The sequence below is a fragment of the Opisthocomus hoazin genome, chromosome 5 (genome assembly GCF_030867145.1).
Source record: "Opisthocomus hoazin isolate bOpiHoa1 chromosome 5, bOpiHoa1.hap1, whole genome shotgun sequence".
Lineage (NCBI taxonomy): Eukaryota > Metazoa > Chordata > Aves > Opisthocomiformes > Opisthocomidae > Opisthocomus > Opisthocomus hoazin.
The window spans coordinates 57,232,836-57,358,133 of NC_134418.1; the positions used below are offsets into that span (position 1 = coordinate 57,232,836).

Sequence of the window (125,298 nt, forward strand, 5' to 3'; positions counted from 1 at the left end):
TTTCAGGACCATACGTTCCCCACGCTCAGCCTTCTGTCCACAGCCTCAACCCAGCACTTTTCAGACACAGAGAAAAAGCAACTGTAAAAGCTACAAGGTGAGGATTCTGCAAGGTGCTCATTGCCTATGCTTAGACAACAAGCAAACCCCATTAGAGGACTGACAGATATAAAAATTGCACTAAGGAACAAACCTGGTTCCCTTCGTTCACATGAGAAGCTGATAGCCAAACAGTGAAGACAACGACAGAGTGGCAATTGGGAAAGACAGGAGAATATCTGTCCCAGATTAGGTTCTTGCTGAAATACAGAGCTGATTTCCAGCTCTTGACCGATTGATCACTTTTATTTTCACTTGGATGTGTGATGTGGGATAACAGTGCAGAATGAATTCTCTGTCAAGATTTACAGGCAACAGGGGAGAAATCCTATTTGTGATAACCACAGGGATTTCTTCCCGCTAACAGCATCTGCTTGCATCTCTCCAACTTGTAGAAAAAAAGTGTCCACAAATGACACTGCAGCCAAGTTCAGGACAGGTGTCAAAAGCAACATTTGAACTTCCCTGCGAATTAAGGTCTAGGGCAACCTGACACTTTCCCTCTGATGTCCAACGGGACATGTCATAAAATCAATTCCTTTCATGCAATGCTGCATAGTGGCACTTATTAACACAGCAACTTTAAAGCACACAATACTCCTTTAAAGCATGTACACTCGCAAACAATAGTAAGAACATTTAATCTCCCCAGACTGCACTCAGTATTTAAGATTTCCTCAGCAGCCTGTTTGGCATCCTTGTATTTTAATACTAGTGTGCTGGTCAGATGTGGTGCCTACTCCAGTTAAGATTGTCTGCTCTTGGTTAACTTCTGCTGCCTTTACAATTTGCTTTGGAACATCAGCCTGAAAAAGCAGTTAACCAGCCACTGAAACATCACGTATTGCACTTCCACACCCACCAATCGGACTGAACATCCAGTCACTTATTAATTCATTTATTTTGGCAATGTTTTATCAATGCCAGTGGAGTTTACTTAACGAGGTAGTTTCTCATATCCAGGACACTAGAAGGGTTACTGCATGAGCTGGCAAAGAACCAAATCTTTCAACAAGTTAAAGGTGTATAAAGCTGTCTTCCGTACCCCACTGCTGTGTGGGTGTGCATTAAGGTCACATACAGAGGATGCAAGCATAGTGACTCTTCCCACCATGCTTTTTTTACTATTCTCCATTCCCCATAAAGATCTTTATGCACCTTGTTGCAAATAAGCCACACTATAGCCATGATCCTCATCTCAGACTTTCAGTCTCATTGATATATTGAGCACAGGTTGAGACCCTTCTGCAAAAATCAAGAGCCTAAACATGTTAAGATACTCCGTGATGAGAGCAGAGGAAGAGCCTAAAACACTTGCAGTTGCCTGTGCCACTAGAAAGTCCATTAGGTTCTGGATTATCTAGAATTTCCAGAGGATGAAGCCCTAAGTATATATTCTATTGCTGTACTCTACCCTGTAAGTGATAAAGGCACATCTGACCACACACAACACTGAATTTTGTGATAAAGTGGCGGAGAGTGAAGAAACACTTTGAAGAGTGGGGCTTGCTAGTTTTGCGGCAGGGAGGGTGAGGGTGGTGATGACAACTCCTGCTTCAGGGACGGCGAGCGTGACAGAGCGACGTCCGGCACAACACAGTTCCAAGAACGCAAGCAAGCAATGTGTTCAATACGCTGCTCAGTAAAGGACTTGTGTTTTTCAAAAAAATCATACAGTGCAGTGTCAAACTCCATGAAAAAAACAGTGTAATGAGCAATATATGTAACTGGTAATACAGATAACATCAACCAAAAAAGCACGTAAACAACAGGAAATGCAGTCCTAATGAAATGAAGCTTACTTACAGTTTTCTCTACTGAAATGAACCTTTCTTGTATGTGTGGGACCTGTTCTTCTTGAACAATAATACTTTTACTTCACCTGGGGTAGGACTGTGCCCAGCAGTCTCTCTGTTTAAACCTTCAGCTGCAGGGCTAAATACAGGTTTCCAATACACTCTTTGCAACTAGAACAATTACTGAGGGGAAAATACAACAGAAAAAAACCAGTTGCTGGAATACTCCCTGGCAATGGACGGGCAATCTGAAGAAAAAAAGAGCTGAAAAGATACAAGTGGTAGATATGTTAGGCTGATAGATATGTTAGGCAGATAGAATATGGTAGATATGACAGAAATCACACAGAAACAACTTTAAAATTTATCTTCATTGTTACAGGTAGCTATGAGTTGAACACAATCACACCAGTAAAAGATATTGCTTTCAGGGCAATCTACTTTCCTTTGAGGGAGGCATTAAATGAGTAACTTCTTTCAAGTCCATTCTTTTAATATTAACTTCCTCCTTCTTGTCTTAAAATACATTACAAATACCAATGAATTAAGTCCTCTATTCAGCAGAAATAGGCAATACTTTTTGTAACTCTCCTGTTTACATAAGCAGAAATTAAGGAACAGAAAATGATTTTCCCACAAATCAAATCATACATCATCAAACCAGAAAGAGATCTCCTGTTTTCCAGTTCCATACTTAAACCACAAATCCATCCTTCCTCCCTTCTGAGTATTTCACCCTCACTGAGGCTGAGAAAGTTAACCACAAATACCACAGTACCCCAAGTCACCAAATCACACTACAACGTGTGTAAAAAACACTTGATTAGTAGTTAATGGCATGCATGATCATATTCTGCATTTGTGATGCTTATGTAACATGTATACTTCTTGCAAAATGGAATGGAAGACTCCAAGCCCAAATTATCTATGAATTTTCAATGTTGTTATTTTTCCTCTGGGGCTATGATATTTTGCTTTTCAACCAACTTTATATATGGTATTTTTAAAAGTAGTGCTTACTGAGTAAATACTATCTCCATCATACGCTAGGCAACAACCTCTGTCAGTCCCATGCTAATAAGAAAACTGTGAGGTATCAAGAAAATCCAGCAATTCAGTCAGCTAAATCAATCCTGGTATTCCACCTCCCTCCTAGGTAAACCTACTTGAAAGGGTAGGAAAGTCATCAAAACTATCAGACATTGTAGTATCAAATTCCCTTCTGTACAGATAAACACTGTGCTTTGGAAATACTAATTCAAAAGCTTTCAAATGCTTTTTCTGCATCAGGTCTCCCAAATTTATTTGCTTTTTCCAGTAAGCTTTTTCCACACATACTTGATCCTCCTTTAAAAACTGAGTGGTATTTGTGTTGAAGTTTCCTGCATTTCATTACAGTGTAAAGAGTTTATTTTTCCCCATAAATAAACAATAATTTACCTTTCAAAGCCCACTGAAATTTCATATTCCCTTCTGCATATGCCTTTTAAACAGATTTCTAACTGTCCTTGTCATCAATTTTTGTACCAAAGGGATTTTGCATAGGAGATCAGAATGTTAATCCCCCAAACTTAACATTAGGGAATCGGTCTAGTTGGCTTCACTTGCAACACAATCATCGAATGCAGAAAAATCTGCAACTGATGTAAAAGACATCTTCAGCAGGATGGGGAGGGACAGCACAGCCAACTTTCAAAAAATGGTGCTCAACTGCCTGCACTAATCCCAGCCTTGTGCACCCTGCATCTCTCAGTGATGTCGGCAATGAGAGAGATGCAACTGTTCGACAACATGGGCTTAAGAAACTCTGTTGCAGACAGGCCCAGAAACTACATTGCACGGATCCCCACTTGCAGGCAGGTAAGATGGTGGAACTGGGATGAGTTCCACATGCAAGTGAAACAATTGTGAATGCCTTCACGGCCTGAGCAGGAAAATGTGCATATGGCCTCTGATGCCGAACATGTTGAATAAATGATTGAGAAACTATTTTACGCAACCAGATTGCCAACGAGACGTTAGCAGCATTGTTACCTACTCCAGGTTGTTTCAGCCAGTTAGCTCTCCTTGTTCGCCGCTCTCGTTCAGTCAGCCTGTGGGAAAGCCTCACAACAAACCGGCTCGGTGAAAAGGGGGCAGGGCTAGGCTTCCTATGGAGCCGGGCTTAGCTGGGGTTCTGTGACAGCGTTTTCCACATAATCTTTGTAAGGTCCTACTGTTCCAGTAATGCACTGAGTCCAATGCAACTCCTAAAGCTTTACAGCATGTGCTTTGCAGATCATACTACAGCTTTTCGTGCCCAGTTTTACACCATGCAGCCAAAGGCCCACGTCTCCTTCCTCAGCAAACTAAACGCTTGAACACAACAAAACTGTTCTATACATCACTAATACATTGTCACCTAAATCATCATCTCCGTGCGCTACATGCGCAAGCACTTGGCGGAGTGAAGAGACCAGAACTGAGGCACAATCAAGACATTTAGCCTGAGTGGAAATTACCAAAGAAATATTACATATATGGCAAGAAAATACACATACTCGGCAACACTCAGAATCAACAGTGTGCTGTCTTTTACATGGGCAAGAAGTGCATAAAAGCCCTGTTGAACAATATTAAAGGCTAATCACAGATTCTTTAAAAAAAAAAAAAGCAAAAATCATATCACCAGATTACTATCTGTAACTACACGAAAATATAAAGAAAACAAAATGGAAAGAGTAACATATGTCATGCAGAGGATACCATTAAAAAAGCTGTTAAGAATTAAAAAAACACAAGTACGTGAGCTGATACCAAACTTAACTTCACATTTTCTTCTATAACTTTAACAAAAGAAAAAGGCAACGTTAACAGAAGAGATCTCCACAAAGACATGTTCTTGACCAAGTTCTAATGTAAACTGATTTGAATCAAGCAGGCCAACTGTTTTGTATATTGCCTGAAATAATTATGAACTTCATGTGAATTTTCTCTTTCATGAGCCCAGACTGCAGGCAACGTAAGAATTTTAACATAGAAGAAACAGCCATAAATCATCCTGAAAAGTTACCAGAATTGTCTTTAAGACAAAGCAAGCAAATAATCTGGTGCAGCATGGATTCAATTGTTTTTGCTCATGAAATACACTCCTCACAGCAAGAAATACACTGGGAGATACAGAACCAGAAGGAAATGATTTACAGTAGCCTAAGATATCAGCCTTTACTATCAGTTTTTGTAACCTTGTTTTTCCCCATGCCTTGGGCTCATTGCCAATATCAGACAAAAATTTGGAGGTCCATATATTAATACAGGTATGCTGCTCAGACTACCTATATAAATCATAAATTATGACATGACTTTCCAGAAAGAAATGATCAAGCACTACTTTAACCTGATCCTTCCTTTAGATTTTCTTTTTTTCATACTGAACCTGAATTGCTACACAAATTCTGGCAAAGATGGAAGAAATTAGCTCAAAATATATAAATCACTCTGGGTCCTGATTTTCCCTCTGTTTCATTTGGTTTCAAGTGCTGTAGCTTTGCTTGCCTGAGCTGAGCTATAGCCGTGTAATGAGATGAATCCTCCGGTATTGGCTGCTGCTAAAACGACCTAGAACTACTTGTATTAATTAAACTGTTATTCTTAAGAGGAAAACAGGCTTGTTCAGTTGATTGAATTCCCTATTTAATTTCCGTCTTGTTTTGACATACAGAAAATTCCTAGTACATTCTGAGATACCAAGGGGGACTAGTATGCAAGAAAACCTACTACAGATACTACAAGGGACAGTTTTCATATAGTTATGATATTGTTGACCCAGCTCCTCTGTTTAACTCTATTTAACTGCAATCTCTGAAAGAACTTTCAGAAGTTAAAACAGTGTGGACAGCTGATTATTTCTATCACTGTTTCACAGAATCACAGAACAGTTGAGATTGGAAGGGATCACTGTAGGTCATCTGGTCCAACCGACCTCCTCAAGCGGGATCACCTACAGCTGGTTGCCCAAGACCATATCCAGGCAGCTTTTGAACAGCTTCAAGGATGGAGACTCCACAACCGCTCTGGGCAATCTATGACAGTGCTCGGTCACTCTCACAGTGAAAAAGTGTTTCCTGATCTTCAGATTGAATCTCCCGTTTGTGTCCGTTGCCTCTTGTCTTGTCACTGGACACCACTGAAAAGCACCTGGCTCCATCTTCTTTACGCCTTCCTTACAGGTATTTATTTGCATTGATGAAACTCCCCCATTGAGCCTTCTCTTCTCCAGGCTAAACTGTCGCAGTTTTCTCAGCCTTTCCTCACAGAAGAGATGCTTCAGTCCCTTAATCACCTTAGCAGCCCTTTGCTGGACTGTCTCCAGCAGCTTGGTATATCTCTTGTACTGGGAGACCCAGAATTGAATGCAGCACCCCAGGTATGGCCTTACTAGTGTTCAGTAGAGGGGAAGGATCACCTCCCTTGACCTGCTGGCAACAACCCTCCTCAAGCAGCCCAAGATGCTGTTAGCTGCCTTTGCAGCAAGGGCACATTGCTGGCTCCTGTTCAGCTCTGTCTCCACCAGGACCCCTGGGCTCTTTCCTGCAAAGCTGCTTTCCAGCCTGGCAGCTCTCAGCAGATAGTGCATGGGGTTGCTCCTCCCCAGGCGCAGGACTTTGCACTTTCCTTTGCTGAACTGCGTGAGGTTCTGGTCAGCCCATTGCTCCAACCTGCCAAGGTCCTTCTGGATGGCAGCTTGACCCTGTGGTGTATCAGCCTCTCCTCCCAGTTCTGTGTCATCGCCAAACTGGCTGAGAGTACACTGTGCCCCATCATCCAGATCATTAATGAAGATGTTAAACTGAACTGGACTCAGTTCACACCTCTGTGAAACTAACAATTTATACCAATAAAGTTTTTGTATGTTTTAAGTCAAAACCCAAAAAGATCTCATAGAAGTATAGTGTAGTAACAGTTAAATAAAGCACATGACTGGTATGATGATTATTGCACAGACAGCTGCTTCTGAGCCTTTTCATGCCTTTGAGCATTACAGATTTTGTTTGTGGTTTTCATTAGGTAGGATTTGAGAGACTGAAACGTGCATGAAATTCACATCTTCAAAATACATTGTGAGAGACAAGAGGATGGAAAAGATTTAAGATGGGTTTAAGTGCTCAGGATGAAAGGAAATGAAGCAGTTTCAGGGTTATCTACAGGTTTTGGTAGACGCTTACTGATTCTTCTACATTCTGATAAAATAATGCAGTAACATTCAATTTTACTTTGTACTATGTTTTTCTTGAAGCTGTATATTCAAAAACAGTTAAGTCAATCTAAATAACACTTCTAAAGACTTCCATGGGTTTTCATGGATATCTTTTGAGAGGAGTCAATAAATTAGGGATTCCGTTTTAAAATACAATTTGACACATGCCTGAACTATTGAAATAAACCAGAATTCTCCTGAACTGTGATTATCGTAAGGTAGAGAAATACAATAGTTCTGGCTGAGATGGACTGGGAGCACCAGACTAGAAGCTTTTTCCATCAGTAATGAAGATATTCTGCAGAAGGAAAAGTGAGAGAATTTCTGGACTAGAAAACAAATTGTAACAGTTTGCATCAACGGAGACGGGAACCTAGGAAAGAGACTGAAGCAAATCTGTCGACAATTTTAAAAACTGGTTTGCAGACCAGACCATATCAAAATGCTCTAGGACAAATGAAATACAATTCAAATTTGAAAGGGCCCTGTAGAGCTTTAAATAGCAGAAGCCACAGGTAACAGAATTAATGATAGACTTAATGAACAGTTCTATGGACAGATGGAACTAGGACAAAATGATAAAGTTGGTTTCCGTCACATTTCAGAGAGTACATTTTATTCTCGTCTTTTTAGTTCTAATACATAAATAACCATGACTGACAAATATGCTTGGTCAAGTTGGGGAAGTATTAGAGTTGAAAAGACAGACAGGAAAGTGTCTATAAAAAACCCTCTACCTTCCTTCAAGAACTATAGCCTGAACTATTCAAATATTTTTGCAATCATCTGAATAATGTAAAAGCTGCACCTTTAAACTGACAAACTGTCAGCTCTCAAAGACAGAGGAAAACTATCCAGATAAATGAGGTGTCATTTTTCCTTTGAGTGCAGTTAAAAAATGTCAGCTGCCCATCAGAGAATTAGACTGTCAAGCCTGCATAATACTCAGTTTCCACTTCTACTGAAACTAAAGGCAATGATTGTATAAGGAAAAAAGAATAGATTTTAAACATGTTAATCAAAGGAAGGCCACTTCAAGGATCAGATTTGTTTTTACTGTAAATGACATTAAAGATGCTGGTTCTTGGCTCCCAGAGGCTTATGATTTTGGGATTCATACCAACAAACATTTGAACCCAAACCTAGCTGTACTGAACTTTTAGTTAATTTAGTTTATGAATCATTTCCCCAACATCAGTAGCACTACTGACATGAACAGTAAGTTAGGTGTGCACGCTTATAGGGCAACTCGCTACATTATATGCAACCCAAAAAACCACTGCATCAGTGTGCACCAGGGACATGTTTCATTAAGCAGACAGGTCACAGAAATTTCTATAGAATCCTCCTACATGTAAAAGACTGACTGATTTTCTCACTCTTCACACAGTGACAGCACAACAGGATTTGGAGTATAGCTTAGAATTAAACTAGCACCTCCTGGCATTTACTGCTTTTAGTCATTTATTCCCATTTGGCTCATGGGTGTCAACTTCAGGTTTGATTTTCTTGGTTCAAACCAGAAAATTACTGAGTAAAGAAACATATTTTCTACTTTCTGAATGTGTGGAAGGTGCATACAACTATAAGAGCCAGGCAGCACTTAGAGAAAACTGCTGTGCTTCATGTAAGGTATGAGTCTAGTGGACTTGATTGCCTAGGAATAAAGCGTTACTGTTCAGAAGCAGCTTGAGAGCAACAGCTGAACACTTTGTCTTACCGCTTTCTGCACTGCGTTGACTCTTCTCTGTAGACAAGGGTAGGTATTAAGTCATAGCAATTTTGTGCATGTGTATGCCTACATTTTCATGGTTAACAGATAACCTTCAGAAAGACACTAACATTCTCGAAGATCAGATGCACAACGCTGACTATCCTGAAAAAATTTAAAACTGTGCTTTCTGGGGATCTCTACATACAGCAGCAAACTCTGAACAAGGATGGTAGACACAGAATGGTGCTGTGTTATCCTCAGAATGTGAATGCTCCCACTTCTTTCAAGCAAGGTAAGCGCTAACATCAAATTAATTAGATGATTTATGTCTGTCAGGTTGACAGTATACGTCAATGACATTTATCCTTGTAACAGTAGCTATTGCATATACTAATAGTATATAGATATCCTGCTAATGTAAGATTATCAAGAGCTAAAAAACCTGCAGTTGCAAATTCTCTCAGCAAGGATTATTTAGCTGGAACATGTTTTACTTCAGAGGGCTTTTTGGTATTTACTATAGAGCATATAAAAGTAATCCAGTTGTAATAAAGATTCATAAACTAACCGAGGGTTTCAAATTGCATAATTGCTTTAAATTACTTTAAAAAGGATTTTCTTTTCCAGAATCCTACTTTGACCATGAAATGTTACTCCAGCATGGATGAGGTATCTATTTATAACCAAATGTTTGTGTGTAATGGTCAAATGCAAAAGATGAATTCAATGTTTATTTTAGTCTTGATTTTCATCCAATACTTTGCATAATTTATCCTGAAATTCTAATCATATCCCCCTACATAAGCACTGCAAATACAAAAACTGAGAGAAAATCTATTTGCTAGAGCTTTTTTCCTCTTCTTTTTCCAAAGTAAAGAGATCATTGTGGTCAAATTACTTAACAAAAAGAATTCAGTGTGTCAGCGATCATCTCAACAAAGAAAACACGTCCATTTACAGTATTGTTTAACTATTTCTATAGTTGGTGACCGCATTAAAAGGGTATTTCAATGGGAACATGCCAGATGAATAAAAGCAACCTTCATGGGTGCCAAACATTAGCTATTTCTACAAAATTAGGTAAAAGCATGCAAAAGCAATGTGCAAAATTACACACACCTACTATAACTGATGGCTTTTTAGGCAACGTGCGTATTCTATAGCTGATGTGATTTTGTTTAAGAAAGCAATGTCAATAAAATACACCAGGAGTTAACACCAGCCCATGTCATCACCCAAGCTTATACTGAACCACAGCCATATATATGCACTATAGCTCAGGAACTGTAACACAGCAGGGTATGAAAATGGGTATGTATTCATGAAAGAAATCTACAGTTTATGCTGAAGTACAGAAAAATTAATGTTAGCTGGACAAAAACCCTAACAACCAGAAGCTATGAAATTCAACAGCCTTTTAGTAGTTGAAGAATAATATTGAATAAAAGTTAATTTTAATAAGTCAGCCACCACAGGCCTCAGTTAAAGGAAGGCGCCTGGGATTTGCAACAGTGCATCAGAACTTTTATTCTTCTGGTTGCCAACAGCGGTCCAGACCGGAGGCCTCTGAGAAAGCAGTGCCAGTGTTTTTCAGGAACAGCAATTGGCTCAAAGTTCTTGGCCTAAGTTCTAAAAACACGAGGCTTCCATCCCCCATGATCCTTCCCTACCATCTATTTTAACTACGGATAACTTCATTATCCTTATTTAAAAAAACTCTATTTAAAACCCTGATCTAATATCTGGCTCAGTGATAGTTTGTCATGGGGAATTCCACTGGCTAAATACAGATGCCACAAAGAAACATGCACATTATAAAAACGATTGCTTACCTTTAAGCTTGCAAACTTATTAACACCCCCAGAGTTCTACACTAAGCTGGTTGTGATATCCCAGACCACAACTTTTGTATTTTCTTTGCAACATAATAGGGTTCTTTGTACACAAGCTATTAAAATCACCTACATTATTTTCTTCACCTTATGCTTGTGTTTTAATATCTGTTTTTACATAGACTGAATGCAACCAAAGAGTAGGTCAGCTTGTCACAAATACCACAGAAGCAGCTCTTACATCTATCAATTCAAACAGCCATAGATAACCCAGAAATGGTCCACAGTCCAGGAAATACCAAATAAAGAACCTCTCTACAAACTTATGGGGGGTAGGGAAACAAAATTGCTAGAGGGAGTGAGTTCCACAGCTGGAGTATCTCAAATAACCATTCCCCATTCAACTCGCCCTTCGCTCTCCACGTTTACACCCCACTGCTCCTCTGCACATGCCTGCACAGAAGTACCCTGGCTCTCTTGAAAGTATTAGGCTAAAACATCTGATAAAAGTCAGATGTTCCTCAGTGGAGCAGTTACTGTGTGGCTTTTTTTTTTTCCAAAACAAGTAAATTAAATGTCAATTTTAGACTTGTTCACGTTTATTTCATAGATGAGAAAACTTATGCATTTCCTCCATGTTTAACATTTCCCAAAGTACCATCCCCACAAATTCTCTCCCCCACTTAGATGCTGTTCTCTAACTCATACATAAGTCCGTAGGAGTAGACAGGACACATCTGAGGGTACTGGGACTGCTGGCTGGCATCATCACGAGCCTGCTCTTGTCTTTGAAAGCTTGTGAAGGCCAGGGAGGCTCCCTAATGATTTCAGAAAGGTAAATCTTTTGGCAAGAAGGACAACACAGGTAACTATGTGCAGGTCATCCTCACTGCCATCCCTGGGAAAATCACAGAGCAAGGCCTCTCGGAAGCCCTCCAACCTGATACGTCTATGATTTCCATCTAACTTTGTAGCCTCCTTAAGAAACAGGTATCACCTCCCCACGCAAGCTCTGACACTGCAAAAATTCTCTCTCCTTTTTCTTACCTGCAACATCATTTTAGGAACGTTTGTTCTGACATATCAAGCCCTAATCATTCCAAAATGATACATGTGAAACCGGAGTCATGCCCGAGGCCTTTGACATAAGACTGCTTGAGGGTGAACAAAATTACAGAAATTCAAAGAAAAAATACTAAAACTGAGAAACACATCAAAAGTTGGGCATCAAGACAATGCTGAGATAAAGGAAAGCTAACTTTTGAGTTTTCTGTTCAATGGCACAGATGAATTTACTTTTGCATTGTTTACCTTAGATACGCCTTTTCCTCTTTATTACTTTCATAAAATGGAGGTGATTTTCCTTTTGTCTCTTGTGTCCATGACTGGACAATTACATTTCTCTTGAATATAACTTAGAATTATATTGCTATAATTGATGGTGTTTGAGCTACAACACAGTTGTACTGGTAACAGTTCAAAGTACAGTAACTTACTCTATCTTCACACATTCCTTCCAAAAACCTTCAAACTCTAATTATAATGTTAAATGAAATGTCACAACACTAAATGCAGCACAGGCAACCAAATACTAATAAAAATGTTAAAAATTACAACAAAGACATATTAGAATAAGGGGTACATTAAGTAGACTGGCATGCTATTATAAATTGACACTAACGCTCAGAAAAAGCTGTTAGCAACTAAAAATATGCATGGAGTGCTGTTCCAACACACTCAAAGTAATGATCTGGGTTGGAAAACCAGCACTGGGAGAGGGGAAAGCATGAAAAATGGGACCTATAATAGCACGCGAATAGAAAGATATAATGACAATTACTTATGACTGCGAAAAGTATAAGAATTTTAATGCAAACTAATGTTTGTGATGGATTAAGGTGCACAAAAATACTAAAAACAGTTTCTGAAATTAGACTTTGGCTTTGGCATATGAAGTGAACATTGCTAAGAAGCACAAATGCCTTTTTTCTGCAAGCTGTATCTATTTCAAATCCTTTTGCAAATACCAAGTGGTAGTTTATCCAAATTTCATGATCACATATATAACAATGTAATTATTGACATTATTTTAGTTCGCACATATGTAAGATTCTCTTGACTCCACCATCCATTTACTTGCAGTCTGATTCTGAAGGCAGACAGAACAGAGACTTTTTCTCTAAGCTTCAAGAAACGTAACTCAATCCTCACCAATATACCAATGCCATATTGGGCACCAGTGTTGACAAATGTATTCCCAACTCAAAAAGACATCCATTGAAAAGAAGGGACAATTAAAAAAAAAGGTAGTATCAGCAGTAATATGATGAGCAGCAATAAATTATTTCTACACTCCAATTTACTTGCCACAAACTAACCAAATCACAGGTGGCAGAGAAGTGTGTAGGTACAGCAGATCTGAAAAGAACAAATGATACCACATCAGCATGATGTCACCACATCAGCAGCATCTTTCAATCTTCCAATTTGTTAAGTGAGAAACAATAACGGTTCTTCTCTGAAGGTGGTTTATCTATGCATTTTGATCAGTGGGTAGTACAAGTATTTCATAAGATTTTCATGGTAGATGAAATAAAATTGGGATGTAATACATTTTACATACAGTCAGCCCATATACAGTTGCAGAATTTTACAACCTGCTGATGAAATGCTTCCTTAGTGCTGAAAGAATCATCGTGCAAGTTTCCTATCGGAATGGGCACACGTCGTACACCTCGCTAGGCTATCGCTGCTTGTTACGCTTTGGTATTTACCTACGCCACGACCTGTCTCACTTGCACGTCTGCTCCACTCAGCAACCACCAGCTGCATTTCTCTGGGAAAGTACAAACAGCTCACCCCAGGTATTTTTTGTTCTAGCTCTGTATTGCATACTCATTTTCCATTCTACTGCATCTCCATTCTGCTACCGTAGCAACCTAGAGAACTGCAGGATTCTGCCATTGTTCAAGCCCGATATACATAAAACAGTTCAAGAGCTTTCAGCAGAAGTCACACCTCCACTATGGTATTACAGATTCTATTAGCCAAATCTCACTCATCCTCTCAAAAGATCAATTGAACTCCCCTCACCCCCCAAAAGATTAGTATTTACATTTGAAGCTAGCTCAGGTGTTTTTAAAATAGAAACACCTTAAAACTTTTCAAATACAACAATGGAGTCTATGCACAGAAGGGGCTCAAGCACACAAAAATAATAAAAATGTTATGTTTCATGTGTTTGAAAGTCAGTGGATGAAAACCTATTGTCCTCAGTATCATGGAGACCTTGCCATCTTCAGTGCAGCCGTGATTTCAACCTTCATGGATCCTGAGTAAGTGCTCTTCAAAATCTTAACGCTGAAGGGAAATCTTTCACTCAAAGAAGAACGACAAATTTATCACAAGGATGTGACAGTAAAACTGCTGAAGCAATACACGTACATTTCAATTCATACAACAGGTTCATATTTCTCAATGACACTGAAAATTTTTTCTTTTTCAAAAAAAGGACTAGCACTAAAATCAGTAGTCATATTCAGTATTAGTAAAACTGCATCATTAGAAAACCTGTTTCAAAGGCTACATCACAGCTGATGTTGTGCAAACCTATGAAAGATCAGCAACAATCAGGTAAAATACAGTCTGAAGGGGAAAAAGCATAGAATTAGTCAATAATTTAATTTCTAGAATCAATGATTACTTAATTAACAAGAATACTCAAATAATATCACTCACTTCCCATAAAATGAACATTTCCACTAGCACCTTTAAAAAAAAGTGAAAATTTTGAACATTTAAGTAAAATTTTTTTGACTTACAAGGAAATATACCACTTGACACACACAAAGTTTAAAAACTGTTCTGTTTTCACTCAGAAATGACCTGAGTGATTTGTTACAAAACTATTCTAAACACTCTTCCTTAAGTGGCTTCCTTATGAGGCTTATCAGGGGAATTTTGAAAATACAGTTATTTTCTTAAATTCAATTTGAGGAGAAGAATGTAGAGCAGGACACTTCATTACTCATTAAATTTCTGAGTAATTAAAAGCTACAAACAAGTTTAGTTTTACTGGTTTAGTTTTACTGTTTGCATATAATCTTAGTATATTACTAACTTCGGAAATTGAATTTCTTTTAATGATAGTTGTAATAAGCTGAAACATGCTAAGGACAAGCTACTGAATGGAAACCATTATAGTCAGGTAGCTTAGGTGCAAGTCTGAGCGTGGAAAGTTCTGAGGTTTTCTTCATTTTATTAAAGAGGCATGTAAGTAACTCTTCTGACACAAGACATAGACATGCATGATATCTAGGTTATCACTTTTTTATTTTTAAATTAGTAATAAAATCACAGGAACTTCACCTGAGATTGTACATCAGGAGTTCGGTATGACAGGCCAATGTTCCTAGACAAAGCCACTGAAAGTAGTATTTGAATAGACATAAAGGAAAAAATTGTGCTTTTCTTTCTGCTGACAACTAAGCAACTAAGCACTAAGACTAAAACCAACACTTCAGCTGCTCATTTACCTTTTGCTAAGCAATGCTTTTCTAGCTCAATACTCTTTAAAAAAAACCATATTTTCACTGAAAGGGTAAATTACTAATCCTAAACCAAAATCTTGACAGAAAACAGCTGCAGCTGATGGTGTCTAGCCAAAATAATATGCATATAAAATCCATTATAAAATCAGCTGTGTGCCATTTCACTGCAGATTACTTAAAGCTCAAACCTACATGCGTACATACTTGACCATACAGGTTTTTTTAATTGTACTTTTCAATAAGAATACCTGGCATAGCATGTGACCTAGGAAGACAGCTATTTAAAAAGACATTTCTGCTTATTATTATTTTGCCTTTTCAAACCAGGTAGCTGAAAGTCAAGCAATAATCAGAAACAGAAAACATCCGTCTAAAATTTACGGTAGCCCTACAAATGAATCATTTTATATGTGCCCTTGTAAGAAGGACCAATGGGTAATTTTGACAACACATGTAATTTTCATTTAAGAAAAAAAAAAATGAATAGATTGGTTTAGCAGAGTAATACCAACATTACTTTTTTTGTTGTTTTTTGTATGTGTTTTGTTTGTTTGTTTGTTTTGTTGTTTTTTTTTGTTAAGACCTAGCCACAGAAAAATTAGAGGGCACAATGTACCTACTCGGAACGTCCCTTGTTTATTACCCCCCATGCTTAAATATAGCAATACTAACAACTCTTGAAATAGGACTGAGGAAGCAGATAATTAACACGATAAAGACCAAAATGAAAGAACAAAAATAAAGATACATGTACACACAGATGACTAACAACACACAGAGGAGCTCAGTTCAGTTTGGTCATCTGTTTCCTGTTATAAACTTACTTTTTCCAGCATTAATGGCTAGACAGGTAATATAAAAGACGACTGGCAAGACAAAGGAAAATTATGACTATGTTAGGACATCGTTTTGTTCACACTACAGCTGGTCCCAGTGGGGCCAGACACGTAAGAAACACAAACAGTATTCAGGTCTGCATCTCAGACATCAAGCTAGCTCTTTGCATTACAAGCTGCTAGAAGAAACCACAGCAGTTGTTCACTTACCAGGACCATGACATCCAGTCACCTTGTTTAGGGGAATTCTACGCTCTATTAATTGCATACCATTTATGTATATGGAAACATGTAACAAATGAACATACCTAAAAATTAATATAATTGAGCTCACATTTCTAGAGGCAAGCACATGGTACAGAGTGGCAATTTAATCTGTGGTAAATTAGCCATTATCAGCTGTTGAAAATATCTTATTTTTATGCTTTTTTTTCCATCTGCTTCTCTTCAGTTTTCAATAAACAAAACACCAGTTGACCTCAGGTGGAGTTCAGGCTTTACTACTCATAGTAAGGTAACTCTATCCTTAGACATGAGGAAGATTCTGTTCTGAGAAGAAAAGAAGCAGAGCCCACTGATGCCACCAGTGACAAGGTCACCAAGCAGTATCATACACAGGATGCAGTTTCACTATCCTGTAAGCCACCAAGATGATGCATACTATTAGATTCCATCAAAATATCCCTGACATATGGAAAAAAAAGTCTGTCACAAACTCACTTTCTATAGTTTGGCTCATCCAAGAAAAATGGGATGTCATGCGTATAAACACAGCATTGGTTTTGCAGGTTTTCTCCCTTCCTTCTATAAACCTTTTCTTCTTGGGAAGCCTAGTTCTATGTGGGGTGGCAGATATAAAATAATTTAAGTCACAAATAAGCAACACTTGTGGGAAACTGTGTCATTAATATTAAAACACGTACTTTAAAATAATGGAAAAAAACCCCAAACAAAATAGAGATTGGTATTGGGATTCTTGTGTGACGTCAGCTACTTAACTGTGCCAAGTACGTAAGAACCTCTTGAACATTTGTCCAAATAAAGCTTGTTCTCCACCTCTGTTTCCAAGAGATACTGGTCTTGCCTGTTAAAAAAGCCATTTTTATCTTTTATCCAGTGGCACACATGCTCCCTGTGGCACACCCCAAACGTATTCCTTCTTTTCTGGTAGATCCAAACACTATTACAGACGATTGAGACAGATATTGCAGAAATTTTGAAGCATGTAACAGCATAGATTTTTTTTTCTCCATGAAAGCTATTTACAATTGCATAACATCAGACCATGCCAAATATTCAACCTCTCCATAATTAAAACATTCATACTGGTACCCCTTGCCTGGAGTACAGCATTGTGAAAACCCTTACTGTAAACTCCATCAAAGCTTGCATAAGGTGTCTCACCTTGATGAGTCCTTCCTTCAGCATAAAAAGGTAATGAAGAGGCATTTTCTCACTCCAGACATAATATCTGGAGATCTAAATAGAGTAATTAAACATGAATAACGTTCTGATTTTACACACTGCTAACTCAAAAACTGAGTTCTCTTTGGGCAAGCATGAGAGAAAATCCTGGAGGCAATTGGTACTGCCATATATTTTGTATTTGGTATACGTTCTTCTAACCTCCAGTTACTCCTCTAACTATAAGAACCTGCAGAAAAAGTACTCTGTCATTATCTACCGAAGAACTCAGGCTAAAGGTATGAATTCATACCTACTTGCTCATCTTTGTGCTTCCAAATACATGTGCAGTTTCCTTCAGTCTTCACATTAAAAAACCCCAAGTATTTAGATCTTTTATAGATATAAGTTTCATGAAAAATAAAATATTTCAGGATCCCTTTTTTCCTCCAATACCTCGTTTGTATTTCTGTTTGCCACACGCACTGAAGATACGTTCACATTAACCAAACTTCAGATATATTTAAATTAATCCATTTCAGAATTCACAAATGTATCAAACCTATAAACATGCAGTAAAAATCTCATTAGGAGCTATTTCCACTGTGTTAGTGTCAACAGATGATTTTAAATTCGGGTAGAAAACTGTCTACTCAGAGCACAGAGGAACATTCATTTTCAATTTACAGTAACATAACTGTGACTGATCTTTTAAAATAATCACAACTTTCCACAACTGCAACTTTGTTCAAATTTTAAACTGAATATAAAAATCAATGAAGATGATGTACACAGGCACATGAACTGTCATTAAAAATGTCTTCTGACAGCAAGTTTCTTCAGAATGGGAATCAATACACTTCAATTAGCAGAGGTGGCAGTGAAGTATCCATTCGTTGACATCATCACTAGCGCCCGTTATCTGGCCAATGGATAATTAGGGGGTTTGCCTTCTTTAACGAAACACACTTTCAAATGCCTGGTTACAAAATCCTTGTGTAATATTTAAAGATAATTTTTAAGTCTTTTTAAAAAGACTGGTAAGTTAGAATACATTTTTGATAAGCAGAATGGTGACCGAAATATTCTGAGGAACTTTCATTAAAAATAATCTTCCTACACTAGTACAGAATTCTTTAGCAAAGTCAAGCCACCACCTGTTGCACAGCCTTCTTCACTAACACCATAAAGTTGATCTTTTCTGTTCCTCCAGTGATCTGCATTGTTGGCTGGTAACTGCTCTGCTTATGAACACAAACGCAGTTTTGACCACGAATGCAATTTCGAAGCAGCCAAGAGAACTTTACGAAAAAGGAAATCCTCTTCCCTTCAACGACACCAACTTTCTTCTAAACCTTTACAGATAATTCCATGCACAGTCATTAGATCCAGAAACCTCTCAGTAAGAGAACCAAAAGTTGCTTAATGACACATTACAAGTATGACTTGTGATGCTCTGCATGCAGTTCACTTTCTAAGACCTTTTGTGTTGCTTCCTTTTCCGAACATAATGGGTTCAAGATGCATGATGTCTAGTCCCCAGCTATGCTTGTATCTGCTGGATGTCATTACGGACTGAAGATTTATGCTCAATGTCAAATCAAATGCAAGTTTCACACTCTAAGTAGGGATGCCCACAAACATATTGTTCTTTGGAGAACAGCTCTCTGGCTCCATAGATATAACTTGGACAGAGTAGTTACGTTCTTCTGCAGCCCATGCCCGATCCAGATCCACAAGCCCCATACACTGCTTTCCTAAAATGAGAGCAAAGAAGAGCATGGAAACTCTAAAAATGTAGAAACATCATCAGAAACGTGCATTTCAATATTCAATGTTACGAAAACACATCAGTTAAGTCATCTAAAAAGTAAGCTCCAAACCCACTTAAAAAACTATCTTAATCTGTTCTACTTCAAATAGACAGTCATTAATAGTTTAAAATAACATCTTTGATTAGAAGGATTAATAACTTTTTATATGTAGAGATATGTGACAAGCACAACTATTTTTAAGTATTCTCAAAACTTACAGAAAAATCCATGCATTACTGTAAAAGCCACAGGAAGGAAAAAAAATGCCTAGTTTACCCCTTAGCTCTCTGACTTGCCAAAGTTCTACTCCCTTTATAAGCATAATTGTTTTCCTCCTGTACTTTTCATCTAAAATCTGAAAAGGTCTGGTTATTGAATATCAATAAAAGACTAAAATACCAAACAGTAATCCAGTGTAATTGATTTGAGACATATGAATGTAACTGCTTATAAACAAAAATACTAAATTATTAATGAAAGCTAATCTTATCTCAGATTTACCTGCAGAAAAAATGGGAAGGATAAATTCAAGGTTTTTTTCTGCTAAGTTTGTATTATGATACAGCCATGCTAAGATGATGGGGCCATTTGTCTTTACATATTTACTCGTTATAATTGAACTGATTTGTCAGATCGTATTTTCAGCAGTTTTACTCTCTTGCAAGAAAGATTTAGCACCTCCCTGAGATGTTTTATTGCTAATAGTCATACAGTCTCAACTCACAATCCTGCTTCAGTCTCAAAGCCAACGATCCTTTCTTCTTTTCTTGTTCCTAACAATATCATACAGTTAAATATATTTGGGATCTGAGATGAAGGGAAGATACAGTAGCACTCATTCTGTTTACCATCAGAATACAAGTCTGTCATTCCAAACTACCCTCTGGAACTGCCTACGTCTCTCCCCTGAATATATTCAGAGCTTGAGCGCCTGTACAAGCCCTGGTATGCACCTGTTCAGTGCTTGTAGAAGTTTTGTGTGGGTGGCACAACCATGCCTCTCAGTATCCTCACAATTCACAATAGCTGGTGCACATCACACTTTAATACAGTAGTCAGTCCAATCTATTTTGTCTTTCCACAGTGAGCTGACAGAAGTATTTTCTCCTTCTCAGATTAATTCCTTATTTACAAAAGAAATTCACTACTGGGACTTCAACAACATTATGACATTTGGACTCTGTTCTGTTGGTGGCGTAGAATTTGAGAGGGGTAGTAATTAGGAAAGAGACAATTTAGAGATACAACAATAAGGTTAGGACTGAAAAAGAACTTTTAAACTCAGCCCTGTATGAATTTAATGTTGCAGGGAGAAATAACCAGTTTATACAACCAACCAGGGCAGATCTCTATAAATTACTTCTTCTGGCACTATTTTACATTTGTTGTTTCATAGAAAATCACCTTCTGCGGTTGGTTGAACAAAATGGCATGCACACGCTCCTGCCACTGACAGCAATATCATTATTATTCAAAGTGCACACACTAAGGGGAGCTGCGATTGTTGCAACAGGGGCCTGGTTCGCCGCGTGCTCTCAGTCAGACCGTGTGAAATACACGGAGCAGTTCTGTGATCAGACAGAACAAATCACGTGGGCAGCAGCGATGTTCACAAAACCATTCGGTATGTCTGCACTCAGGTCCCACTGCTGCATACATCGGATAAAACACACATCTTCAGTGAAAATGGGAAACAGAATTTTGTTCATTTAAGAGGGAATTGCTGTGTGTAGCAGACCTGGGTTCAGCTGTGTATTTTTACATTCACCGATACTACAGAAATTGGTGGTAACTCCTTTGACAAATGTGTTATTGCAGCCATGACAGTCACAGACAGCATACTGTACTTCAGTACTTCAGGGGTTTTCGGGTAATTAAGCAAAATGATTTGTCACTTCACTGAAGCTGCATAAATTCAGTGGTAATTGCTAAAATACAGTTTACAACACAATCCTAAAATATTCAGAAACTAGCAGGAGTCATTTTGCCACCATTTACAACAGAAAAGAAAAAGTCTCCAGCTGTTCATCAATATTTTCATTAAATGAAATTACACAGTTTTTTCAATACCTGACCATGCATTGCACAAAATTAATTTAAAAAAAAAAATCTCACCATGGCTGTAATACTGACCTGATTCAATCTTCAATTATTTGCAAGCAAAACTTAAAAGTACCCCAACAAGATTCCCATAAAACCAGTTTCAAAGCTGAAACAGAACACTGAAATAGGAATGATCTTCACTGAAACAGATTAGTATTACATAGAACATAAAGAAAAAGTAACTTTCTTTAAAACAGAAAAAGCAATGATGTAGGGGAAGGGAGAGGAATAAGATTTATGTTTGCTTTTCTGTCAAGGCAAAGCACATAAAAGTTAAATTTGTGAAAAAAAATTGCCGTTTCAGAGACAGAGAACAGATAAAAGTTGCTATATTTCAAAAAAGTTTTTTGGGTCCTTTTCCAATTTTCAGTCCAGCTGGCAAGCAGCAGGACACAACGTGGGGTGCTACACTGGTAACTGAACTCTGCCCTTTTTAAAAAATTTTTTTCAAATATGACGATAACAAAATAGCCAACAAATCTATTATAAAATAGACAGTTACGTCAGAATCTGTCTTATTTTCTTTTTGGGCAGTGAGTATATGAAATACTTATGAAGCTTTTTAAAAACATTATGATATTTGCTACTACTGCTTTAATGTGCTTTCTAAGTGTTTCTTGCAAGCCAAGAATGCACAGGTATATCCTGAGAGTTCGCAGCCCCTTCTGTCTTTTCTGACCTGGAAGCTAGTTTATAGCTTCTATCAGAACACTTAGACAGGAGCACTTTACACCCCTTTGTAAGTCAAAGCATACTAGAATGTTGCACGTAATGAAGAAATGGCTTTGCTTATTCCAAATATTTGAAGTGTTATGTATTTTACTGTCCTTCTGAGTAATGAAATTCCCACTGTATTAAGGACAGCTTCTTGTATTTCTTTTCCTCAGAAATCATTGACACCTGACGAAGAAACTAAAATCTCAGGGATCAACACACTTCTGCTGTTAATTGCACAGAAATGACTCAACAGAAGGCAGCTGCTCTTACTCAGAATGGCAATAAATTACAAGCCTGAAACAACTGATTACCGAAAGGTAAAAATTGAGTCATGCACTGCTGTAGCTATAACACTAGCTTCCCCTCAACGGGAAGGCTGGTACCCCAGGTAAGGGGTAAGACAAACTGTGTTCTTGCAAAGTGTTCAGGTTATAAATATTACTCACAATTAAAAAGAATAAAAATCTCAGGAAGCCTCCTGTGTTTTTTCTAAAATTATGACGATTCTAATAATGAGGTGGGCCAAATAGGTTTGTATGCTCTTAAGCCTACCTATACCAAAGGTAGCCCAACCTCTGCAACTCAGCCTTATTGTTTCCAGTTGGCATTACGTTTGCCCTTCTGAGAGAGTTATCACCAGCGATTACAAGGAGGACAAAAGCTGCACACTGAAAATCACTACTACAAATAGCCTGTGCTTTTAATGTAAGATAAACTGGGAATAGCAGGACTTTAGTGAACTTTAAAAACACCTCATTCTTTTCAGAGAATGGTGGGAGAAGAAAAAAAAAAAGGTGAAGCAACAAAAATCAGTAAAATGCAAACCCTCTATCTCATATTGATAGTTTTGAAAGAAGAAAAGAGTTTCTATACCATAGTTCAGAACAGCAAGAGGTGAAATGTGAAGAAACTCAAATTTTTCAAGTGTTATGTGAAGACAGCAACTTAATGACCTGTTCATAAATGTACTGCTACTTCCTCTACGTATCAAAGTAAAATCATTACTGAGATAGTTTACACAACATCTGCAGAAATTCATACCAATTAGCCTGCGTTCAGGTGGAAGCTGAACAGCCGTCTGATCTGCAAATCTGCAAAGGATCATATGCTCCTAGGAAAAAAAAAAAAGAAATTTGGTCCAGCAGCATTTCCCTCTTCCAAATAAAGTAACAAAAATCTAATTAAATGTTTAAAAATATCAAAAACATTATCATGTTGAAGACTATTTCTAGAAAGATTATGCATGAAAATCCTAATTTTGATACTGCTTTGGCTTGTAAATATGTGCGTAAATCAAGTGTTTGTCACCACAACCACATTTCTACTCACATGTTTCTTGCTAAATTTCCTCTAATTCTCTGCAGCACCTGAACTGGATGCAATGTATACAAGACAGCATTCTTCAAAGACATACTGCAGACTAATTATGCCTTCAATTACTGATGAGCAACACAGCCTTCTTTTGGCACAGTCATCATGGGGCAGCATCTCTGCATCAACAAGCAGCCAAGACAAAATTCTTAAATAGGTGATTTGAACTACTTGCACTGATTTTGAATCCCTGAGGAATCACCCTGTGGGTCAAACTTCCTCTGCTCTGCCAGCCCAAAAGATCTCGAAGGTAAAATTGATCCTAAAGGCGAAAAATACTTGGCTGTGAACATGAAAGTTTCCTACATCAAAATGAGTACTATTTACTTTCAAACTATCCCTATTCCACTTAAAGTTTCTGCAGAGGCTTCTACAACAGCTGCTGTTGATTTCTCATGTCTTGACAGCCAGGGGTATGATGCAGTGGAGGGTTAGCCCCACCACCTTACTCCCAGTTTAGATCACTACACAAGCAGGCAGAACCCCATCCTCATTTGCCTTCAAAAAAACACCGCCTATGCTGGCATAATGGTTTCTCAAAGACCAGCCAAGCCAAGGAAGGCAAGTTAGCCAGATGGTGAGAGAAAAAGCTTTGAAGGTGTAGCAATGAAATTAATGCTTTGATGACAGCTGTGCTCTTTGGGACAGCTGCAATATTAAGTACAGGACATAGTAAATCAGAACCATTTTAGAACTATACAACATTTCCAAGTCTCCTACAATGTCATATGGAGCAAACAGAAATAGACAACAACAAAAAGTGCTCTGCTAAGCAAAGCTTCCAGAGCTATAGTTCTGAAAAGAGGATATATGTCTTGCATCAAAAAGAATTATTTTTTTTTAATTCTTTCCTGATATAAAATCATTACTTTAAAGGTTTGGTTCCTGAAACAGATGGAGAGAACAACTTCACTCAAGGATACTTCAGCTTCCTTCGGTATCTTGAAGTAAGGATACTTACTCCAGCTTTTTATTCGGGGGACATAAGCATCCAAAGTCTTCATTTCATATAAAACCTGAATAAAATCCCATCTTCATATTAAATCAAGATGGTAACTGCCTCCACAGTACACTCCATCCAATTCATAAATTTAATAGACAGCTGACCACAAAAAAGTTTGCCCACATATTATAAAATAAAATATTATCACTACTTGATACTCCAATATTACTCATTTAAATAACTTTACAATATCTTGAGGCAGGGATATTTGTTCCCTAGTACAGCTCATTCACATGAAGGTTTGCAGCTCACAGCTCCGTAAGAAATATGCAAAACAAAATAAGAACATCTTATAACATGTTTAGGACTTAAACATGTTATGCCCAGTAATTTCAGTTCAAACGCGACTATTTCTGTAATGCAAAAGAGCTGAAAACATTAAACCCAGATGTGACTGCTGAAGAACGGAGAAGAAGGAGAGCCACAGGCAATATGGCTGCTGTTAGGAGAGAAGCAGCAGTGACAGGCAGCTTGGGGAGAAAAAGAGAGATTCAGAGGAGAGGGAGAAGATCCACGTTAGCACAGAACCCCTCACCAGCCTTCAGGCACCCAACACAACCCAGTTCTTGGCAACATCAGGTTCTCAGCTCATCCGACTAGACCAGAGCCAAGGTAAGCCTCGCTACTTAACCTGAAAATCTGTACTGACTCTAATGCCTTGGCTTCCTTCTAAGATGATCCAAAAAGTTAAACTAGCGCCTAAGTTATCATTGCATCGTTTCCCCATGACAGTCATTAAATTGTCACATTGCCTGTCGGTAGAATTAGAAGAAAAGCATTTCTAAAACAATGAAGATACTAATTATAAACTGCCCGAACTTCGTGTGTGCTTATACAGTTAAGTTGCTTACTAGAATATCCACACCTTCAATTCCTGTTAATTTTTCAAAGCTGTACGTGCAAAGTTTTTCAGTTTTACTTTCCAATTCTGTTCTAGGGAGAGTGGCTTGACAAACAGTCTCAAAAATGCATCACTGTAGAAATCTACAGCTATCATAACCTTATTCTTTGCAGCTATAAACTAATGAATTACAGCATAATGTTCTCATCAAAACAGTTCTGGAATTGCCAGACTTCTGGATGTCTTTTTAGATCTCACTAAAACGAAAGATAAGAGAAATGAATTTAAAATGGGAAGTGGAGGGCGGTGACACAGACAACGTCTGGCTAACACATGGCAGCTTTGGCTACTAGCCAATAACCTGTAACAATTTATTAATACGAAATATAAAAATGCATATAGCTAGCTGTATAACAAAAGTTATTTATAACTAGGATTATTTGAGGCACCAACCAGCCTAGACTGTTTGCATAGACTCTTACATTATTAAGAGCAGCAATATTTTTTAGCATTGTCCTTGCCCCCTGTGCCCTTCTGCAACACAAATAATAAAATACTGGAACTTCTATAGCGTTGACAAACCCTGTGATTTAAACCTCCAGGGATTAACAGATTAAGAAAAAAATTCACTGAGCTTTAATGAGATTACACACACTACCCTAATCTAGGCATCCTTGACTTTATAATTGACATCATCTCCCTCTATACTGTCAACAGGTCTCCTTTTAATACTATGTTAGTAAATAAACTTTTTCTGAACTGAAACCTGAGTTCTTTGTGATTATGTGTTAGAAACATATAAATGTGTTGAAAAGAATGTTAATCAAGGGTAAAAATAATGGCAGGTCCAAATCCATTGTGCTGCTTTTATCTCAATCTACGGACATTTATTTCCATATAAATTAGTAAAGTGTACATAAAGCAGACTGTCATGAAGATAAGATTAATGTATTACCAGATAACTGCACTTCTCTATATAAGATGGCTGGAAATCTTCTGAATTTTTAAAATGCCCTCTTACTTGAAGGTTAAAAAGAATAAGCTCAATTTTCCTGCAACATATAGCATCTTTGCTACGTTCACTGTCCCAAAAAACATCTGGATAGTGGAAATACCGTGTATCTCTCGTATTTCTGCATCTCCAAAATTCATTTCTATATTGTAAACACCACGACCCTTGTCTAAGATTTGACATGTAAGCTCAGTAAAGTTTATATACAGCCTTGCATCTCTCAAATGGAAACATTTTCTTTCCATGTCACATTAAGTGCATTTAACTTCCAAATTTCTGGTTGCTCACCACTAGCTAGTTTAAATGCACTCGACAAAGCTTAACAGATCAGTACCAGGCGTCTGCTGTCCATCTCTCTGCTCTTGTCCTTTTTCACTCCTCCGTTGTCTTCATTCTGCCAGATCTACATGCCTCATTGATTCTTTCTTACAACTTTTCTCCAATACTATCTCTACACAGATCCTGGCTCCCCAGGGTTAAAACATATTTGCATATTTAAAAAATAATTTCAAATAACATTTTTAAAGCAATATTTTATAAAATTCTTGCTCATGAGTATGAGCTCTTCCTACTCACTATGCCCAGCCTTCTAGACATAAATCAGAAGGAGAAATCTAATGTTTATCAGAAAATAGCATCTACAAAAGCAGTAATTTTACCTAAAAAATGATCAGACATTTCCACAGTATCAACAGTTGTATTTAAGACCTAAATAAATTGGTATTCTGTAATTGTTAACCGATACATGTTGAAGTATCTTAGGAACGGCTTGCTCATACATTATGATAAAGAAAGCTCCTTTGTGGAGAAACCATTTGATTTGACTGAAGAAAAAAAGCCTTAAAAAATGGACAGTGGAGAGAAAGCAACACAATGACATTTGCACTACTAATGAACATGTCACATAACACATGCTCCTCCTTGCACGGAAAAGATAACCACTTATATTTCATTTGATAAGAAGACCCAGTGAAACACAGGAAACTGCACATAACCGCCCCCCTCCAACCCTTTTCATACCTTGTAGGACAAAATTTCTTTGAACTGATGACTGAAAAGAAAAACAGACCCATTCAATTAACATCTAAAGACGCAGAGGTGAAAAATAGAAGCAATCATTACATACTTGAACACATTTTAAACAAAATAGCAATATGTGTATCCTACAGAAAGGCATTAAAACCCCCCCCGAAACCATTACAGTTCCAGTTCACTAGAAAAGGAGAAGTGTATTTGGTATTGTCTTATTTTTTCCCTATTGTATTATTCATAAAAATTCTTTCTTTAAATCATTATAAATGCTAACACAGATATACTGGCGTTTCCATGTTGTCACATAAATTCTTTATGTCACCTATACACAACCCCTATGCATGCATGTATTTTGTTTGTATCACAAAAGTAAGGTGACCGTACAATGCAACTGAGTACAGAACATGGGGAATATGGGCATATTGGCAGGCTATCACGTTCTATGATCACAGCAACTAAGGAAAAAAGAAAAAGCAAACTCTAAAATGTAGCTCGAGCTAGGGCTGATAATTTTCCATATAGGCTTACAATGTTAGATTCAAAATTTTAGCAAACAAAAAACCATAATTTACATTCTTGCAGCATCTACAGCAACAGAAGTTTTCTACCCTATGAGCATTTCCAGTTTTCATGATCTGAAAACGTAACTGGTCAAAAGTTAAACAGTATCCAGTTAATCTTAAAAGCAGTCAACAGAGAAACACTCTATGCCTGCTAACTTTAGAAGGCTTAAAAATACTTATTTGTTTTACCGTGTCACAAGAGAAAACAAAACTAGACACACACAAAGAGATGGAAGAATCATATTGACTAAGAAAACACTGTTCAATGCAAAGTTTATCAAGCTGACAAATTCTAAATATTTACACTCTACACGCTTCAGTGACAGCACACTTAGAGAAAAATATTTAACATGGATGCATAATAATTTAACATTAATAATTTAATTTAATAATAAATAATTTATATTAATAATAATTTAACATGGATGCTGGAGAGAGTCCAGCGGAGGGCTACGAGGATGGTGAGGGGACTGGAGCATCTCTCCTATGAGGAAAGGCTGAGAGAGCTGGGCTTGTTCAGCCTGAAGAAGAGAAGGCTGAGAGGGGACCTTATAAATGCTTATAAATATCTGAAGGGTGGGTGTCAGGAGGATGGGGCCAAACTCTTTTCAGTAGTGCCCAGCGACAGGACAAGGGGCAAGGGGCACAAACTGAGGCACAGGAAGTTCCATCTGAACATGAGGAAGAACTTCTTCCCTCTGAGGGTGACGGAGCACTGGAACAGGCTGCCCAGGGAGGTTGTGGAGTCTCCTTCTCTGGAGATATTCAAGACCCGCCTGGACAAGGTCCTGTGCAGCCTGCTGTAGGTGACCCTGCTTTGGGAGGGGGGTTGGACTAGATGACCCACAGAGGTCCCTTCCAACCCCGAACATTCTGTGATTCTGTGATAAGATTTTTTTAGGTTTGTTCATCCCTTTTAAGACAGCATGTTTCAGTTTCTTCTTTTAGCAAATATATACCTAAGACAATGTTGTAATTCCTAGTAGAATTAAATCTGATTCATCTCAGACATCCAAAATGCAAAGCTCAGCTTTACGGAAAAAAAAACCCACAACCCTCTTCCCCCATCTAGTTCTGCCTTAGAATGCTGTTAGCCTATCTTCTGCCACTTTATGCCTACCTTTTACACTTTGTTTATATCAAAGTCACTAAAATTCTTAAGCCTTAGATATACCTAAGTATCTCCAACATGGCAGATTTGAAGAAGACAAAGTATCTACATAGTCCATCGATAAAGCATTAAAAATATGAACTGAAATACAGGAGAGCTTGTCTACTTGGGAATAAATCAGAAGAGTTTCACAAGCAGTAAACTGTGTTATAAACCAGATCTATTTCTTTAAGCTGATTGCTTACATTTTTCTCCAACATTAAAATGTCAATTCCCCTTCTTATAGTAACTTTCATGAGTTTTCTGTTAACTTTGTGATTTCAAGGTTAAAGGTCTGCACATTACATAGATCCCCACATACTGTATCTGCAATGTTGATGGTATAAAGTCTGCTGAACTATGAATACATAAATCCAGAAAAAAATAACCTAGGCATTAACAATCCATCTCCCTTTGAGGATGGGTTTGCAAAGAGAAACGGGAGGAAACAGTTGCATTATAACTGTGAACCAATTTAGCCTAGACACTTGCAATGGTCTTTAACTGATTAATTCTACACTCTTTTAGTATTTTCTTCCTTCAAGTTGATACTTTAAAGCTTATCTTGTGAGCTTTAGTTTACCTTCGCGGATATTTAAACTTTACTGTGTTTTGAATGAAGCCATAACAACATGGGGAGATGACAAAGGCTGCCCGTGCCTTGATGCAGTGTTCGATCACCATGTCTGTTGCCACACCACACGCATGCAGAGCCACCTAGAGTGTTAAAAACAAAAAACCAAGCCAATTCTTTATAGCAATACTCCAGATACAATCCTGTTGCAGTATTTTTTTGGTTGACTGAGTAACTTCAATATATGAGGAAGTTTTTGCAATGAAAGCTGTTACGCCAAAGGCCCTTAACTCCTCAATTTTTCCTTCCTCTCCTTCATATCTATGCTGAGGAAAATTTATGGCCTATTCCATTAACGAGGCAAGCATCAACTCTGAGCAAGGGTCACTCGCTAAAAGCACTTAAAAGGTAGGTGCACTGTATCGTGATATCAAATATATTAAAAACAAAGTTCCAGGAAAATATCGAAATAAAAACTACCATGGTGATTAGTCAAATTTTTGTTAAGTAAAAGGGACTCAGAAGTACGAAGAACTGTTTCAAAACCGGATTTCAATGTAGCAGTATACCTGAAAGTCACATTTAAAGGACAACATTTATGCATAAATGATCATTTCATTGTAAGGTATTAAGTAAAAACTTTAGAAAAGAAAGACCGGGAAGGGAGAATCAAATACGGCTTGCCCCCCTCTTTTTCCTCCTTATTCTTTTCTTTCTTCTTAGTGATAGGCTCTTAAACTAAACTTAGAATGCTATTCAATCACAACAGCTATCTGCAAGCATTGACGTGGGTCTGGGCAGGGCACAGATTGCACCCAAAGCCTGCACGCTCTCCTACAGAAGGGCAAGCTACTGCAGTACCCAACGTACTGCAAGGAAAGGCAAGCAGCCTCCTCCTAGCAACACTGTGATACCAAATGGGCCAGGTGAAGTGGAGGCATTACTTTCTCTGCCTTCTTCCATGTACTCAGTAGCTCAAAGGGGAGGCCTGATGCATACACATTGCTCTATGTTTTCATTAAACTAAGGACAATTTTGAGACACATTTTTAATTTTATGCAGCAGTGCAGATTTGTAAAAAACTGCAGTTTTCTTTGCTTTTTGTTCACTGTAAATTCAGGAAAAACGTTTGAAACTGCAAAGCTCAGATTTTCGGGTTCAGAGTTGTTTTTCAAGGTACAGCAGCTGGAAGATAAAACCTTTGCTCTCAGATATAGATTAAAACAAAGACTTTTTTGTTTGCAGACTGCTTGATGTAAGCTCAGCTGAGCAGACCATTAATCACCAACTGAACTATAACTGCATACAGATGGTAACAAATATCCTTGTCTCAAGCAGAACATTAAAAAATTCATAAGAAAATAATTTCACAATGAAATTTTTCTGCTTGTATGAACAACATAAATAAAACTAGTTTAAAATCAGAAATAGATTCTTAATATCACAGCCATTAGATTACCGTGGAATGTAATTCGAGTTACTTCCTCATCTACCCAAGCAGAAAACAAAGACCTCTGCTTTGCCGGAAGGTTTGGAAAACAGAGCTTAAAAGAGCAGTGGATAAAACCAGTAGCTTTGCTGAGCCTGTATGAACTTTTACACCAACTGATTTCTTCTCTGGGTTTCTCAAAATCGATTTAGTTAAGTGAAAAAAATCACAAATAAAATTCAAGACGAAGCTTTCTCAGGATATCCTATGTATTAAACTCACTATCTGAAACAAAAGAAAAAGTGAAGACTAATGAAGATCATGCGTTTTGTTCACAAATCCACACATATGTGGACACAGGAAAACAAAGTGGCCCCTGAAGAGAGCAACAGGGCTAACGCAGCATGAGATCGCTGCCCTGTGTTACTGCTCTCCCCAGAACAGCCTAGTGCACATGGAAAAGGGAAGGGAAAAGAATGCTTCATGAAACCTCAGGTTCACTTTAGTGATCTTAAAAAGAAAGATCTCAACTCACTCAAAAATATACCCCCTCCCAAAACAAACCTTAAACTTTTCAACTTGTTCTCACAAATTAACTGAGAGACTGTAAGTACTACATAAGCTTTAAAACCAACTAAGATCTCAAAGACTCCTCTAGGTGTTGGCATGTAAATGAACACTGCATGCAAATACTTGGAAGCTTTCACTTTTAGACTGAAAACCCTTATTGTGGTTGGCAGTTGTACTACAACATATAACAGCACAACGTACCAGTACTTCTGGAACTCAGGTTGTTTCAGAACCTTGATCTTCATTACCCCAACAATTCATAAGGGCAGAAATTTTATGTGCAGCAAAAGGGAAGTGGTTGACACATTTTTATTAACCTGCTTTTGAACTCCTGGCAGATAACAGATAAGAAAATAGCTAAGTAATGCAGGTTTGATGTCAAGGTAACTAAAATGCATACAAACATGTTTTAAACTAATACCAAAAGCACAGAGATGAGGACTTCTGTCACATTCATTTTTTGTCATCATGTCCACCCTCACATTTACACCGTGTTTTTTTACTGGAAATGGTGAAGTCACACAATGTGCGAGTAGCTTTGTAAGTCCCAGAAGATGGGTTTAGGAATTATGCATTGCCAAACTTTGTACTTATCTATGTATTACAGTATTATACTGTCATTTTTGTATCAGACCAGTGTTTATGACACAACAATACAAAGGCAGCTTTATTTACCCTCAAACACACCAAACATTTGCGCTATTGGTCAGTAAACCAGCCAGCTCCTGTCTGAAAGGTAGCTGCACAGGAAAGCTAATCCAGACTTAGCGAGCTAATACTGAAGAGTGAATCACGGTATGATACAAACTAATTCTGAAGCTGAGACTGATACCGGTCTCCCAAAAAGGGAAAGTTCCAGGTTTGTCTGTTGAAAAGACTATTGAATCAAGCCAAAGAACCTGAAATCACAGGCCTGGAAACCAAGAGTTTCCAAGTGAATTTTTCTGACGTAAACGTCAATATTTTCCTTGTCACAAAATTTCAAAGAGAGAATATAACACTTTTTTATTAAACAGAAACTCCACAGAGATATTTAACTTAGTATTAACCTTAAAAATAGACCAAAAATGAAGACAGGAACTCCAATGATCAAAAAAATGGAGACTCACTTCACTGAAAAATTATTACACTTTTCACGCACAGAATTCAGTAAATCATTCATGAGATCCTGATTTTTTTAAAATAGATCTCTACTTCATCCACTGAGATTTATACAACAATGTAGCACAGAAAATAAAGCTAGAGAATTGGAAATGTACACTTAGAAAGACTGGGCTAAAATAATTCATTCTTTCCTCTTTCTTCTGCACTATATTTCTTTTCCTTTATTAAATAAAGCATCCAAATAGTTACACAGCACTGTTCATGTATCATAAACCTTCAGTATTAAATGTTGCCAGCTACAGCCAAATCAGGCCCTTGGATCAATGATTTAAAGAACAGTCAGACTCACACTGAAAGCTCGGGGCTTGCTGCAACATTTCATATTCTATTAACAGAATATAAAACTGGAAGACAGGAATCTTTACAGAGTTACAAAAGACTATTTATGCCTTGCTCTTCACTAGGGCTGCAAAATTCTGGAGAGGACATTCATCTCCTACTTTCAGGGTCTAATACGGATACTTTGAATCAGTATTCAAATCACCTACTTTGCTCCTGCAGAACTCCTGCTTTGGTCTGCCCATTGACATTTAACTGGGAGTCAGAGTATCACCTGTTGACTGCAACAGGCATGCTCAGCAGTAGTCCTAGAAATTGACATACGATTCTGCCTTTGTAAGTATAGCTCGAGTATACTTTACACATTAAATACATGTGTACATCCCTAGTATGACATTTCCTCTGTCCTGATAGTTTCTTCTCTGTTTTGCATCGTGTAGTCTCGTTTGCTTTATCTTAAAATGCTTCTACTGTCACCTAACTACACTTCTGATCTCACTTTACTGTACTTAGGCTTAACTTGAGCAACAGTAGTCTTCTCTTCCCGTCTTCAAAACCTTCTCCAGAGTATATCCACTAACAAATTGCTGATTTTAAAATAACATGATTAAACCAAGAACCTACCCCACTTTTTCTTTAACATGGTCAGGCAGCACTCATATTTTTGTATTTGATTGGAGCAGACACTTCTTTCTTCACTCATGTAATATAAAGGCAATGCCAATTTGCAACAAATAATAAATACAAACCTAACTTAATACAGATTAACATAACCAGGGTTTTTCTCGCAGCATCAAAAATACCTGTCTGTAAGGACATACAAAATTTTCTGCTCTCAGATATTTTAGTTATTTTAAGAACAATTAACCAGACACTGAAGTTTTGAAGTGGAAAAGTTATAAACACTTACCCCAATGTTAAAATTCCCATTAAAATAATCCAAATTTGCTTGAATGAACCAAACGTTGTTCAAACCTAGTTCATCACTTCTGTCTTTAGCACGGGCCAGAGACAACTCCTTATTTTCTATGAGCACCACCTAGATTTCATACATAGGAGAAAGTAAGGCAAAATAATACCGAGAAATCAAAGTACAATATTACCCACAAGCACAAAACTTTGTAGTTCAGTTGAGAAAACCTCTAAATTACTTGTGGCAGACCCTGAGATCTCCAAAATGATTAGCAGGAAACCAAACAACAATGGAAGACATTTAATACTTGCCAATACCAACAAGCTTAAATATTTTATATTTTCCTATAACTTTTATTTTCACAGGAAACCACTGCACGCATTTGGGATTATGCTAAAAATCTGCATGTTTCAAATCTATGTCCTCTGCTGAAACAACTGTGTCTTCATATTTACTCTCCCTGCATGTACATCATTATAAGATGATTAGCAAGAGACCAAAAGCTCACACTGTCTCTACTTTTTATTTAGAATTTACCTGACATGACGGCATCATGTAAGCAAGAACAATTCCAACGTGTCCCTGTGAAAACAAAAACAAACAATAAAACCTGAGTCACATTTCGGTGTCCCTTGCTGTTGACTCATTACGTGATAAGCATCCCCTAACCAGTGCAAGAACCTTTGAAAGCAGCTAAAATTTCAGCATTTGTACTTTTGCTTTACTCTGTGGCAGCAACCACCTAGAACTGCAAAGACGAAAGCCTTAAGAAATTGCATTATGTGAACAAAAATATACATTACCCCTCCACTGCAAAAATCCACAATCACATCTCCAGGCTTAGCAAGCTTTGTCACCACTGCTACCAAATTATTCAATTGTTGCTGCTTCCTCAGAGCCCGGTCTCTAGACATCTTTCCTGGGGATGACAGAGAAAATGCCTAAGTAGTGATCAGCAGTTCTCAACATTGATGCTTTTAAATGGGTAACAGCAAAGCATTGTGAATGAAATTTATGGCTGAGACTAAAAACTGGCCGCAACACTTGGGCATCTGAATCCACTTTGAGCTAAATTCACAAATATTTGGTAGAGCTTTCTCTATGCCTTTAGCATACTTAAAAATTTACTTTCCAGTTGTTGCTGTTACTGTCTCCTTAGGAATAGACTGGTATAAGTTTAACATAAAGTAATCAAATTGCTGTAAGCTCTACCCTCATTATATTCCAAACATGTGAATCATGCCCAGAAAGAGAGCTCAAATCCACTACAGTAATCTTACCAAAATAAATCCGTTTACTATATCTATGCACTTTCTTTAAGCACCTTTGTTTTAAAAGTTGTACTGTTTCTCCTGTCAATTTTCACTTGTCATAATAAGCAATCTTGTTTACTTCAATGACTGTGTGTGCAAGGAGGTACTTCCCAAAGTGACTACACCTGTGTAGCAAAGTCTGGCTTTCTATCACTTCTGTAACACAACCAGAAACGGAAAAATTTATTAACTTCTTTCAAATGTGCTTGGTAAAGTCCAACTTACAGTTGCTTCAGATAGAATTAATTTGTTTAGTCAGCACTTACATATTTGTAAAGATGCAATTTGTTTCAGTGGGGCTAACAGAGCGCTGACAGACTTCTTTAATACTCTTTTTGCTTGTTCAGAAAGCAGAGTTTGACATAGACATTGACAGTAAAAATATTCATGAACTCCTCTTTACAATAAGAAGAAAGTTACTGAAACAACTCTCTTGAATGAGTTTTCACGAAAGAGGTTTAGGTATCCCAAACAACCCTAACATTCTCTGAAATAAGAAGGTATTTCCTACTTGGAGCACCACATTATGTTTGAGTATGGGCATTCTCCAGTTTTGTATTAAATTTACTAACATAGTCTATTAAAAATACATTTTTTCCCAGTACTGAGACAGTCATTTAAAAAAACAGAGTAATGATGTTTTAAACTAGGTGACTGCACTGCATGGTGACATTAAAACCTATACTACTTCTTAATGGAAAATTAGAGATTGAACACAACTTTCTCACTTCTTATCAACTTTCTAAGTATAAAATAGTGCATTTTATAAAAATAAATCCATTGCTACATTTCAAACATTTTTTACACTTTGTGAAAGTTACCATAAAGAAGAGTCCAAGGAAATCAAACTTTCTAATGACAAAAATGTATACAAAGATTGTGGATATGAAACCTTTACCACATTATGTACAATGATAAATACATTTTAAGGAATCATCTCTTTCACATGAGTAGATCCTTGGAAAAATCTTTTATGAAAGACTATACTGGAAACCCTAATTCCTCGTGTGCCAAGTATCTTCGTGAACTGCTCCATAGCTTGCCTCTAATTTTCATGCTTCCATTTCATAAACTAATGTTCAAATGTTCTCAACATCTACAGTTCTAACTGTAGCCAATGGAAGATGCAGGCATTCCAGTATGTGCAAAATCAAATGCTGCCACGGTGTCTGAGCTAGAAATTCAGCTTGTGAGGTCAAATCTATAATTTGTTAGGTAGACAGGTATTGTGATATCAATATCTAGAAAATCCTATACTTAAAAACCACACAAGTACATTCTTGGTGTATATGTATATGTATGTGTATGCATATACATGGACACACAATCACAATGGATTGTTTGAGTTTTTAAAACTAGCTCTTGTCCTGCACATAGCTTTAATCTAATTGAGGCTACCTGAGGAATAAATGAAAAGAATCAACAAATCTAATTTATATTTATCTGCTATATCCCCCACATCTGAAATAGAGCTGTGGCAAGGTGGACACAATTATCAGGGACTTTTATTTTGATACTACAGGCTAATACTTGTGTATCTTTTCATCAATCAACAGATCTTACTGGTTTTATTTCAATTATATCAATCCTGCCTGATAAAGTATTTAAAATAGTTGTTGCTCTAAAACAAAAAAGAAATGACCAGATGCTTTCCCTTTTACAGAGGCAGCAAGAAACTGAGTCACATTTGAATTCCTTCATCGGATAAGTAAATGAGCAGCCAAGCAAGTCCAGACTCCCCAAGACATACAGCTTCCTTAGAAGTCCACTCACAATATCTACATCTGACTATAATTACACAGCTGTAAGAGGTGTGACTGCAGCTCAGCGTGGTAAATCCGAGCTTGCTTTAAACAACCCAGTTTGGACCACAACAGCAACACTGCTGTGACAGCTCTGCATGTAGGGCTAGCTACCCTTCCAAAAAGCTGTTCAGCTCCTATGCTGCTAAAACCCAAGCTACCAGCTTAAAATTAGCCCGGTTTAACTCTGTAAACTGTGGGCACACTTCCACCTTCTACCACTTCATGTGATATTGCAGGTCCAGAACTAGGGGACAGCAGCAGCAGGCACAAATAGCAAGAAGGAAGCAAGGACACAACTCCTGATCAGTACTGGATAAAATTTCAGGTTCAGCCAAAAACAGAAGACCAGGCTTTCCAAAAACATGATAAAAGCACAGACAGAGTTTTTTGTTTGACAGAATTCAGTATGGACTTGCACTTTGAACCTCAAGGCAGCCAAAGCACACAGAATCCCTTAGTTAGAAATACACTGTGAAGATAAAAGATCAGCTCTGTTCTCCAAAGTGGGTTTGAACACAACAAAATTTGCCTCATAATCTTAGGTGGCTTCATTTACACTGCAACTCATTTTTAACAGCGGTTGGTTCTCACAAGCATTATCTGAAAAAAAAAAAAACAAACCTTGACCTTCACAAATTTTCTTTCTTTCTATTTGGTGAAAACAAGTAATAAAAGCACTTAAAGCTCATTCGTGGTATAAAGTTGCAAGCTCCCTTTGGGGAAATCCTTCAGAATTCAAGGTTTCCTTAGCTCAAGTAACTGCCACAATTAATTTAATGGGATTTGTTTTTTTCCCTGGTAACTTCTGTTATCACTCTCTCACATCCACTTTCAATTTCCATCTTCATAATTACGGGAGGTACCAGGCAGACAATTTTGTTTCCAATTCCTGCCTCTCAACAGGCATTCACACAAATGTTCTGAGCCATTTTCCTGCACAATACTGAAGGACAGACCACACCTGTCATGCCACAAACAGCACAAAAATTCACACACACAAATCCTCTTACTTCCTTATCCAACTCCTCTGTTCTTATTCTCCAACCATAAGGTTTCCCAGAGAGGTCTGGCATTTATTAATACAAAGTACAACTCCTGAAAAACACCACTGAATTTTCATACTGTGCAAAGTTAGCAAATGGATCTTTGAGTCACTAAAAATCAAAAAAGTAAAATACTAGGTTTCATCAGCAACAAAAGATCCGCTACTTAGTTAGTCGACCTCCTGAATATTAAATTAATAAGAAATACTTAAAAAAAATATTACCCTACAGCCTCTAAAAAATCACTCTGAAGTTGTGGTCACCAACAAACAAGGTTTCATCCTCCCTTACCACGCAAACAATAAAGTAGCATATATTCCCCTGAAATATGGAGAAAACCAAGCTTGAATCAATAGCTCTTTTGTCTGCTCTACCTCTGTATTTCGAGCTTGTTAGCTAGAATTATGGCAACACAGCAAGTTGTGACGTAGCCTGTAGCGAACGTGAGTTAGCTCAGCTAACTAGTCCTTCATTACAGCAAACAGGCAATAAATTCCACTAAAAGTTCTGCATCTAAAAATACTACAGCTCAATTTGCATTTCTCAAGCCTTGTGATGGTAAACAATGCTAACTGTCTTCATGAACAATAAAGGAGAAAGTAGCTTGAAATTCAACCCTACAAGGCAAAACCTTGAAGAATGTGACCTTTTCCTACAATAAGCTGAAAGGCCTCCATAAAATGGTTTGTTCCCTTCGTCACAACCCAGCTGACAGATTGTCGCACAGTCCCACAAAGATTCATTTTCAATTAACGGTCACAACAAAAGTATTTTATTTGGCTTCACAAATCCAACATCACTGTTAATTCATCCCTTGTCAGGCAAAGCTTTAAAGTCTCTGTGACACTTAGAAGTCTTGTGTTTTGGCACAAAGAAATATAACTTTTTGGAAGGCAAAAAGCCCTTTATTTCTATATAACCTATTGTCAGTGTTCGAGTTCATATAATCCATCAGTTCTCAAATAATACTTCCCTATTTTTCAAGTTAAACTTGAAAAGTCATTAAAGTTTCTTTAAATCAGCAAAACCCAAATATCACCTCTAAGACTTTAACCCTACTCAACTTAGAATTCTGTCGTAACAGTACAACTGAACACAGCTACTAAAACACCCATGTAACACACAAAACGTGTGTTCTCCTATTTCATACAGCAAATTGCACACTTCTATTGTTTTAGCACAAGTACCTTTTTATTAGGTTTTCCATAAGCCTTAGCTAACTAATTCAAATGATGATGTGAGTCTACTTTTCACATAAATTCAGGTAGAGTATATTTATTCCTACATTGATTAAGGAGATATAATCTTAGTACAGCAAAAAGGCTCAGTAACTATAAAGCAAAAGTGACAGTTTTATTCTTTTATACTAAGCTGAACAGGTTTTTCTGAAACCAATGCGCTTTTTTTCTGGAAGCTCCTTATGCTAATTCAGCATACTCTAATGAATTCTTAATACTCAGCTCATATCTCCTTCACCTTGATGAGGTTATGTCCCGCTACACTATTTTTGGTAACTGTTGGTGAGTGCGGAGGTTGTTTGCTTCTTTGTTTTGGGGTTGGTTGTTGTGGTTTTGTGTTATGGGTGGTTTTTTATTTTTACGTATAGTGTTTGTCAGATTAATATAGCTGTACAGTGCTTTCCGTGCAACTGCTAGAAAAGGTAGAATTCAAAGAGACGAAGGATGCCAGTTCAGCTGATGTTTATTTACAAAGAAATACTCTTACTAGTCAGAAATAATAATACCTTCTTATAAAGAACTCTGCCAAATCTTGCAATAAATACAATTAGCAAGACAATAACTTTGCTGTGGTCAAGTGGTCACCTAGGTTACTTGAAGAATATTCTTCTTCAACTTCAGCTGCTTTAGTTCAACCTGTGTGGGCCAGTGCTGAAAGCTGAAGATCACAGAATCATAGAATGGCTGGGGTTAGAAGGCACCTTGAAGATCATCTCATTCCAACCCCCCTGTCATGGGCAGGGACACCTTCCACTACACCAGGTTGCTCAGAGCTCCATCCAACCTGGCCTTGAACACTTCCAGGGAGGGGGCATCCACAGCTTCTCTGGGCAACCTGTGCCACCGCCTCACCGCCCTCACAGCAAAGAATTCCTTCCTAGTATCTAATCTAAACCTATTCTCTTTCTAGTTTAGAGCCATTACCCTTGTCCTATCACTGCACACCCTTGTCAAAAGTCCCTCTCCTGCTTTCTTGTAGGCCCCCCACCAGCTACTGGAAGGCTGCTATAAGGTCTTCCCAGACCCTTCTCTTCTCCAGCCTCAACAGCCCCAACTCTCTCAGCCTGTCCTCACAGGAGACGTGCTCCAGCCCTCGGACCATTTTTGTCGCCCTCCTCTGGACCTGCTTCAACCCATGTCTTTCCTGAGCTGAGGGCTCCAGAGCTGGACGCAGGACTCAAGGTGGGGTCTCACTAGAGCGGAGTAGAGAGGCAGAATCACCTCCCTCGACCTGCTGGCCACGCTTCTTTTGATGCAGCCCACGATTCAACTGGACTTCTGGACTGCAAGTGCATATTGCTGGGTCATGTTGAGCTTCTCGTCAACCTGCACCCCCAAGTCCTTCTCTTCTCTCTGCTCTCAATCCGTTGTCTCCCAAGTCTCTATTTGTTCTTGGGATTGCCCTGACCCATGTGCAGGACCTTGCCCTCGGCCTTGTTGAATTTCATGAGGTTCACACGGGCCCACCTCTCAAGCCTGTCAAGGTCCCTCTGGATGGCATCCCTTCCTTCCAGAGTATCAAGCACACCACATAGCTTGGTGTCATCGGCAAACTTGCTGAGGATGCACTCCGTCCCACTGTCCACGCTGCCAATGAAGATGTTAAACTGTGCCAGTTCCAACAACAGCCCCTGAGGAATGTCACTCATCACTGGTCTCCACTTGGACATCGAGCCATTGACCACAACTCTCTGAGTGCGACCATCCAGCCAATTCCTTATCCACCAAGTGGTCCATCCATCAAATCCGTGTCCCTCCAATTCAGAGAAAAGGATGTTATGAGGGACAGTGTCAAATGCTTTGCATGAGTCCAGGCAGATGGCATCAGTTGCTCCTCCCTCATCCACCAAGGCAGTAACCCCATTGTAGAAGGCCATCAAATTTGTCAGGTATGATTTGCCCTTAGTGAAGCTATGTTGGCTGGCACCAATCACCACCTTGTTTTCCATGTGCCTTAGCATAGTTTGCAGGAGGATCTGCTCCATGATCTTGTCAGACACAGAGGTGAGACTGACTGGTCTGTAGTTCCCTGGGTCTTCCTTTTTAGCCCTTTTAAAAATGGGGGTTATGTTTCCTCTCTTCCAATCACTGGGAACTTCACCGGACTGCCATGACTTCTCAGATACGACAGATATTGGCTTAGCATCTGCGAGTTCCCTGAGGACCCGTGGATGCACCTCATCAGGTACCATGGACTTGTGTACCTTCAGGTTCCTCAGATGGTCTCAAACCTGATCTTCTCCTACAGTGAGTGGTTCTTCATTCTCCCAGTCTCTGCCTTTGCCTTCTGCGACTTGGTTGGTGTGGCTGGACACAGTGGCAGAGATCTGCCCTCCCATCCTCCAGCCTGGGACCACCTTCTAGCTGCCCCCTTTCACTGCACTGACCTGTCTCCCCTCCCTCTCTCCCAAGAAGGGAACTGTTAGCTGTCAGCCACATCTGCTTCCTACTCTTATTGCACAACCACACCAGAGGAGAGAGGAGAAGTAGCAGGACATGGGCCAGCCAGTCTCAGCATCACCTACAAGTATGCCATGGTAAAGACCCAGTCAAATTGCTATCTGAGATACATTATACATGAAAAGGCAAAGAGGTATGCAAGAGGTATGAAAAGGCAAAGAGGTATGCAAGAGGCAAGTGTATCTCAGTCCTCCTGTACCTCTTTTATAATGATGGAGGGAGGTAACTTTGATCAGGCAAATAGGATAGCGGGTTTTTTTGGAGCAGTATTTGAATCCAATACAGCAAATAGTGTGTTTGTGGTTTTATAACTCAAAGTGGGGGACCCAGAAAAGAAAGTGTGGCTGTTGAGAAGGAAGTCTGACCACATCCTGTATCAGGACTTGAATTCCTTCTAACTGATATAAATCTGTCCATTTCAAAGCAAAAAGTGACACTCTTCAGAGTATGGTTTCAGCTTTGGGAATAAAGCAGGCTCTTACTCCAGAGTAGCTGTAAAACAATTAACACTGCAAAATGTCCCTAACCGATTCCTCATGGCAGTCTAGATTGTAGAATGACACTGACCTTGGCCCTCTACTTGTCAGGATCGGTATAAATTGTTTTCCTTACATCCAGCTCCCTTATTGTTGCATAGCTTTCTGAAATAATTCAGTCTGGCTGTTTCCAGTGATGCTGGACTAAAAAGTGTCTGTCACTGGAAGTCTGCCTCTTATTTACAAAGCATGTACTCCTTTACTAAGTGCATTAAGTCTAAGGGTCAGACTTTGAACTCTGACATGAATGTAGCACTCAAAGGCTGGCCTCTAACACAGAGCAGTTTTGAAAAAGGATTTTGTGTATTTGTTTTTACTGCTTTACTCTGACATACAGGACAAAGTCATTTGTTAGCAATAATCTTGCTTCTTCATCTTGAGAATACTCTTTGCTTCCTTTGCGAAGAAAAATATTAAAGTGACACTGAAATGTGAAAAATAAATCTGAATCCACCTGAAAAAGGAAGTCTGATCGAGAGCAATGCTAAAACAAATCATTTGACATGTTAAAATGAAACTTTACAAGCTTATGAAGATACGAAATAGACCGAGAAGCAAGGCTGAAAATACTGAAGAAATGCAAAACCTGCTGAATTTGGCGATAAAAGTATTTCTTATAATATGGGATATGGAATCTGCTGGAATTGACAGCAGCAAATATTAGTCAAATTATAAAAAAAAAGTTTCACTGTTTGTAGATTTTCCATTACATCTGTTCCCTTTAAAATCTAACACAATTAATTCACATAATCGGTGAATTTTCCAGATCACTTTCAATGAAAAGTAAACATTAACATTTAACTCAGAACAGCTTCACAGAATTTTAAAGTAGGTATTTAATTAGCATTTTCATTATATTGAGGAGATATTTCTGGGTTGTGGTACCTACAGCAATGTATGAAGACTAAGAATCTAATTCAAACTTTGGAAGGCCAGAAAACAGAATCATCAAAACCAAAAAAGACCTACTTTCAAGCATCACAAAGTATCAAACAGTCCTGCAGCCAAAGCTCTATGATGGAAACTACGTTTTATTGTAGACAAAACTACTTCAAACCTTAATTTTTTTCTGTTTCATTCTTCTGATCTTGCTGCCTTTCCAAGACCGTCTTCCTAAGGTATACCCAACAGGCATCTTGCAGATGGGGAAAGTATATGCTTTTTGGCTCTGTAGACATTGTTATGGAGTTGTATTATGATATAAAGACTGGGGGCCCAGAGAATTCCAAAGACCACTGGGAGAACTAAATACTCAAGCGTTCTCAAGAGACATACCTGCAAGGTGCAGCAGAAAGATGCAGTTATACCAGACAATGGCAACTGTACTGGGTCTCTGCGCAGTGACAGCCCTGTTAGTGCAGTGTTAAAACTCAAATTCCTTTGTCTCTACTACTACTTTGTCTACTATTCCTTTGTCTCTACTACTAATTCTAGGGATCCTCAGAGCTTGTTTCTCTGCAAGGTGCTACACTGCACCACATGAAGCAGGTCTCATTCACTGCTTATTTGAGCATGTCCTGGTGCTGTACTCCACATTTACATGGTATACATGCACTTCCGCTTCCTCCTTGGCTTTCTCTAGGCACTGTGACACTGCCCCAGAAAGCAAAACAGCATTTTAGAACAGAATTTTTCTGTACTTACAAAGACTTGTAAAAAATTCTAAAAACTTTTAAAAATTCTTGCATGTTTTCTCATGCATATAGCCATGACTGAAGCCCTCAAAGTATAAATCACTTCCGGTATTTAACCAGGTATAAATTCATATGCAAAAATCAGACTAGAAGATAAACTTTACTACTTGTCTCACCAAGGGACAACATTAACCATCTGTTTCCCTAATTCTGGATATAATATGAAAAGAATCCTAAGGTACACAAGTGATCTTGCAGGTGAGTTGAAAAACTGCTTGCTGAACAATTCTCAATAGAAAATTAGTAAAGCAAATAGCATCTATGGTGAGCAATCACCTGCTTCCTATGCAGATGACCTACCTCTCCTACACAGATGACTCAACACAATCTATCATTATTTTTTAGTTCTCAGAGAACTAGGAGCCCCTTCTATTACATTTAAATTGTCGAGTTTGTTTAAAGGCTAAAACATTTGTTCAATCAGATAGAAGGTCAGACAGCTTGGGATTATTATTGACTCATTTGGTTTTCCTTTACTTTTGGAAATTACTATTCTGATCTTTCTTACTACAGACTGGATATTAATATATATGCATATATGTATAGATAAACACATGTACACATATATACACACATACATATATATATATGAAAGTACTACATTTTAAGCGAAAACAGTGTAGACATTCAACACCAGTTAATATAATATAGGTACACTAGAAATATGTCAGTGTCTCATTTCTTTCCAGCTTAGACTTCCTGCACTGGCTTAACTTGATTTCCTCTTAAAACAGTTTTCCCACTGATTTAATTTGAAAAGTAATTGAGTTGGGTCAAATTAAAAAAAGAATAAAAATCTGGCTCTGATTGCATAAATATTTCCTTACCTCTACATCAGAATTTTAATGCATTAATCCCATCATGAAATATCCTGCTTTATCACAGACATAAGCAAAATAGAGTAAGTGAATAATAAAAACCAGCAACATTAATAAAGGCACGTCCTTCAGTTACTGTTCTCCACACCTCACCTCTTCCCACTTTTAAGCTCCCTCTCCATTCACCTTTGGAGAACAAACGTATGAGCTAAAGATCCAGGGAAAATACTGGTTTATAAGTTGGGTTGCAATGGAGAAAACCTCATTTTCCCTCTATTTTTACTATTAACATTTTATAAAATGACTTGTTTTATAACATGCCTGCTTGTAGCAGACAGAAAGATATCCTGCTGCCCAGAGGGCATTTTTATGAACAGAAGTAATCAGCAGCCACGCTTATCTAAACAGTTCAGAGGAAGATGTTTTTTTGTTCTTGTTTTTTAGTTTTTTACCCTAAGTGGATGTTTATCAAAACGTACTCTAGAACTATGAGGCTTGGAAACACCCCACATGCGTTTACTTACTGGTAAAAGGCCATATAAATGCTTACTTTTTAAGCTGTCTTAGCATAGAGTCTATTTGCCTTTCCTATCAAATCACTGGATACTTTCATTGTTACTTTGTGTCTTAAATTTCCCAGTTCATCACAACAATAATTAGATTTTCAGGAAAGCTGGGTTGTTTTGTGTTATATTGTTATTTAACTAACCTCTGCGGAGGATGGGACTAACAAACGGGTTGACAAAAGCCAACATTTGTTGCCCGGAGCCTGTTGCCCAGCTAAAAATACACAGCTGCTCTGCACTTTGCAGTTCAGAATGCATCAGCCTTCGCTCTGCAAAGACCAGACTTTGCACACTTGAATGTTCCTGGCAAGTCTAAAAGAACCAACAGCATTGATGAAGTTACTAATGTGCACACTTGTAACACAACGGCCTTAGCATTTGGCGGGGGTGGGCAAATGGCCCTTCCCCCCCCTCAGTATCATAAATAAAACCTACAAATGATAAACTACCCTTCCGGAGAATGCATAGCATGCACTTTCAGTCAACAGATGAGGCCAGAATAGGAAACCTCATAGCAGGCAGCATTTTTTTTTAACATATAACGGCTTCTATGATCAAACATGGTGATATTTTAGCTAGTCAAGGGAGTAGGAGCAGAGAAGGCTATGATGCATGGTTTAAAATATATAGATATAGGGCAATAATAAAAAGGACAAGAAAGACAACTGAACTCCATGAGAACATTTTATTGTTTTTTTAGATAGGAGTCCCTCCTGATCTTACTAACCAATCTGCTCTTTATTAAGGCAAGCTTTGCAAAATAGCTTTATCACTTCAGGCATAAAAAAGCCCTTCATCTCACTGACACTGTCTTGGTGTAGTCTAAAAAGGTCAGACAGCTATGAAAACTGACCTTTGACAACCTAAGCAGGAAGTTGGCCAGCTTCCCTTTTTGTATTTGTGGATTTTTAGCAACAAAAGAACATCACCTTTAAAAAAATAAAGACAAGCAGATGCCAGTAAAGAAATTAAAATTAATGCTGGGTTCCCTTTGAACATAACTATGTTCTACTTACTTTTTTGTTTGTTTTGTTTTGTTTTGTTTTTCCCAAATGCTCATCTTCAAAACCCATCTTCTGAACATTCAACAAAAAGCAATCCAGCCACAAACAGCTAACACAATTTTTACACATCTAATCTAGTATTTACACTATTATTAAACTTTTTTGTGCTAGATTATGAAGCCTCTATATGTATTCAAATTACTAAGTGTTATCGGCACTAGTATGTACTTGTTAGAGCCATGCTCATCTAAGTTTTTCACATTATAATATTGCCAACAGCAATCTTTAGGAAAATCATGTATCAGCACCTTTCCCAAAACACTAAATTAGTTCCAAAACTCAGAGCTACTACACATTCAAGCTAACTGACAATGTCTGTTCATAGGTATCAAACACTGTGTCATGACAGAACTGTGAGGAAAAAAAAGATATTGCATTTATCCTTCTTTCGCTTCATTTTCTCACATGTATTCATACACTGCCTCTCCTGCACTCTTCTCTCTTTTTGTCTTCACCTTTCTCCCTTACCTTCACTTCTTTAGGGTCAAGATGCCATAAAGAGAAGTCAATGTGTTCAGAACTCAGGAGCAGCTGCAGGACCTCATAACTGACCCCACTGGACTACAGGACCACCTGAAGTCCCTTCCAGCCTGAATCACGTCACAATTCTACAAATGGATACGTTTCGGGTAGTAAGACTGTTCAACACCTTGCCCAAAGAGTAGATGTCAGAGCAAACACAGTACCGCAGACAGATTCGTAACAGCTTTACAGCATCTTTAAATTTACATCTCCTGTCCCCACCACAACTCTTCCAATGCTGCTACCTGAGCAGTCCGCCCTTTTGCCTTTATCTTATGCTCCTTATGTGTCCCAACCCATCTATTGCTTACAGCAAAGTGTTTGAGTAAGATGTGAGGAGGAAAGCACACCAATACAAACCTTCACAAAATAAAAGACCATAAAACTTTTGAGGAAGAATAAAGCGAAAAGCAACCTCTGCTGTGCTAAACTGGGAAAAAGGTCTCCAACCCCAAAAGGAGTGCTGTTTTACCTATGCACAGTATTATACAAAATCTCAGCAACATCCAGGCTCGTGAGGTAGGGGCTGCTCACTTTCTGCAAAATTTCTTGAAGACGAAGATGTCACTGCCTGACAACGAAACAAGAATCAAGTGGTTTCTTTACCCCTCACAAGCCTAATATACTGATTGACAGCTTCTGTCTTGCTGAGAAAGGGGCACAGCTAATTCCTGATGAAGTCAGTGCTCATGAGGGTCTAAGAGCGTTGCCTCTTGCAGAAACAGCAGAACTCCTTCCCCAGCAGGAGCCAGAGAGAGAACCCTGCCGAGGTGAGAACATGGGCCAGCAGCCCCTGCCATGCACACTCACAGCTTTCCAGCAGGACCGTGCCCCCAGGGGACCGACTCTCCCTAGCTAAAATCAGCCTGTTCACAGTGCACGCAGGAACATTGCGGATGTCCCTTTCTGAGCTCCTTGTGCTGACTATCTGTAACGGATCGTTAAGGAAAAGGTAAGAGCTAAATGTCTCTGTACAGTAAGGAGTAGTGAATCTCCAGGAGTTGAAGGAAAGACACTTTCTGATATATATCATCAACTTAATTCCCACCACAGCCTCCAAACACGGAAAAAAATTTAAAATATTAGGTATATTAATAATTTGGATTATTCCTGTCTCTGATTTGCTTATCAAGAAAAGTGAGAGAGCCTGATCTAATAATTCAGAAACAGGAAAAGCTGGCTTAAAAGACAGACATGATTCATTTGGCCCTTACGTGTCAAGCAATTGAACAGCTGGCTGCTGGACAAACAGCAGTACTTTCAGCTTAACTTTACACATCATGTCTGTTTACTGTACAAAGATTAACGGCTGGAGGAATCCCTCCAAAACACTTACACTGATGAAAAGGAATTTCATGCTTGAAATTTCGTCCTGCATTTCAGTCATTACAAAAATTAAATCCCACACTGCAAAGGGTTTGATGACCGATTCAGAATTAATTGACCTTTCAATACGCAAATAACCACATCATTTCACAATGGCTGGACAGGACTTCCAAACAAAGGCACTCTAGTTGCACATGGAAAGGCCAAGGCTACAGATTTCTACCTTGTCTGATCTACGCTGCAATTGTCACAGCACTTACAGCTTGATCCTCTATAAATCTGGAGTTTATGAATATTTGAGTCAATTCAATCCATTTTACTGTATTAAATGAGTGTCTCTGGTATTCATGTGGTTTATGTTAGTTAGAAGGGCTGAAAAAACATTCAAGAGTTCATAGGAAACACAGGAATTACATGACTCCATCATAAGGTTTTAATTCAGTAACTGCTTGACCACTTAATTTTTTCCTAATTAAATTTTTAGCAAAGTTGGGGCAGAGGAGATGCAAAATTAATCGCAGTTTAGACAGTAAACACAATTAAGTCCTTTGAATGCCTAGCTAACTAGGGTGTTTTCTATACAGTTTTGAAGTGAGTCACCGGCTTTGAACATCTGCTCTTACGTTGAAGTATCTGCTTCTGCCAGGTTACCCATCTTCCACTGCAAATGCTGATGATCAGCAGTAAAGTTTGTATAACCTCCAAAATTGCATTCTATAATAAATAAACTTTTGTTATAAGAACAACATATGACAGACTTAAAAAAAAAAAAAAGTTATTTTCAGTTAGCATTTCTCTTTCCACAGTCTTTTCCCTCCAGCACTTTCTCATACTACTAACACAAAATGAGTAAGCCACAAGTGGCTGAGATAGCAGTCCTTTAGCCATAATTCAGCTCCTGTGAGCGAATACTAGCCGTGCAATTTTACAGGTAGCGCACCACAGCCAAGTACAGTTGCCAAGTAGTCCTTTGATATGTTTATGGTGCTCTGGGTAACCAGTTTGGGTCAGAACCAACATGCATCTCGGCATTCTCAGCTTTGAGGAGCTCTGTAACTACGTAGAACCAGACTGCTTGCTAAGCAACTTTGGTATTCATGATTATGAAAAAAACCAGGCTTCATAACGAATGTATTCATAAAGATAATCCGTCGGTACCCCTACCATCTTTTGAGGTGTAATAGATATGTTATCTATCCACTCTAACAGAATCAGGGCATTTTGCAGCATGCTCCTGGTCAAACTGCTCTGTGTTGTTGTTCTCAGTAATCAGACCACCCATTCAAATCCTTCCAAATCAGGTAAAGCACAAACTGACTATTCTTACCACAAGTTAATTATAATGCAGTGGAGGAAAAACCAATGAAATGAAGAATATCTACTTTTTTACTGTTAATAAATAAAAATAATGGTGTGATCATCTGGATCATACTTCACAGCAACAGTCGTCCATTATGAACAAATGCTACTGTACCACACACTTCATGACAGAAAGATTGTGCAGTTAAACAATCCTGCCATAAACAGAAATTTTTCATGATAGGTCAAAAACATGCAACATGCAGACAATAACATTTTACATCAAGTTTATAAAAAGAAACTGTAATAAAATTCCAGCAAATTTCAATGAATTTCTGAAGGACTACACATAAAGGGAAATGCCTCTCCAATCACACAGAAGTGTTGGCTTATGCTATACAGAACTTACTCACAAATAAATACATTCCTATTAGATTTTCCAAGCACGTATAAAATACCAGTTAGAGACGATTTGGACATATCAACTCAAAAAGCTGCTTAAAGATAGAAAATAATTTTAATTCTGGCTAATCCAATGTCAGATCACTTAAGAAACACTGCTGAAAAGCAAATTGTGCACACAGTTCTCCTCTACAAACATACAGGCCTTTGACAAAAGAGCAATAGAGAGTCTTTCGTTACTGATACACAGAATAAAAGTACTCAAGATTGCAGTTTGTCACAGGTTTTTGCCTGTGAGAAGGTATTTTCATTTTCCTGAAATCCAAACCAGAGGCAAAAATTGAGTTTCCAATACAATGAATATATACAATTGGCACTTGTTGCCAAATCAATGGTTCTAATAACAAAAAAGTCCTCTGACTTGTGTCTTAAGCAGCTTTTTGCCAGGTGGTCTTCTGTATTATTCTTACATGGTTTATAAAAGCAAATAGCCAGGAAAATCCATAAATCCGTTCAACCACCTTTGAAACAGAGACTGGGATTTAACTGGACAAAAAAGTTAATGAAACTGTCGGCACCAGCCCAGTACTGTACTCCAGTCCCCTAGGCTTTACATGTAAAGACCATGAGGAAACAAAGACATGATTTCATTTGGCCCTTCTGTAGCAAGCAACTCTGAACAGCTGGCTGCCTGACAAACAGCAGTACTTTCAGCTTAACTTCATACGTCCCTTCTGTTTACTGTGCAAACTATCAGCAAACTTATGGCCATCTAACTAAACAGTAAGGTCATCCATAAACATACCTCCAGCATGAAAACTCTGCATTAATTAATTTAAGAGGAGGAAACGTTCGACAGTATGTCAACAGAGTTTTTTGCAGAAGGAAAAACATTAGTACTCTTCTGCCTCATGTCCCCAGTATATTTTAATTACTTTATTATACTTGAACAAAACTAGACAAGCAGTTTTGAGGGGATGAAGAGACACAGAAATAGTGGGTAGTATGGACTGAAGTCATACAAACAGCTTGCTGAATTTCCATAAATATTTCAGAAATTGATCTGAAGCCAACAGGAATGAAAAATTATGAACTCTTTTCCAACAGAAATTAATCAGCTCAGTCAACTAAACAAAGACTCAGGCTAAAGAAACATCTGCCTTCAGAAACTTAAAAAGAAAAGATATCTCCTACCAATTGCCAGAAGGCAGGTTCATTGAAACATCTGCCTTAATGAAAAAAAACATTACTAAAGACAAGAAAATAGTAAAAAACATGAGGTAATTCAAGAGTAGTACAGAACATAAATCTGACATATTTAAACAACAGGCAAATATTTGTAGGGCAGTGTGTAGAAAACAGTCTCTGACATGAACTTTATATGCCAGTATAACATCAAAGAAGCCAAAAGCTGGAAAATGCACAAATAAAACTGCACAACAATTCATCACAGCAGTGTTTTTTGGATAAGACCTCTGGAGTTATTCTGGTGCAACCTCCTGCTCCAATCAGAGCTACCATCAAGACTTGGTTAGGTCTGGCCAGGTCTTAAAAAATCCCCAAGCATGCAAATACCACAGGCCCCCAGGTAACCCATTCAAGTGCCATACTGCACTTCTAGTGCAAAAATAATCTCACAGAATTCTTTTTCCTTCATCAACATCATCTGTGGTTACAGAATTGTGGTACTGGAGATAACACAGATACATTCACTGTACCATCATCCTTTAATGTTGATGCAGGTATTGACCTAATAGGTCACCCAGTACTTGTGGCTACAGATTTCTTCACCACCTAATAACTTGCAATAGCGGATGTATAGCATTGAAAAAAAATGAATAGTTTATATACTTTATAGCAGTACCTGTCTAAGAATTACCTCAGCAGTGCTTCTGCTAAGCAATACCTCAACAAGTAGTTCTTAAACATAAAATCTATTCTAATATATATAAACATATGTATTTCTTACAACTAACTGTAGGAATGCTTTGCATCACTTACAAATTAAGACACTCAAAAATACCTACATAAAACTGGAAAATAAAATATATTCTTCTTGAAGTTATTTAACTTCTAAAAATGTATGGATAACACACATAGGTTAAGCCACTTCAGCATCACTTCCTCCTAAAAAAATTATTGCTTTATATATAATGTAAAATCATTATTTTTAATTTAATTAGTTTTTAATTTCTCAGGCAAGCAATCACAGTCATCACATATGGATGAAAAACAGTAATCGTACCACTGCTCACTACTATTCTAACCAAGGAAATCCAGCACCACTTCTTCTAGGAAGATGAGAATATAAACTAATCAGTATACACAAGTTCAACAATGTTCACACTCCCACAGCTAAGACTAATAAAGAATCCAGAGCAGCAGCAACATAAGATATACAAAAGATCTGTACTGCCTGGATTGTTTCGTATATTTGAACAAAGTTTGCCTGTCACACGTGTGCTTGGACAAATTCAGCATAAACAAATGCATATGAAGCTAAGACAGCAGCACAGTTACCTACTTCAGTCAGGTTAACAGTTTGCCTTTTTCATTATCCTGTTTTCCTTTTTACAAACTCCACACAGAAAAATACGCAAGATTCCTACTACGTCCTATTCTACCTACAACGCGGGCACTGACAGGCAGAATTATTCCCCTGGACCTATACCTGTGTGGCGAATTGAGAAAGGAAGATCCAGCTAGCACAGGTCGCAAGGAAATCCAAGCTCCTCAAAGTAGCTGAAAGGAACTGAGAAACATGGGGACCCTTCACCTTCGGATGGACACCACCTGTGAGAGCAAGGCACATACGCACTCCTGTGATATTTCCAAGACAGAAGTTCTGCAGATGTTTGAGCCCTTATATACCTAGAGCGCAAAGGAAGCATTCAAAGAAGTGTGAGCTAAAGGGGTATTGACATCGCGAGCAAATTCTTTTCAAGGCCAAAGGCATAAAACTGTTTCGACACTAAACCAGACACAGCACAGCACAAAGCCAACCCTACAGAGAAAAGTGTCATCAGTCAGATCAGTACTATTATACAAATATAATCCTTAAAATGGGCCTTTTTGGTATAAGAGTGGGATTATTTTGAGGCTATCTGATAGGATTATTTTATTCAAATGAAACCACTTCTTGAGTAAACCAAACTGAAAAGGCACAAAGCCTGAACAAGCATCTCTATACTAAAAGAATTATACTGCAATTACAGGGAAAAGTGTTTCTTACAGAAGGACAAAAAAGACTATACATCCGCACAGGAGTATCCATAACTGACTATTCAGTAATTTTAAGGGGTATTTTTAATTACAAGATCCAAGAAAACCTGAGCTGTGACAGTAACCACAACCTCCACTGATGTGCCCGTGTAATGGTGAATATTGGTAGAAAAGTGAAATATAAATAGTCTACAGTCACTAAACCCTGAGGATGGAAGATATAAATAATCGATGGTTTTCAATTAATTTGCCCCCTTAAGTACAAGGGAGCTCTCAATCCCTTGATAATCAACGGCTGTTGTAAAGCCCATTTCTTGTCTTGTACTACAGCTTTCTATAAAAACACAATCATGAAGTATGCTTCTAATTTTACTCATGCAGCAGCCGCTAGTTGTCTTGAGAATGGACTACGGACAACATTCCACCAGATTTGATTTCTCCATAAAGCTGTTTTGAGTTAATGACTAAAATATTGCAGGGTTAGGATTTCTTTTACTTAATTAATTATTACTGAGTTGAAAATACTTCAGAAAAGTAATTGAAAAAAAAAAAGTGTTGAGCACTATGCTCTGTCCCTCTGACACACAACGAAATCAAATCAAATGGGAAATTAACTCAGTGCGGAGCATTTGACTATGCAGCATATTTGTGACACAATACCGAAAGAATACACTAAATAAGAGTCTTAAAATTTATTTCTTTTACTTTGTGTATATTGCACAGTAGCAAATCTAACTGAATGCCCTTAGTGAACAACACAAAATTAAAGCTGTGATTCTACTGAAGCTCTTGCTGCTCAGTTTTTACACCTAATCTCAACAGGACTACTCCTACATTTAAACAAAGTACACGGTTGCAGTAGGGAAGAATAAGCTCTACGAGTCACTGTAAAAATTAAATTTACTACAAAACCTTTTAACAAATTTTAGAAACTACTGTTTTTTAAGCAAGTATCCCCCATGTTTTTTATTAAAATGATGAGCAACTTACACAAAAAAAGCTCCAGCTTCATAAAATGCCTTGAAATAGATACATTACCTAATTATTAGAGATTAACCTATCCTTGCAGGATCTTCAGGAAAAAATATAGACACAGAGTCTGCTCATCTCCCTGATAAGAAAATCATGAACACATATGTTCGTATAGACCTGCATGTTTTGAACTTGACAAAAAATCAGGTGAAACTGAATCTACAACTAACCAGTGTGTTCTGTAGAAAGTTATTGCAGTGATTTTCAGCCCCGCTGTTTGCCATTGCAACACCTACAAACCAGTCTTTAAACAAAATTTCTAACTTCATGGCTCAAATAGGAGTTCAACATTCATAATCTCTGCTATATGTTCTACTTGCTCCCTACAAGCAAGAAACAACTGTGGCTGTAATCTTTGTGCCACAGTTAAAACATACAGAGATGTAAAATGCATGTATTAACCATGAAACAAGAAAAAATGCAGGACAAATGTAAGAACAACAATCTAACCTTTGCTTACAAAGTAATTAAGATCCAAAACGTTCAGAAAGCTTGATTCCAGGTACGATTTATTTTGTGCATCACATCTTACTTAACATCATCTAAAATGAGTTACAGAGAATATGTAACTCCAACAGTCATCGAGTGGGAACACTATCGGGCCAAAGCATCCGGTAACAAGCACAAGTAGAGGAATGTCAAATACGTGCTGCAGATAAGGTGGAAAGTAATCCATTCGGCAGATGTTTTTTGAATTGCACAGAACGCAGGATGAAGAACTGTTCTGTCTCTGCTCAAAATGGGGTTTGGCGGGGGTTTTTTTGTTTGGTTTTGTTTTTAGAGAAACAGATTATTGTAATTAAGAAATCATTTCCAGTCTTTCAAAACAAGATGAGAGCATCATGAAGTAATTATGGCAATGCTTCACAAACATTATAGAGCAATAGGTTGTGCTCAGAAAATACATTACAGAATACAGGGGCACTAACCATTTTGAAAGATACCCATTTATGTTGGCTTTCATATTTTAGATGAGGTAAACTGAGAGGAACTACATGAACAAAATTTATTTCTATTGTCAAAATTCCTCAAAACTGATACCTGTCTAGCAGGCTATGGTTACTTCACATAAACCTGAAATACATTTTGGGTATGATAAAACTGAGTTATAAAGAATGAGAGTCTAGCAACAGGCAAGCAATGGACTGCTCAAACAAAGAATTTTACTGCTTACATTTATAAACTTTAAAAAAAAAAGAAAAAAATCACTAGAATCAACAATGGCTAATTCAAGAAAGCATGAAACATTCACTTGATTTATTCATTTTTACAAAGAGGTCCAAAACTATCTGATTGACAGCTTATTACAAGAATGAGAGGTTCTGCAAACCTGGAGAAAAATAACGGAAGAAAAAGTTATCACAATTTAAGTGTCAGACTTCTTTTCACAGATTTTTGGTGAGGGGTGTGACAGTGAAAATAAAACTCTAAGTTTAAACTGACTAACAAATCAAATCTCTTACTTGGAAACTACCAGTCTGAAGTTACACGATCTGGATGTAAAATGTGGGATTTGCTTCCACATTTCCTACACTCAAAACAAAGTGACATTTATTTTTGCTTACTTACAGCTTGCTACAGAAACCACCAAAGAATGCAAACTATTTCAGGATTAGTACACACAGAAAAGCTGCACAGCTACTTTATGGTTAAAGGGCCAAATCACCTACAAGAAGAAATTCAGAAACTGTTAAAGAGTAAACGGTGTTTCTTAACCGTTAATTCTAAAAGTTACATACAAAAAAAAAAAACTATAAATCCCCTGGCTACAAGACTTCTCACAGTACTTGCTTACAGTGTTCAAAATAAGAATGAAATAGATCCATAGACACTAATCTGTAAACATAATTAATTTAAAGGATGTCGTAAATATCTTACAATACACTTTTATACTAAAATAAGTTCTTGCTACTTGCTTAATATAACACCACACTGGTCAGTAACAAGTTTCTCGACTACAGATAAATTAGGCCTGGAAATCCCAACTCACTACTTTGGAAACCATTTAAATTATTATCAGGATTCCATAGAGTCCTTCCACAAGAAAGGCCTAAATTCTTAGGCTATGTGTTGTTGTAGAGATAGATCTATAAATTCCAATATTAAGCAGCTGTATATTTTAGATTAAGGCACTTCAAGAATTTGCTAGGGCTGCCCACATGTTCCTGGCTCTTACTCTTTCCCTTAAACTTTTAATGTGAAAAAATGGGAGAGGAAAAATTATCCCAAAAACCGTTAAATCCCACACTCCAGCCCAGCCACAGTATTCAGAGTCTTGCGTGATTAAAATACATTCATTCTTACAAATCATAGCTGAAGTTTCAACTTCATTTGAGGAGAAAAAGATGGGTCATTGGCTAATATACTAACGTGGAAGCACAGTTCAGGTTCTGGCTATTTTACATTTCTGTTGCGGACTTCCTCAAGGCCCAATGCCTCAGCTGTTACGTGGGTATTACTGTTATTCCATGTCACAAGCCAGCTCTGAATTTTAACAGCTGAGAAGCTGTAAACTAGACATCACAGCAGTAGCAGGGACATAAACATCTACCATAAAAGGATACAATTAAAAAAAGAGTTCCCCACTTCTGGAAGAAACTTGTGAGAGTGCTATGTTGGAAAAGAACAACCAAGGAACAACCACATTGCAACCACCCACTCATCAGAAGAGACCTTTTAAGGTACAGACAATGAAAGTATTTCAGAGGCTGCACAAACAAGGGGAAAAAATGCAACAATTTGGTTCTACAAAGCAAACAAGTAAAGCGATTAAGATGAACATTACAAATGCTTTCTTGTGGTATTTTAAATTTTATTTTTAGTCTCAACGTATGCTAAAAGACTAAACACATATTAATTCGCCTCCTTCTGTTCTGTAACTTCTTCCTCCTCCTTCCATTAAAAATCACTAACTAATGCTAGGTTAAATCTAATCAAGATTTTCTGGAAAAACATCAGTCAGTAATAAGAAATGTTAACAACGTGCATCCCTCTGATTATATTAATTGAATATCTACAGACGTATCTACATAATTGTCTTGCAAACAATTGCAAGCACCTGGATAAAGACAGAATGGAGACTTGATGTCATAATACAAGCACTTTGTTCAAAAAAAAACAAAATAAAAAATTAAAACCCCTTAGTATGACCTTGGGTTTCTTAATTTACAGATTTACAGTGATCAGAGATGTAGCGATCTCCGCGAAATTATTTCAAAACCAGTCATACAGCTGAATTCTTGTCAAAAGAAACAAAACAGTACATTGTTCTTGTGTTAGTCCAGAGTTGGGCTCAAAATGTTTTCGTGGAGGTTATGGGAAACAAATCTGATAGTAATGAGATGGTGAAATGAACAGACTGGTCCTACATCCTCTCAGATGTTCAATACTGGAAGTGAAGAAGGGACTTCCTATTAGAACCGAGATACCCATAACTCTCTGCTGAGTTCTGCATCCTTATCTTTTCCTCCTTAGGAAATTACTCTGGAAATGAATCAAGTGAAATCAACGTACAAGTCAATATAGGAAGGAAGTGGCAGAATCAGACTCTTCTAGGAAGAATCAGGGACAGATTTTCCACACAACAAACTCTTCTGGGACAAGGACTCTAGCTATGGGTACATGTAGTATTAAGCACAAGAAATGATTCTAGGTCAGATGGAAGCTAAACAAGTTATTAAATCATGCTTGAGTACTACCAGACCAGAAAAGCAGCTTCCGCATATTGCAAAGCATTGATTCAATATCACCCTAGGGGCTCACACAGTCTCCTTGTTCTTTTTTTTTTTTTACATTTAACGTGTACTGAAAAGCTTTAATTTAAATAACATTCTCCCTACCTATACCCCTGTTTTCAAGACAGGTTTCAGGTGTCCTTTCACAGCTAGCACAGCAGTATCTAGGCACACCTTCCAAATTGTGCGGTAATTTGTCAGAGACACAGTAGCATGTCAATGTCTAATTCAGATCAGACTTGTAGTGCAAAGAGATCTAGCAGTGAAACCATTGCTTCTGTTGAGAAAATACTACAGGAATACAAACAACAGAAAAGTCCCTGGCCTTAGAAATCTGCAGACCAACGCAAGTGTACTATGATTAGAAAGCTCAAAATAAGCAAATATTCACAAGCTGGAAGTGAAGGAAGTCACACCAAAGCCACCCATGACTAAGGTCGTGGTGACAGGACTGAGGCAGTCTCTATTATTTACCTCAATTATTCTGCAGTATTACACTGCAGAAGTACATTGCAGTGCTCTATTCAACAGAGGACACTTTAAAGTCATGCATTCAAGAAGACACATTGCACAAGAACAAACAGAATACAGAACTAAATGAACATAATTAAATAAACATTGTTCAGTGTTACCCCTGTTGCTTCGTCCCTTCTTCCATTTTGCTTTCCCTCTCACATTAAGAAGAAAAAGTTTACCGATTTCAGAATCGAAAGAATTCACTTCCATTCAACATGCAACATCAACACCTGTGAAGGGCCATATTTGGTGAACAGCAGCCCTCAAGCAAACTGTTAACTTCTGCTTTTGAAAATAAAAATTCTCCATTCTTCACACTACCAAGTGTACCTATTTTTTAAAAATCCACCAAAGTATCTAGCTAGAGGATTTGAAAATGTACTTCTCAAAAAGAAGCAAGCTGGAAGAATGTGGAGGAATATTGCAACCTCTAAAGAGCAGTAAAAAAAAAAAAAAAAAATTCCACTCATTTGTAGCAGTAATATGAAGCTTGTTAAAAGTAAAAACAATAATTCTGTCTATTACAGTTGACAAGGTCTAAAGAATATAAGTCAAATAAGACCAAATCATCAATTTAAAATATGAAAAACATTCAAAACTTATCCATATGTCAAATTTGTCATTCATTAAAGTCCACAAAATTTATCTTGCACAGCAAGTCTAGTTTCTCAGGCTTATCCATGTATTTACCTGGTTCATTTTTCAAGTTACTACTTCTTAACAAAGATTTAATTACATTCTTTTCCCTGTATGAGGGAAAACGAGTCAGAAACACCACATCCCTATTCACATTGTTGAAACATGCATTTTGAGAACAGGCAACACAGATAGAAGTAGCTTCTGTTGTTGATACAAAAACACAAGAATGATATAAATACATAAAATTTCAAGCAAAATATACCCAATATTACTATAAACCACAAAGGAAATATGAGGCATGATTAAAGGTATTATAACTACAAACTGCCTTATTTCTTGCACAAAATATGCCTGTCACACTGCAAGTCATAGCACTGTGTTCTTTCCTAAAGATACTGGGTAGTTATGTCCCCTTGAACTTGCACTGAAACACATGAAGCCATCCAGGATGCAGCACAAAATGCGAGCTCATGAAAGCCCGTGACATATACCAATACTTCCCAATGTTTTAAACTGATGAAGGATAGCGAAAGGAAGCCAGTTTCCATACGCAGTCTTGAACATCACATATACAGCCTAACCTGAGCTAACTTCCAGGGCAGTCTTCAAAATATCGGGTACAAAGTCTAGGACAGCAAGGAGTGTTTGCATAAAACAGAGTTTAAGAGTGCATTTTTATTCTTTCCAGCATACTCTTCCTAACAAAGGAAAGACTACAGAAAACATGCAATGCAACTGAGAGCCAAGATAAGAACTTTGTCCAGTTAAGCATTTCTCCATGGAAGCACTCAGAACAGTTTACACTGCTAAGAGGTATCTTAGACTTTGGGGGTTAGGGGGAGACGTTGCTTTGTTTCTAATTTCTTGTCACTAAAAATGCACGAACACAGGAAAGATCTGCAAATGGGATATTCAGAAGCATTTAAGCAGATTTAAAAGCACTTCCACCAATCAGACACATCAGCAAATTCCAGGCAGAGTGTGCTGCTGGAATTACTAAGAGAATACTATCTCAACTATTCTACTCACTATACTTACACAAGTAATTTAAACATCAACCCAAAGACCAACAACTCCATGACAGATCTGCAAAAGTTTTAAGGTAACCTCCTGGCATAAACTGAAATAAAAGTGTCATATCTCTCTCTGTTATCTCTGGATTTTAAGATTAATGTTCCACAACAACAAGGGACAAATTTTATTGCTTCAGATTAGATTTGACTGATTTTAATATTGGAATTATTCTGCAATTCTTCCACGCTTACAAGATAATTCTACGAACAACTGAATTTCCTACTTGCCTTTGCTCTTCAATACTTTAAAAGTTTTTAAAGGATGTGAATTCCTTTTGATATTGCTATGGTAAGATGCCATAAATTTGACATGAGACAAAAATTAACTTTTCAGAAGCTATTCCAGACCATCTGGAGAAGATGCATTTCAAGTAAAAAATAATTAATATCACCTTCACTAAAACACTAAACATACAGTAGTCTGGCCTTTCCTTCACACAATTAAAACCTTTGAAAGTATCAGACTACTCAGAACAGATTACGAATCACTCACAAGAAAATAATTTTACTGGTTTTTTTAACACTATTAGGTTTGGTGGTTTTTTCTTAAACATAGCACAGCTGTCTTCCTTGAAACTGCTGATTGGAACTTTAAATGCACAACTGTAGCCTAAGAACTCACTTTCAGGAAGAGCTAAAATTAAACTTCTGACCTTATCCAATGTGGAACTGTACCCAGATCACGTAATACATTTATGGTTCTCAACATGGAAATCTAAAAACACTGAAACTGCAGATGGAAACCATAAGTAACTTCAACAGACAGAAAAATTCCTCCTTATCCCATAGTTTGCCACAAATTATTTATGGATTGGAAACAAAATCTGTAGCTTGAATCTGCAACAGACAAAGATTTGCGAATGGAAAATGAAGGTGTATATGCAGCCATTTGTACACACACCACCTGTGTTTCTAGCAGAAATATTAGTTTCAAAGTATGTTTTATATATACGAGCCTATTGTATTGCCTCGATGAAATATGTTGTGATTCAAAAACCCCTTACAAAATGTTGATAAACAGCTTACAGAAATTCACTAACGCTGCACAAAACTTCACAGTACCTCAACAGCAATATGCTTTTTACATTAAAATGAGGAAGTCCAATCCCCATAGATACAAAATTGACACTGAAAACTAAGGTTGTTCAAAACGTTTGCTTACATTTCTGAAGAAAACTGCCTAGTTTAATAACCACAGAATAAACCTCCATTTCATCTACTATGATCATTTACAAATTGACATGAAATCTGGGCAATCACAAACTCCGGCAAAAACCAGTAACCTTAGAAATAACTCCTTAAGGATATTAAATACTAAATAGGAGAGATGAATAGAGTTTCGGTAATCCAGTAAAATAAGAAACTGTGAACTGAGAACACAGGTTGAATTATTTTTCACAAATAATCTACAAACAATCTAATGGGTTCTCCAAAGATCATTAGAAAAAAGATAAATTAATCATCAATGAAGTATTTCAACTTCCAGCAAATCCTCTCCTCCTTCCCTCCCAAATCAATAACAAATAATGTTTTTAAAGAACTTATCTCCAGCACAAAATACGAGTGAAAGTCAATAAATTTGAGTAAGAACAACATATAAATCCTTTCAATATGTTTGCAGCATTTTGTTACCAAGGGAGAGGAGAAAGAGACACGCTTAGGCTCAGTTTCAGTCATTCTCTCGGCTGCAGTCTTCTCTGTGGCCAAGCACAGAAACTATACCTTCCTTCTCATGTTTAGTTAACCTTCTGATCTGAACTTCTGTGTAACTTCCCAGGGCCTACATTTCCTTTTTTGAAAGCAACATTCTATCAGGAAGAGAAGTTGTGAGCAGTTTAGTTAAGAGAGACAATTTTTTAACTTGTTTCCGGGGAACATTTTCAAATGTTCACACAGGCTAGACAGCTCTTTCACATTCTGACTACTGACCCCCCATTCTAATGTAGAGGGTCACATATTCTCATGTGCTCAGAGTACTGCTACAAAAAAACATTACTAGTCAGTTGCATAAAATTCACCTCTTTATATTCCTTTCTTTTGCCTACCTTTTTCTTCTACCATATCAAACAAGTAATTTCTATTTCCCTTTCCTCTGAATTCCAGCCATAACGTACCCTTCGATGTTACCATCTTTTTCAATTACCAAAACATGGCAGAATTTATTGATCAATTAAAAAAAAATTAAATCACTTGCACAGATCTTCTCATGTTGTTACATATGTGCCACGAAAAGACTCGCAGAATCATAGAATGGTTTGGGTTAGAAGGCACCTTGAAGATCATCTCATTCCAACCCCCCTGTCATGGGCAGGGACACCTTCCACTACACCAGGTTGCTCAGAGCTCCATCCAACCTGGCCTTGAACACTGCCTGGGAGGGGGCATCCACAACTTCTCTGGGCAACCTGTGCCACCACTTCACCGCCCTCACAGCAAAGAATTCCTCCCTAATATCTGATCTAGACCTACCCTCTTTCATTTTAGAGCCATTACCCTTGTCCTATCACTGCACACCCTTGTCAAAAGTCCCTCTCCTGCTTTCTTGTAGGCCCCCCACCAGCTACTGGAAGGCTGCTATAAGGTCTTCCCAGACCCTTCTCTTCTCCAGCCTCAACAGCCCCAACTCTCTCAGCCTGTCCTCACAGGAGATGTGCTCCAGCCCTCGGACCATTTTTGTCGCCCTCCTCTGGACCTGCTTCAACCCATGTCTTTCCTGAGCTGAGGGCTCCAGAGCTGGACGCAGGACTCAAGGTGGGGTCTCACTAGAGCGGAGTAGAGAGACAGAATCACCTCCCTCGACCTGCTGGCCACGCTTCTTTTGATGCAGCCCACGATTCAACTGGACTTCTGGACTGCAAGTGCATATTGCTGGGTCATGTTGAGCTTCTCGTCAACCTGCACCCCCAAGTCCTTCTCTTCTCTCTGCTCTCAATCCGTTGTCTCCCAAGTCTCTATTTGTTCTTGGGATTGCCCTGACCCATGTGCAGGACCTTGCCCTCGGCCTTGTTGAACTTCATGAGGTTCACACGGGCCCACCTCTCAAGCCTGTCAAGGTCCCTCTGGATGGCATCCCTTCCTTCCAGCATGCTGACTGCACCACACAGCTTGGTGTTGTCAGCAAGCTTCCTGAGGGTGCACTCAATCCCACTGTCCGCGCTGTCAACGAAGATGTTAAACAGTGCCAGTTCGAACACCAGCCCCTGAGGAACGCCATGCATCGCTGGTCTCCACTTGGACATCGAGCTATTCACCACAACTCTCTGAGAAATTTCCACTGAGCCCCTCATTCTCTTACAAATATCTTCCCAGCATTCTCCTTTATCCCAAAAAATATAAAACTCCATCAGAAGTTGAGCTGATCAACTTTCTCCCTCTGTCAATCCCTGCTCAGCTGTTACTTCTTTTCTAGACTTGAAATCATTCAAGGCAGAAGGCGTTACTCTGCTATGTGTTTATACACCACATAGCAAAACACACTCTGCAATTACTGCTTTTAGGTCCGACTCCAACACAAAGAATGTGTCAACTATTAAATCATCCACTCTAATTTGAAGAAACAAAAAATGTTTTAAATCACTTTTTGCAACAAGTGGTCCCAGATTTTGGGATTAGAGGTTATTGAGCTGAGAACTGCCACACAAAAAGCATCTTTCTCTTGGGTGACTCCTTAGTGGCAAGGCACAGCTCCATCCATCCAGGTACAGTTTCTTATCCAAACAGATTTTGCTGCCCTCCTGTGGCCTGTGACACACACCAGTGCACTGGCAAGACAGCTAAGAAAAACTGACTCTCCTCGAGTAGTTCACACTTTTGTCTTGAAAGACAGATCGCACAGCTCAGCAGTAGACTTTGAAGAAAGTAAAAAAAGCCAACATGCCATTGCAGAGGTAACGAAGGTCTCCTGATGTCTCCGCTTGAAAGGACTGCCTAGGCTTTGTAGAGGAAATACAGAGATCAGTCATGCTCACTTAACACTTGAGCTAATGAATTGAAAACTTAGCTGTCCCTCAGTTACAATGTGTAGAAAACAACAATGTAAGTGACCTATAAAAATACTGCAAAGCAAGGGAAAAAAACCTAACTTTAAATCCTTGTGTTAATTATGCTACATAGCTATATGAATTATGAATCCTCATACTCTCAGATGCGGCTACTAGATGATGACACATGAAATAGCTAAAGGACACAAGCTGCACAGTGGCTACATCCTATCATTGATGTAGCTGGGATTTAAGTCTAACGAGAAAACTTACAGAATAATCTTCAAGAAAGCAGTGAAGACATTTTACAGCAAGATATACCAGAATACTGAAGCAGATTAAATACCTCTTTTAAAGTCAATGCTGGTGCTACAAAAGATGAATTGAATTTGTACAGCAACTGGAATACTAATATATGAGTATATTCTGGAAAAAGATTACGAAGACTAATGTCATCAACAATTTAACTTTTTATCCAATGGCATATTCAGAATATTTGGAGACAAAAAAAGGCATTAACTCCTCCTCCTTCTCTTAAATCTTTGCAATTAACACAAATACGCTAATACATACGGAATTCATTACTACATTTGATTGAAATACTTAGAAAGTTAAAATGGCTCTTTCAAAAAGGGAAATATTGGCCGCAATGAAGTAAAAGCAGTATTTTCACTTGCTTATGTGGAAACAGGGTAGGATTTCTTTACACATCCTTACATGTTTTAGATGGTTTTTAAAGGAATTCATATTCCAAGAATGGGCACATCACTACAAAGGCATGCTGAAAATCAGGTACATACAGATTTAAAATTGGACAGGGTATAAAAATGAACTTGCTGTAAGTTTGAACACTACATATATTCTGTATGAAAGTTCACATCTACTAGTATAAAGAGCAAAACTCCTGAAATAGACATTTAATTCTTCCTCAGTGGCAGATAGAAAGTCTATTTTGACATATTTAGGCTGGATATAAGGATGAAATTCTTTACAATGAGGGTGGTGAAACACTGGAACGCGTTGCCCAGAGAGGTAGTGGAGGCTCCACCCCTGGAAAACATTCAAGACCAGGTTGGACAGGGCTCTGAGCAACCTGATCTAGTTAGCGGTGTCCCTGCTCGCTGCGGGGCGGTTGGACTAGATGACCTCTAGGGGTCTCTTCCGACCCAAAACTTTCTATGATTCTATGATTCTATATTCAGAGACAAGCAAGAGAAAATAAATGGAACGTGAAAAAAAAAGCCAGCATTCCTCCATCTAATTATCTTTCTATATTTTTACTGAAACTCTGAAATAGGCAGATTTTTTCTGACTAATTATCCAGCTACCATGAGGACCTTCTGAGGGCCAGCAGTGCATGAATGGTCAGTATCTGTTTAATTCAGATTGCATGACATCTATGGAGTCCGTTATTATGAAATGGCAACACTATAAACAGGACTCAAAAAAAAACCAAAAAGCAGTTAAATGCCTTCTCATAGGTAGTTTCCAGGCAAAAAGAAGCAACAAATGTGTCATCACTGTCTTCTCTACAAAGCATCACTTCATACCACAGCATCACTCCTAAGTACATCTTACTGACCATTAAAGGAGATAAATTTCTATATACTCTGGCTTCCCCAAAAATACCCCTGCTGATGATTTTGAGCCATATTTAGAAGAAACTGACACATTAATTATCTGCCCCAGATTTTTGCTGGACACCGTCCCAAACCAAAATTGCTAGAATGCATCATCAATCCTCTTTTTCTCAGTAGTAACCTTTCATAAAGAATGACCTGCACCTCCACGCTATGGAGTACTTGGTAGGAATTTGTTCTCTAAACCTTTGGTTTATGAGATAAGTAAAATAACTTTGGGGCTCTGCTACCCCATGAACAAGGAACACAGAAATATAACAGGGGCAAAGAAACAAGTAAACTCTACCACAATGATATCAGGAGAAGAAGAAAGACCAAATAGTTAAAATGAAACAAACGCCAGAGTTACTTAGCAGGCTATTTCACATTCATTAAAGAATTTTGAGGAAGACATGGAAAACTAATTTAACAGTCCTGTTGAAAAAAAAAAATCTGCTAGTCATCTGTGAGTTAATGTTTTTGATTTTTATGTCCTTCCATATGTGTAAGAACTTCACAGACAAAAGGGGAAAATAAAAAAACCCCACAGTCTAATGAATAAAACTACTTTTTCTATCTAGGGCAGATCACACCCAAATTCTATCTACACATAGCCAGCTCAGGCCAGTGACTGTCAAGTGCAGACACCTTGTAAAATTTCACTGATTAATCAAGAATATGCTTCAATTTAACTGTCAGAAATAAGACTATTATGAATTTACAAAACCAAATCATTAAGAATTGCTTTCAGTTCCCAAATCATAAATCTTTGAAACACTTCAACTGGCAAATTGCGGCATTTAATTTTAATTCTTTAGATATGTTCAGTAAATGAATACAAACCACAACGGGCCTAAAAAAGCCTCCACTGAACTTCATATACTGTATTCTATAAAACAAATCTCTCAGAAGCCTAATAAACTCACAATTAACAAGGACTTGTGACTTGTAAAACCATACCTCTAGGGATTAAGCTTCATCAAAAACTGAACTCCTGTTACAGGGGATATTCAATACGAAGGGCTAAGGCTTCAGTAATTCTCTGAGGGTTTACACTTTCTCCACAAAGCAAGGCACTACAACAAAGGTGGTACTTCTCAGTATCATTATCAGCCGTACGGAAAGTCCGTCAATCACCCCCACCATAATAATTTCTTACAGAACAGGCCAAACGCCAATGAGCATGTGTCCTAACTGAATCAAACTGCAGTTTTTAGAACTTGGTATTATTCTTTCTAGTATGACTTTCAGTAGGATACACTAGCAACTGCTGCTTTTCCTTTGCAGATTTTGAATATTTCAGAGGCTGTTAAGCACGTCATTTAGATCAAAATATCACTTAAAAAAATGCAACAGACTTCGACAAACATAAATGTACTGAACGTGTATCCCTCATAATGCAGATACATTCTTTTCACGAGGCACAAACATTCTACGTTTTCAAAAAGTATTTGTTTCAGTAAAACTTTGTACCTAAAAATCATTTTTAACTACTAATTTAACTTTGTCATATAAGAGCTTTGCCTCCTGTCTCCAAACAGGCATCTTAAAAATACAAAATAATGCACTTCCTTCCCTTGTTTAGCTTAGTAACCAAGATAATCACAAAACAGAAATGGAGGGAGAGCACAGTAATAGCAGGAACAGTGCATACTGCATTGCCACGGACAACTTACCTGGTTTGGTAGTGTGCTGGTTTCAGCTGGGCTAGAGTTAATTTTCAGAGGAACCTGGGAGGGGACAGAGCCAGGAGGGCTGACCCACACTGTCGGGGGGATATTCAACACCATGGGATGTCAGGCCCAGCATGTAACTGGGGGAGTTGGCCCCAGGGACGGGCTGGGCACTGGCTTTCCGGGTGTTGAGAAATTGCACTGTGCATCACTCGTTTTGTATACTCTTTTATTAGTAATACTGTTGTTATTTTTTCCTCTTCGTTTGCTGTCCTATTAAATTGCCTCTATCCCAACACACGAGTTTTACCTTTTTCTTCCAATTCTCCTTCCTATCCCACTGGGGGAGGTGGCGTGGGGGGGAGAAGTGAGCAAACAGCTGCGTGGCACCTAGTTGCTGGCTGGGGCTAAATCATGACAGATGATATGCATAATTTCTTGTTTCCAGCTAGACATCAAGATTTTTCTGTCTCAAAATTAGTAATTGCATTCAAACTCCGATCAAATTGTTGTCAGGCCAACTATGCAATGCTATATCCTAGAACAGTCAAAAAATCCAAAGAAGTCACATGTGAAATCTAAAGTTTTGCAAGAATTCTCTTTTTAAAGACAAGCAGCATAAAAGAAGAGTGAAGTTGCAGTAATAAGCTTCCATTTTCTTACACTTATCATCTCAAATACTATTGTTGTCTGTATTCAGGACATGAGCATTTAAACTTTTTTAAATGAGTGCAGCAAATTTACAACTTTAAGGAGAGGTTAATGAGAAGCAGGTTCAGATGAGTTTCCCTTGAATTGCTACCCATGTGGCTTACAGGCAAAGAGCTGCCTGATATGGAAAAATCAGCTGAAGAAGAAGGATGAGTTCCTGCTTCAGGATGCTTGAGATACTGAAATAGACTACAAAACTATTAAAAAAAAAATCTTCAAAGTCTTTCAAAAAGTTCTGACAGGCTTGGAAGGGAAATAAAGAACTTTAAAGTGTTTCTTTTAACTCTTTTTGTTTTTATAAAATAAATGACTGTCTGGATCTCATTTTAGAAACTGCTGCTTTTAACATTTAAAGTAAAACACATAATTTGCATCTCTTCATTAGCAAAAATTTAAATAAAGTAGCAGATTCTCTAAAACAGCTTTGATTTTTAAGCATCATGTATTCTTATTTCAGAAAGCATCTCTCAAATCTGAAATATTCCAAAGGTAATACCAATACAAAAAGCAGAAGAAAATAAAATAACTGTGACTTATCATCACAAAATAATCCTAGAAGCAATTTGGATATGCTGAATCAGTCTTGACAACAATTTCAAATCAAATAACTCTGCATCTAATAAAGTATTTATTCCACAGTTATTAAGTCAGTCAGTTCTGTTAGCAATTACAAACAATTCTAATATGGAGCCAAAGTCACGAACTTTTGAATTGGTTAAAAGATAATGACATCATTTAATTCTGTTTTCCTTCAATGTCATTAAAAAAAAATGCAGCAACACTTAAAACATCAGCAATCTCTAATCATGTGAAGTTCAAAGAATGATTAATAGCCATCTGGTATACGGGTAAAACCAAAGAAATCAACATTATGTCCAAAATACAGGGAACTCGGAAGCCAAGCTTTTCAATGGTTGATGGATCAAACCAAGAATCTCATCATTGCTCGCTGATGTCTCCTCCTTCTTTTCATTAGAGCTAATTTTGTATATGATAAATAAGGGCTGAAAAGTCTTCAAAATTTTCTTCTGCCAAGTTAAGAAGTCTCTATATCTTCCCTGTTGAGAGGCCATGCTACATTAAAGTATCTTTGACTTAACATCGGTTCTGGAAGCTGAAGCTAAACACTGATCCTCCAGGATTGTTGTCTGGTATACCACTAAGACTGCTTAATCAAAACATCAGTTAATTCCACAGAACTGTAACACTATGTTCTGTGTTGTTATTATTGGTCTAGCCTGTGTTATTTAAAGGCACTTAAGTTTTGAAGATGTTTTTAAACTAAAATTGTAAACATTGTTTTACTCTTGTTGGTCCACATGGTATGTTTAACACAAGCTGTTTTTAAAAACTGCTGTCCTTCATAACTTATTCTTTCACTTTAGATCACCTAACTTACAGTTTAATCTCCATTCTGGAGAAATAAAGTTATCTTGTGAACCTGCAACTCTTCCTTTAACCAGGTATCTTTTTAACATTATTCTTAACATTCTGCTTGATGCAAGCAATTATTAATTTAGCTTACAGCTAGAATCAGGCAGCAGACAGGTACAGATGATCATACTGTCTATCTATCTTTAAAATGCACGAACTGATGACTTCACAGAGTATTACTGATCTACAGGAACAGAGTACAGAGGCATTTGCTACTAGATTAGTATTTTAGATCCTGCTGAGATTAAAAAAAGTTATTGGGCAAGGCAGCAAGGTAGGAGGAGCTGGGGAGGGTTTGAGGACCTGAGAAGTCATTTTACAAAACAGTATCCTAGTAAACAGGTAAATAAATTTTAAAAATTGCCTCACAACTACTTGCATATTTAGTCTGCAAAGAAAGACCAGGGGTTTATCTCAATTGTAGACCAATCAGCTAATGCCTTAATTCGAAAGTTATGCACACTGGAAATCAAGACCAGAGATCACTCTGAACAGCGACATTGGTCAAACCTGAAGAACAGGCATCATGGGGAAACTTGTTTTGATTGTGCTAATTTGTCATTTGATGAAGGAACTGCAGCTCCAAAGCCAGACTATATTCGTATTGCTAATTTGTAAATGGAAAAAAACCTGAAGTTGTCTCACAGAAAGCAGATGAGGAAATAAACTACTGAAAAAAATTCCTCTGCATACTTTCTTTACAAATACTTTCTCAAAGCCTAATGAATGCAAGACTATTATAAAACGTCCTATGAAATTCAGTGTTTATAGACAGAGAAGGAAAGTAGAGTAGGTATGGAGAGAGAGTATGCAGAGTAGAAAATTACTGACACAGTATTTGCAAAGCATCTATGATGAATGAACTCAGCCTTTGAGAGCTGACCCAAGGAAAAAACAAATTGCTTTATATATATACTTTATAATATACCTAAATGGGATCTCTAAGATCAATGGTTGTCCAACTATAAAAACATTTTTGAGGTCCACATCCCAGTGAATTTTTATTTAGCAGATTAATTTTTGCCAATGCCGGAAAACACTCTTGCCTTCCCAAGATATTTTAACAATCCCAGTGCAACAGAGTGTCAGCCAAATATCTGTAATTCATTTTTCTTTCTGCCAGAAAAAGATTTCTGTTACAGTAACAATAAGTTATGTTGGATAGTAGTTTAAAAACAAAACCTGGTTTGCAAATAATTAATGCCACAATGAAATTGCAAGCATTACCTCTGTGCGACCATTGTGGAATGCAAAGATCCTTCTACAGAGAAGCAAGTTTCACTGCCTTGGGCTTTCAGTGATGTGTTCTTAAAGAGGATAAGACACTATGACAAACAATTCCTCTGCTGACATGTACCATCAAGAGCTTTTTTTTTTTCCCCACCTAAACACATAAAGATAGTGAAAACTTCCATCTTTCCATATTCTTAATTCATAAGCAGTTTATTTAAAAATAATTTAAAGAAAATTTTCTATTCTTCATCTTGGCCATACATATTGTGATGTCAGTTCTCAAAGCCACATACTAGATTTACTCCTCATTTCTTATACTCAAATTGAGATAACCAGTCATCAGAAATTATATTCAAACAGTTTCACTTATGTTTTTGCCACATAAAACAATATCCCAATCCCAAAAATGTAACATTTCCTTTTGGTAAAAAATAATCACCACTACCAAACATAAAGAAAGGTGGCACAGTAATAAGAGCTTCATCCTCATGCCACTATTCTTTCTGTAAATCAGACGAGCTCCCTATTTCTAATGTGAACATTCTGTACTCTATATGTACATAAGTAACTGAATATGGTACCTTTAATAAGATGTATATTCATGCATATATTAAACTAATCCTATTAATAAAAGTAGGCCTCTCAAAAAAAGAAAGCACTGAAGATCAAATTCTCAGCTGACAGAAATTATTCAGGAAAAGACAACATAAAGGCAACCTTTTAAATACTATATACCTGTGTTTCCTGAATTCTGCTTCTCTTCCCCACCCCACAAAAAAACTTTTACAGTATATTATGAATTATTCTGTGATTCATAAACCAAGGTAGCAAATCACTTCTCAACAACCGTTTAAGGGACAGCATTATCCCTGAACAGTAGATGTTGGGCTTTCCGAATTTTGTCTCTTTTTAAACGCTAAGCATTCTTAAAAACTCAAAACTTTCTCAAAAGTCTGAAGACTTGAATGCAAACAAGGCGCCAGTATCAATCAGGCCATCGTTTTATTCATGCTACCTTTTCTGTGGCACTTTTATATAGCCATTTAATTTGGTCATCTACTTGCTACTGGTCACAAAGCAAGCACAAATCAAACAAACTTCATCAGAGTCATTCTGTCTTCAGCTGGGCAGGTATGTGCTGCCTTGCAATGGATTAACACCCTTTCTTACACCTGTGCACCGGACACAGAAGACACGAAAGGCTTCTTCTTTTTCTGTATTGGCTTTTTTAAATCTGTACATAGAAAATTCCACCTCCTCAAGTCAAATATTTGTCCCATTCAATTTAATACTAGGAATCAATCAATTTCTCACTAGGAATAATGAAGCATATAAAATACTTGACAAGCTTCATTGGAAGTCGTGTTTATGCATAGTCCATTAAAATGCACTTGTTTAGGAAAAATTGGCCCAATGAATAGGGCCAAATACAAAGTTATAGGGCTACATGGCTTCTGTTAATTGGTAAGAGCAAGCCGCACTTGTAAAATGCACTCATTTATTTTGATCTAGCTTTATTTATCTGCCTACATTTTTAAACTAACTTCTTCCACCTCAAACTCTTCAGAGATTCTATAATTGAACCCTCCTTCTCCTACTGTGCATGCAACTCCTAGTTTTTATTATATTATGGTCTTTCCACATTCACCTGACAGTAAGTAGTATTTCAGCTAAGGAGCTCACTTCTGATCTATTACAATTTCTTCATTTAAGAAAAAATGTATTTATGAGGTAAAAGGCATTACAAGCCTACAGAACGTAGTTTACTACTTGCTACGTTTATTCTGTGAGCAGTTTCACTCTTTGAAAAGAACAGTATAAATTTGTTCACAGCTAATCGCTACTTTTATAAGTAATATGCACACTCTGTCAGTCTAGCTGGTAATTTCAGAATAAGACACCACAAATAAAGCACTGTTCTTCTTTTAAGTAACTCCTGCTTCACAAGTATTTCTACTCCTGAGGAAAGAAGTAAGGTTTGTGACACTGCAGGTCAGTTATTTCACATTCTTGCATTTCACAGTTGGGTAAAAAACATAAATAAATAAAAAGCTGTTTTAAAGAAAAAAAAATATTCCTGTTACAAAAAAATATAACTTTTCTCCCCTTTTTTGTTTCCCAGCGAACACAATGCTTGATGAAAAAATGACAGTACCAAAGACTTACCTCCCCATATATCATCAGAATAATAAAGCAGCAACAAGCATCACTCTCTGTCCCCACATACACACACTCCCCCTCCCCCCCCTTAATGTGCTTTGGGTGAGTCTACAGAAAGCACCTCTATTCCTAACCAGTTAAACTGATCTTGATATCCACAAAGCCTTTGCAGCTAATAGGAAATTAACCTGAAGAGAAGGAACGGTTTCACACACACACAAGACTAGGAACACAAGCAAAGACCCCAGGGTTGACTGAAGTTCCAAAAAGGATAATAAATCCTTTCTATTGCTGCCTAACATGAACTGTGAAACCACAGAAAAGATGCCCCATTTCTTTGTTGGTCACAAATCTAATTAAACCTCCTCTTCCCCAGACCTCACACTTCATCATCACCAGCATACGATTTCCATTCAGCATTCTTACTTCAACAAGTCCCTCTTCCCAAAATTTCAGCCACCATCTTGTCAGGGGAAGAAATGAAAACATTTTCTAGGCTGACATAAATCACGTGATTATTTCCCTGTACTGCTGATGCAAGTATCTCATTTTACCTTCAGTCTCACACTGTGAGTACCTATGCCTTCATATTCTCACCTGCCACCCTCTTCTTTTACTGTCCGTGTCTATTTACAACTGTATCTACCCCTACTTCTACGGAAAGTTGAACGCAACCAAGCACTGAGCTTGGTTAGGACCTCTGGGTTGTGTCTACTGCCAACTGAAGTATTTACTGCAAAGAAGTATTTCATTAAACATTTTCATGGTGTATAAGTTTCCAGTATTCACCTCTGATATAACTTAGAAATACTACATTTGCTTTTGAGATTTTGCACAATTTAATTTTTCAATATCAAGAGATGCATTTAGCCAGACAGACTTGGTTTGTGTGCTTGGGGGTTAAGTCTTTCTACACTCTATGATTTGGAAGAAACAGCTGAGCGCTGAGGGGTTTTGACTTCTGTATTTAATAGACAAGATCAACATAATTCTGATCTAAACATAGATTTGGAAAACAAGCTTAGAAAAAATACAGTTAAAGTACTGGCCAAGTTTTTATACAGTAAGCTAGAACAGAAACCAGCATTTACAATACATTTTAAAATAAATATTTTGTGTTAAATTCCTTCCAAAAGTGAAAGTTTGAAACAATAACTCAACAACTTCAATATCCTAGAATATCAACAGTTACGGAGGGCACTAAGATACCGTATTTTGGAATATTTTTTATTGTTTCAAAAACAGTCCAGATGCTCACAAAGGCTTACAGATTCACACATGTCTCAAGGCTGATACACACAACTTTAGAAGCCAAATATTTTAGAAGTAATTGACATAATGAAAGAAATTTAAAAAGCTGAAGGATATCTAAAAAGTAAACATGACTCCATTTTGCTCAATTAAATACCTTTTAAAAATGGCATCAGGACTAGAACTAACATAGGTTTTTAAATGGGAATCGTTCAAAGCTGCCCCCTGGGGAAGCTTAGACTGGACATTAAGAAGCATTTCTTCACCAGAGGTTGGTCAGACACTGGAACAGGCTTTCTAGAGAGGTCGTCAATGCCCCAAGCCCGTCAGTGTTTATGAGGCACTTGGACATTGCCCTTAATAATATGCTTTAACTTTTGGTCAGCCCTGAATTGGTCAGGCAATTGGACTGGATGATTGTTGTAGGTCCCTTCCAACTGAAATAGCCTGTTCTATTCTATCTCATTCTGCTTCAGAAATCTGACTAAGCAAATGAAATGCAAATCATGACATCATGCTCTTTAGTTTCACAACAGTAAATAATACCCGTAAAAAAACTGAAAGAACTTAAATGTATAACCTAAACAATACATTAGAACTGCAATCATCACTAATTCTTTTCTGTAGTAAATAGCCGTGACAGCAAGGTGGTCTAATTAGACTTATAGACAGACTGAACAATCCCAGAACTTCCACATACATATAACACAAATTCTGAGTTATCTAAGATGAGACAGAGCAAAGAAAGTGTATCATGTGTGCTATTAAACTAACATTTGCCAGCAAATTAAATTTACTGTGGATAAAAAACAAAGTAAGTTTTAACTAAAACATCCTCTACTTTGTCTCAACTGCTGCGAACATTAGTAAGAGGAAATTTATTTACCAGTTATAGGGGTAATCTGCTTAAAAGCTTGAATTGCATTACTCAAATCCAGTTTAAAAACCCTGACAGATTCAGTGACTATTTTCTTTAGCACGCCAGGTTGGATTTAGTCATAAAATAATGAGAATTAAATTCATATAACAATTATTAGGCTGTACTAGCAAAAGAATCAGGAAACAGAAAACAGTAACACATAGAACAGCAGAGGTAAACATGCAGATATATCCAACTGTAAAGCAAAATCAATTCTCATATCAGAAAATTCCTTATTGTCCTATGTGACTCTGTTGCTCCTGGACTAAAAGCACAACCATTTGGAGTTTCCCTAAATCAGAAAATGGCCTCAGTATCACTGCAACCTTGGGTGGAGGGAGGTGAAATCTCTTTCTCTTAGCACCTTGTTGAGCTATCAAATCTTCATAAAAATTGAACTGAAAATCATTTCAGATATGGACATCATCAGTAACTATTTCAGCAAATGTGAAAAAAGAGAGACCAAGCACTCACATAGGTAGGAAGCAGCAAGGGTTGATATTTTCCCCGAGTCAAACCAAGCCCAAAAGACTCTTTCCAGCACAAAATTTCCAAACATAGATGCAATACGTTGTTTTGTGTGTTATGCATCTTTTTGAAAATCTTCTTTCAAATAGAGGAAAAGAGGTATCTTGACAAATGTATGAACTAAGACTTACAGCCAAAACCCTGAGCATTGGAAATACACAAAAATGTTTATTCACTTCTGACAAAATACTGGAACTTGTCACAGAAATTCAATTAATATAATTCTCCCTAAGCATTTCATCAGTCAGACTACAAAGCCATTTTATCATAAGAAGTATATTCAAAAGATCCACATAAAGTCTGAAGAAGCATGATGTGATGTTGACAGATGCAAACCAAAGTTTTGTGTCGTTTTGGTTTTTATTTCCACGCGAAAGGAAAGAAAGGACCAGTAAGTAAAGCAGGGCATACGACTTCCCAGTAAAGAGTTCTCTCAGGACAAAACCAGAGGCAAACAGTTCATGTAAGAACGATGGACACTTTATATAAAACTATAAATCTACTCATGGTACACATGAGGGTTTTTTCATGGCTTTGTGAACTACACACAGATCCAAATCGAAAGAAAGCAACTCCAAATTTGATCTTATTTTTATAGCCTGTATATTGTAGGTAGGAATACATGCTTGTATTTACACAGTTAAATATTTAAAACAAAACAAAGAGTATTTTTTGTAAGTGCCTATAGCTCTTCAGTGATTCCTAACATATTCTGTGAGGAATTTCACATATTGGTCATTGAAGAGCATCTATACGTTGCACATATACTTCTGTATTCTTTAAATCAGAAGTTCTATGCCACTGAGGCTAGACTGACTCCAGCAGCTACGTTTTCTTATTTACATGAAAGAACACAAACCTTTTTCTTTCCTGTAGAAAGGAGATACCATCCACTAACTTCTTACTGTCTGGTAGTATGTACAAGACCCTTCAGAGGAAACTCTACTGTGTGGTGGAAGAGGTATTCAATATTCACAACACCAGTGAAAACAAACATTATGATAAATCTTTTTTTTTTTCTCTGTAGAACTATAGCTACTATGCAACAGACTGCCCTGTAATCTAGCAAAGCAAACCACCCCTACAGGGCAGGGAACACTGCCACAAAAGGGAAGACTCACTCACATGTAGCTAACAAACATTGCTAATGAATATTATTTTCATCAGAATAAAATCACAGCTGCTGCTGCTTTGGGAGACACAGTCCACATACAGCATTCATGCAGATTATATTAATGTCATATAGTCAGAATTTACTGTTCTAGATATGAAGAAAAGTTCAGGAAAGTAGGAAACTGGGAAAAAATATAGTTCAGGAAGCAAGGTCAAGTTTTTATTCCCAGTTTGGTCATTAGCTGCTGATCACCTGAGGGAAGTCATCTCATTATGCGTTCCAAACAGACCAAATTTTAGAAGAGATTTAAAACTGCTTACCTGTTTTACGGAGCTCTGAAATACACTGAAAAGTGACATATTTTCCTGCGAAACAGTTAAGTGGCTTCACTAGAAGAAGGCAGTGTTAAATACATATGCACATACCTAAAACCCCTTACCTTCCCCAGGACTGACTGCAGATGGTAGATTGGTCCAGTCTAGGGTCCAGTCAGGGTCCGGATGAGGAGAAAACTTTGCTTCAATACCATTTTCCTACGTGAAAGGAGGGAAAAAAAACAATAAGACCCTGATCCTTTACCCACTGAAATTGGTAGCAAAATTCCCACTGAATTTAATGGCATGAGATCAAACTATGCAACTCTTTCAGCCTAACTGAAATTAAAAAGGTTGCTGACTCTACATTATACGGGATTCAAATTATGTATTTCATTTTCACAAGAAAGCCCTGTTAATTTTCTTTAGCAAATGCTGTCAGCCTCTACGCAAAGAATATTGAGAGTTATGGAACATGATGGAGAGTTTTCTTTAACAAAACTCATTAGGGTTCCCAGATGTTCAAAGCTCTAATCAAACAGCAAAAAAAAAACAACAGAAACATGAGAATAATGAAGCCAAACATAAAAAGTCACTTTTTTTTGGTCATCCTTTATATAAATATTTTAAAACAGGAATACAATTCAAACAAAAATTTGCTTTGATCATTCAGAATTATTGAAAGGGCTTCCAGCAGTCCTATCTTTGCTCAACTCCTGAATGGGTCAAATATCATAACAGAGTGAAAAAGTAAAATTACTTCTAAGTCAATGCATATCAGACAGAAGATGGGCAAAAGGTATCAAACTGTTCCAGGCTGTCAGCTTCCACAATTCTAACATATTTCACCTATTCTAAATCAAGTAGAATATTACTATTAAAAATAACTCATTAAAAAGCTTAAATTACCTTTAACTTAGTCATAGTTGGCCTTGGACCACCTATAAAATGACAGTTGTCATTCTCTTCTAATTCATCAGGAACTGAAGAGAAGTCTTGTAGCTGTTCCTCTGGAGCAGACATCAACTCTGGAAGCTGGAGAAGCTCCATATTGCATTTGCCAGCAGCTTTCTTTACTCCAGGTACTTCTTGAACTCTTCGATACCAACTGGATATCAGAGGCAAATTTACCAGATTTTTGCCTTGGTTTTTTCTGGAAACCTAGAAAAATAAAATTAAAAGGTTACGTGCTACTGTAAATTTCTTACTACAAGCCATAAAAAAGCATGAACTACAGAAATGAGCTCAACTCTATGCCGAGCATGCGCACTCATAGCAGGATGGTAATACAAAAAGCTAGCTAGTTAAGAGCTCAGACCTGCAGGTGGAACTGCCAGTGGCCATTTAGACTTTATCTGCAATTCCTATTTGCTTAATTGGTTTATGTGACCAATTTTAATCATGATTTCAGTCAGCAACAGGAAAACACAATTTAAATAATATTCTTAATTATCTGCTATTTCCTAACAAGGGAATGATTTATTTTGGTTGGTAATCACAAAAAACCCAACCCAGTAATTTGAAATAAATACTGAACTATAAGCAAGACATTATGGTACCTGAGTGATCTTCTTTCCCGCAGGCACCATGCAGCCCTTAAGCTCATCTACTGACAGCTGGTTTGCCAGCAACTACAAGCCTGAAATACCTTTGATTACAAGGTAACAGCAAAACAAGCAGAGGCATACACCGACCCTGGTCTTTATTGAAGTCTATGCACCACATCTATGACTTTTCTCCACTAGCACTGAATCCAAAACTTTTTTTTTTTTAAATCATATATTTACTCAAAGTTTTTTACCATCTTGACTTTGTATTTTTATACAAAAATAGTAACTAGTATATTTCTTTTCTGAATTAAGTATGTATGATGGTGAGATAAAGTGGCTCTCAACAGAAATTAGAATTCAAAGTGTAAAAAAAAAATTCTGAAGTAAGAATATGATGCACATATCACAAAAAAACATACCCAAATCACATTTTTATATGAAGACCAGCTAATTTTAAAAAGGATGCATTTGGTGAACTTATGTAATTTTTGTTCAGGCTCCCTAATGTTTTAGAACAGTGAAGATCACCCTCTTACAGGAGAGATTTTGATGTCTCCATCCTTAGAAGACACTCAAAACCTGACTGGGCACGACCCTGGGCAACCAGCTCTAGCTGTTCCTGCTCTGAGAAACAGGGTTAGACAAGATGATCTCCAGAGGTACCCTCCAACCTCAAATATTCTGTGATGCTGTACCTGCTTCAAGCAGAAAATTAAAAATTAAAACAGGAAAAGGCAGAAAAGGTCGTGCAAAAACAGTGCTCCTCCACATATCTGTCCTCAGTGTGGAAATAGAAATTGGTAAAGAACACTTGAAAGGACAAAAAATTTCAAGCAGCTTTCTTGCATGCTGTGTTTATAATGTTCTTAGGGTAATCACAGGGTAATTTTAGTATCTAATTCAATATCCTAATGGTAACACAGGCAGAAATACACTAATTCAGTTAAGGAAGAAGTCTTCTGGAAAGCAATTCTAAGAGGCACTGTTACACTTGATAACAAGTGTTCGAAATTGTATTTTTAAAAGTGAATAGTGGTTTCTCCCACATGGAGAACGGAGCTTTTGTTAGTCTTCCATTAATTTTAAACAGTCACAACTAATAGAAAGCGTAACAAAGCTAACCTCAGAGAGATAACAGAAATGGAATGAGGTAATGAAAAACAACTCTTCAGCTTCATTATCTTACTTTTGGTAATTATAATTACAATCAGCTAGTCAAGTCTCCTCATATTTATTGTACGATACTTTCCTGACACATACCTGTTGAAGACTTTATTATTATTCACACCCTTAAAGCAAAGTGGAAGTGCAACTATAAGGATTTTTCTGAAATATAGTCAAGGAAGTCCAGTTATATAAGTGATAAATAACACTTTAATACAGAATTAAACTTTGGTGCTTCCATCAACAAGAGCAGTTTCAACCCACTGCCTGCAAGCAGCTTTCAGATGCCAGTTATTCAATTTCAACAATATGGTATAATTGCTTAGAAAACAACGATTCACCAGAGAACAGAAATAACGCAACATTATCCCAGAGCTCTTATAATTTAGGTAAAAATGAAACTGAAAAGCCAGTGTTTTAGGACAATCCTTGATGGAAGCTAACACAAATGTATTACACAATATATAGTTTGCAAGCTGCAAACCACCAGAGCTCTAGGGCCACACATGAAAAACAACTAAGTACAGCATTCTCAGCTGCTCATGGTACATCTACAGAACAATTCCAACTGGATTGCTGAAATCAATTAAGCATCTGGTCCAAGAATCATTTCATGCCTAGCACCAGTAAATCAAACATTACTGTAAAAAGTTATGCTCTTCTTATTTAAAAAGGCATTGAAAAAATAAAGAGGACTGAAATACATTAAAGGTTTTAAAACAGTAGCAAAGCATTTTGTCTTACTACTTTTTTTAGTATCATCCATGCAGAAGTTGCTGTTAATCCTCAGTTACATGATTTGCAAAACAAACAAACAAAGCAAAGGTAAATTAATAACCACTTCTGTAAAATAACTCATGATCTTAATTCAAAGGTAGCCATATTAACCTACTTCGGGACTCCCATATTGCTATCGTCATACAGAAATCCACTGGGGACGATGATCCTGGTTAAAGAAGCTATAAATTGGACATTTGTCACATATTAATGGTCACTAGTAATTATCTTGATTTTAGAGATTGTTTCCCTGAATCTGACTGACAGCATCTTCTCCTGGAATTCCATTTGTTTTCAAACACCATAAGGCAAATTTGGCAAAAAAAACTTGCAAAATCAAAATGCAAATACCAATTTCACTCAGAGATCTTCTGGAAACAGACACCAGCTTAGCTATCAATCTCATAGAGTAACTGCAGGAATACTGGTAGCAGGCAAACTCATTGTATCATTTTATTGTCACGGGAAACAAAGACAGTTGTCATTTCCTTAACTCTTTTCTATGTATATATCCTCCTAAAACTAAGTACACAGATTGTGCTGAGCAAGACTCTCACACAGCCTTGCCACAGAAGTTTTTCCCACTGTAAAACTAGGCCAGATAAATTTTGTACAGAATGAGATATCCACAACAGATTCAATAATCAAGTGACTAAGACTCTCCCCTACAAGAGGGGTGAAATGAGCTTTTAAAAGATCATTGATCTAGAGGTACAGACACATGAATATTTCACCTATTCAAATTACAGTCAAGTTGACACAACCAAGAGCCTGGCAAACTGCATCCTGGAGTGCAAGAGCTTCTAAGATCAGCTTTGCCACTTGCGACAGTGTTTCTATAACGATATTGTATGTCAGGGAGCAAGATTCATTCCCCAGTGTTCCACAGCCCATGCGGTGCCCTGACTGGCAGCTGTGTCAGTGCTTTTCCTGTTTTATCTTGGTGCAAGTCTTTGCAGGTTTCAAATTCCTCTATATACAGACTGGGAGACCTTCTGAGATCTCCAAACACATCACAAGACGCAAAATAATCCTACGCTCTGAATTAAATTTTGCATATAGCCACTATATACAGTGTCCATATTACTTTGCTGGCACACACTGTTTTCGCTCATTGTGCTGTGAAAATCTCTTGATGTGAAGGAAAACGACAAGGATGAAGACAATTGAAAACAGCCATTGGTGTTTGTCCAGTATTGGGAATGTGCTAGGCTGACTGCACAGGATAAAAGAGACAAAGGCATCTTTGAATAGTCCACACATTTCGCATTTCCAAAATACTCACACAACCTGGTAAAAAAACATTCAACTCCCCTAAAGGAAAGTGAGGACTTTTTATCAGTATGTTATTGGACCACACAGGTAACACAAGAAGGTATTAGAAAAAAAAATTAAGCAGCCAATCTCATAGGACTGCAAGGAGAATTGTAATTGTTATAAACTTCACTCCAAGAGCTTCTAGCAACCTAACGTTTTCCAAGAAACTTCTCCTTTCGCTGCAGTAAACAAAGGACCTTCCACAAACCCTGGAAAACAGTTTAGTAGCAACAATACCATGAATGACAAAACTACGGATTACTGAAGTTTCAGGGGCTGAAGCACATTCCAAAGCAGCTGGCTCCCCAGACACATCTCATTTCTGAGCAGTGTCGCAGTGATCAGTCCTTGCTTGAAGAAGAATACAGACTAAGTTTTATCAAAACAAAACTGCACAGAAGAACCGAAGGTCTGCTGATATGTAGGTACTATGCTGTCCTAGGCACCCATCTTCATCGACAGATGGGCAACAAAATGGGCTTATTTTGTGGGAGGGCTTGATAAAAGCCAGGTTGGCTACACAGGAATGTTTCCTCCCAAACAAAGTCATTCCTAAGAACTAGAAGAAAACAACAGCAGAGATTAATTAACCTATCATGAGAAGAAATAAGTAAATCAGGAAGTCATAGCACACCATATTTCAAAAAGAAATATTTGTAGACAAAAAAAATTTCTCAAGAGAATCTCAAGAAATTACACACCAGTAGCATAAACAAACAAGCTTTTCGAAGTCTTTCCCTAGTCAATACCCAGGTATCTCTTCAGCTCTAGTATGGGTAAGGAAAGTCACGGATTTACACCTCTAAAAAGCCACCAAAGTCCCTGAATCTCTCTCCATTCACTGCCTCCCTAAAAGGCATTCTTACTTCCTTAGAAGGTAATTGTTTTCTTTTAGGCGTATCTGTCCATGTCAAGATAAAGTCACACAAAGTTTCAAGGTTTTGCTGAAAATTCCAATTCAGATAATATCCATGTAGTAAAAGTACAACAAACTGGGCAGGAATTCATTTTCCCTTGCCCTCTAGTACACTGAAACAAAATCATAATAGGTTCATGCTTACCTACTTTTTTCCTATGCATATTACTATGTACTCTAAGTGTCCATTTTAAATCTCTTATGGGGGACATCCCTTCTAGCATGTTAAAATTACTACACCATTATCAACCCTCCTTCCTTTTAGAATTTGCAATTTATGATGGAATCAAAATTTCAAATCTCAAAAAATTTCTCATGGGTAAAACAGTCTAATTTTAGTAAATATCCGGTGAGTCATGGTCACAAATGTACACTAAATGTACACCAAATTTACAAATGTACACTAAATCTGAGCAAGAAAATAGGTTCACACTTGCCTACTTTTGCTTTATGCACATTGGAATGTACTTTAAGTGTCCATTTTAAGTATTTTCATGGAGGAATTTCTTGGGCAACTTGGTGCCAAAATATTTCAGTATAATATTTTAACACTTAACAGTGTTTATTAAGTATTGAGATGCCATGTATTTAAAAGCAATTTTGGTGACCTCACCAATCGCTGGGGTTTTTTTGTACAAAACCAAAGACAAATTTTCTATTTCAGGTTAAGTTCACACTGCAAATGCCACAATATATTTTAAATTAACACATTTTACCACTTTCCAGTTCTTAAAAAAAAAAAAAAAATACATATACACTACTAAATATTTACAGAACTTGTGGTCTTACCAAGAACTGATGGATGCATGGCAAAAGCACTATATCTGCCAAGGTAAAATAAAGCCCTTCTGCAAAAACATGGTCCAAAAGTGGAAGGTCAGCGGATTTTGTTCTCCTGATGTGAGGGGTCTCTCTGTTGACTGCACCTGACCCTTCCTGGACAAGCAGCTTGGAGAAAGCTATGCTCAGTTCCAAACTTGGGAGTGGACGTTCATGCATTTCCACTGTTTCTCCTTCCTCTGTTTCTTCTTTACCAAGTACAGGCACTGCAGCCTTGGCACCTGCCTTCTGCTGTTGAAGTTTTTGCCTTCGAATTTTGTCATCATTATGCACTCGGACAGGTTCTCCAAGCTTCCTTTCAAGCTGTAAAATGTCAGGAGGAATAGTCTGACAATGCTGAGGAGATGCCGTCAAAAACTCTTCAACAGCCAGAGGTATGCTGATCTCACAAAGTCTGGTCCACTGGCTAACCTGTCAGATAAATTTATGTAATTAATGTCTCTACAGAAAGAGAAACAAAATCTAGGGTACCTTTTTATCCACTTTAGGCAAAGAAATTCCAGCTTTAAATACATTCTTTGATAATCTTAGAAGCTCAGATATTCTGTATTACTTTTGCAATAGCAGAACTAGGAAGCTAAATCTTACATATAACAGAATGAACAGTTATCCAGTATAGCATATTTTTATTTCTTATTATTGGCATAAGATTAGGGTGACTGTGTAACTCATGAGAAACAAAGCTGTGATCAATTTATATATGTCATCGCTACCAAGCGCTGGCAATAAAACCAGATTACACCAAACAGATTTCGAGCGCATTTATTTTACAGAAATGCATTGTATTATTAGTGGCTTTTTAGCACGCAACATCAAAAAACTTTAGCCTAATCGAAGAGCACCTTTAAAAAAATGACTTATTTTTTTCATCCTTGTTGTCTTTTTCTCATTATCTGTACTTAAAGATTTTAAAACTTTAAAACTCTTGTCTTTTCTTATTCAGTTTACTCCCTTTGCAGCCATCTGAAATATGGAATCAAGTTTATCAGCAGTTCCATGAAGAGATTAGAACCAGAAGTTTCTGGAGGATGTCTTTACGCTTGTGCCAGATGGACTAACACAGGAATATGCTTTCCCAGATCTGCTGCTCACCAACAGGGACAAACTGGGTTGGAGGGACAGTAATCAATGGCAACCATGGTTGGAGTTCAAAATCCTGAGAGAAGTGAGGAAGGCAAGTCTAGATGGATGAGCTGCCAGATGAGCAAAATGCTATGCAATAAATGGGCTGAAAAACCAGCTCAAAGGGCACAGTGGTTAATGGTTCACACTCTACCTGAAGATCAGATAGAAGTGGAGCTCTTTAGGGGTCTATGCTGAGGGCTTTCCTATTTAATTATCTTTATCAGTGACCTGGAGGGGGAGATGGAATACACGTGCTTCAAGCATGACAGTGAGTTGAGCAGAGCAGTCAGCAAACTCCAAGCAACAGCTGCCACTCCCACGGGCCAGCCCAGACTAGAGAACGGGCTGACAGGAACTGACATGAGACTCAGTAAAGCATCCTGCACCTCGGACAGACTAAAACCCTGTAATGCTACAGGCTAGGGACTGACCACGTGGCCAGGCAGCAGTTCTGCTGAAACGACTGTGGATATCCTGGTGAGCATAAGCTAAACATAAGCCAGCAGCGCACCTTGGCAGGGATGAAGGCTAACAGTATGTGGTGCTCTTGAAATAAAAATCAACAATAAATTAGGCATTTTAGTTTACTTTAAACTGCAAGAGCTGTACTTTATAACTCATTGAAACTACATTGCTAGACATGAAACAAAGATCTGACCTATTTTTTGAATTTTAAGGTTCTTTTTGTGCTGCTAAAAAGTAGTATCTTTACAAAGAATAATAATTCATCTTTATGACAAAATACAGATACTTCTCCAGTGAAGAAATTTCATTTTCTAAGTCAATTAAGTTTCTTACTAAAAAAACATAGTTTATATCAATATTAAGAGTCTACTTAGGAGTATTTAATGCTTATAAAAAAACCCTACTAATCCATCTAAGAGAAACAGATGCACTCACTTCAGCACAGGCTTTTAAGCAGGTCTTCTTAAAGCCTAAGAGTTCCAAAACATCCTTTTTAGATGGATCTGTCTCGTATGTTTTCAGTATTATATGCCTTAAGACAACAGAAAGCCCAGCTCGGCAGAACTTGCCATCTTTCACAACAACAGCAGGTAAACAGCAGCTCTGCACAACCAGTGGAAGCTGACATCTGGAGATTAAATGGACCTCAAGATCACCAAGGAGGTTTTTTGTCACAAACTGATCATCCACATCTTCACCGGTTGGCACTAAAAAAATTTTGAATAATCTGCAGTCACAGTAGGATAGCAAAAACAGTGAAATAGATGTATGAAGAGGAAAGATACTATCACTGTATTGATGAGAAAAACCCAAATATAAATGTTCTTCAGCGACAATATCTTTCATCTTCCTTCTGAGCTGAAGTTCCTGAAATAGAAATCAGAACACAACATTCACAAAAGAACACAGAATTTAGAATAAAAACCAGGGTTTGAAACAGTGGTCCTTCCACTATCTGTTAAAACTGATTTTAACATAAGACACGATTAAAGACATCCTGCCTGAATAAGTGGACTGCAGGCCCTTCTTGAGAGAAAAGAACGGTTTCATGTATACACTGTTTCTTCACATAAATATCACTGATGGGGAAACGATCTGTGTAAAAATTTTCTTACATTTTAGTGTATTTCCGATATTAAACAAAACATCTCAAACCAAAAGAAAATATTTCCTTTTAAATATTTTAGTGTATAAACATTTTATAGGAAGGTTGTTTTTTTAAAAAAAATCAATCATCTCCCACAACATTAAGCATGTACTATTGAAAAAACAAGTTCCTGAGCACATATCTACAACAGTCAGTTTCCTAATGCACACACTTGTCTTTCTGTAACTGTTAGAAGGCATATACAGAGAGAGTATTTAGGCCATAGGAAATAATACAGGTTTCTGTATTAAAACTTAATTTAGAGCCTGGTGAGATACTAACCGAAGGTTAAGAAGACACATTAGAAAAAAAATGTTCATTTGAAGAACACTACATGAACACCTCAAACACGCAACTACTTTAAAGCAATTAAATACAACAGTAACATAGATGAAATTAGTGTATTCTCATAAAGCTAAAATTTAAATTAATTTTCCATATACTTGGCTGAAAAATTCCTACTAAACTAGTCCATACCAGTTTAATATAAAACAATTATGCAATAAGTTTTTTTGCTCCATCACTCAATAAGATTGTCCATTAACGTATAAATCACAACTTGTATTGAAAAGCTTTAGACACTAGATGGCACTCTTAAAACAAGCATTGTAGAAGAAAGCTTTATTATAGTAAGAGAAAGAAATCTGAACGTTGCTAAGAAAGGCCAGCATGTTTTTTATATGCATACACACATATATATATATAAAGCACAAGTGCCATTGGAACAGCATCAGTCTTTCAAATAACTGTCCAGATTAATAAGGTCTCTGTATAGTTACATGAATATGATGTAATATTTAAAAAGCAAAAAGGGGTTTCATTTGATATATCCAGATTATTGGATTATTCTTTTTTCCTGTAGATGTGTACATCAAATTTACTATTTCATATCATCTATCACTGAGCCAAATCAATTGTCCAAAAAGAGGCAGTGGAAGAATAAAAGTCCACGTGACATTAAGTAAAGATCATAATAATGACTGCTATAATGCAGTATTTTTAAACCATTACATTACATGACTTTGCCTCAGAACAACAGTGGCTCAACACAGTAGTACTGTTGCTTTTCTTTAATTAATACACCTGCCACACTAAGAATAGTACAATACATAATGAAATACTTTCCAAAAGCTATTTTATTTGGATCAATCTTGACAGTACATAAGACAGATTCAATACCATCAGTACAGCTCTGTGGAAGAAACTATACAGTGAAGGTACTGTCGAGGAGATTAGTCAAGAAGAGTTAGTCTTACCTGCTAAATCCATAGGTACTAGCAATTAAACTCGTATCCTCTACTATAGTACTACTTTGAATATTAAATAGCACCCTCATATGCATTTGAGTTGTTTTTATTTTCCTCTTGAACCCATGGAGCATACAACCCCATCTATTCCTGGACACTCTAGCCACTCAGACATACACATTCACCTTACAAATCACTTCGCTGATTTTCGTCTTCTTGTTGACCTTATTGGACAGGATTTTTCTATAAACTGTTACATAATCAGCTTTTTTGGTCATTATCATGCTGTACAGAACTGCTAAATATTTTGGTAAATTCTGAAGCAGTTTCTATTTCCAAAGTATACTATTATGCAGTTTCCATCTGTTAATCACCTGGTCTTATAGACCTGATATTCTAAATCCATCACTCAGGACTGCACAAGTGAAATATTAACCTTTTCACCACACAGGTAGTCTCAGTAGGTACACCAGCCCTTGCTCACTTTCATCCAGAGTGGCAGCTCTGAAGCACTGTTTCCCCACAGAGGATAATATATCATTAGACTAAAAATGAAAAATAAATACTTGAACAATGCCCAAACATAGGTACTACTTAATCAGACTGCTGATTAAAATTACAAAAATGTCCTGCTATGAAAACTGGCAGATGAAAGGGTGAACACTTGTCAATGTGAATTCTCCTCCAATCTGTTGAACAAAATTACTTCTACCCAGTAGCAATGAGTAACAGACAGCAGCCGTCAGTCAGTTCCAGAGGCAGTAACTGATTGGAAATAATGACTTGTTGGTTATTGCTCTGCTCTGTATTCAAGCCAGTAAATGCCACAGCTGACACCATCTTATTAATCCACCTGTCTCCTTGAAGTTGGAAATTTGACTTGAAATCTGTCTGGTCAAATTCAACTATTCCTATCCTCAGGTACACAACTATCATATACAGAGGTCAGACAAACCAGATAGACCAATACTGGTGAAGCTTGCTGAAGCAGGATAAGCAGATGTTGCCCAGAACTACCCACTCCATTCTCTTGACAGTGTCAGAAAATGGGAAAATGCATGCAGACCGCTTTATTTAGTCCACAGTATCTTAACTTAAAAGTCACTTCCCTCCACGATTTTAGCTAAGGGTCTGGATTTTGCACTGAAGCAAAGATACACTCAGGAATGGTCTAAATGACTTGAAAAGCAAATCTCTGGTTCACAGCTGGGACAGACAGCTTGAGGGTGGTTACTAACTTCTGCAAAACTCAGAGCAATTTTTTGTAAACATACACAGTAATTTACCACTACTCAGCAGCAATAAGGTAAACTATACCAGAGAGACTGAATTATTTTTCTGAACTTCAATGAAATTCTACAAACACAGAACACAGAAACTGTGACATTCACGATCTACTTACACAGCAGTGCTGCGCTCACGCTGTAAAAACAGAACAGTTTGCAGGACTGAGAACGAACTATTTTGAGGAGGGGAGGAAGGAAGGGCCAAGATTTTTCCTTCCCTTCAGCCAGAGAAATAAATTAATTTTGTTCAGCATGTAGCCGCAAAAGTGTCCGTATAAAGGACATGGTAGAAACGTGCAACTGCAGGTGACAGGGAGCCCAGGAAATTACTTGTTTTGACAGTGGCTCAGTCCTAGATAGCATCAACTGGTCTTAGTGTCGCACACTGGATCACCTTAGTACCCTCTAACCCCAAAACCTGTCAGTTATACCTTCTCCATAGAGTCAGTTCAGGCTCCAATTTGGTTATTTCTTGTACTCTCCTTCCCCTTCCTCAGGTAAAGCCACGTCACACAGGCTTGGTAGTGCCTAAAATTAGCTTAGATTGCCTATGAGAGGGGTTCTCACTTAAGACTGTCCAGTACAACACAAGTTACTGTACTCAGTGGCTCACAGTCCTCCAGTACCTGCCTGTAATTATCTACTCATGAGCCCAAAAGGACAAAAAAGTTCTCCAGTAACTCTCCACAGAATGGTATGATTCACCTCCATGAAGCACAAAGAACCAGTGAGCAGGTCTACAGAAGTAAGCATAATGCTCGGCACGATTTGAAGTTTAGCTGTTCAAACATAGGTTTGAACCCCATAGCTACATCAAACCCAAAATAAAAAACAGCTTTCACTGCTCATTGACAAGATTCTCAGGGCTCTTAGGGAAGTTGCAACATCTGCTGTTGAATTTTCTGATACATAAAAAAGCCATTTCTACATTTTCTTCTAGTTGGATAGGCAGTTATTTTTAATATGTTTTCCAATATCTAGATTCTCCTTTACCTAGGTTGTGTGCACACACTTTTGTGTGCTGTTGATAAAAAGCTGCATTTATCCCAAAAAAGCAAAAAATTTAAAACACTACTTATTCCTAAAACATTCACTACCTACTCAGATTTTTTTTAAAAAGTACTCATAAAAAGTTTTAGAGAGGGATTGTCATATTAAGGTGCAGCAGGAGGAGAAGGGTTAAGCTAAAGCAGCTGTTTTGGTTAATTGCTGTCCCTACATGGGAGGAGTAAGGGAAAATCCAAAAATGAAAATTATGGTCAGTATTATGAGAATTTCCTTTTTAAGGAATCACATAAACAGTGACAATATCAATACAGCAACAATTAATCATTCCAGTTAATAATTCCAAACCAAATAAAAACAAACTGTAAATTGCTAAATTCTGCAAAAGAGTGCAAGCAATTAATATCTTACACTTGACAGCAGAACAAACTCCAGAATAGGAGATAACTCCAGCTCTCAGCACAAAAATACAAATGTCTGATTTCTTCCGTTTTCAGGGAGAGCTAAGAACACTGCACATTTCATAAGATCATGTCTTAAATCCAAGAATAGGTACTTACATACACAAACGATTTCCAGACCCTGACAAACTAATCTGTCATTTCATTGATTATATGATAGCAATTCATTTCGGTTCATACAGGCAATCAGATCTCTCTAAACTAAAGGCCCTGATCCTGCAAGTACTCATGGCATCTGACCTGAAGGTGTCTTTGCAATATACTGTCCCATTATTTTCAAATATAGCCCTAAATTCTTCTTATATACTACATTACTATTTTTCCTACCAAAGACCCCTTCTCTTCTCAAACTTGCAGTGCTACAACACTGAGGTTGGTTTCCCAGAACCACACTCCCTGTTGTGCTACTGACATGGTCAGTTTAGATCTGAGTTATTAAACCTACTGTGTGGAGTGGAACAAATTCTGTTCTTAATTAGGGTCCATTTAGGACAATAATACTTTACTTTTTCTGCAGCTAACCTTCAATGGATGAAAATATGAGCTTCACTTAGCAGGAAAACAAAAGAAATGTTGCACTTTAAGCTCTTGTTTGCATCCGCCAGCTGTTTCTTTCCTCCTCTGCTATGCCCAGTGTGGTGGTCCAGGGACATGTCTCCTCTACAGTTGCCAAAGAACCTGCATCTAAATTCCAAGGATTCTCAGGATGCAAAGGACTTTTCTTTCCGTCCTCCTTTAAAACAGTCAAAAGTTTAAGGGATTTTTGATTTTTAATGTATTTGCATTCCACATAAGAGATTTCAGAATGCCAAAACACAGCAATTAAGTTAATTTTGTTCATAGATATGTAAGTTGAACAGCCAAATGACATTCTGAATAAAGAAAATCTCTATTAGAGATTCAGTTTCATTGCAGCTATAGAGCTCACAATACATGGGGTAAACACAGAGTAAATTTCAACCTACTTAGAACTTTGTACCACACCAAGGAAAAAAACATGGCCTGAGCTCAATTGCTGAGAAAATCTTTTGTAGATCACCTTCTCCCATTTTCTGACTTCTAAACACAGGTGCCTCTCTCTACCAACTTCAGAAAGCACTGCTGACAGTTCTCCACCTTTATTTTGCATAAAGAACTTACATGGAAGATGTAATTTCTGAACTCATACAGAACTTTCATATAGACTGTGCAACTGCCAAATAATATGCCTACCTTGGTAACTTATGAATTTTTTTTATTCATGTTTGACATGACAAGATTTAGACTAATCCAGAAGGTTTCTCTTGCTCTTACTCCCCTACACATCAAAAACCTCTTCGCCACAAAAAAAAAGATGAAAAGATCATTTAGTGACTACCTCAAAAGTTCATCTAGGAAATTTTCTTCTTCCGCCCCAGACAGATCGTGACCAGCGTAAAGTCACCTGCTACATTCAGAGGGCCCGTATATTGAATTACAGGGTAACCATTCAAACAGAAGATTTTCCTCTTTCCCCATTCAACATTTGTTTCCAGAATTACTAAGATGAGAGCAGCATTATTAAAATATTGTAACAGAGATTTGAGAAATCGATGAAATGCATATGAGCTAATATGAGAAACAAGACTTTTATGCTGGACACAAGCTTTGCTGCATATTTGGCTAAGCTGCAATAACTGCACTCACCAGCACTATCAGAAAGCCATGCCCTAGCTCGCACCAGCAATTCAACTCTCTACGCATGCCACAGATCTCTACTGTCTCACGTTTGACTAGATCACTCCAATATTTCTTCACAACTGGAAGCACCGAATATTCTTCCTTTTCTGCAACCATATACCAAAAATTATTACTCTGACATATTGTTAACTAGTATTTTTCCCTTTTGCCTGAGTTTAAATTTTGCTGTTCCACTCTAGAGAGAAGTTAGCAGTTTTTAAGAAAACTGGAAAAGAACAGGACATATTAACTATGGGGATGTTTAAGAGGGCAGATGTTTTCAGACTATAATGTAAAAGAGAGCTAGCAATGGAAAACCCCACTATGCTTTTTGCATTCTTTTCACAGAATCACAGAATGTTCAGGGTTGGAAGGGACCTCTGTGGGTCATCTAGTCCAACCCTCTCACCAAAGCAGGGTCACCTACAGCAGGCTGCACAGGACCTTGTCCAGGCGGGTCTTGAATATCTCCAGAGAAGGAGACTCCACAACCTCCCTGGGCAGCCTGTTCCAGTGCTCCGTCACCCTCAGAGGGAAGAAGTTCTTCCTCATGTTCAGATGGAACTTCCTGTGCTTCAGTTTGTGCCCATTGCCCCTTGTCCTGTCGCTGGGCACCACTGAAAAGAGTTTGGCCCCATCCTCCTGACACCCACCCTTCAGGTATTTGTAAGCATATATTAGGTCACCTCGCAGCCTTCTCTTCTCCAGGCTGAACAAGCCCAGCTCCCTCAGCCTCTCCTCGTAGGAGAGATGCTCCAGTCCCCTCATCATCCTTGTAGCCCTCTGCTGGACTCTCTCCAGCAGCTCCTCATCTTTCTTGAAGTGGGGAGCCCAGAACTGGACAGAGTACTCTAGATGGGGTCTCACTAGGGCAATGTAGAGGAGAAGGAGAACCTCCCTCGACCTGCTGGCCACACTCCTCCTAATGCACCCCAGGATCCCATTGGCCTTCTTGGCAGCCAGGGCACACTGCTGGCTCATGGTCAACCTGTCGTCCACCAGGACGCCCAGGTCCCTCTCCACAGAGCTGCTCTCCAGCAGGTCCGCCCCAAGCCTGTACTGGTGCATGGGGTTGTTCCTCCCCAGGTGCAGGACCCTGCACTTGCCCTTGTTGAACCTCATCAGGTTCCTCTCTGCCCAGCTCTCCAGCCTATCCAGGTCACGCTGAATGGCAGCACAGCCTTCTGGTGTATCTACCACTCTTCCCAGTTTGGTGTCACCAGCAAACTTGCTGAGGGTACATTCTAACTCTTCATCCAGGTCGTTGATGAAGAAGTTAAACAAGACTGGGCCCAGTACTGACCCCTGGGGGCACCGCTAGTTACCGGCCTCCAACTAGACTCAGCGCCGCTGACGACAACCCTCTGAGTTCTGCCATTCAGCCAGTTCCCAATCCACCTCACTGACCACATGTTGATGTTTTCAACATCAACAGAATCATTCTAATACTTTAATTCCGACGAAAACCTCAAAAAGTATTTTTAACAAAACAGGCCTCTAACGACTGCAACTCATTACATATTTATTTCCTTAGAATAGCATAGCAAAGCACTCAGTCTGCATTTATTTATATTGCTTGTTACTGTAGAAACTTCTGTGTCCCCTCATCACAACAGTAACCGAACGTCTCATTGACTTTCCTCCCAAAAGCCTCATAAGGTGGAAGTTTCCTGTGTTCCTATTACACGTGTGAGAAAGCTGAAGCACAAAGAGAATTTTTAGCTCAACATCACACAGGTAGTCTGTCCTAGAGCAACCCTAAAAATCAGACATTTTCCTTCAGTGTTTTGTTGATTGGTTGGTTGTGGGTATTTCTAAGTCCAGTCTATGAACACAATGTAAAACTACCGTCAGACTGATTTTATTCCCAAGTCAGAGAAACCAAAATAAGTGTGTCCAGTTCTGCCTATAAGTGACTTTACCTGTGTTTCCTTGAACTGTTCCGTGTGAGAAGATAAGGCTTTCTGCAACGTCACTTCAACTGAACTGTCTGGTCCTACACTGCCACACCCCATCCCTCTCCCATCTTTTACCTCAGGGAATTTCTCCTAACACCTTGTCTCTAAGCACAGACATTTATAAAGCCTTGTTTCCTATATTCTTTATTTCTACTATAGTTGGTTTTCCATGCTGTTTTGGCTCTGTAGAGTGCATCTTCCCTGTGGATTCATGCATGGCCTTTCCTTCGAAAGACTTAATAGCCTACCTGGTTGCCCACCCTCTCTTAAGTATTTTCACATAACTACTACTGTTCCATTAAACATGAGAAATTTATGAATCCCTTGGCAGCTTACTAAGACAAAAGTAGCCAAAGACATACACAATAAAACAAAACATGGAACACAGAACTAACAAAACCTACAACACATTACACTATTCACTCACAATGTTTTCCCAGCACTTTTCTTCTTTTTCTCTAATTAGACTCTAAATTCTGTGGGAAGATTTTTTTTTTTAATTCTGTGTTGGCCTTACTTGCAGTAGCCACTATTGAAAAAGGAAAAGGGAGAAGTAATGAACATCACAGGACGTGCAATGTAACTAAAAGATAAATAATGTTGTTTAGCTTTGGTATAAAAAGCACCTCAGCTATTTGAAAATAATAAACATTAAGCAAGTCTACTTTTCACTAGTTGTACTATGTGTTGCCGTTTTCTCTTTCAACATGCACTAAAGAACAGTCAAATTGTTTCACTGAGCTACTGTGTTAACAATGTAATAAAGAAAACTGTTGTTTTAAAAACCTGTTTCCCAGGGAAATGAAAAACTAAAAAATTAAAAATAAGTAAGTACATAAACGTCCTCTTCCTTCCAGTTCCTGAAAATTACCTCATTTATTTGTTGATTATTACACGGTAAAACAGAACTTTTGTTAAATACACACATTAACATTTGAGAATTATCCAACACAGTCTGTCATTTTAAAACACAGTTTAAAATACAGCAAATATTTCACTTAGCGCACAGTACTACTTGTGCTTTGAGGCAGACAGCTCTGGAGGCTGGAGTTACATTTCTACCCAGACAATCACTTTGCTGCATGACTTTCAGGCCACCTACAGCGCACGCAGACAGGGGCACACAAGCTTTTCACGAAGGGCTTCAAACCAGAACTTCAGACAGGTATGGCAATAAAGTAAAAGCTGTGAATGGTTCAAGAAAGTAAGACAGAAGCTACGAAGAGCAGAAGTCAAACTTTAGACCACATATTCAGTTACAGCAGCAAAGACCAGCCCTGAGTTAAAACTGCTTTGCAGACCTACTCCATAAAGCCTCCACCTCAGGCTTCTCTGGGCAGTTTGCCAGCCCAGCAGAACCGGACCTGCGGGCCCACGCTGCACCCTTTCCTTTCTTTCTCTTTATTTCTCTCGGTGATTTTTCCCCCAAAAAAGCCGAGCCACAGTCTCCCAAGTGCCAGAGGAGCGACGCGCAGGCGCAGCGCCCTTCCCGCCACCGGCTGCCAGGGGGTCTCCACCGACAAACGCCTCCTCCGGGGGCTCCCAGCCAACCCTCCCCCACAGAGCGGAGAACTAAGGGCAACGGCGAGGGGCAGGCGCGGCCGCTCCCAGCCGCTCCCAGCCCGGGGGCCCGGACGGGGAGCAAGCGGAAAACCGGGGCTCCCCAGGGCCGCGGAAGGGGGGGCCGACACCTACCGCCCGCCCAGGCCGGCGGGAGACCCCGGGGCCGGTAACGGCCGTGAGACCGGACCCGCCGCTCCCCGAGGGCCCCGTCCCCCCGCGCGCGAGGCGTGTGCCAACCGCCGCTTACCCCGCCCCGCCCGCAGCGCTCTGCCGGCCCCGCAAGCGGCGCTGCCCGGACGCTTCCGCCCCGACTCCGCCCCTTCCTGCGCGCGCCTCTCGCCGGGCCCCGCCCCGGCCCGCGCACCTTCCCCTGCCTACAGCGTGCGGCGCGCGCCCGGAACGGCTGCCTCCGGGCCCTGGTTGCGCGGGGGGAGCGGCGCGGCGGCGGACCCGGCCCCGGGCCGTGAGCGGCGGCCCTCCCCGTACACCCTCCGCTTCCCTTCTCCACGCCGGTAAGAGCGCGGCGGGTGGCCCCGCGGGGGCAGGCGCGACTTCACCAGGAACCGGGAAGAAGGGGCTCTGGAGAAGGAAGAGGGGAGCCCCGCGGAGGGACGGTCGCTGCCGGTGCCACGGCCTTGAGGACACTGGGCTGGTAGCGGGTGCGGGGGGGGCGGGTCGCAGAGGTTTGGGGAGGGCCCGGTTTGGGGCTCCGCCGGGGCGGGCTGCGGGCACTGAGCCGTGCGGGGCTGCCCGGCCCGCTCTCGGGCGGGAGGCGCCGGGTCCCGGCGCTTGGCGTGGGCGGCCGCGGAGCCGGCTGTTGGCGCCGTACCGGGACGGGGAGGCTCGGCTCCTCTGCTGCGGTGGGCACCGGCCCGCGTGTGGGACAGCAGCTGGGGAGAAACGGACCAGGCGGACAGGAGGTGTGTGCCTAGTCCGGGGCGGATGACTTTCAGCCGCAGTACAAAATATTTTTTGATCAAAAGATGGAGCCATTTTATTCTCTTAAGCATTTTGTTTTTCAAGAGTGACCTTCGACTGAGAGGCATTTTCTGCGTTTGTAAAGGAAGCGTTAGGGAGAAACTTGCAGCAAGTATTTTTGAAGCTTCAGGTGGTGGCTTTGGTGTAGCTCATTCAGAAATTAAGTTTTAACTAAAGTTTAGTTCTTCCACCGAGAAATCACCAGGAGGATGATATCTAAGGAGTTTGCAAACCTGATACATTTCAGTAGGCACTGAATTCGGGAAAGGTGAAAACAGTAATGGAGATATAATCGATTTATCGGTGGCAAACCAATGAACAGTGACATCTGTTTAAACAGTGTCTTCAGGTCCGTTTTTTTAGAATTGTGAAGTTTGGTGGTAGCAGGGATTAGCAAATCTCAATTGCACAGGTATGATTATCTCATGTGAAAAAATGTTTTTTATAGAACTGATTTTTGTGGCAACACAGCTATTCATGAGAACAAAAATATTTTGTAGGAAAGTAAGGCAGATATAACAGGAAAAGGGCTTCGTTAGACAAGGAACTCATGACAGAGCTCCAGTGCAAAAAGTACAGGAGGTGGAAGTGGAGATATAGGCTGCAAAGAGAGAATGTAGAAATATGCCCAGGCATGTGGGGATGGTGTTAGGAAAGCCAAAGCTGAGCTAGATTTGGAACTAGCAGGCGATGTCAACAGAATGAGATTTTGTTAATCAGGAAAAGGACTCACAAGGAAAATACGGTGCTGCTGCTGAGCGGGACAAGTGTTTTAGGGACAACGGACACAAATAAGTGTGAGATAGTTGATGCCTTCTTTGCCTCAGACTTCACCAATAAGGTCTCCCAGCCCTTTTGCCACAAGGTAGGGTTCAAGAAGTGGAGGGACTACAAGTTGGGGAAGAGGATTGAAACAGGGACTGTTTACCGGACAAGTCCATGGGCCCAGGTGGACTGCATTCAAGGGTGCTGAGAGCTGACAGTGTCTTCATGAAGCTACTTTCTGCCATCTTTGAAAGGCCATGAGACTGGGGGAGATCCCCAAAGAGGCTGGAGAGAGACAGATCTTGCATTCATCTTCAAAACCGGCAAGAAGGACAATCCAGAGCACTACAGGCTGGTCAGCCTCACTCCTTCCACCTATGGAAAGATCATGGAGGAAGCCATATGTGGGCATGAGAAAGAGGAGATAGTGACTGGGCATAGCCAGCTTGGGATCTACCAAGGATAAATCATGCCTGACCAACTGGCTTGTCTTCTGTGACAAAAGAACTAGATGTGAAGATGAAGGGGGAGTGTTGGATCTCATCTACCATGGGCTTAGGGGAACCTAATGGAAGCCTTTATATACCTAAGAGGAGATTATTGAGAAGATAGAACCAGTCTTTCTACTGAGGTGCACTGCAGGGGAACGAGAGACAGCACAAGTTGGAACTTCCAATTCGAAGTGAGAAATTGAGGACAGTTAGGCATTGGGAGAGGTTGCCCAGAAGGTTTGGCACATTCCTGTCTTTAGATGTTTTCAAGATCCAGCTGGACAAAGTCCTGGGCGAGCTGATCTGAATTCAGTGTTGACTGTGCTTCGAGCAGGAGGTTGCACAGGATGGGGGTCCCTTCCAAACAGAATGATTCTGTGGTTCTTAAATAATGTACTGTTTGTGACAAGTAGAAAACGGCAAATATAAGGCTACAGTGTAATCTTAGAAATTTTGGGTAAGCAGGTTACTGTGACATTAATTGAAATATTAATTTTAAAGTACAGTGTAAAATACGCTGTAGAATAGAATGTAAAATGAAGGATACCAGTACTAGTAACTCCATAGCAGAAGGTTTTACTCCAGTCTTCTAAAATTCTTTGGATAAGATGTCCAATAATTAAGAACCAATTAGTACAATTGTCCTGATTAATACAGTTGTCTGGACTACTAAAGTGTGTGAATTTTTAAATAATCCCTCATGGGAGATAACTGAGAAATTATGTTGTCATGAGTCAAGTCGTGATTAAAATACTAAAACAAAAACTGCAAATAGAAGTTCAGTTTTTCCTGCTTTTAAGAATTTCCTTGATCTACTTTATTAAGACTTACATTAAATCTGAACGTGATCTGGAAAAGGCATTATTGGTGAATAAGCAAAATCTGTCGCTGTCACAGTTATTAGATTAGCCAGGAAGAGAGAAAATACCAAGAAACAGAAGCATCCAAAGGGGGGGGGAACCACCCATGAATTGATATTATGGTGGTAAGTGAAATTGATTATTGATGAACACAGTGCAGTGCATTGGAAGGAATTTTGTGCTATTGATTCACGTTTCTGGGTTTTAAGTTGACTGCTACAGATGCTGAAGGTAGCTACAAAGGATATGTGAGTGAAAATCTTTTTAATTATCAGCGTCAGTGAAAAATAAAAGTATTGCTGAGTTTATAAAGAATGGGTTTGATAATAGCATTGCAATATAAATTGAAGGTGTGCACTTTCTTGGGAAAATATCTTCAATTGTACACCTGTCTCAGAAGATAATAGAAATAGGAGTTCAGAAACAGATGGATGAATATATCTTAAAATGCAAATAAATCTACGTACATTAGCTGAAAGTTATGATGAACAAGATAATACATGTGTAGGCATGCAAAATAATAGCCGGCAAATAAGTGAAAAGTGTTCCTACACCCAGGAAATCTAATAAGGCTATTAAATTGGAAGGCCACATATTCTGTCTAGTGCTCAATTAAGCTTGTATGCATTTGGCAGAAGACAACAGTATTCTCAAGAAATGAGAAACTCAAAAAATTCTTAGGTGTTCTAAGAAGAACAGCCCACTAATAAACATTTTTTTCCCACAGGGTTTTAAACCAGAGTAGTCCGCGTTCGGAGGTTACTCCATGATTGTCCATTTTAGGATTTTTAATATTACCACAGACAGTTCAGAGAGTTTTGTTACCTTATGTTTGGTCTTGTCTATCCATCATCAAACAGTTCTTATACAACAGTGAAGAAGTGTCAAACGGAGACCTAAGCTGAGAAAGGCGCTTTTAGGGCTAGGCTAATGGGTTAATGCTTAGTTGCAAGAAGGTGCGCTTGAGTTCCTGCCCCTGCTCCACGAGTTGCCTGCATGTTCCCTTCAGTTATTACTTTGTGCAAAACCAGTTGTGCTCTGGGTTCAAGGATTATAACATAGCCCTCTAATCTCACACCTGCATTATCAAGCTGCTGCACAAAAGACAGTCTCATACTCACTTTTTTCCCTATTTCTTTTTCCTAAACAACATTTGGATTATTTTCTGTATAAAGATTCTGCTCCAACAAGAAAGTCAAGGAGTGCGCTCGTGTGGAATAAGCTGTGTCATCATTGTTTAAACACACTGTACTTAGTCTTGCTCCAAGACTATCAAATTGCTGTATGCTGACTTCACCACCAGAGGAGCAGTTTACGAATGAAAACATGAATGAATGTAGTTGGATGTTAGGTTTAGAAGTATCAAACCACTGTTCTGATCTCTAAATGTCCAGACAAGACCACTACCAAAAGCAATATTTTGCCTTTTGGACCAGGCCACTAACTGGTATTAGCCTGTTTGACTGTTGTGTTATTGTGGTCCAGTAAGGAGAGCATACTGACCAATTTACTTTCTTTGGACGGTGCTATTTTTAAGATAGCTATAGATGTGTTCACGTTTCTTACCTTCTTTAACTTAGAAATAGATTTTTTTTTTTACTTGAAAATATATGCCTAAAATGAGTATACTTGAACTGTTTAATAAGCCCAGTTCCCTCCCTTTTCATGAGCAATTTCTTGTGATACGTTAGTTATAACTGCAGTAGCCTATGACATTGTAATTTACCCTTGAGATCAGAGAAAGAATTGTTGCAATTTCATATGCAAATAAAAGAACAAATACAGAGAACCCTTTTGAAATCTGGATTTTAACGGTTCCTTTACAATAGATGTCTTTAAAAAACTAGAGCTAGAAAGAAGTCTGGGAAGTGTTACCTTCAGAAAGATGAAAATGGAATTGGTGTGCTTACACTTGTTCTCTAAATGCTACAGGCATCTTGAAGTGGCTGCTAATGACTATTGAGGCTACCTGTTCCTTACATACACAAACATATTCCTAGAAGAAGCCTCAAAAAAGAATTTAAGGGATTTTTTTTCAATTTCAAATTTCTAAAAGTAGTGTTTTAATTCTACAGTTTTTGTTCAACAGAAGGTTTAGCAGAGTCCTAATCTAGGATTATATGGTGCTGAAACTTGGAAGGCATATTCACAGAACATGGAAGAGAGAACCTACCCACAGAACTCAGGAGCAGCCTGAAAATTTATCAGAGTTAGATGCATAAAAAAAGGGGGTACGTGCTTTGCACATGCATTGAATTCACTTTTTGTAAACATCAGAGAGAAACTGAATTGTCTGGATGGGGCTTGCACCGCAGTCTGCTTGATCAGTGAAAAAGCAGAGTAATAAGTGTGTAGTACTTACTAGCAGAAGTTCTGTGGCCACCAGAAAATGATTTGACAAGTAGCAAAGATTAAGGAAGAGAGAAGGGGCTCTTGAAGAGAGTTCTTAACTCTCTGTTGGGTCCATTGATAAAATCCCTATGAAGTTTACTGTGTTTCGAACTCCTTGATGATCTCAGTCAAGCGGTTCTCTGGTGTCTCGTGAAAGCTCAGCATGAGGTAAAGGTTCTTGGAGACTTCTAGGCAAGTGTTGAGGGAGCAGGCTGCCACTGCTCATGTTTTGGCCAGAGAGGTAAAAGTTCACTGCCTTGAATATCAAAAGGAATTCATCAGACAAAACCTTGGAAGCTCCATCTGAAAAAGCTGTCCAGGCAGTGCTTTTGAGCAGAACTGATGAAAGACTGTTCAAGAATGTCTTGTAAATTACTGTATTAAAAAAAAAAAAAAAGAACTCCTGATGTGTTTCAAATGAGATTTGAAGGGATTATTAACAATACCACTTCTCATCCATTTTGTGGAAAAGAGCAGGAAATTTCCCTTCCCATGTTATTTCTTAAATTATTAATTGTTAATCACTGATTAAGTTAGAGAGCTATCGATCTTTGTAGGGACAATTTCTGATGTAAATGCAGTTCCTTAGAGCTTCTGTTAAAGAAATTAACAGAGAAGCTTCCAGGGTGCAGGAATACATTGCTATGAAGCAAAAATTTTTTTAAATTCATTCTAAATGTTTCATCACTTTATTCCATTTACATTGACACTGTGGCATCTTAGAGCTCTGGATAGTCATTATTTGACATGAAAACCTAGGCTATCACAAGGGGATTTGGATAAATCACAGTCTGAGTTACAAATTTTCTCCCTGTTTCAGCTAAATTTAAAAATGGACAATGTATTTTTTCAAATTTTTAATATGTATATATAAAATCATATGCTCACTGGTTTATATCTCTTATATTGTGTGTTGAAATGAGCTGTTCTTTTCAGAAGTTTCAAAAGTTTATTTTTCTATAAGTAAGAAGTTTGTTATTCTTAAATGAGTAATGAGATCGAAATCAGTGTATGTGCAAATAATGTTAAGGAGAAGGGTAGTTACACTTATTTTGCATACTTTGTAATATTCTGTATGTATGGAATATCAAGAATGTGGAATATTTGTTCTGTTAATGTAAGTATGATGAGTTTGATTTCTGAACATCAGATATGCCAAAGAACAAATTTGACAGCATTTCAGATGTAAAGCCAAATTCAAGTGCTGCAGCTCTGAGGTTCACAATCAGTCATCTTCTAATGATGATAATTAATTCACATATCATCTTTGCTGTGATTTAACATAATTTCATTTTATATAAAAAAAAAATCTTCTGTGAGATAGTTAACCACGTACTGTTTGAGTTATCCTCCATCTAAATAAAGTTGTCACTGTTTTTCTTGTCTTTTTTTTTCCTTCATCCAAAGACATCGCTATGGCTGCTACAGTGAACCTGGAGCTTGATCCCATTTTTCTGAAAGCCCTGGGCTTCTTGCATTCGAAGAGTAAGGACTCTGCTGAAAAGCTGAAAGCGCTGCTTGATGAGTCTTTGGCCAGAGGAACTGACTCAAGCTATCGTCCATCTCAGAAGGTATTGGGATTTGAGAGCATTGGTCATTTTTGTGTGCCTTTTTAAAGCTCCTGCTTTTCCTGGTTTGTCTTTTATAGCTGAAAAGTTAAAAGAGAATCAGAAATAGAGGGGAAATAAAAAGCAATTATGGAATGTTCGCATTCATCATTCCCCTTTTATGCAACATAATCTGTTTGATTAATTGAAGTTAATGGGCGACAAAAAAAATCTCTTTAGCTTGTTAGTATACCAACACCTGTAAAAGAGATATTCAATACTATATTGCAAGCGTCATGACTTTGTAATAGTAGTTTTTGTATTCACTTTTATATTGGATTTGGCATTTTTGTTCATAAGCTATCCTACACTCTGTCTAAGGTGAACTCAAAATTATGTATTTCTTCAGTTACAATCAGTGCTAAAACGTCTTAAAAATGCAGATTTTTTTGCCACAGATAAATATGAAACAAAGCAAGCTATTTACTGATAAAGCTGGATCTCTTTCCTTGAAATTCTGCTGATAAAGTCATAGGAGAATGAAAAACACCGAATTGTTCAAAGCAGAAATAATGTGCAGGCTGAAACTATTGCCATCCAATGGACAAACATTATTTTTCATCTCCTGAAAATCACTAAACGCCTGCTAGAGAGAATATTTGAATCTAAGATTAGTGTATTGAAATAACCAAGCGGGGACATCCTCATATTGCTATGTATTGCCATATGGATAATGAGGTAGTGTTCTCCCCCAGGATACCTAGAAGTCAGCCTGGTGTGTTCTAATGATGGTCTGTATGCTGATGCATTAGTAATACTTCATTTCTGTGTGTATGTGGTTCCGAATAACTAAAAGGCACTATTACTGCTATACCATACATGGTGCTTGTGCTGTGTGGTCTAACTCCTTTCTATTCAAATTGTTAATTCCCTGAAACCTAAGCTGCAGTTCCCTCTAATACAGGTCTCAAAACTCTCAGGAGCCCTCTATGTCGGAGCTCAAAGAAGCATTGATCTGTGGTTTAAAGAGGAAGCAGGGAGCTGAATAATAGTGCAAGGAGGCTTGGAAAGCCAATTCTAATAACAGCTTGGCTGGGAGTCACCTGCTTTCAGGTGAGGCTGAGGCTCAGGCCAGAGGAAGAAATCTTTTGTTCTCCTCTTTTCAATGTGTCTCCAGTGTCAGCTGGACTGCAAAGCTCAGAAATGGAAAAAAGTACAGAAATTCCTTTCCTTGTGTTCTCGGGCTGCAGGATTAATTTGTGGTTGACCATGAAATCCAAGAACAGAGTAAGGAGCACAGGATTACCACAGTAGGGTAGATGAGGAAATCCATTTCTAACTCTGGATGCAACATGAAGTCAGCAGGCCGGGGGTGGGCTAAAGCTCAGGACCTGTCCCAGTATACAGCAGTGAATTACTCCCTTCTTGCCAGGCTAGAGGGTGGTACCTTGCTGATGCACATTGCTGTGATTAAGCACTCATATACAGACTCACTTGCTTATTAGCCATTGCTGACACTAATGCATCATTAATAAGAACTATTGGTTTCTGTCGGGATCTAAATTTGTTAACCTGATAGGTGAATATGGACTGAGATTAAGCAGAGGTCAATAATTTTCTCTGTAAGGGAATGAAATAATGATATCTGGTGACATCTGATGTCAACTTGTGTTTTCAGCTTATATTGAATTTTGTCCTCAGAACTATCTGAAAATTTGTGCTCATAATCTCTTTGAATTTTAAAAGCAGAAAAGTTTTCCTTTTTAATCAATGTTCCAAAGAGGATCTGTCTTTGGAAAAGGAGCATCTTTTCCTCTGGAAGGTGAGTGATAAGGGGAAGTTTTAATAATTGACTGCTGCTTAAATGCACTAATTTGTCAATGCAATATGAAAATACTTAAGAAATGGTGTTTTAAAAAAAAAGAAGTGTATATATGCATGATCAGTATTGGATGACATGGTTTGCCTATCCTGTTAGTTAACTAATTGCAAACTAGGAAATAACTCAAGTGTAAGTTTTGCCTACAATTTTTGTTTCTGTTTTTAGGAAGTAGAGCAACCAAAAGTGTCTGTTACAAAACCTATTTCCAGTAAGCAAGAGCCTAAAGTTTCTTCTAGTTTGCCTTCTGGCAACAACAATGGCAAGCCCACTACCTCAGAAAAGGTGAAAAAAGAAACAGAAAAGAGATCTACTGATAAAGTAAGCAATTTTTGTTCTCTAGTGAAAGAACTTGGTTAATAAACTTCAAGATGTTTTAGACAAAAGCTCTCCTTTTTAACCTGTGTAAGTCAACTCCTCTAGTTGTGCATAGCCTGAGAGCTGCATAATCCAATCATGTTGCCGTTTAGGCAATCCGACAAAAGTCTTGTTGTAATTATTCTGTGAATGTTTTCCCTGCTCATTGCAGGGGGTTTGGACTAGATGACCTTTAAAGGTCCCTTCCAGCCCAAACTGTTCTGTGTTTCTATATTTTAGTTATCCTGATAGTAAGAGGTTACTAAAATGTAGCAAGATGAGATGTGGGATTCCCAAAGCTTTTTCAAGGATTTTGAGGTGAAGTACGATAAGTGGACTTGAGCTTCTAGTTCATAAATATTTTTAAGAAAATATCTATCTAAGGAAAATACGTTCTGCTTATGCTGTGTAAATACACCTTCTTATACTGCTAACCTAATTGTTCCGGTCATTTTTCTCATTTTCATAATATCCATTAGCTTTTGGCATTTTCGCGTTCTCTCTGTGTGTGTAACAGATAAAAGGGGATACCGCTGAAGGAGCTGACACACCAAAGAAGCCCAGACTAGAGAAGCAAGAGGCTCGTTCCTCTCCTATTACGGTTCAGACGAGCAAGGATTTATCCATGCCCGATTTATCTAGCTTTGAGGAAACCAGTGCTGATGACTTTGCTATGGAAATGGGATTAGCCTGTGTTGTTTGCAGGTAAGTCAAGATTGCTTCATTGCAATTGTGTGGTTACCTTTTTTTTTTTTTAATTGTGTACTATTGAGTAAATGCTTCTTGTAGTTTTTATTCTGGAAATCACTTTAAGCACATATCCAAAATTAATAATACATTTAAACATCCTTCATGAATAAGAATGGTTTTTTGAAAATGGAACCTTTAATGAAAAAAATAACTTTTCTTCTTCAGGAATGGCAAGTGAAAAATAATAAAACTAGATATGATGCAAAATCTACCATGACATACTGATTTTTAGTTATTGGAAAACAAGTTAAAATATTAATGGCAAATGATAAGTATTTAGAAAAAAACAGTTCTCTTCTGAAAACATTTTTTAGTGGCATTATGAGATCTGTGTTACTCCTCTTTTCATAATCATTTGACATTAGTGTACACATAGCCATGTTTTTTCAGTTAGCAGTGTAAATATGTCTTGCAGACAAGACAAGTTCATTTTACTTTTCAGCAAGGACTTTAAAATTGAATCTTAGGAACATTTGGCTAACAATACATTTCGTGTTAACAGAAGTATGAAATGTGCTTTTGAATATCCACCCTGGGGTCAAATCACTCGAATGAGGATTTGGTTTCACAGGTCACTTATGTCCTTGTAAGTCCCCACTGCTGTCAAAAGGAATAGTCTGGATCTCCCATTTGTACCTCCTTCCCTGTCCTGTTTAGGGGATGTATTACCCACACAGGTTTGTGATCAGCTGAATCAGCTTCTGGATCCGCTCTCCACTTTTTTTTTTTTTTTTTAGTAGGTTTGTGAATGTAAGTGCTTATGCTGGCATGTGTGTGGATGCAGAAATGTAGAGCCAGGACAGAAAGGAAGGTGGGACTGGCCTTTTGGTAGCATTACATGTTATAGCTCAGCCTAAGCCAGTTGGGAAACCATGCTTTGTAACTCTGTTCTTCAGTCATTTCCATGCTTGTGCCTGTTGTGCAGATAAGATGATGTTTCCAGTGCATGGAGGATAAATTTCCATTGTTACAGCTATTTATACTGATAACCAGTTGTGAACTGATGAGATTTCATGTCTCATTATTCCCATGTGTTAGCTCAAATGTTTAATTTCTTATTATAGACATTGAAAAAGGAAGAACAGTTAAAACATTTGAAGGACAAAATAAATACTTCAATTTTACCTTTCTTCCTGCAAATTCCATTTTTGCTGTCTCCTAAAGGGGCAAAGCCCTGTTCAGCAGTATGTTAAAATGCTACTAAAACCAGTATGGTATTAACTTATTTGGCAGGAGGGGATAAAGAAAAGTTTTGTTTAGACAATCTTGAGCTGCTGTGGATTAGTAATTCTGCGTCTTCCTCAGCAAAGGAAAACATGTACAAGCATGACGAGAAATGCCTGCAAAGTAAAGAAAGTGCAACTACTGTGCTTAGCATGGCTGAGACTTTGCTTTGAAAAGTGTAGGCCAGGTATGTGGTTCCATTAGTTGTTCCACAATTAATGTTTAACCTGACTGCTGAAGATGTTTCTTCTAGCTGATAATGGTCACAAATTCATATACTCTTGCAAAAGACGCATCTATCCTGGTTAACTGAAACAGCTCTCATTAAGCTGAGGCCAGAGGGAGGAAGAAACACAGCAGGGAAAGAAACAACCCAGTAGAGAGGGGATATCAAAAGTCACCCAATGCTCAGAATTTGTTTTTATTTTACATGAAACGTGCTGGAACTGATGTCATGTGGTTCTCAATCTCCAGCTCATATCAAACAGAGTGTTTTTCAGAGTACTTGTGTTTTGGACTTCCTGAATCCAACACATTGGTTAGTATTCAGCTATTTACTGCTCAGCTTTCAACATGTGGGCCCTTTTTGGGGTTGGCCATCTTGAGACGAAATAGTAACATCCCAGTACGTATGAAATGTAAAAGCACTGGATACTCTGTAAAATAACTCAAATATGAATGGTATTTAGAAACTGACATCTTTTAATAACTCAATCAATTATTCAATCAATTGTGAATGAAAACACAACATCCAGCTGCAGAGTAGGTGGGGTTCATAGCCGAAAGGTTTATGTTTATGTTGCTTAAGAAGACAAGTTAATAACAAGAACCCAGCTGTGTGTTCACAAATGCAAAAAAAATGCATTTGAATATTAACTATTCCTTTTTTATAGATGGAAAACTAAAGTAGAGCCATTAAATGTTTGCTCAAGATTCACTGTCAAATGTATTTTCACAGTGATTAGGAGTATCTAACTTTGATGCCTGTGGTGATTTTCATCTTGTTCTTTTACACCAAGTTAGGCATAACGAGAAGAGGGAGTATTACAATAACTTCAGTACTACAATAACCCTCTGCGAAACCTGCAGATGTTAGACAAACAAGGCTTACCAGTTATATGGCTCCTCAGTTACATGAAGAAGCAATACTACGTGCAGTTTGCAAACGATAGTGAACTCTGTCTCTCCAAAAAAACCCCAAAATGTATGCCTTTAAAAAAGCCTGATTTTGAAAGAACAACCTTATTTTTTATGAATACTTTTTTGTTTGTTTTCTGAAGGTAAAAAAAAAATCATTCAGTTTATTTCTGGGTTACCGTGTCATTTAAAAATAAGTCTGGTTTAACATGTTTCTGGGGATAAAGAATTCATGTTTTTTTAATCGATCTGGGATTGTTCTTTGTAATTTTAAAATAGGGTGAGTCTCCTCCATTGAGACACAAGGTTGAAACATCACGGCTTTCATCTGACCCAGTTTATTTAGGAATAACAAACAAAACGGCTTTTGAAATATCCTGCACCTAAAATTATGGGCCCTGGAATTTCAGAAAGGTTTCTCCCTCTGTTTTTAAATAGCCAATTTAAAAGAGAAATATTTCTTAGAAAATGTTCTGGTGTCCATATGGACAGTACTTTCAGACTTCATTTTCCTGTTATATAAAGAAATAAGGTATTACCTTTCCCCACCTATCTACAAATAGAGTTTCCATGGTTACCTGGGTACCTGCTCATCGGGGATATGAGCAAAAGCAGCTTAGCAATTAAATAGCCTGATTTGTCATCTGAAGGAAGAAATCATTAGGAAAATGGTATTTGTCTAATTCACAGACATCTCCCAGTCATGTGTATATCACTAATTTGTCATTTATACACTGTGATTACTTTCACCAGGGGCCCATGCAAAATTAAGTCCTCATCACCAGCTTACATGTTTGCTTCAAGGCAGGACTGCACAGTTAATCCTTTCTGTTCTACCTTTACACGATTCTAGTATTATTCCAAGTGTCTGTTTGTGTAGTAGGAACCAAAAGGATCGTTAATAAAACATCTTTAAAGTAGTATACAGCTTGGGTGATGATGCTTTTAAATGCTAGCAGAAAGCACTCTCACAGGTATGTCATTGAGAAATTATTTGTTCTTGAATTGTGTTGCTCTACAGCTTACAGTAAAATTATTGAAATGTAAACTAGGCCTTCATATGATAATATAATGAGGAAGTAATAATTGGTATACAGTGAGGTATCCATGGAATGTCTAGGTGAAACAGAGTGGGTGAGACTTACTTTTCTAATATAAAAATCAAACAGGGAAATCAGAAGTGTCATAGAATAGTAGAATGCTTTGCATTGTAAGGAGCCTTTAGAAGTCATCTAGCCCAACCCCCCTGCATTAAGCGGGAACATCTTCAACTAGATCAGGTTGCTCAGAGTGCCGTCCAACCTGGCCTTGAATGTTTCCAGGGATGGGGCATCTACCACTTCTCTGGGCAACCTATTCCAGTATTTCACCACCCTCATCATAAAAAATTTCTTCCTTTTATCTAGTCTACATCTACCCTCCCTTAGTTTAAATCCATTGCTCCTTGTCCTATTGCAGCAAGCCCTGTTGAAAATATTTTCCCCCTCTTTCCTGTAGGCCCCCTTCAGGTACTGAAAGGCTGCTATAAGGTCTCCCCGCAGCCTTCTTTTCTCTACGCTGAACAGCCCCAACTCTCTCAGCCTTTCCTCATAGGAGGGGTACTCCAGCACTCGGATCATCTTTGTGGCCCTCCTCTGGAACCCGTTCCAACAGTTCCATGTCCTTCTTGAGCAGAGGGCTCCAGAGCTGGACACAGGACTCCAGGTGGAATTTCACCAGAGCAGAGTAGAGGGGCAGAATCCCTTCCCTCGAACTGCTGGCCATGCTTCTCTTGATACAGCACAGGATATGGTTGGCCTTCTGGGCTGCGAGTGCATGCCTCGTGTAGCTTTTCATGCACCAGTACCGCCAAGTCCTTCTTGGCAGGGCTGCTCTCAATCCTTTCATCCCCCAGTCTGTATTGATACCAGGGGTTGCCCCGACCCAGGTGCAGGACCCTGCACATGGCCTTGTTGAACCTCATGAGGTTCACACAGGCCCACTTCCTGAGCTTGTCCAGGTCCCTCTGGATGGCATCCCATCCTTCTGGTGTGTCAACTGCACCACTCAGCTTGGTGTCATCTGCAAACTTGCTGAGGGTGCACTCAATCTTGCTAAGTCATTTATGAACATGTTAAACAGCACCACTCCCAGTATGGACCCCTGAGGGACACCACTTGTCACTGACGTCCACTTGAACATCGAGCTGTTGACCACTACCCTCTGGCTGCAACCTTCCAACCAATTCCTTAGCCACCAAACAGTCCACCCATCAAATCCATATTTCTTCAATTTAGAGAGAAGGATGTTGTGGGCAATGACCTTTCAAATATTATGGAGAGTGGCTTGGCAATGACATCAACCCATTCTCTCAGGACTCTGGGATGCATCTCGTCAAGCCCCACAGATTTATACATGTTTTAGTTCCTCAGGTGGTCACAGGAAGAAGAGGAATACGTTTCATTGGCCACAGGTAGAAAATATACATGAAAGCAAAAATATTTTTAGTTTTTATCTGAAGCCTTGCAAAATTTGCAACAATTGGATAATCCTTTAAGTGCTTTCTCCCATAATCTGTTCTTAACTATTCGTTCTGCAGGCAAATGACAGTTATTTCTGGGAATCAGCTAGTGGAGTGTCAAGAATGCCATAATCTCTACCACCAGGACTGCCATAAGCCTCAAGTGACAGACAAGGAAGTGAATGATCCTCGGCTTGTGTGGTATTGTGCCCGCTGTACCAGGCAGATGAAGAGAATGGTAGGAGTCCGGTTTTTGTATGAGCCCTATTTGAACACAGCAAGCTATTTCTAATATGTGAGAGTATTTTATGGGTTCCAGAAATCTTTGGAAGCATGTTGGAGCACCATTTTTTCTCAGCAATGCTTCCCTTGCTGCAGCTGTGTTTTTTAATGTAGCATCTCAAAGAGTATTCTGTACTGTGCTTCTTAAACAAAGCTTTTTGAAAAACAGAGTGGAGTGAAGAAGAGTGAATTAGGATTATTTCCTACTTGGTAAGTAGCAGTTGAAAACTTTGTATTTCAGGCGATACTCAGTTTTTAGTACAGGTCTACCAAATGGCTTTACAGTTTTAGTTTTCTTCTCAGCTTTGAACATGAATGGTTGTTTTTCTTTAAGACAAAACTGCAAATTATAGTCTAGATCTTAAGTGCTGAGTGTTCTCAGGCTTGGCAATAAGCTAAGGGCAGCACTTCCCAGGAAAAAAACCTCTATTTTGATTGATCTGCATGTGAACTTTGTGACTAAACAGACTAGTTATTCCTGACCCCACAAGAACCCTACTCATTATGAGAAACAAACATCAGACTAAGAAAGCATCTTTGGGTGCATGAGACACTAACCATTAGTTTGCATGACTTTAGTTCTGACATTTTAAAATCAAACCCTTTTATACAGCAGAAAACGTGTTCTGTTTTGGAACTGATAACTTAGCAAATTGTTATCTGTTAAAATGGCTCTACTAAGAAACAAGAAAAGAAGGCAATGTAAGATCCTGGCCTAGGAGTTAATCATCACTGACTGAAGTACACGATTATTCTGATGGTCATCAGGCCTTTGAACTCAGAGGAGTGTTTGCTTGAGATCAGTTGTTGCACAGGATAGCCATTGCAGCCACTGAACGTTTGCCTTCAGTATGCCCTTTCCTGTTTTTGTTTCAGCATAAATTCTACCACTTTATCTGCCACTTCTTAGCAGACTCTTGCAGCCTGTATCCCAGTACTGCTGGATTATGTCCTGGTCTTCCTCAAGTTCACCTGTCTTTGCCTTACTTCTGTGAAGGCCCAGTGCTTTCCTGTTCCTCAGGTGTCAACACTGCTGCTCTTTGCATGCTGATATAACACGTCCTATTCAGTATGCTTTTTGGCTGGACTCTGTCCCCAGTATCATATTTGGCACTACCTCCACGTGCCCTATTGGTTTATTTCTCCGGCATCGTTCACCTTGAAATTGTAAAGGCCAGATTGCAATCTGTAAACGCTCATGCTTTTTGTTAACAGTTAATGTTATAAGACCCGTAACTAATTTGGGGATTCTTTTCCTAACACACAGGCTCAAAAGACACAAAAACCACCTCAAAAACCAGCTCCTGCAGTGGCTTCAGTTGCACCAGCTGTGAAGGATCCATTGGTCAAGAAGCCAGAAATTAAGTTAAAGCCTGAAACTCCACCAACTTTTCTAGCATTCAAGAGAACAGAAGTCAAGGTAATGTAGTATAAATTTTACAGAAGAAGAGTTTACATTTCACTGCACAGAGTATATTTTTTTCAATTAGACCAATCTTTTCTCACAAGAGTCATGAATAAAAATAGTCTGCTATACCGTGTGTACTGAGTAGTACCGTAGGATAGTGTTTTTGCATTAACATTAAAAGAGCGACAGGGAAAAAACCCTCAGTTCAACTGTAAGTCCCTAAAGTATCCAGCTCTTGACTGTGTTTTTATGTTATAAGGGAGAAAATGGAATTTACTCCATGGTTTTTTTTAATTGATATTTTGTACAACTAGAAATCCTGATAAATGTGTGCTCGCAGGCCAGAAGGCCAGCTGTATATTGGGCTGCATCAAAAGGAGCATGGCCAGCAGGTTGAGGGAGGTGATTCCACCCCTCTGCTCAGCTCTGGTGAGACCCCACCTGGAGTCCTGCGTCCAGCTCTGGATACCTCAGCACAGGAAAGACATGGAGCTGTTGGAGCAGGTCCAGAGGAGGCCACAAAAATGGCCAGGGGGCTGGAACACCTCTGCTGTGAGGAAAGGCTGAGAGATTTGGGGTGGTTCAGCCTGGAGAAGAGAAGCTTGTGGGCCCACCTTATAGCAGCCTTTCAGTACTTAAGGGGGACCTACAGGAAGGATGGGGAGGGACTCGTAATTAGGGAGTGTAGTGATAGAACGAGGGGTAATGGTTTTAGACTGAAAGAGGGTAGATTTAAATAGATATAAGGAAGAAATACTTCACTGTGAGGGTGGTGAGCCAGTGGCACAGGTTGCCCAGAGAAGTTGTGGATGCCCCATCCCCGGAAGTGTTCAAGGCCAGGCTGGATGGGGCTTTGAGCAACCTGGTGCAGTGGAAGGTGTCCCTGCCCATGGCACGGCGATTAGAACAAGATGATCTTCAAGGTCCCTTCTCACCCAAACCGTTCTCTGATTCTGTGAATTGTATAAAAGATACAATTTGCTATCTGTGGTCGAGTGACATGCATATTTTGATAGTTAGAAGGCTTCTGCTCATGATAATAGGGAAACTGTAGCTGAATCTCTGGGATATAATTTAGGAGGCTGTTTCTTATATATGTTGCCTCATGCTTCTGCTTCTCCCAGGTGTTTAATAAATATTGTCACAAGTTGGTCAAAGGTGGTAAACCAGAAGCAGTGCAATAAATAACATAGTAGTCTAACAAAGGATGACCCTTACCTAGGAAAACACATCTTTAATTCAGAATCAAAGCAATTATTCATATGCTCAGTGTTATGTTTGCCGTTGCTCTGCTTGGATGCAAACCATCATGAATAATATGATGGCTATTGCTCAAGCACTTACTTGTGAATATCTTTTTTTCACCTCAGCAGAGTTATTTATGTGCCTAAATGGGTTGTAAGAGTGAGGCCAGATTTTATCCATCATCTTTACTGTTTAGAAACTGTCTGGATATATTACAGAAGGGGTATTATTTGAAGAGAGGATTTTAATTTCCATTTTGACTCTGTCATCTGGTATAACTCTGGTTTAATAATTCAACACGTTTATTATCCCCTTCTGAAAATTTGGGATTATTTGGTTTAAGGTGTAGGAATGGCCCTTAGTGTGTACGGCACTTTGCAGGCAAGGAAAACTTTGTTTGCAGGAGGTTTGTTCTTTAGCAGTACCTGAATGGGAAGACTACAGGAAAGAAGTCCAGTGAGTTGTTGTTTTTTTTTTTGAAATTGTGTCTATGGTACAGGATGCTAAGAACCAAGAGGAGGGAAGGGAAGGAAAGGAAAAAGTTTAGACACTTTGACCAAAAGACTGTAATAAATGCAATACTTTATTGCTGTGTCTAATTTTTGTCATCTTGTTGGAAAGTGACACCAGGTAATGACAGTAAACAATAAAAGGTGGTGGCTTGCCTCCCTTTTTTATACGTCACAAATTTAGGCTTTTTGTAGTTACTTCAGTTAAACATAGCCTGCTAGCTGTATAGAAGAAAGGGAAGAAAAGATAATACTGTTTTTCTGTGGCTGGGGAATTTAAAGTTGGCTGCACTTGGCATCCTTTGCTTTTCTTGTTAATACCTTTAACTGTAGTGACCAGTGATGAAACATTGTCCACTCGGTGTTACTGGGAAAGGAACTGAAACAGAGACTTGATCTATTCCTGCTGTGATGTTACACAAATAGGTGCTACTGTAGTAAGAATGTTTGCTTTATTTTAGACCTCGGCAGCCATTTCAGGGAACTCGGCCAGTACAAGTGTTTCCTCTTCAGCAACCAGTGGCCTTACAGGATGGGCTGCTTTTGCAGCTAAAACCTCCTCTGCCAATCCATCAACTGCCAAACTGGGATCAACAGCACAGAGCGCCAGTGGGAAACCTGCAGCTTCTTCAAGTAACCAGAAACCTGTGGGTTTGTCGGGGTTGGCAACTTCCAAAACAGGACTAGGGTCAAAAATAGCCTCTGCCAACAACAGCACAAACCCTGTTCAGCTGAAGCCTCCGCCACCTCTGACACTGGGGAAAACCACTCTTAGCCGTTCGGTCAGCAGCGACAATGTCAGCAAAGTAGGTCTACCTAGTCCCAGCAGTACGGCGCCGAGCACCAGCAGCCAGGTGAGCAGCGGGAACGGCAACAGTGGAACCACAGGTAACAGTGGGGGCAACGCAAGTAAAACCACAGCAGATACTGGCAATCAGTCAAACTCCCTAAAAGGCCCGACTTCTCAGGAATCTCAGCTCAATGCTATGAAAAGGTTACAAATGGTCAAGAAGAAGGCTGCTCAAAAGAAACTCAAGAAGTAGTATGGCTGCTTGCTAGTTTTGTTGGTTGTGTTCTGTGAAACAGCAGTGTTGGTGTTTTTCTTAGAGTATCCCCAGGTTACTGGACTGACATGGCAGTTAAATCAGGGAAGGCCAAAAGTTATGTTACACAAGAGGTCAAACTTTGATAATCCTAGTATTCCTTCTGACTTTGTAAATCTATGAATTGAATATATTGGAGGAATTCACTGTTATATGCCCCTGGTATTTAGCTCAAACCACTGAAACTTGAAATTGTAAAAGTTGGGTATTTTGGAATATATAAAAAACCAGCTTTATGTGGATGCTTAATAAATTGAACTTACTGAAATTGTCAAATAAAAGTATTGTCAATCTGGGAAATCATTGTTGCTGTTCTATCACCCCATTTTCCAATACTTAAAATGTCTCAGCTCTTCAGAGTTGTCTATAGTGTGCAGAGTTAATGAAATTTATCCCAAATTATACAGTTCCTTAGAGAAAAATATTTACTTTTAAACAATTTCAAAAATTAACTTAACATAAACAGGCAAGAGACTGGCATGGCTGAGTTGAGACCTGCTGGTCAAACTAAAAGGCAAGAAGGAAATGCACAGAAACTGGAAGCAGGGATGGGGAGCCTGGGGAGAGTACAGGGATGCTGCCCAGTTGTGTAGGGATGGAGTCGGGAAGGCCAAGGTGTGGCTGGAGCTGAACTTGGCAAGGGATGCGAAGAATAATAAGGGCTTCTACAGGTATGTCAGACAGAAAAGGAAGGTCAAAGAAAGTGTACCCCCTTGGTGAGCAAGAATGGCAAACTGTTAACAACTGATGAGGAGAAGGCTGAGGTACTCAACAGCTTTTTTGCCTCTGTCTTCACTGGTAACCTCTCTTCCCACACCTCTCAAAAGGATGGATTACAAAATGGGTATTGGGGGAGCAACGTTCCTTCCACTGTAAGAGAAGATCAGGTTTGTGACCACCTGAGGAACTAGAACGTACATAAGTCTGTGGGGCTTGACCAGGTGCATCCCAGAGTCCTGAGGGAATTGGCTGATACAGTTGCCAAGACACCCTCTGTCGTATTTGAAAAGTTATGACAGTCAAGTCCCCAGTGACTGGAAAAAGGGAAATACTACACCGATTTTTAAAAAGGGTGGGAAGGAGGACCCTGGGAACTACAGACCTGTCAGCCTCACGTCTGTGCCTGGGAAGATCATGGAACAGATCCTCCTAGAAGCTATGTTAAGTCCCTTGGAGGACAGGGAGGTGAGTCGAGACAGCCGCCATGGCTTCACCAAGGGCAAGTCCTGCCTGACCAACCTAGTGGCTTTCTATGGTGGCGTGACTGCATCAGTGGACAAGGCAAGACCTATGGTTGTCATCTATCTGGACTTCTGTAAGGCCTTCGATACAGTCCCCCACAACATCCTTTTCTCCAAATTGGAGAGGTATGGATTTGACGGGTGGACTGCTCCGTGGATGAGGAATGGGTTGGATGCTTGCACGCAGAGGGTAGCAGTCGACAGCTCAATGGATGGAGATTGGTGAAAAGTGGTGTCCCTCAGGGGTCTATATGGGGAGCGGTGCTGTTTCGTTCATCAATGATATAGACAGCAGGATTGAGTGCACCCTCAGCAAGTTTGCAGATGACACCAAGCTGAGTGGTACAGCTGAGACACCAGAAGGACGGGATGCCATCCAGAGGGACCTGGACAAGCTTAAGAAGTGGGCCCGTGCGAACCTCATGAGGTTCAACAAGGCCATGTGCAGGGTCCTGCACCTGGGTCAGGGCAACCCCTGGTATCAATACAGACTGGGGGATGAAGGGATTGAGAGCAGCCCTGCCAAGAAGGACTTGGCGGTACTGGTGCATGAAAAGCTACACATGAGCCAGCAGTGTGCGCTCGCAGCCCAGGTGGTCAACCATATCCTGTGCTGCATCAAGAGAAGCGTGGCCAGCAGGTCGAGGGAGGGGATTCTGCCTCTCCACTCTGCTCTGGTGAGACCTCACCTGGAGTCCTGTGTCCAGCTCTGGAGTCCCCAGCACAGGAAAGACAAGGACCTGTTGGAGCAGGTCCAGAGAAGGCCACAAACATGATCAGAGGGATGAAGCACCCCTCCTATGAGGAGAGGCTGAGAGAGTTGGAGCTGTTCAGCCTGGAGAAAAGGCGGCTGCCTTCCAATACTTGTAAGAAAGATAGGGACAAACTTTTTATCAGGGCCTGTTGCAATAGGGCAAGGGGTAATGGTTTTAAAGTAAAAGAGGGTAGATTTAGACTGGATATAAGGAAGAAATTTTTTATGATGGGGGTGGTGATACACAAGCACAGGTTGCCCAGAGAGATGGTAGATGTCCCATCCCTGGAAACATTCAAGGTGAGATTGGATGGGGCTTTGAGGAAACTGATCTAGTTGAAGATGTCTCTGCTTATTACGGGGGATTGGGCTAGGTGAACTCTAAAGGTCTCTTCCAACCCAAACTAGTCTATGATTCTCTATTCTATTTAAAGTGAGAATTTTAAGTGGTTTTATACAGTGAGAAACTTCACAGATCGTTTTGTTGTTATAATTCTCTGAGAGACGGAAAAGAGTATTGGCAGAAGATAAATGGCCCCTAAACTGTAAAAAGAGTGGAAGAGAGCCAAAACAGTGCTTTCAATCTTTCTTAATCTGTCGAGAACCTTAATATTGTCCTGTTCAACAGGAATGGAAAAGAAGTGGTAGGCAGTGTATATTTTGATTAAAACACAATTCGATTGAATAACATTGTTTTGATGATAAGAGAGAGAGAAAAAATAGACAAAAATGAAGTGAATTGTCTTAGGTGTCAAGAAGTTAGGTTCCTTTCTGGCACGTCTGAAACACAGAAGACTTTTCAATTACCTAAGTATTCCATGCGGTTAAGTATTGCGACAAAATTGACAAGCCTTACATGTGTCACAGTAGTATTGCCTGCCAACTCATCTTGGAAAATGGAGCCTCTAGTCTCTCAACTGCTCTACCATAGCCTGTTGGATTATTATGTAAAATTACTGCTTTCTCATACAAGGAAAGGAGCAAAGGCAGAAATCTCTTCAGTAGTTAGGGCTGGTCACTGTTCAACACTTCAGATGATAGATCAATACCCTCTCGTAGCCCTGTCAGATGGTTTTGGGAGGGGCAGGGGCTGCTTTTTTTAAAAAATATGTCTATTGCAGAGTTTTGAAATCGGTTGGAAAAACTTTTCCAAGAATTTCTGTAGGAGACAGAAGTAGTTATGTATGAGCGCGTGCCTTCCTTCATGATACCCAAAGTAGCAAATGGATTCTGGATATTCTAAAAGTTCAGTTCCTTTCCCCTTCCCCTCAGTGGTTTGTATTTCAGAGGGAACACTCTGCTCATGCATGCTTTCCCAAATCTACTGAAAGACCCTGTATTTGAGTTTACTAGCAAGTGTTGCATGACTTCTAACTGGATATTGGCATTGGATCTTTCAAGGCTTGTATGTAGATGGGTTTAAGCCTGGCGGGAAGGGTTGGATTTCCAGATGCAATTTGGAGAGCAGGGCCAGTACATGCTGGAGATTTATAACAGTCTCAAGCTTATAGGAAGTGGATTCCAATCTTCTGGCTGCAAAAACATACTCACAAAGAAATGCTAGGACACAGACATTACCCAACTGTGTTGTGGTACGGGTTTTATCCCTTTAGTTGCAATTAGACAGAGGAAAAACCGCAAACCACACTGCCGGTTCTGACATTGCAGTGTCAGATTTGCATTAGTCTAAGACCCGTGGCAAGGTCTCTGCTTGGGTTTCAGGGTGGCTGGCCTACCAGCAATGTCTGAAGGCAGAAGGGCCAGGGTCTGGAACTTGGGAGACCAAGTATTAGGATCCATGTAACCTAGAATTGGGTTCCTAATATGCCACTGTCCCTCCCATAGCATTCATGGGACAAACAGTTGGTTTGAACTGGGCAGGGGGTAGAGGTATTCAGAAACCTTTTCTCCTCAACTCACAGACTTCCGTTTTTCCCCGCTACTAGTTCCTTTGTGGATTTGCAGGTGTCTGAAATAGCGACATAAAGTACGTTAGCTGTTAAAATAGGTCAAAAATATTTGCAATAGCATAGTTTTTAACATATAAAAGATTGCTCAGATATGTTAAAATAACCTTTTAGCCCTTCATGAAAATGAAGGTTCATATTTTGCTTTCACAAAGAATAGTGGAAAAAAATGGTTTTTCTAACTCTGGGTAGGATATGTTTTCTTGTTACTCTGAATGACATATTCCACATAACTTTTATGGGAACTGTCATATCTTGTGTTTACGTTATCTGTGTCTCATCGTTACTTAGTGTCTTAGTTCCAGGAGCAAATGAAGCAGATACCACAGGATTATTGTGAGAGGCTGTGCCAAGGCAGAGTTGCATCCAGACATCAGCAGCCTCCAAGGTGACTTGTATTCTACCCACATCTTGGGTCCTCTGCCTAACTGCTAATAATACTATAAACTTGAAGGGGGGGGCACGGGGGCAGTAAGAGGGATTTGTTTCGTCGTGTGAGTATTGTTTAAGTAGAATACATTAAATGCCCACTTCCAGGGCCTTGGGTGGGATCAGCTTTGTCTCTCTTCGTTTTGCAGAACATAAACCCCCTCCACCCCCCAGCCACAGCACAGTCTTGCGCTTAGCCTGGCTGCTGTTACAAAGGAGGTTTGTAGGCGCTGTGACTGCCTCTCGGGAGCTTCCCATGGAGGCATTCGTGTCTTTCTCCCGGCTAGACCTACCTCTTACACCCACAAGCCTCCCTTCAGCTGTTTCTGCATCTCCTGCCGGATTCTGTTACACTCCTTCAAACCTGTCCCAGCCACGCACAGGTTGCACTTATTGCTTTACCACCACTACTAAGACAGGTAGTTGAGAAAGTATCAGGTCTTCCAGCTCTCCACTTGGACCCCTGAGCTGTTCTTCACAGCTTATGCTCCCTCTCTTCGTCCCATCTGCTCCAGGTTTTGTTGGCTCTCACAAACTGGCTCAGGCTAAGCACTGGAAAAGGATCTCGAGTCTTGCTGTGAGCTGCACTCAGCAATCCTCTCTCCATTCCTTCTGTGATGAGGGGAGCATCTCTAAACAGGAGAACTTCTCAGACTTCTGTAGGTAGGTGGAAGCTACATCCCTTGTTAGCCATCCTGTATTTTAAGTATGTGTAAAGCTGATACATGCAGCTATTTCCCCATATATCTTTTCCCTTTTCCACAATTAAGAAAATCTTTTTAGGCTAAGGTTCCTTAAACCTCCAAAGGAATAGTTTCATTTACTCAGGATTGCATTAGCTTCCTGGAGGATTTGCATACTTTTTCAACTGTTCTTTCCTGTGGAGGAAAAAAATAAAGGCTTTGTCTTTGTAGTGCCTGTGGCTTCAAGGACAATTTAAAAATAACAGCTTGAGGAGGAGGAATCCAGAACTTCTATTGTTTTTCGATCAGCCCATCCTTTTCGTCTCTAGCACAGAAAGTTTTTAATGGTGGCGTAGTAGGAAAAGACACTGAAGCAGTTTCCATTAGCAGGCAGAAGGCAGGTTTTCTTCATAAATGCTAATCAGAAGAATGTTGTCTATGCTATGAAGTAGAGTGTGAAGATGATTCTTTTAATGGCTGGAGTGCTCCTATGTAAAGTGTTCCCTCTAGTAGTGAAACCTGCTCCCACAGGAAGGTTCAAGGTGCTAGCTGCCTCTGTCTTGCCTCGGAATATACGTATAGTTTTGCTTGTGAGAGTTCAGGAGCTTACGTCTGAACTGTGCGGTTTACTTCAGGTACCACATATGGGGTGAACAAAGGCAGAAAAAATTGATCTTTGTTTTTAAATTATGCTAGCTAGTACCAATGAAAATACCTCTGAGACCAAATTCAAGTGTATTCTGGTGTTTTTACACCTGTAACTCTGGAATGGGTTAACTGTAGGTTATCTCCTATTCATTTAGAATAAAATAACTTATGCTATACCTTTTATGCATGCCTGTCTTTTCCCTCTAATAAGGCCAAGTTTAGCTGGACTTGCTGATATCACTATCTGCAAAATCTGCAATAGAGCTGCAATTTCTATTGGCAATAGACTTTCTAGGACTGTAACTTTCCCAGCTTCCTAAATGAAATATAAAGTCTCCTTCTGTTGGTATAAAAATGTCAGTTAGGATTGTGATTCTTTGAAGTATTACATCAGGAAGGATTTATAGCATAGACCTGGTCTTTTAAATCAAGTGTTTAGCTTGAATATGTAAGATAGGCACTGCTGAAAAACAGAGTAGATTGAAGGGAACAGTTGGTTTCTGCTTTGAAGTTACAGTTAGGATGGAATTAACTACTGTATTTTCAGGAAAGGAGTCTGTTCTACAGGATTGTTTGGCTGAGTTTGCATGTCAGGTTGAGGAATCTAGTGTTAGGGCAGAAAGAAGGAAGGCAGGCCCTTCTGAATTCTGTGAAGCATACCTCATTTAGAAAAAATAACTGGAAAATAGTCCTGGGACTTTTCTATCCCTAGGCCAAATTGCTCTGTGATTTACTATGAAAATAGCTACTTGACTTTCCGTATCCATTTTATAAATTGGTATGGTGATATTTTGCTTCCACTTAAATACGATGTGTTTTCATAGATGCCCAAATTCTGATAACCGTAGTCATGTGAAACGATAGATTACTCTGGTTCCATGAGTGCTCCTTCTGGCTGGACTAGGGGACGCTGGTGATATCTGGGTCTAAGAGGAAAGATCTAACACAAAGTTCTGTAATTGATTTTAGTAACAAAGCTTTTATCTATTACAACTCATGACAGACCTCTGGCTGGACACAGCAGTAAATAATGGTCACGACCTCAGAAGCAGCTACAAAAGAACAGAACTAAGCTGACATTTGGAAACCTGAAGTGTATTTGGAAACTTCTTCAGTATTTTGACAGTGTTTGACAAGTTTAATATATTGATAGATAAGCTAGGGTGCATATCAGCAATGCAGAATTTTATCTGAGGCAACTGTCTATTTCCTCTGCTCTGCTGATTTTGCAGTGATGCTTTTTATAGTTCACAACAGAAGGCAGGTTTTGGATAGCATATAAAGCTCTTTGCTTCTGGAAAAAGTCATGTTTAAAAAAAAAAGAAACATATCTTTACAAAAATACGTTTTTATTATTACAATAATTTAAAAGAAGATTTTTTCACCATTTCTGAACAAACAATATTGCGAGAAGAATTATCAGTGATAGATCTACAGGCGCAAGGATTGTCATGGCTGTGTTTCCTATTGCAGGTGTTAGGCCCGCTTCACATATCTGCATTATTACAAGCTATCTTAAAATGTATACTTCACAGTGTTTGAAGGAGGTAATTACTCAGTAAAGCTTCCTAAGATGAAAAGTCAGAATGAATAATTCTTCAACCTGTGTTTGTGAATCCTTACTTGAGGTTCACAAGCACCGTCCAAGCAGATGGAGATGGTGAAGTACACAGGTGCCAGAGGTCAGAGCCAGAGACTCTGTGCTTGGACGTTTGGCTTGGATGTTTTCTGGGTTCCAGGTTATCAATAGCAACACTTAAAAATATTCCCCGAATGGAGAAACGCTTCAGTTTGAGTGGACTCAATCTTGCAAGTACTTGTATATGCTTTTTTGTCCCAACAGTTCAAGTAAATAAAATGCACATTTGAATAAATGCAAGAACTTTCTATTAAACCTCAGCCTGTCCCTGCTTCCATCAAAATAAACTAGTTTTGTCATTAATCAGAATAAGGAAACTCTTAGAATACTATAACCTTCTCTACATTAAAGAAACAGCTGCGAAAACTTTGCATATTCTTAGGAATTTCTGGAGCCCTAACATAGCTCGGTTTCTAGTATTTAAAGCACCAGCTTAACAAAAATGTGTCTGAAAAATCAGCTGAGGTGTGCTAAGGTCGCATAACGACTTGCGTGATAAGGCACTAGGCAAAAAAATCAGTGGTACCCAAACGGTCTGTTTTTTGTGTGAAACTACCTGGCGAAACAAGGGCAGGGTGCTATTAACTGCTGGCAGCGTATTCGCTCAGTCTGGTTAGAGCGCAGGGAGGGAGGTGCTGCACCTCAGCGTGATCTGAACATACCACAGAAGCAAGAGCGCAGGTGCCTTGCTGATGCTAAAAGGAATCCTACAGCTTCCTCAGCTTGTCCTGTGTATCTGCAGTTTAGCTTTTATTTTACTGTAAACTAGAGTCCTAAAAGCTCTGGAAATGTCTGATAAGATTGGGAACGAGAGGGACACACAGATTTCCTGGTGGATTTTCTGAGCAAGTCTAATATGAATTGTTGTAAATCTCCTTAATGTAGGAAGGCTATAGATTCAAAGAGCATCTCTTAATTTTTTGCAATTGTAGTTTGCATTCATCTATTTTAAACAAAAATAAAGGTTTTCAATATATCTGTAATATCGAATGATTACAACTCCAACTTTGAATTTCTGAAATTAAGTAAACCAGTCTACCTGGGTACCTAACAAAGTACTATTTTGGTGCCTAATAAAGCCTACTAGGAGTTTCCAAGTCCCACAGAAGTTCAATGAAATTTAGGTGGCCAGCTCCAGTCTATTTCATCCTTCATTCCTTGTTACTTCAGGATACCTAGTGAATATTTCGGAGAGCAGCGTTTGAGTACACTTTGAGACACCTTCACAGAACCTGATTTTTCATGAGGATTGTAGCTAACACTCAAAATCAGAGCTCTCCCTGTGACTCAAGCTGAGTTCTCAGAGCTAAGACTTCAGAAATCTTTTTTTCCTGATTCTTGCCCTTAATTATTTTCACTGTCTGAAATACAAAACTTCATCATTGTGCTCACATGACTGCATTAAGCCTGCTAGGTACAATTCAGTCATTTCTAAAACTGTTTCAACTATTGCAAAGTATAGATCATCTCCAAATAAAATATTCTAAGTTGTATGACATACTGAAAAGCTTCTTGTGTGCATCTTCTCTTATATAATCTTAAAATATGAAAGCCAAAGCAGTGCAAGCTTAGTAGGGGAGAATCTTGCAGTCCATTCTTCCAAGCTGATACTCCCTCTCCAAAGCTTTATTTTCTTCATTTAAGTAAAGGCAAAATTTTCCACCAAAACAGCTACATCCATTATTAAAATTAATGAGAACCTTTTTTGCTTGCTATGGAAACAGCAACATTTAAGTGCATGAGGTGATGTACAGTTAGGCAAGATAATGCATTATCTGTTATTGTTGCTCACTGGATTGCTGTAGCTCACAGAGTTTCACATACCAGTTTCTGGATCCATCTCAGAGAACTTGGAAAGTTTCTCTATCATATGGTGCAATCCAGTACAAATTTCAGGTTCTCATCTCTGTGATCCACTGCATTCATCTTCCAAGCAAGACTGAGAACCTTCTTTACCTTTTTAGGAAAATGATATGAAAATTTGGGACACTAAAGAAAATGAAACTAGGTTCATTAGTGTAACAAAAACTGTTGTTTACATTGACTGCCCTAACTTTTCTCATCCTGTCTTTGCTGACAGGTTATTTTCTGTTACTTCTCTGTAAGGGTTTTGAATCATTTCATCATCATAGCCCACACTTCAACTATAGGAAGTAGGAACTTACACAAAAGCTTTAGAACAATTTCTGTATACCCTTGATCAGCAAGCCCATCCCCCCTTTAATTTTAATTGTGTTGTCATTTTAACGGTCAGTCACCAATAAGCAATTATGCACCAATACAGAAAATACCTGACAGGAGTTTACCTTCAATAACATTCTCTGCTGCAGGCATAGTCATTTTTTTGTCTCCTCTTTGCAATGCTTAGCATGAGCAGGTCCTCACTTATCACCAGAGGACCTAGGCATTGCTGTATTGAAATGAATTGTGAAGAACACTTAGTTGTAGGTGGTAATAGCAACGAGATGTTGTTATATCACTATTCAGACTAGCTCAAGTGTAGGACACCAGCCTGACCTAAGGATGGCTGTAGTCAGTGAGCCTAAAGAAGTACTACTTGACATTCAGATCCTGCCTTGGGATTTTTTGTTTTCTATGGTCAATGAGGATGCAATGTGAACTATATTAACTTGTTAAAATAGCATCGACTGTTTTCAAGATACGTTAGCAAAATACAGGGTTTTTGACTCTGAATTCTGCAAATAGTGAATCAGCTCATCGATACATTCTTCACTGTTCAATCCAACATCAG

The 125,298-nt window shown here is 38.7% G+C and overlaps 2 protein-coding genes across 8 annotated transcripts; one reads left to right on the forward strand and one right to left on the reverse strand.

Annotated features, from left to right (window-relative positions):
• Positions 1–16,814: 16,814 nt before the first annotated feature.
• Positions 16,815–96,061, reverse strand: GSTCD (glutathione S-transferase C-terminal domain containing). 4 transcript variants are annotated; one of them, XM_075421391.1, is made up of 12 exons: positions 96,007–96,061; positions 85,830–86,261; positions 83,754–84,215; positions 78,150–78,401; positions 77,366–77,459; positions 34,806–34,921; positions 34,540–34,584; positions 34,000–34,128; positions 29,657–29,790; positions 27,349–27,379; positions 23,143–23,212; positions 16,815–19,224 (listed from the first exon to the last, which is right to left on the reverse strand). In XM_075421391.1, the coding sequence occupies exons 2-12, from the start codon at positions 86,238–86,240 to the stop codon at positions 19,088–19,090; spliced, it is 1,881 nt and encodes a 626-aa protein (XP_075277506.1). In that variant the 5' UTR covers positions 86,241–86,261; positions 96,007–96,061; the 3' UTR covers positions 16,815–19,087. The 4 variants fall into 4 exon arrangements, with proteins under 4 accessions (XP_075277506.1, XP_075277508.1, XP_075277507.1 ...); XM_075421393.1 differs by lacking the exon at positions 96,007–96,061 and adding an exon at positions 95,892–95,910; XM_075421392.1 differs by lacking the exon at positions 96,007–96,061 and adding an exon at positions 94,624–94,642.
• Positions 96,062–96,162: 101 nt separating this feature from the next.
• On the forward strand, positions 96,163–115,501 carry INTS12 (integrator complex subunit 12). Of its 4 annotated transcripts, XM_075421396.1 has the most exons (8): positions 96,163–96,271; positions 100,929–101,084; positions 102,652–102,815; positions 104,839–104,991; positions 105,545–105,732; positions 110,717–110,876; positions 112,188–112,340; positions 114,544–115,501. In XM_075421396.1, the coding sequence occupies exons 3-8, from the start codon at positions 102,660–102,662 to the stop codon at positions 115,123–115,125; spliced, it is 1,392 nt and encodes a 463-aa protein (XP_075277511.1). In that variant the 5' UTR covers positions 96,163–96,271; positions 100,929–101,084; positions 102,652–102,659; the 3' UTR covers positions 115,126–115,501. The 4 variants fall into 4 exon arrangements, with proteins under 4 accessions (XP_075277511.1, XP_075277510.1, XP_075277512.1 ...); XM_075421395.1 differs by lacking the exon at positions 100,929–101,084 and having other exon boundaries at positions 96,164–96,271; positions 114,544–115,500; XM_075421397.1 differs by lacking the exons at positions 96,163–96,271; positions 100,929–101,084 and adding an exon at positions 104,538–104,613 and having other exon boundaries at positions 102,678–102,815.
• Positions 115,502–125,298: the final 9,797 nt, after the last annotated feature.

Coding starts and splice junctions, on each gene's coding strand:
- GSTCD (XM_075421391.1), bottom strand. CDS start 86,240: ATGAAAGATATTGTCGCTGAAGAACATTTATATTTGGGTTTTTCTCAT. Junction 78,402..83,753: donor CATGCATCCATCAGTTCTTG/GTAAGACCACAA, acceptor TTATTTTTCTAG/GTTTCCAGAAAAAACCAAGG. Junction 29,791..33,999: donor ATGGGAATTTTAACATTGGG/GTAAGTGTTTAT, acceptor TTAACACTCTAG/GTGGCTCTGCATGCGTGTGG.
- INTS12 (XM_075421396.1), top strand. CDS start 102,660: ATGGCTGCTACAGTGAACCTGGAGCTTGATCCCATTTTTCTGAAAGCC. Junction 104,992..105,544: donor AAAAGAGATCTACTGATAAA/GTAAGCAATTTT, acceptor TGTGTGTAACAG/ATAAAAGGGGATACCGCTGA. Junction 112,341..114,543: donor TCAAGAGAACAGAAGTCAAG/GTAATGTAGTAT, acceptor GCTTTATTTTAG/ACCTCGGCAGCCATTTCAGG.